Source organism: Pseudorca crassidens, chromosome 15 (assembly GCF_039906515.1).
Source record: "Pseudorca crassidens isolate mPseCra1 chromosome 15, mPseCra1.hap1, whole genome shotgun sequence".
Lineage (NCBI taxonomy): Eukaryota > Metazoa > Chordata > Mammalia > Artiodactyla > Delphinidae > Pseudorca > Pseudorca crassidens.
The window spans coordinates 38,142,707-38,275,627 of NC_090310.1; the positions used below are offsets into that span (position 1 = coordinate 38,142,707).

At 61.2% G+C, this 132,921-nt stretch overlaps 3 protein-coding genes across 20 annotated transcripts; 2 read left to right on the forward strand and 1 right to left on the reverse strand.

Annotated features, from left to right (window-relative positions):
- Positions 1-689: 689 nt before the first annotated feature.
- Positions 690-63,811, reverse strand: CACNA1H (calcium voltage-gated channel subunit alpha1 H). 18 transcript variants are annotated; one of them, XM_067707156.1, is made up of 34 exons: positions 63,393-63,810; positions 27,141-27,261; positions 26,902-27,035; positions 26,313-26,410; positions 23,998-24,157; positions 23,326-23,644; positions 23,105-23,197; positions 21,167-21,944; positions 19,539-19,981; positions 17,482-17,633; positions 16,524-16,709; positions 15,692-15,809; positions 15,241-15,396; positions 14,965-15,055; positions 14,599-14,807; positions 12,590-13,000; positions 11,981-12,081; positions 11,695-11,818; positions 11,548-11,616; positions 11,241-11,425; positions 10,837-10,963; positions 10,513-10,638; positions 10,196-10,285; positions 9,787-9,979; positions 9,165-9,182; positions 7,846-7,997; positions 6,923-7,032; positions 6,589-6,722; positions 6,317-6,391; positions 4,744-4,818; positions 3,877-3,998; positions 3,353-3,785; positions 3,081-3,238; positions 690-2,477 (listed from the first exon to the last, which is right to left on the reverse strand). In XM_067707156.1, the coding sequence occupies exons 1-34, from the start codon at positions 63,674-63,676 to the stop codon at positions 1,482-1,484; spliced, it is 7,041 nt and encodes a 2,346-aa protein (XP_067563257.1). In that variant the 5' UTR covers positions 63,677-63,810; the 3' UTR covers positions 690-1,481. The 18 variants fall into 18 exon arrangements, 14 of the variants coding, with proteins under 14 accessions (XP_067563257.1, XP_067563251.1, XP_067563248.1 ...); XM_067707150.1 differs by having other exon boundaries at positions 9,760-9,979; XR_010935048.1 differs by having other exon boundaries at positions 2,340-2,477; positions 3,081-3,255; positions 9,760-9,979; positions 63,393-63,811.
- Positions 63,812-111,673: 47,862 nt separating this feature from the next.
- Positions 111,674-117,655, forward strand: TEKT4 (tektin 4). The gene is made up of 6 exons (XM_067705135.1): positions 111,674-112,207; positions 114,247-114,317; positions 114,643-114,786; positions 115,410-115,632; positions 116,395-116,549; positions 117,389-117,655. Exons 1-6 carry the CDS (start codon positions 111,674-111,676, stop codon positions 117,603-117,605), a joined length of 1,344 nt encoding a protein of 447 aa, XP_067561236.1. The 3' UTR covers positions 117,606-117,655.
- Positions 117,656-121,431: 3,776 nt separating this feature from the next.
- On the forward strand, positions 121,432-123,681 carry C1QTNF8 (C1q and TNF related 8). The gene is given in 4 exon segments (XM_067708488.1): positions 121,432-121,540; positions 122,218-122,324; positions 122,327-122,423; positions 123,131-123,681. Coding segments are annotated over 4 exon segments (864 nt in total).
- The last annotated feature ends 9,240 nt before the right edge of the window (positions 123,682-132,921 follow it).

Genomic DNA, 132,921 nt, shown 5'->3' on the forward strand with positions numbered 1-132,921 from the left:
CAGCTGAAGAGCGTCAGGGGCCTGCCGTCCCAGTGTCGCTGGGCTCCTCCTTTGCTGCATGGAGAGAAGGGCTTGGACCCTAACCTGAAGCCAGCTCTGCGTTGGGTACAGCCCCCCATTGTGTTCACAGCCACGGTCTGTGAACTTGTGGAGGATCACAAGTTCTATCCTGACCCAGCCCCCTTCTGTACCTGCTCTCACGGGGAAGGGGTGACTGGGGGTCTGTACACTAGGGCTGCGGCCGAGAAGCCAGCAGGGCGTGGGGCGGGTCTAGGGTCAGAGCCTTCAGGTAGGGAGACAGCAGAGAGGGGGGTGGCCCCTGCAACCCCAGGTGACTGCCCAGCTGGGAAGCGCTCCCACGGGGGCCTGCCCCCTGCTCCCACAGCACCCATTCCTGCTGGAAGCCCTGGCAGAAACTTGTTCCTAATTGGATCAGTCCTTGTTTCTCCAGTGTGTGAATGATATCACATGGTTCTGGCTGCCAAGATAAGCTCTACTTTTCCAGGGAAGGAGGGCTTTCTATCTGCGATCTGCCCAAGTGGGGGGGGGGGGGAGCCTGCAGGAGGGCTTTGTGGAGCCCCGTGCCGCTGCTGGTGGTGGAGGCATCACCCAGGTTGGCCCTCACCAAGGCCATGGGCTTGCCACCTACCCACGTGAGGGACCGATTCTGACAGTGGAAATCCAACGCATTTCTTAAATAAGTTAATATTTATTCCACTCTGCTTTGCCCCCCTCCCCTCCCCTTGGCTTGAGAAGCCGAGTTTTCTGCATCGGATTATTGCAAATGTTTAACCTGAATTTATAACAGAAACAAAATGAAACAAGGGGGCATCAGCTGAAACTCTCGGCCCAAGCCCCACGGGCAGTGAGGGTCTTATTGCATGGTCCCCACTCCCTGGTGACCAGCTGTTTCCCAGAGACCGGAGTCAAGAGCATTCTCCGGAATCCTGAGGGGGACAGAACGGTGGGCAGTGGGTATTGGAGGGGGGATGAGACAGCAATGAGCAGTGGAGACAAATGGATGAGAACTCAAACTGTGAGCAACGTGAAGCGTGACCACGGTGGCCTTGGGGATGAAGCTGGAGGGCATAAATGGCCCTAAGCATGTATAAAAATAAGCGGATGTGAGAATGGGGCTCTGCTAGGTGGCCTCTGCCTTTCTACTTTTGGTGTTCTCTGGTCCTTGTCCCTTGGACATAGCTCTCGTTATGGGACTGCTGACCAGGCTACTGGCACGGCCTGGGACCATGGCAGCAGACTCGGAAATCCCCAACTTTAACTGAGGCTTCGGGCTGTGGGCTCCCCCTGCTCCACTTCGCCCACAATTGCATCTGCCTCCTTCTCCCTGTTATGACATCCTTCCGGCACCTTTGCCTTCAGTGGGGCCGGACCCAGGGTCCACGTGTAACCCTGCCTGGGCCACCACCCTGCTGGGTGCACCCCAACCCCAGTGCCAAAGCCTGTGGGCACTGCACCCCGAGCTACACGGGCTTGTCCACACTGTCACCCAGGACTGGGGTGGACCCCTTCTTCAGTGGGCTCTCAGGGACTGTGAGGTGCAGCCCCCACCCTTCCTCTGGGGGGTCTCCCGAGGCCACTGGAGGCTCCGTCTGCTGGGGTTCGGGAGGTGCCGTGATGCCTGAGGAGGAAGGTCTGGGTTCTGGGGCGACACCATGGCCACCATCCAAGAACAGGTCCCCCCTGGGGCCCCCCACATCCAGCGGCTCAAAGGCAAAGTTCGGGATGGTCAGGTGCTCTGTGCGGCAGGGGACCTGGACCCGCCGTTCCCCCTTGGCGGCAGTGTCCAACCCTGCACTGTCTGTGGGCTCCAGGGGGTCCCTGTGGGGCACAGCCTCGCAGGATGGGGTTCTCCGCCGCAGGGTGGTGCTACCGCCCTCCGCTGCAGGGGCCCGGGCCGCACCCTCGTCCTCCGCGGGGGGCTCTATGGAGATGCAGGGGGGGCTCATCTTCTTCTTCCTGCGTGCCCCCAGGGCCAGCTCGGCCTCCAGGGCCCGGGTCTTCACCTCCCCGGCCTCTGGGCGGCTGTCCCCACAGCCCTGCTCCACGGAGGGCCGCCTCTGCTCGTCCGCCCAGCCTGGCTGGTCCAGGAAGCCCTGGGCATTGACACTGTAGAGCCTGTGCAGGTCTGGCTCACCGCCCACCACCCCACAGGCAGCAGGTGAGGCCGAGGGGCTGTGGGCAGAGCTGGTGATGTGGCTGACCTCCTCGTCAGCCGGGTCTGGGGCCTCAGCCTCCTCTGCGCCCAGGACCGGTGGCCGGCTGGAGATGTAGTTCTGTCCAAAAGTGTGCTTGCGGATGCGGATGCTGGTGGGCCGCGGGGAACAGGGTGGGGATCGCAAGGAGGGCCCCAGGGGCGCCTGCCTCACTGGGGTCTTCCCACCAGGCTCTCCCCAGCCCGGGCTGCTGTCCCTGGGACCATCGACCTGCCCTTCTAGGGACTCTGTGCAGACTACCTCCTGCAAAGACATGGAGTCATATGAGACCAGCCAGAGCCCAGGCAACAGGGACCCCACCCCCCACCACAGGCCAGGAAGACCTCGTGACCCCCAAGGCTATGGGCCAGGGTGAGATGGGGCTGCGAGACACTGGTGTGGAAGCACTGTCCCCCAGCCCTAGTGTAGGGGCCCCCACCAACGCTGGTCATGCTGGGGAGGGGCCGTGATGAGCAGAGGGCTGGAGCCCAAGCTTCCATGGGCAGAATCTGCCATGGGCCTCTGGAGACCCGATGGGGCACAGAGCCAGGCTGCAACCACCGCCTGCCTGGCACCACCAGCTCAGCTTGACACCTCAAGGAGGGAGGAAGGGAGAGGGGCCGAAGTCTCAGGTGAGAGTGGTCTGTGGGTACATCCAGGCCCACAGGAAAGGTTGCTGGGGGGGCCTGAGGGAGGGCGAGGCTGCCGCCTGAGGGGACACGGGTCCCCATGGCCAGGTGGCATCATCACAGGCTCCAGGGACACAGCGCCTACTTCCCCAATGTCCCTGTCACTCATCCTTCAAAAGGGGAGGGAACACCCACGGAGCCCCCAGGCCTCAGCTGCGGACCGGAAGTCTCCTCCTACCTGTGTGCAGAGCAGCCGGCTGAGACTAGGGGAGCGGGCTGCACCCAGAGGGGTCAGGGCACGGAGGGTGTCGCCGCCCCTGGCCGGGGAGGACATAGCCGACGGGACCTGGAGGGATGGGCAGGACTCCACAGGCGGCAAGTGGGCGGTGACTGGGCCTGGGGCAAGAAGGTGCCTGAAATGTGCATTCGCCGCTGGCCCCACCCCTGCCCCTGCTGGCCCTGGCCGGCCCCGCCCGCCCAGGTCCTGGCTGTCTCCACATGGGGCTGTACCCGAGGTGCCCGAGGCGCCCGCGTAGGTCTCCATCTCCACCTCCTGCAGCGGGTGGGGATGAGCAGCCGCAGCGGGTGCCACGGGCCGGAACATGTAGCTGTCGTTTGGCAGTGAGAGCATCCTGGACACAGACACCTTGCGCACGACCAGCAGGTTGGGGGCGTCCGGCGAGGCACCTGGGCTCGGCAGGGCCGTGGGCCTGGGGCGGGCGGAGGGCCCCTGCGCCATCTCCAGCTCGACCTCTGCGTCCAGCTCGGCATCCTCGCGGGCCTCCTTGTTGCTCTCCTCCAGGTGCTTCATGAGCACGGCCACCACCACGTTGACCAGCACGAACTGGGCCACCAGCACGAAGGTGACGAAGTAGATGGGCGAGATGGCCGGCAGGTAGCTGAGGCAGTGCCTGTCCTCACGGGCACACTCCCGCAGTGTGTCCTGCGGGTGGAGGGCGGCGGGCAGGCTCCCACCTCCGTCTGCGGGGCCTCTCGTGGACTCCCACCGCCCCGCCCACCGCGTGGGCCGGTACCTTCATGATCCCGTTCCAGTTGTCCCCCGTGGACACGCGGAACAGTGTGAGGAAAGCCATGCCGAAGTTGGAGAAGGTGGCGTGTCTACTCAGGCCCTCGCAGGGGTTGTCCTCACTGCACTCTGCCGGGAGGGACCTGGTCAGCCCGCCTGTCGGGGCCAGTCCGCACACAGGCCCTGCCCTCCCACAGGGAGAAAGGCACGCTCCTCTGGGATGCAGGGTGGTGGCACAGCTCAGGGGCCCTGGCAGGTGGATGCCTTCAGCACAGGCCCAGCTCTGCATCAGCATGCCCCCCTTCTATTCTGAGGAGTAACAGGGCTGCCCTGGGCATGAGGCGGCCCAGATCCAGGTTGTGGGGCACTAGCTGCTGGGTCTGAGGAGCCCCTCTGGGCAGACCCTTGAACCCACTGAGCCTTCATTGACACCCAAAAGGAAGGGTGCTCCCACAGGGTCTGGGCTGCCACGAAAGGTCCCCACGGACCCCTGCCCGGACTAGCGAGAGCCTCATGCCTGGGGGTCTGAGGAAATCCTTGGTGACAATTAAGGACTTGCTGCAGCATGTCCCCTGGGGACCAGGTGGAGTTCAGGTCACACCTGCGTGTGGGCACGTGCACTCACACTCATGTGCAGCTCTGTCCTCCTGGCTTGGGTATGAACACATGTGCGTGTCTGTGTGCACGTCATGCGTCTGTCACAGCACTTTCGCATGTGCCAAGTCACCTCACAGTGAAGGGCTGACAGGAGCAGGGGCCAGGGCCTCAGCTTGGCCAGCACCCGGAGCCATCCGCGGGCTGTGTGCTCACGCGTGATGCTGCGCCTTCTGGGACCCCGTGTCTGGAGTGTGGGCCACGGCGCGGCTGCACTCACCGAGCCTCCCAAACAGCTCCACTCCCAGGGCAGCATAGATAAAAAACAGGAGCATGAAAAGCAGGCCGAGGTTCCCTACCTACATAGGAGAGAAGCAAAATGAGGTCAGTGGGGCCTCAGTCTCACCCCACCCCCTTTACCCAAGACCCGCCCAGCAGGGCATCAAGTTCCTGGGGACTGCCTTGAGCCCTGTTCTTAATCCATCCCTCTTGGCCTCGGAGCTCCTGTGGCCCCCAGGGCTCCCTGTCCTGCCTGGTGCCCAAGGCCCCTCTGCTGGCCTCTGCCCCTGCTCGGCTCCTCATGCCCACCCGGCACCCAGGGTGCTGCCTCCAGCTCCTCTGCTCCCCAGAACCTGGGAGGCCTCCCGAGGGCTCTGGTGGACTCTGTGCAGGGCCTGCCTCCAGCCTCAGGGTCCCCACCTCAAGGTGAAGGCTGAAGCTCTGCAGACAGTGAGGTCTGGTCTGACCCCTGCCCGAGGCTCTGCTGTGAACTTGCCGCCCACCCTCCCAGCGTCTGCTCACGCTCACTCTGGGCTATGGGGTGGGGGGGCGGCGCAGGGGCACCCTCACACGCCTCCTCACCCTGATGTGGCTGCTCCCCCTCTTCTCCAGCACCTGCTCCGGCCCCCAGAGGCATGGCACTGGGGCGTGGCCAGGCCCGGGTTTCCCATCCTCCACCCCCACCCCTTCCCGTCACTCCCACAGACACTGGGCAGGCTGCAAGGAGAGCTGAGTATAACTCAGGTCTGAGGAATGCTGCTAAGGGGACCAGTGGGGGCCGGCTGAAGGTGGAGGGCGTGGAGGGCTGGGGGGTTAGTGGGCAGCTGGGGAGGCAGCTGGGTGGATAGAAACATGCTGGGCTGGTGGACAGACAGCTGGCCAGGAGGGCTGGATGCTGGACAGCTGGACACCTGGTAGATGGGTGGACAGACAGCTGTGTGAATGGATAGACAGACGTGGGTGGCTGGGTAGCTGGAAGGCTAGTTGAGAGGGCTAGATCCACGGCCAGATGGACATGTGGACGGATGGCTGGTCAGGTGGACTGGCAGAGGGACTGAGTACTGCACAGATGGGGAAATAAGACTTTCAGCTCAAGAGACCACAAAGGATCAGTGTGGTGGCTGTTGGGCACAGGACGCGAGGTCGCAGGGCCTGAACTGGCTCCAGAGGAGAGAGGCCTGTGGCCAACACCTGAGCCCTGGGTGTGGTCCTCCAAACTCGACAAGCACACCTTTGCCACAGGCTCTGCCCTCTGCCCAAATCCCACTGCGTCCAGAATTGCACTGGGGGATATGGGCACTGGTCATTGGTCTTCCCCAGAGAGACTAGACTGAGGCCCGGAAGGCAGGCAGCACGCCCCTCTCACAGCACAGCCTAGCAGCTCAGTTACTCCTTGCACCCGGCAGGGAGCGGGGTTGGTAACTGCAGTTGCCACGAGACGGGGCGACCAGGTGAACAAGTGCTGATTGACAGTGAGTGAGGCCCTCCCTGCAGCCTGTCCTCTTGGGGGTGTCTGTGATGCCCACCCTAGGAGCAGGGAAGCCAGACCCAGGCCCAGCCCCCGAGCTGCCGACCTACCTGGGGCAGCGCCTGAACCACTGTGTCCAGCAGGGCCCGCATACCCGTGGCCATCTTGAGCAGCTTCAGCACTAGGGCCGGGAGCCGAGCATTAGCGGGGAGGGGGTGGGGCCGGCCAGACCCGGACCACCCGTCCCCCCACTTCCCGTCACCAGCATGACGCACCAGTGCGGGTTGAGGAACGACACGGGGTAGGTGGACCCCTGAGCCCTGTCTACCGGCCCTCCTGACAGCCCGGAGACCCTGGCGGGACGGGCGGGCGGCCTACCGCGGGCGATGCGCAGCACGCGCATGATGCGGATGATGGTGGGGTTGATGGGCAGCGCCGCGTTCATCTCTATCTCCTCCAGTGTGATGCCCATGATGGACAGCAGGACGATGGCCAGGTCCAGCTGGTTCCACCTGGGCCGGGCGGGCAGGCATGGTTCAGTGCTGGCCACTGCCTCTTCCCCAGCACCCCTAGCCCTTCAGAGCACCAGGAGTCCCCTCCCTGTCCCCTAGAAATGTCCTGGTGTCACCACAGGGCATCTTGCACCTCTACTCAGCACCGTCACCTGGGCAGGCCTCAGGCCACGGCTCTTTCCTGCCCCTGCTCCACACACCTGTCCTTGAAAAACCTCCGGAACCCAAACGCCACCAGCTTCAGCAGGGCCTCAAAGACGAAGACGATGGTGAACACATAATTGCAGTACTTGAGGGCCTCGTCCAGAGACTGGGGATGGAGTGTCAGGCTCCTGAGTGTCAGGCTCCCTGCCCGGCTGCCCCTTCCCACCCATCCTCCTGCCCCCTTGCAGCACTGGACGCCCCCCCGCCCCCGCACCTGTGCCCTGTCCACCCTGCTCCATCTCTCTCCTCTGCTGACCTGGGCACCTCCTCAGGTACGGGACAGGTCTCAGCTATTACTGGATGCAGGTCTGTGCTGGGCTGGGGAGGGCCGCCTGGATTTACGCTCGCGGCATTCTGGGGACAACTCTCAGGTGGGGGAACCTGCCCCTCGGAGCCCAGACTTCTGGCCTTGCCTGGACCAGAGCCACCCACAGCCCAGGGCAGGGGCCAGCCCTCCGGATGGGCTCAGCTTCAGCCAAAGAGTCAGAGGCTCTCTGCTGTTCTAGGAGGAGGGGGCGTCCCCGTCTTTAATGAAATGGTGGCGATGCGATCAGAGGACATCTCCCTCTCTCAGTCTGGCCTTTCCGGGACTGTGAAATCCACAGTCTGGGAAGCTGCTGGACTCGGGGACACTCCCTTAGCCAGCATTTTGGATGGGACTTCTCATGGGGTTGGGGAGGCCCTTGGGGCAGATGTGCCCTGGGAGTTTCCACTGGTTTTAAAGGAAGGAGGACCCTTTGTTCCAGCCACACATCCATGTACCCCATAAACCCCGGTGAGGGCTCAGGCACTGCTGCAGACCTGGGGCCCCCAGTTCTTAGTGTGGCACCACCTCACTGAGCAATGGACCCCACCCGCGGCCCTCCCCGCTGCAGGCCTAGAGGCAAGGTGGGTGGGGTATCCAGGCAGCGAACCCCACCTTGGGCTGGTTATAGTGCTCCATGGACATGGTGATGACGTTGACGCCGATGATGAAGGTGATGAAGAGGTCCAGATAGTGGCTGGTGCACAGAGAGTGGATGGAGCGACGCGTGGGTGAGTAGTCCGCATAGTAGGGCCGGCGCTGGGCCTCTGTGGGAAGAGGGCCATGGTGAGGGGGTGGGTGGGGTGGGGTGGGAGGGCTGCCTCCCAGGGGCTGGAGGGTAGAGGTGCTGGGGGAGGGCCCAGGCTCAGACGTGGGCCTCAGGGGCAGGTCACCCACTGACCTACTCCACCAAGAGGGCCCCAGCCCCAGGGCAGACCCCAGGAGTGGGCCTGGAAGCTGAGACCCCACCTGCGTCCTGCCGTGGGGCCCTGCCCAAACCCCGCCCTGCCGGGAGCTCCCAAGCCAGGGCCTGTGTGATCTACTCTCCTGAGCTGGCATCAGGGTTCAGAGACACCTCAGTGATGAAGGGTGGGCAGATGGGAGCTTTCTTGGGGGGCAGGGCAGAGTGGCTACCACACCCCCATCTTCCAGGCTGGGCATGTGCTGCCTCCTGGCCCCCAGGCCCAGAGTCCCTCCACTCCCTGTACTCCAGGAGGCCAGTGGGCAACTGCCTGCTGTCTGGAGTCTGCCCACTCTCTGGTACATCTGAGGTTGATGGCCATGACCTGGGTGGCGGGGGGAGGTTGTGCATCTCCCAGCAGGTCTGTCTGCACTAAATGCTCCATCTGCTCTAACTCTTTAGGGCAGATCAGTGCCCACTGAGCTCCCACTGGGTGAGCGCATAGCTGCCACCACTGCATAGGGGACCCACCTCGGCCACAGAAGCCCGTGGGCAGGGACCAGGTAGAGCGGGGGCCGACGGGAACCGACCCCTCCCTGGGGCCCGCATGCTCCTTGGTCTGGCATGCGGTCACTAGAAAGCTTGGCTCAGCTCTTGCAGCCAAAGGGGCCAGTGACCAGTTGGGCCAGGCCAGCACTGAGGACATGGAGTAGCCACCGGCCGGCAGGCTTCCCAGAGTGCAGCAGAGAAGCAGTCAGGCATGCAGGCCGGGCGGAGGAACACACACGAGCTTGAAGGCAGCAGCATGGACACCAGGCAGGCGAGCCAGCAACCCTTCCTCCCACTGGCGCCCGGCGCCCACCCCAGCCGTCCCGTGCCCACCCTGCGGTGGACCCCAGTGGGCTTGGCACCCGCCTGCGATGTCCACCCTTCCCTGTGGCAGTGGCAGAGGGATGGAGGTCAGGCCAGTCCGCAGCCCTGTGCAGTGGCCTGCAGAAGTGGGGGTTAAGGCATGCAGGGCGGGGGCAGGTACCTGGGTTGGGGAAAGTGCCTGGAAAGACAAGGAGATGGTCTGAGCTGGCCGCGGTGGGCAGGGCTAGGAGACTCCATGGGGTGGGCGGGCAGCTCAGCAGCCTCTCCTGGAAGAGGCCCTCTTTGCTCCCCAGCTGGGTGGGGTTTTCTAAGACCCTCTCTCTGTCTTGGATGGCTCTGCTTGCTCCCCCCACCGTGGCGTGAAAACTCATGGGGTGAACCTGCCCTTGCGGTGGTGGGGGGTGGGAACTGGGGCCTCATCCATCCCCTGTACCTCCTGGGAAGGGACCCCACCTCCTGCTGCAGCCATCCTTCTCTGAAGGCAAGAAGGGCAAGCGTGTAGAGTCACTCGGTGAGGCCGGAGTTGCGGGTGGGGCAAGGGGACTGGGGCCAGGTAGGGGGCTCTGGGGCCAGGCTGCTGAGCTGCTGCCTGCACAGCCCTGCGCCGAGCACAAGGGAGACCCGGGCTTAGGCCAGCAGCAGCCCGGTCTCAGAGCCACCCCTTGGCTGGTCCCCCGGTCCCCAGCCACCCTCCCACAGGCGAAAGGGGGGCCTCAGGCAGGTGGAAAAGGCTGGGGTGACGCGCAGGTACCGACCCGCCACCGCCACCGGGAGCGCCTTACTCCTGCGTTTCCTCTCCAGGCGCCGCTGCCGCTTCTCTTCCCGCCGCCGTGCCTCCTCGGCCTCCTGGTGCTGCCGGCACTTGTGGAAGTTCTCCACCACGACGCCCACGAACATGTTGAGCACAAAGAAGCTGACGATGAGCAGGAAGGAGATGAAGTAGAGCAGCATCCAGGGGTTGTGGTTGGGCACCGGCTGCGGCACAGGAGTGGCACGTGGGTGCCTGCCCACAAGGGCGCCCCTCCCGGGCATGGCCTCTGCCTGCAGGGTAGCTCTGACCCCCGACGTGGAACTCTCCAGAAGTTCTCAGAGGCCAAATGCGGCCTCTCGGGGGACATTCCCTGAGATGACCAAAGGACACGGGAAGAAAGGTCTGCTTGAAGGAGCAGGGCTGCCCACCGCCCACTGCACCTGCTGGTCTATGCCCACGGCGTCCAGCCCGTCGTACATGATGTTCACCCATCCGTCCTTGGATGAGAGCACGAACAGGGACATCAGCGCCTGCGAGGCCAGAGCAAGGTGGTTACTTCTGGACGTGGCCTCCTGCTGGGGAGACGCCCCAAAGGACCACACCCCCTACCACAGCCCCACGCACAGCAGACCCACCCACGACTCGCAGACCTGCCATGCCGCTCCCACCTTACAGATAAGGACGAGGTTAGGTGAGGTCACCCCCGCCAGGCTTGCCCCCCATCCCGACCACCGCCCCACCCCCCAGCCCTGCCCACCTGGCCCAGGTTGTCGAAGTTGTACTTGCGTCGCACCCAGCGGTAGTGCGCAGCCCAGCACTCGGCTTTAGTGGAGATGTTCCTGGTGTCAGCGCCCTCGCAGTAGTAAAACTTCCCCTTGAAGAGCTGACCAGGGCGGGGTAGTCACCCAGAGGGCCAGGCCTTGCACCCCCACGCTCCAGACCCACCCCCACAGGGCCTCCCAGAGCAGCCGGACAGAGAGCAACGTCTCTCTCGCTGCCTGCCTGGGCCTTGGCCCTCCCGGGGCTGCTATGCTGCTGCTGACCACAGACCACCGTCCCACAGACAAGCAGAGCCACGCACCTGCACCCCTAGGATGCCGAAGATGATGAAGAAGGCACAGCAGATGAGGACAATGTTTCCGATGGGCCTGAGTGACGATATCAGAGTCTCCACCACCAGTTTGAGGCCTGGGGCACGGCTGATAACCCTGCACGAGGAGCAGAAGAAATGTGCTGTTGAGCCCACCCAAGGGAGCTGCCACCAGACAGAAAGCCCTGCGCTGCAAAGACCCCACCCCCTGCTGGCCCCAGGCCCTATCCCTCCCCAGCTCTGCCCCACCCTCTGGCTCCGCCCCACCCTCTGGCCCCACCCCAACCAGCCACAGCCCCGCCCATTCATACCCTTACCTTCCCCAAACTCCACCCCATCCTTCCCCAGCCCTGCTCCGATCCCCGATTCAGGCCCTGCCCCACCGCCCAGTCTACCGCAGGGGCCGCAGTGTCCGCAGCAGGCGCAGCACACGCAGGATGCCCAGGATCTTGGCACCACCGGCCGACGCCATGGCCACGATGATGTCAACCAGGGACACCAGGACCAGCAGCCCATCCAGTATGTTCCAACTGCTCTGCAGGTAGGCATGCTCACCAGAGACCAGGCCCAGGGCCACCACCTAGTGGGTGCAGAGGAGGGGCTGGTGGACATACGTGCTGCACACGGGGCCAGGGTGGGGCCACTGGGCAGGGCTGTGAGGCCGGATGGACAGATGCCTGGGCTCCCCTGGACACCCTGTACCTTCACCATCATCTCGGCCACGAAGATCGCCGTGAAGATGTAGTTGGAGATGCTGAGGAAGACGCGCTCCTGCAGAAGACAGGATGATGGAAGGGGCCAGCCGCAACGGCGGGACCCCACCCCTCCCAGGCAAGGAGGGCGCCTCACGGTGCTGCCGGGGTCAATGTCGGGCCTCTCCAGGGCGATCGTGATGCAGTTGAGGAAGATGAAGACCAGGACGACGTGATCAAACATCTTGTGAGCAATGATCTTCTGGCAGGAGATGCGGAGCCTGGGGGCCAGGAGTGGGGGTTCAGGGACAGCCCTGGCCAAGCCCTTGCTTCCCGTCCCCAAGGTCCCAGGGGAGGAGCACAGCGCTCACCACGTGGTAGGGACGCAGGGGCCCAGAGGGAGGGGTCAGCTTTCCCAGGTTTCTCCCAGGTGTGCCCCATACCTGTTCTGTGGGGAGAAGAGGTACAGGGCCCAGGGCTCGCGGCTCCGACAGCACTCGGGCTTGTAGGGCTCCAGCACTTTCTGCAGCCGGGAGCAGCAGCTCTGGGGGGGGGGGGGTTCCTCAGGGCCCCTCCCAGCCTGGGCAGCCCCCAGCCTCTCCTGCCTTCAGGCTCAGCCCTGTCCACCCACCTGGGCACTGGGTGAGGGACCTACGCTGGGAGTCCAGGGGGGTGCCGATAAGTGGCCATCCTCAGATCCCTGCCCAGGTGGGCCTCCCAGCAAAACTGTCCAGGGCAGCAGAAGTGCCTAGCTGAGAAGGTGGTTCTGCTCTCTTCCCCTCTCCTCCCATGGGGCTCTCCTTGGCTGACCGACTCCAGCTCAGAGCAAGCCCTCAGCTGGAGGTGGGGCTGACCCTGGGGCGAATCCCACTCCAGAGCTCCCTGCGGATCAGCTGAGGCCACACCAGTCGGATCAGCTCCTGCCCAGCTTCTCCTGCTTCCCTCCCCCGTCCCAAGGGCCTCCCACGAACGCTGCTCCCGAGTCCCCACCTGGGAAACCAGCCCACGACAGGGGGAGGCGAGGGGCTGACGTGAGGCCCACCCCCACTCACATCCTCCACATCATCGTCAAACTCGGCCGTGTCCTCCTTGTGGCTGTCGATGCGCAGGAATAACTCGCTGGGCAGGGCCAGCCCGTTGCAGTCGTGGAGCTTGGTGGGCAGCAGGGCAGCCGGCCGCAGGGGCCGCAGGTCAAGCGTGCTGCGGTGGTCCAGGGACTCGGTGCGCCGCAGCAGTGTGGCACGTGTGTCTGGCGAGGTTCCCACACCAGGCCTGCTGTCCTCGGCCTCCTCGTCTGTGCTGCCGCTGCCCTTGCCCTCGCCGGACAGCAGCGACTCACGCTCCCCGCACTGGCTCCTGCGCTTGAGGCTAGGTGCACGGCCCAGGCTGTTCCAGCTGGAGCGCCGGCTGCTCCAGGCGCTGTTGGGGCCCCAGTGGGTGCAGGGCGAGCTGCGGAGGCTGGACTGCGGGGAGGGGGCAGGAGTGAGCAGGTCGGACGCCCCCCCCCCAAGTTACCCCCAAACATCCTGGCCTCAGGGGCACCTGGCACAGGGACCTTTCGCATCCAATGGCATCACCATTGACACCCACGGGTGACATCTGTACATGGATCATCTCCTTTAACGAGCAGACAGCCCTGCTAAGGAGAGACACTAGCGGCACTGAACCTTCAGTGGGGCACCTGCGGCACACAGTGGGTCAACAGCTAGCTGGAGAGACGGCCAGCAAGCGTCAAGAGCACTGAGTGGGCCTCCCGGGCCTGCTCGAGGACCAGAGGGTGGGCGAAGGTTATCAGCGGGCCTGGGACCAGCCACGGACCAGGCATCCTCAGATGCCACCGAGCAGCTGAACTGGATCTCTGGGGCAGGGCCCCACATCAGTTTCTAGTTGGCAGACTCTGGACTCACAAAGAGAAGCCGGGTGCTGCTTATCCAGGAGATAAACTGGACTGTGGTCCGGGGACTTCACCTTTGCTGCACCTACCCTCTTTGCCCTTCATCGTTTTCACCTCAGGGGTCCAGCAGGAGCTGAGCTGGAATCCTGGCTCAACAGCCCTTGTCCTCCTCCCAGAGCGTCCTAGCAGTTTGGCTGTGATGCATCTTGTTGCTAGATCACTCGGCCCACCCAAGGCTCAGCCCTGCACCTTTTCTGTTACCAACACATGATCATCCTGCCTTGATGGTTTGCCTAGACTTTCCTCCAGGTTCATATCCCTGTGCTTTCTCTCCACGGTTAGCTTGTCCTGCTCTGCCCACCCCTCCCGGGCCCTTCTGAGAAGCCCAGAAGCTGGCTCTGGCTGTGTCTGCTGGGGGTGGTGTTTTCTGGGTTTGTCTGGAAACACCCTGTGGGCTCCAGCTCCATAGGGTGCTGTTGGTCGTGATGCACGGAACTCTCCACCCGGCTTCTGTCACCTGCTTCACATCCTTAGTTTTTTTTTGTATTTTTATTTTTGGTTGGGTTGGGTCTTCACTGCTGCACGCAGTCTTTCTCTAGTTGCGGCGAGCGGGGACTACTCTTCCTTGCGGTGCGCGGGCTTCGCATTGTGGTGGTTTCTCTTGTTGCAGAGTACAGGCTCAGTAGTTGTGGCTCGCAGGCTCTAGAGCGCAGGCTCAGTAGTTGGGGCACACGGGCTTAGTTGCTCCGCGGCACGTGGGATCTTCCTGGACCAAGGCTTCAACCTGTGTCCCCTACATCGGCAGGAGGATTCTTAACCACTGCGCCACCAGGGAAGTCCCACATACTCAGTTTTTTACACCTTTTTGCCATCCTTCTCTGTTCTCCCCATCTTGTATGCTGTGCGCTTTGCCAGCTTTTATCTATGATTGCAAATTGGAAGATAAACTTCCGGCCTGACAGTCTACTCGTCTGTTCATACTCCTCCCATAAAAACGGCAGTTTCTGACTCCATTTATAGAAAACAAAGCACTCAGGGCCAAGGGATTCCTGGGGTATGACTGGGGGTGTGTGTGCGGGACCCTCACTCATCTCTGGGGAAGGCCTAAGGAACTGGGTGGGTGGAGCCTGAAGGTGCCCTGAGGCCAGGGCGGGGGACCATCCCTACCAGAGACTTCTGGTCCCCCAGCTGGGGGTCCACGGAGCTGCTGCTGCCACGTCGTGAGTCCAGGAGGCCAGGGGCCGCATCCAGGTGTGGGGAGCTCTTGGGGGTGGGCATGGGTGTGGCTGCCGTGCGCATGATGAGGGGAGGGGGTAGGCTGGCCTGGCCCTCCAAGTGCCCGTTGGGGGTCACCGCCAGCGAGTACATCTTCATCTCTGGGTGGGGGGAGGAGGCCGCTTGAGCCTGCAGGGCTCCCAGGAAGGATAATCTGCCCGCCCAGGACCCGCCCACAGGAGTCCCAGCTGTGCCCGGACAGGCAGGCAGCTCCCTCTCCATCCTGTCCCCGCCCCGCCCCCTCACCCGCATGCGCACCTGTGGCCCTGAGGTCTCTGAACTTGTCCAAGTCCTCCTCCAAGTGGGTGGAGGTCTTGTCTTCATCTGTGTCAGACCTGGTGGCATCACCCTGTGCCCGAGGAGCACACAGTACACGTGAGGCTCCCCTCAGGTGGAACCCCCCTACAGGAAGGCCAGGCCAGCACGGGGGCAGGTGTGGACGGAAGGGCCCAGCGGGTGGAGGACGGAATTCTCTCCATGTTGGTCTGCCCAATGTGCCTGGCTCCCACTGCCTCCCCTGGAAGCCCCCCTCACCTCCGCCTGGAAGCCCTCCACAAGGATGGCCACCAGCAGGTTGAAGAGCACGTAGTTGCCAAAGGTCATGAGGGCCACGAAGTAGAGGGCAGCCCAGGAGGAGGTGGAGGCCATGCCGTTGTAGAGGACAACGTTCCAGTCCTCCTGGGTGAGGATCTGGGGGAAAGGGGTGGCGGGGCAGAGTGGGCCCAACATGGGGCCGAGGGGGTGCCAGGACGGTGGGTCTGGCTGTAGAAATGCTGACAGGCCCTTAGGACCAGAAGGAGCTCTGGACAAGTGAGACCAGGTCCACCACCCCAGGGGCCAGAATCAATGTCCCTGCTGCTGTTCACAGCTCGTCACTCACTGTGGCCTTGGACAGGCCTCGGCCCGCTCTGGGGCTGTTCTGAGCAGGGCTGTGGCTCTCCAGGGACTACCATGTACACGAGGGGACGGCCCCACCTGGCTTTACCTGGAACACGGTGACGATGGCCCACAGCAGGGAGTCAAAGTTCTTCCTGTCAGGGACCGTGTCTCCAGTGTCTGTTTTCAGGCTGAATTTGCAGCCAAACAGGTGCATTCCGAGGATGCTAAGGGCGGCAGACAGGGATGCGGTGAGTGCAGGGGAGGAGGCACAAGTGGAGGGATATGGGGGGTGCTGCCTGGTCACCTCCACACCCAGCAGCTGTTCCTCTACACCTCCCCCCGGACTCCAGCTTTCTGATTTGCAGGGGCCTCCCAAGTGCCCACAGCCGAGCTGTTTCCATTGTATAGGTGGGAAGACCAAGGCCAGCAGTAGGAGGGACAACCAGAGGCCACTCTGGCTTCAGGCAGCAGCCAGGACCTGAGGCGCCTGTCTCACCCAGCCTACCTGGGGCTGCCCTCTGCCCTAGCCCCCTCCCCAAGGCCTGAGGCCCCGGGCCAAGCTGGCCCACGGCAAGGGCTCAGCAAACAGCAGCTGAAGCAAGAAACTCCAGCCTGGCTGCCCCGCCCCTTCTCTGCCTCCCTCATTCTTGGCTTTTGGGGAGGGCACGATCCCCAATCCATCCATCTGGGGGCTGGTCCCATCACCCCACTCAGCTATGAGCCGTGGGAGCAGAGCCCAGTACGCCGGTGCCTGGCACAGAAGGTGCCCAGTCAGTCCTGTCGAAAGGAACCAGTGACTGAGTTTCTGCTGCCACTTTGAAGCTCCTGGCACCCCGGGCCCCAAAGCCACAGCACGGGGCCAGCGTGGTGGGAGGGGCCTCCCCTCGGGGGCAGGCATGTGCTCAGTGCCCCAGGCCTTTCCCACCGGGCGCGCCCACCTGAAGATGAAGATGAACAGCATGAGCAGCATGCAGAAAGTGGCCACGTTATCCATGGTCTTCATGAGCACCACCAGCTGGCGCCGCAGCGCGGGCATGAAGCGCACCAGCTTGAGCACCCGCAGCAGCCGGAAGGTCCGCAGCACCGACAGCCCGCCGTCTGCCTGCCCGATGATCTCCCACACGCTGTGGGCAGGCCGAGGCTTAGGAGGGCCTTCTCTGGCCGCGCATCCCTGTGCCCACCCTGACCTTGGGATACCCTCTTCCCAGAAGCAGGAACACCAGCCCGGGAGCCACCGTAGCCTCCGCTCAACCCCACTCTGGGAGCAGGTTCAGCTGCATCAAGGCATCGACAGGGCTGAGGGATGGCGGTGACACCTCTGAAACCTCCTAATCAGCTGCTGTCCTGCTGGCTGCCCGACCCCTAGAAGCTGCCCAGTCAGAAGCTTCTCAAGTGAGGATCTTTCCTGCTCCTCCGCCTTTCAAGCTGTGCCTGGCTTGTCTATTCTTGTTAGGGTGGGGGATCCCTTGACTCCTGAGGGCCCTGCTTCCTCCTGGGGAAGGGAATTCCCCCAGATTCTCCAATTCGTTTCTGTGTTGATTTTGCTGCAGCAGACACCCCTCAGGCAAGCTGGCCTTCCTCAAAGGTTCTGAGCCCTGAGTGGAGTCCGGCTGTGAGGCCGAAGGGCCACTGAGTGCCCACTCTGTTCCTGCAGGGAACAGCTCCACGAGGTTCTACAAACTTTCACCTGAGTTGCAGCTGACATACCTGTGTGTACCCGACAGTGCTTGTGGGGAGGGGTGGGGATCCTGCCCCAAGACATCCCATCCCATGAAATGCTGCTGGCAGGGCCTCTCCTGCTGGCTAGGACTCTGCTATGTGTGTGGGGCTGTCTCCTGACACTGGCGAGCCAGAGCCTCCCCGGCCCCTGTGGGCTCCCAGGCGGTGGGGACCCACCTGATGACCACGATGATGCCATCGAAGATGTTGTAGGGATTCCGGATGTAGCCCAGCGGACCAAAGGCCAGCAGCTTCAGCAGCATCTCCAGGGCAAACATACTCGTGAACACGATGTTGCTGATCTCCAGGGCGTTGGTCAGCTCGTCAGGCTGCGGGCAGCAGAGACGTCATCAGGGCCCACCCACGGCTCCCAGTGCCCCTCAGCAGGGGTGGGGGACTGCTCCACTGAACTAGGAGCAGGTAAGTCTGCATCAAGGGGCCAAGGGGCTGTGGCAGCATCTCAGAAGGAGCCCAACTGGCTGCTGTCTGGAGGAGAAAACAAGGACCCCAGCGATGTCCCCTCCAGCTGGACCCCAAACTGCCTGGCCCTCCCTGTCTGGCCCTGACTGTCCCTGGCCCTCCCCAGGCCCTGCCTGACCTTCCCACCAGCATGTCTGAGAAACAGTCCACAGACTTCCCCAGACCCCACAAGCACAGGCCATGGGAAAAGGGGCTGGAGCATCTGCCTCAGGGTTCCAGGGTGGGCATGTGGGTGCACGGGGTGCAGGGCACACAGTTGGTGCCTCCCAAGAGCTGCCCTGATCCCTGGTGGCCTTGCACACCCTTCCCTGTCAGCAGAAGGCCCCAGAGGTCCCTCTCTTACTGGGGATGTGCTGGCCCGCCTGTGTGTGTGCACACCTGCACCAGTGTAAATGCTGGTATGTGTGTGTGCCAGTGTGTGGCCTGTTTGTGCGCACATGTGAGTTTGCATGTACCTGCATGTGCCGTGCATGTGCACAGGGCCTCCCACGTGTACACATCTGTACACATGTCCACATCTGCACAGGTAAACCTTGCGTATGTGCGTGTGTGCACGTGCGTGTGTGTATACATGTGTGTGTGCAGAGGCTCTTCCTTGCCGGGGATTCCCTCCAGCCTGCTGCTGTCCCTGCCTAGGTCTCACCCTCACAAAGAGAACCTCCCTGCCGGGGCTCCTGGAGGCTAACACTGCTGGCATTTTCCCTGAATTGCTCCAGGATGAAAGAACATAGCTTAAATGACTTGAAAAGCCCAGAGGGTGGAAAACGAGGAAGGCAACCTGGTCATTAAAAAGTGAACTGGCCGCGGGGCTTCCCTCGTGGTGCAGTGGTTAAGAATCCGCCTGCCAATGCAGGGGACATGGGTTCAAGCCCTGGTCCGGGAAGATCCCACATGCCATGGAGCAACTATGCCTGTGTGCCACAATTACTGAGCCTGCGCTCTAGAGCCCACGAGCCACAACTACTGGAGCCCGTGTCCCTAGAGCCCGTGCTCCACAACAAGAGAAGCCACAGAAATGAGAAGACCGTGCACCACAACGAAGAGTAGCCCCTGATCGCTGCAACTAGAGAAAAAAGCCCGCATGCAGCAATGAAGATCCAACGCAGCCAAAACAGAAAAAAAAAAAAAAAAAAAAGTGAACTGGCCTCGGTCCCCAGAGTGGACGCCCTCTCCCTGCCGGACCCAGCCGCTGCTCCTCCCTGGTGAGGCCCCAGTCCCGGGCAGGGGCTACTGGGGGGCCAGGCACCACACATACAATTCCTCCTCTGGGGGCCATTCCATACCACTGGCCTCTCCGGGCCACCCAGGGGCATTCCAGTGGGCACATTCTGGCTCATGTAAGGGGGGGCCACTCTCTGTGAGAGCTGGGCTGTGGGAGTCCCATCCTGAGAAGAGCACTGGGTGGCCTGGTGAGCGCCCTCAGCCCCCTGCTGCCTCTGGGATTGTGATTTCAAACCCCCACCCCAGACAGGAGGACCTCCAGGCGGGAGCCACGGTTTCTCCATTCACCCCTCAGCAGAGGCCCAGCCAAGGAGAAGCACGAGCGTTTGCTGAGTGGCTGATAAAAATGGCCACAACAGCTGACATTCAGCTCTAACGCCATCCCTGTTCCCCATCCCCCAGAAACCCCTCTGTGGGGCCCTGTAAGAGACTGAAGTCTCAAGGAGACACGAGGAACGTGCTCCCCGGGGGTCGCTCCAAGGGCTGTCCATTCAGGCCCACTTCACCTCTGGAGGGTGCACCGGGCCGCCTACCTGCTCATGGTACTCGATGCCCATGCTCAGCGTGTTGGTGAGGATGGCTACCATGATGCCGCGGTTGAAGTACTTGCTGTCCACGATGCGGCACAGCTTGCCGCTAAAGGAGGCCCAGACACGGCCCAGCCCTCCCTGCTCGCCTGCCACCGCCCGACGCTGTGCCCTCCGCCGCGTTCCTCCTGAGTCTGGCGTGTCCGCCGCTGGGGGTGGCTGCATGGGGTCACGGCGGTCTCCATGCCGCACATCCCGTGTGAATTCGTAGACCCCGTTGCTGTCCGAGTCTCCGCTGTCTGAGTCGCTGAACTCCAGCTCGGGGTCCTCCAGGGCGCTGGTGCAGTACGGGCAGCTACTCAGCTCACAGGTCAGCGTGCCCGCCTGGGGGCTGGGCAGGGGGCAGGGCACGCTCAGGCCTGACAGACGGCTGGGGGCCTGGCCCAGTCCTGCAGGGAGAAGGATGTGGGCAGCCTCAGGCCGCTCAGCTGCAACACCAGGTGCCTGGGACCCACATGCACAAGCAGGCTGCCATGGGGTGAACGGTGTCTGTGTAGACATGCACATCGTACACATGCACACGCCTGGGCACTCACACCTGGGTATATGTGCACATGTGGGAACATTCATACACACCTCGGCACACGCCTGAGCACATGCACAGACACACATGCCCACGCCTGGGCATTCACACCTGAGCACATGCACGCCCTGCACAGGTACTCTCTGTTCACTCAAGGCTAAAAAGAGGCAGAGGGGCTCATCCACCAGGGGGCCACGCCATCCACAGAAATGTGACGTGAGCCACTTTCCAGCAGTCACGTTAAACGGATGACGTGACTGGGAACATTCCAGGTCACGACGCGCAGGAGCCATCGTCGCTCGGTGCTGCCTGCCCGGCTGAGTCTCTGGGGCCCAGGTGACTGCACCGGCGGCGGCTTAGACGCCCCACAGCCAGGAGCCCTGCGGGGCCAACCTGCCCCAGTGGGCAGTGCAGGACTATAGGCACGTGCATTTTGACACAGTGCCTCACTGTGTGAGGACACACACACCTCTACCCACTCCAGGCACCCTGAGGGCTACTGCCCGCGCATGCCACCTGGGAGGGCCTCAGTCTGCATGGGACGCCAGTGTCTGGGGTCGCAGTGTCCTGCCCGTCCCAGGTGGGTGAGGCCGGCACCTCAGGTGGGAGGACCGAGTATACTGGGAGGCACCCCGGACCCTCTCTCCTCGGCCTTTGGGAGCTCTGTGACCTCGGCTTTCCCTTCCCTCTGCCCCAGCCTCAGTCTCCCCACCTAGAAAGGGGGCCGGCCACTCCTCCTGAGAAATGACCAGGCCATGGACAGGTGGTCCCTCTCAGGGCCAGGCGTGGGCAATGGAGCACAGCCCCAGGTTTTTTTTTTCTAGCTTCAGAATTCTCATTTCCACGTGGCAAACGCTCAGGGCTACAGGATGGATGGAGGTGGGGGGGCACCTTCTCCCATCTGAGGTGCCCAGGACCTCCCCCACCTTCTTCCCTTCATCCAGGGCTCCAAGGGAGGAAGGCTGAACTCACGAGGGTTCACACACAGGCGGGGATGTCCCAGGAGCCCATCCCCCACTCCCCACTGCTCCCCACAGGGTGAGGTCCTTACCGTGCTCCCCGACCAGATGCTGGATCTTCTCGCAGGGGTCGGGGCTGCTCAGGCTCAGTGGGCTGTGCCCCCCGGCTCCCAGGGGTCCACCAGGACGCTTCCCCTTGGGCCCGGGGCCACCTTTGCCACTGCCTGCGGCCGAGGGCAGGATGGTGGGGTAGTTCATGGCGCCCAGCCCAGTGGCCAGCTTGAGGCCGGCGGCGGCGGCGGCCACAGCATGTGCCGCCCGGGCCCTCTCCTGTGGCCCCTCCACGTGGCAGTCTGCATGGTACACGCTGTGCACTGACTCAGCGTCAGGGGGCCCATGTCCGGGCGAGGGAGGTGCTCCGGCCCGCACCAGCCTGGTGTCACTGCCGCCTGGCTCGGGGCCTGGCCGGCGTGGGCTGCCATGGCTGAAGTGGTAGTGGTGGTGGTGGTGGTGGTGGTGGTGGTACACAAGATGGTGGATGGAGGTGGCGCGCCCTCCCGCCCGCCGTGGCCGCCACCCAGCGCCCTGGCCGTGCGGCACGCCGCTGGGGTCCACCTTCTTGCGCCAGCGGCTCTGCCAGCGGGCATAGAGGCGGAGGCCACGGCGCTTCAGCTTGCGGCACACATGGCCCACGTACCGGAGGAGCTCCTCATAGCAGCTGCCAGGCTCTGAGAAGCTGGCCAGCGTGCTGTCGTTGGACAGGTAGCGGGCCCGCTGCTCCCGCATCAGCTGGCTCTCCCGCTGCTTCGTCTCCGAGAACTGCGTGGCGATCACCACTAGGCACAGGTTGATCATGAAGAAGGAACCCACCTGTGGCGGGCGGGAGGCAGCGAGCTCACCGGACGAGTGCCCCAGGGAGGCAGGGAAGCGGGGACACTGGGACCCACTGCCCTGGGCGTCAGGACTGGGCAGGGCAGGAGACCAGGACAGCAGCTGTGGTTTCTACACAACAATCAAGCCCCTGATGAGAGAAATACTGAGCCCCACTGTGCGCTGCCCGTTCTAGGGGCCCGGGATATGGCCCCAGGGTAGCCGGCGGCGGCAGGGCACCCTGTGATGGGCAGGGTCCTTGCTGATCCGATGTTGAGCCCCAGCATTTGGGATGGGTGGTGCAGGGTAGGTGCTCCTTGCCTGTTTGTGGACAGTTGCAGGACATGTGGGGAGACCCGCCTTCCCGTCATCTGTGTGGTTTGTCCCCTCGTCCTTCAGCTCTGTCCCCAGCCACACCCTCCCGCCCGGGTCAGGTCTTCCTCAGCCCCCACGGCTGCACTGTCCTCTGTGGCAGGGTCACCGGGTGACACTCTGCTGTTTGTGATTATGGTCTGAGATAAGGCAGGACAGGTGCCTGATTTAATTCACTGCTGGTCTTTTCAAACCCCGCCCCAGGCACCAGGGGCCACTGAGAGAACCAAGTGAGGGCCACCCCTGGGGGCCACAATCCCTGTGGAGGGCCGTGCCTGGGGGAAACACCTATACTGCGGAGAACTGTGCTGAGAGCCCATGTACACTGTGGGGGGACTGTGATCCCAACAGGTGATCCTGACTCTCCTGCAGCCTCCTGATAGGACCTGGCCATGGGAGGGCCTGAAGGACTGTCTGAGGTCTCTCTCCCCTCCCCACACACACAGGCTTCTCTGTCCTCCCAACCCTGCCCACCTCCTCCTGGGGCTGGACAGAGTCTCCCCCCAACTCCACCAAGGGCCCCCACCCACCTGCCCTGGACACGACGGCCCTGGGTCTCTGCTGCCCCCGCCCTGCCCTATAGCTCAGTCAAGTGCAGGGACCCAAGAGGGCCAGCAAAGGCCAAGACGGCGCTGCACCAGGGGCACAAGCAGGATCTCGCTGGACCCCGGGGACAGGACGATGCCTGCTAACAGAGGAGGAGCTTGGGATCTGAGACAGGGCTGTCGCAAAGCGGGGGCGCCCCCCCACCCCTCGCCCCGTGCATCCCACTCCGCCCCTGCACTTACAATGATGAGCAGGATGAAGTAGATGAAGTTGTAGAAGGAATGAGCGTCCATGACGTAGTACATGATGTCCACCCAGCCCTCCAGCGTGATCACCTGGTGGGGGGCAGGCGGCTGGACACACGGACGGCCCTGAGAGGGCAGTGGGCCCTCCACGCCTGCCTGGTACCAGCCCCCAGGCCCCGCGTGCTGGGCGCCCAGTGCAGGGGAGACCCAGAGCCCACCTGGAAGATGGCGATCCAGGCATAGCCGATGTTGTCGAAGCTGATGGCCCCGTTGTGTGGGTTGGAGTCGCCTGAGCGGCACACATTGTAGTACTGGTTCCAGTTGATGCAGGTGTGGTGGCCCGTGCCACCTGCGCCCTCGGCCTGTGGCTGCCCATAGGCCTCCCAGCCCAGCGTGCACTCCACGCGCAGCTCGCGGCGGCTGGGGATGTGCGAGCACTTCTGCATGCCATTGTCCCGGCGAGAGGAGCAGATGAAGGGGTTTTCCTCACCCTCCTCCGGCTGGTAGTATGGCCGCAGGAAGCTGAGGTTGCTGTTCCTGAAGGCACAGAAATGGAGAGACAGAGAGAAACAGACAAACAGACACAGTCAGACAGAGATAGAAACACAAATAAAAACCAAAAGTAACAGAGACAGACCCAGGCCCACCAGTGCTAGTGCTGCTCCAGGAAGGGTGTGTCCCTGGGAACAGGGCCTGGAGGAGGCCTGTTAGGGGATGAGCCTGGAGAAGGAGGAGACTGTTGGTGGAAGAGCCCGTTAGGGGAGGAACCTCTGGGTGGGGAGGGGAGGGGCCTGGAGGAGGAGGAGCCTGCTAGAGGAGGAGCCTCTGGGGGCAGGCCCTGGGAAGAGCAGACTGGGGCATGTCCTGCAGGGTGGGCAGGGCCCCTGCACCTGGCGAAGGTGCTGTCCAGGAAGCAGCGGTTGCGCAGCAGTCCAGCCCAAAGCTGGACACCCACGATGCCGAAGATGAAGAAGACAAAGAAGCAGAGCAGGAGGACGTTCCCGAGCATGGGCAGCGTGTCCAGCAGCAGCGTGACCAGGATCCTCATGCCTGCAGGTGGTAGGGCAGCCGGTCAGTGCAGCAGAGCCCTCCTGGTAATCCCTGAGGCGCCAGGCCCTCCTGGGAGCCCTGAGCCCTCTGCAATTCACAGATGGACACCAGCACCTCTGTGAGGGACATGAGCTGGGCCCCCCCAAGTCCAGCATGCCCCAAAGGACAAACATCTGCGGTAAGACACCACAGAGGGGAGCAAGGCCATGGCCTGGAGGGGCTCAGGGCGGGAGGTCCCTGATCCTTGCGAATGCCGTATGGGAACACACTGCAGCCAGGCAGGCCCCCAGGGTGACCAGACCAGGGGTCCCGCGGCCCCAGGCTCCTGCATGCGAGCAGCAGCCTGGGGGTCTTGCAGCAGATACTGGGTTCAGGAACCAGCGGTTCTTTCCATTCTCTGTGAGAATCACGTTGAGCAGAGCCCTGCACTGGAGGGGAAGCAGGGGCTATGGGCACCCCAGGGCAGGAAGCGGCTTTTGAGAGGCAGTTTTGAAGCTCTTGTTCCTGGGTGCGATTGGCTGCGTGTACACCAATTATTCGAGGGAGTGGGTCAGCCAAGCCCCATGCGCCCCTTGGTCCCGGGCCTGCCCCCGTCCCAGACCTCAGTGAAAATAAGACTTGTTTCCAGAAACAAGCAAGAGCTGACCTAAGGGTGCAGGCAGAGCCCTGGGCCAGGGGGCTGAGCCAGGGGGCCGAGCCAGGGGGCCTCGTGGAGAGCACCCTGGAGCTGTTGGATGGCAGAGGTGGGACCCCTGGGGTCACAGCGGGGAATCACAGCTGGGAGAAGCACTTAAGTTTCAGAAATGGCCAGGAGGAAGATTCATCAGGGACAAAGTGAGCACCACCCTGGCCAGACAGCAGCTGGCTCAAAAGGCCACATGTGGTCCAGCGTCAGAGTGGACCCCAGGCAGCCAGAGTGAGACACTGGGGGCTCACTGCGAGGGGCACATGGTCCTGTTTGGGACCAGGGCATGTCCCCAGAGCAAGGCCAAGCTGCTGGCATTTGGTCTGAAAAGTGAAGATCTGTGTTGTGAAAGTGGCTGTATTATCACTTCACACACTGAAAGGGGGTCCAGGTGAGCAGACTGAGTGCCTGATGGTGCTGGGCACAGAGCCAAGAACCACGTGTGACACCTCACCTCAACCCACAGCCATCCTTGAGGAGGACCACATTCAGAGTTGGGTAAACCGAGGCTCAGAGAGGTACAGTACTTGCCCAGGATCACATAGCATCTGAGCCCTGTCTGATCCCTGAGGGTATAGCCAGGTGGCAAGCAGAAGGAAGGCCCAGGGGTCTCACAGCATAAACCTCACCCACCTGCCCTTTGGTGGAGCTGACAGCCCCAGGGGGAGGGAGTGACCCACACTGGGGGTGTATGACTTCTTGGAGGGGCCGCAGGACACACCCTGACCACCCAGACTTCAGTGCTGAGGCCACCAGGACCCAGGCCAGGCAGCCAGAAAGGCTGTGCACACCTACACAGCACACACAGACCCACATGCACGTGTGTGTATACTCACTTTACAGTCACACGGGCACCACCCACACACAACCCCAGGAAAATTAACGGCTGAATTTGATCACATCCCTGAAGACTTGGAAGACACAGAAACTCCCAAACAGCCCCATGTGGGCAGATGACCTGGGTCCGGACAGACCACATTCCAAACGAGCAGCCACATGACCCCCTGGAAGCTTCTCCACCCTTCCCTGAGCACCAGACCCTTTGGCAGAACTCAGACCTGAGAACCAGGGTGGGACAGACAAGAGAGCAACCAAGTCCTGCACAGCTCCCGGGCACGACCCCAAATGCTGTGCAGATGAGGAATCTGAGGTTCAGAATGGCCCCTGTCACTCAGCAGCACTGTGAGGAGTCGGGACCCCACACAGTCTGACTGCGCATCACACCCCAACTCGGCCCAGGGTTGCTCTGTCCTCCCCAGAAAAGCAGTGGCAAATCCTCAGGTTCCCATGGCGAGTGGCAGGAGGCCAGCCTCTCCTACCCCGGCACTGGGGTCTGGGCTGGGGCCAGAGCGTCCAGACGCCACACAGGCAGTGTGGCCTACTGGCCTTGTGCCCCAGTGGGTCCTCAAAAGCTCTCATCAGGGCTGGCAGGACACGCCTGTCCCAGGCCTGGGTGTGACGGTCACTTACTGGGCACACGGTTGATGGCACGGAGGGGCCGCAGCACACGCACTGTCCGGATGGCCGAGAGGCTCACGTTGTGTCCATCCAGAGAGTACTCCATCATGCTAGGAGCGGGGCAGAGGGAACGGGCGCTCAGGCGGCCGACAGGTGCTCTGGGGTCAGAGCCAGGCCAGCGGGCACATGGTTCTCTCCAGGGCACCCTGCCAGCTGAGGCCAGGAGGCCCAGGGCAGGTGAGCACATGCCAGAGGCCTGGTCCCCACACCAGGCACCCAGCCTGGCGTGGGCTCCAGGGCAGGGGAAGTATAACCTTAGGTTACCACTGGGGGCTCCTCACCACTCACAGGCCACTCCATCACCCTGTGTCTGTCCTGCTGTCCCTGGTGCTGGCACAGGGAGCCCTGGACAAGTGTCCTGCCCCTGGCACCCCAGACCCAGCTACCCCCCAGACCCAGCACCACCTGAGTACACCTCCCCATCCCTCTTCCTGGGGGACCCAGGGGCTGCCATGGGGTCTGAGGGGGGCAGGGCTCCCAGCCAGGCCTGGCCAGGCGCAGGGGCCGCCCTGGTCTGGTCTGCGGTGGGGCAGGGCCATACCCCGCCATGACGATGAAGAAGTCCAGCCTGTTCCACGTGTCGCCCAGGTAGCACTTCTGCCCGAACAGCCCGAGGGCGATCATCTTGATGACCATCTCCACCGCGAAGAAGGCGAAGATGAAGTCGTCAAACGCCTGCAGGAGAGGGGCCTGAGAGCTGGGCCTGCACCCCTCACACCCAGCCCAGGTCACCTGTGGCCAGTCCCGCCCCGCCTGCCCCGCCCCGCCTGCCCCGCCCACCTCCAGGATGCTGCAGCGCTCCGAGCGGCACTCGACGTCCTCGCAGGGGCGGAACATGCCCAGAGTCACGCAGTTGAGCATGATGACCAGCATGCTGACGTGCTCGAACCATGTGGGGCAGGTGCCGAGTTAAGGGTCCATGTGGCAGGTGGGGGAGCCCCAGAACCCACCCCCAGCACCCCCTACAGCTGCCACAGGGACAGTCCCTCAAAATCCGCGCCCCCGTGCCCAGGCCATCAGCTGGGCAGTGAGGGACAGACCCCCAACACCGGCCTCTGGACACTGCTGCCAACCCCTCATGTACAGCAGGACCCTGGATGGAGGCGGGAAGCCAGCCACTGCCCCTCTGCCAGACTCCCCCAACTGTGATGCCCTAAACTGAGATCAGCCCCTCAAATTAGCAGTCTCACCAGCACTGTCCAGCTGGGACCCCAAGTACCACAGACACCTCATGAGGGCAGCCCTGAAGACCTCTCCCCCTGGCCCTGCATGAAACCCTCCGTGACCCCAGCAGAAGGAGAACGCCCTGACCACAGCGATGGGCGATGAGCAATGTGGACTTGAGCCCAGCTCAGTGCCTGGGCCCGGAGGACCCGCAGCCCTACTGTGTGCCCAGATGAAGGGGGCCGGGACATGGACGAAGGACAGGTGAGTGAGGACACCCTCCGCCCCAAGTTAGTCCTGGGAGTAGAAGCCGCCAGCCCGTGAAGGGTCCTGTCCAGGAGAGTCTTCCCTTTGGCAGGAGGGTATCCAGCCAGGACTTTAGGGTGCCGGGCCAGCAGCCAGGGCTGCATCCCCTTGTGCTGTGTGAACCTGGCCACCCTGTGGGGTCGCTGGCCCTCAGAACGAAAAGTCACCCAGGATCCCAGAATGCTCAGCCATTCTGGGAGTGGCCACCAGGTGGCACCGTGGCGCCACAGAGGCCATGGCATTACTTTGACTATGACGCCCTCAGTGGCTGTCTCCAGACAGGGGTGCACCCCCATGTTCGCTTCCGTTGGCTCATCAGGAGATCGGGGAGCCCTGTGGTGGGCCGGCCGTGTCATGTATGAGGAAGGGACCCACACCCCAGGCAGGTGACCCAGGGGCTGCCCGATGGGGGATAGGCTGCGTGGGGGGGATCCCCAGCTGGGGGACTGGGGCTTCACCCAAACTCCTGGATGCAGGTAAGTGCCCGTCAGATGGGAGGGCCCTGGAGGCATTCCTTGTACCCCACACACCACCCCCATGTCAAGAACCCCCTCCCACCGCGACCCACCCTCACCCTCCAAGGCGGGCTTTCTGTGGGGCTGCCTGCCTGTCCTGCCCTGTGCTGGGGAGAGTGAGGGCGCGAGCAGGAGGCCCCCAGAGGTCTTCTCTGGGCTGGTGCGGGGTGGATGGGGGACTTTCCTTTAAAGAGAGAGAAGTCAGCACTTGGAAAACACCGCGTGTCAGTAGACAGCCTGAGAAACCTGGTATTGAGACCCTGCACCTACCCACTTGGGGACCACCCCGTCCTGCAGTCCCCACCCTGCCCTGCAGCCCCCAGCCCACCCGGCGCTGAGGGGCCTGAGGCAGGATGACAGGGACAGCGCATCCACCCTCAGGTTCCTTGGCTGCAGCACATACTGGCTGTGTGACCTGGAGCCTTGGTGCCCCTCCGTTTCCCCTGTGTTCCTCCAGCTGGGTAGGTGGACGCGTATCTCATGGATCAACGAGGTGACCAAAGCAGCAGGGCCCTGCTCCCCAAAATGAAGGTCAGTCCCAGGGCCATGAGTGCCCACTCCATGCTCCACCACATGTGGGCACTGGGCCAGGGGTCCATGCGGCCCCACCTGTGAGGAGCTCTGATGCCAAGGGTACCTCACAAACTGGCAGAGGCTGTGCTGTGACTGGAGTCAGGGAAGGACAAGGCCTGGGGAGGTTCAGGGCCTGCATGCTTATTCAGGTGTACAGGCCCCGGGATCAGGGCAGGAGGAAGGCCAGGCCATGTGTGTCCTTCCTTTGTGGGGCCCGGCAGCCTGCCCCGCCCAGACCCCTCTCCCCCTGCCTCCCTGCAAGGGCAGGGCCAACAGTTGCCGCTCTGAAGCCCCTGGCCCTTGGCACACTGCACAGTGTGGCACTGGGCCACCAATGTAATTACCCGTTCCCACTGAGAGCACCATAATTACACTTAATGGGTTCAGCAGTAACAAGTGCCTTTGCTGTGATTCGGCTGCAGAAAAACAGAAATCAGCGTCCTGCTAAGACAGCGCTGAGGGCCCAACCCCACAGGCCTGTGACAGCGCAACGGGAGCTGGCTGAGAAGGGCTGGCAGGGTGGCTCGGCGCACAGTCAGGGCCTGTGGGTGCTGCAAGGTCCCCGTGGGTGGGGTTGGGGGAGGAGAGAGCTGCAGCCGAAAGCTGCTCCAAACACCCATAGTGCACCTACTGTGCGCCAGCCAGTCCAGCCCGCCCTGCACAGACTGGGAGCTCTGGTGACTCGCCCGAGGGCACCGGGCGTGGGTCCCAGGCTGTGTCATGGGATGCTGAGGCCACACACTGAAGCCAGTCCTAGGGCACCGCAGCTCTCCCCGTGTCCTGACCCCGCCGGCTGCAGCCCCTGGGAGCTGCGCACGGCTCCTCTGTCCTTCACTGCTGCAAACAGCACCTCTGGAAGAGGGGCTGCAAGGGTGTCATTGTCTGTCTCCCAGGAGTGGGGGTGGGTTCTCAACACTAAAGCTGTGGATGGCATGCCTGAAGGACAAGCACCCCCAGTCCCACCAGCGAGGACACTGCCACACAGCAGGGAGCAGGCAGCTCTGGGTCTGGGCGCACGAGGCTCAGATGCTCCCCAGGCCTGGCTGGACCCTTGGTCTTGCAGGCACGTGGCCCCCCCGCAACCCCTGCAGGGAGACAGCACAGAGCAGCCTGGGCCCTCAGTTTGCCCATACAGGCAGTGGGGGTGTGGGGACTGTCTGCTCCTGGGTCCTGGGACCCTCCTTCCTTGCCCTACTTCTTCGAGCTCTCCCCTGACCCCGAGTGCTTCTGCCGGGCCAGCTCCCACCTCCCACATGGCGAACATCCTGCTCCATCCAGGAGCATCAGGGTTTCCAGCCCAGCCCAGCCCAGCCTAGCCTGCCTCTGAGCCCTCAGCTCTTCCCTTCTTCCACCAGCTTCATGCCCCTCATCTCAGACTGATGTCGCGAGCCTGCTGCCCGATTTCTCCCAGGCCCATGCCCATGTCCACTCTGGGATCACCATAGACCCCGGAGCTGGCGTTGAGCAGAGCTAAGAACCTTGGTCCTCAACGGTGCAGTGCATGTCTGGAGCCCTGGGCTGGGCTGGGCCAGGACCCATGAGACGTTACTTGATCAGGGGCTAGGGGGGCCCAGTCTCCAGCAAGAGCCACAAACTAGGCTCCCAGCAACTTGCAAAGATAGCCCAGCTTGAGGTCCTGGGCCGGGGTCCTACCTCGATACCTTCCCAAAGCACTAACAAGCAAAAACCACCCACCAACCTCGGCTTTCTCCTGACCCCACTGGCCCCATGGCCCCACCTGCCACCCCTGCCCTGGAGGCAAGCCCTAGGGGCTCAGGACAACCTCCACGGCCACAGTGACCCCATGCAGCAGGATGAGCACAGGTTTGTGTGTGAGGTGGGGACACTGTCCATGTGGCTGGGGTGACCAACCTGGTCAGCACAGCCCAGAAAGTTCCCTATCCATCCTCATGAGCATGCCCCCTTTGGGGTTACTATTCTATGATACACCCCAGCCCCCCTCACCCACCACCCCAAACACCCTGGGAGGGACGAGCTCCTGGGGTCCTGCTCGTCTTTCTGTGCAAAGTGCACACAGGAGAAGCACTTAGAGCCACCCTGCCCAGGGAGGAGCTCCCCACGCACAGGGTCCCACTGGCCCTGCCCAGAGAGGGGATCCGCCAGCGGTGGGGGGAAGGCTCCATCAGCCCCACACGTCACAGCCGTTTCCTGGTCACGCCTTTGTGGGCAGCTGAGGACAGGCGGTGCCAACCGGACTCTCATCACAAGGCCACTGACTTCCAGAGGCTTAATTACACAGATGGATTTTCTGAGTTTTAATTCAAAATCCTTTAGGTTTTGAACCAAATTCTACAAATTAGAGTCAATTTCCACTGCGGGTCCAGAGAAGCCAGGCTGATGTGTGGCTGGGAAGAGGCGGCTGTGCCAGCACGGCATGGGGGCTGTGGTGCTGCCTGAGGCCTGGCCACACACAGAGGGGCTGGGGGCATGGGTCTCTCCATGGGACCCCATAGCCAGGAAGGCTCTGCCCAGGTCCAGAGGTTGAAAGAAGGGCAGAGAGCCCCCTGACCCATGTTCCTAGACCACCCTAGGCCTTGACCCATTAGGACCCAGGGATGTCCCCTGGCCTAACAGGCCCCTGGTGTCCAGCCTGGGCAGGGTGGGGCATGGAGTGACTCTCCCTGGGGCAGCCTGTCCCCAGGCTGGGGACTTGCGAGAAACTGGTCCCCAGAGAGGTGTGGAAATGAGCCCAGAGCCAGGGCTAGAGCACGGATCAGCAGTGGGAGCAGAGCACTGGTCCGTCCAGGGACCCCTCAAATGCTGTACCCCCCCGTGGGTCCCACACTCCACCCACAAAGCCCTCCCAGCATTTGGCCGACCTGTCCCAGCATCAGCCTCCTTCCGGTCTCCTCCCTCCTCCCTCCCTTCTCATTTCTGCAGCCTCGGTGGGGCTCAGCAAGGACTGACCCACCTTCCCACCCCAGCAGCCATGCCCGTGGGCCAGCCTCCCCCAGTCAGTGCAGAGCAGGTGCTGGCTCCATGGTCTCCCAGACCATGACAGCAATGCACCCCAAACAAATCCGATGCCCGCCCCGAGGGCCAGGAGGCCAAGAGGGATGGTGGCCGCTGTCCGTGGTGCTGAAGTGGCCACGTCCCAGCAAGCTCAGGGCTGGGGAGAGGCACTCGCCCAGCAGCCAGAGGGCCTGCTCACCCAGGGCCTAGGTTTTGCGGCACACCACTCCAGAGTTTCTAGTTCCACGTTCTTTCTTATTCCTGGACTTCCAGATGGTTAAAAGCACACCAAGGGCTGCTTGGAACATGGCACTGGCCCGCCTGGAAGCCAGCTCGGAAGTGGGGACACCCCAGAGGGCAGCAGGGCAGACATGGTCATCTCTGCACTATGATGCCGCGAGGTGGGGAGCTGGCGTGCGGGGAGTGTGTGTGGAGGCCAGAAGGGGCTTGAGGCCAATCAGCACACGTCAGGGGCTGCCAGCACCCCACTGGCAGCCATGCCACTGTCTCTCACCAATGATGGTGGCCTCCAGGGTCCTGGAACAGGGTGGGGGTCCCCGAAGCCTGTGTGGTTTAAGGTGGTGTGGCCCAAAGGGTGGTCCTGGACCCCCCAAACCAAATTCTCATTATTACGCAGCTGCCCACAGCCCACCCAGACCTGCTGGCTCAGGGTCTCTGGGGCCCACAGATGGGCCATCTCTCACTCCATGAGTCCGGGGATGAGAACCCGACCCCCAATTCTACCACCAGCCACCCCTCACCCTTTCTTAGCCTGTTTCCCTACCTGTAAAACAGGGGTGACAACAGTCACTTTTCAGATGCTGAGATTCTCCCAGACCCCCTTCTATAAAGTATCCCCCATCCCGTCCCTCATCCTGATGAAGGCCACCTCGGCCCCTCCCCCTGCTGGCCCCAGACACACGGAGGGAGGGGACGTTATGTCTTCCCCATGCTGTGGATGCTGAGGACGCAAGCAGGATCTGCGGGACAAAGGGCTGGATGCTGTCACCAGGAGACAGACAGCGGAGCTCGGCGTCCCTCATCAGGAGACACCGCTCCAGGACCCAGAGCCACAAACCAACGGGGAATACGATGGCTCGAGGGCCGCAGGGAGGGGTCTCCAGAAGTGGCTGAAGTCAGGCCCCTCCAGTCACAGTGGCCCCCACACAGGGCTGTGTAGGAACGAGGCCTTGACCCCACAGGCCATGCTCCCCCCATGGCCATCGTGAGATAACACAGAGGCAAAGCTCTCAGGAGGATGAGAAGGCCTGAGCTGGCTGCTCCCCATAGCAAGCTGCTGGGCCAGCTCAGCTCCCTTAGGCCCACCCAACCCTCGACAGACCACATGAGTGTCCACGTGCCCAGGCCAGTGATGCAGCAGAGGGATCCCGGCAGCAGGAAAATGGGAGCCCAGGGTAGGGTGGCCCAGAGCCCCCGACTCAGGACGCCTGGGTCAGCACCTGTGCCCTCCTCACCATGGCCATGGCCACCACCCAGGCAGGCCACAGTGGCTTGAGCTGGGACCACCGTGGCAACCCCCTCTCTCCCCCTGCTGTCTGCCCTATTCCCACAGCAGCCGTCCAAGCCCCGTCCTCCCCGCACTGCCAGGGCCCAGGACACACATACGAAAGAGGTGGCTCTAGGTGATTTCGACCCCTAGCAGACAGGCAGGACCAAGCTGGACACACCATATGGGAGGCCCTCGGGGCTGCTGTGCATGGGTGGGGAGCCGGAGATGGCTGGGCTTCCAAACCCACCCCAACATCCAGCGCCGTGACCTCCTGTGTGGTATGGATGAGCTGCCCCAACGGACAGGGAGATGTGAGGACCAGCTTGAAGGGTGGACACCAGGCTGGTCCTGGGGCTCCCGACCGGACCTACACCAGACCTGCCTGTAGACACACAGCCTGGGGAGGCGGGCCCTGGTGGGTAAAACCTTCCCTGCCCTGGGGGAGGGGGCCCTGCGGCCGCCCCTTCCCTGCTGCTCTGCGCCCGGGCACCTTCAGCCGGCACGCCCACGTGGCCCCAGGTTTCATCTCTGGAAGCACTCAACCTTGCGCTTCCAATCTGCTGGAGGAAGAAAGCACATGTTTATTTATGGGGGAGGAAGCACTGTCTTCCTGCGTCTTGCGGAAGAACCAGCTGGACCACTGAGGAGGGGGCGTGAGTGCGCCCATGCCCTAAGGCCTTGGCTGAGGCAAAATGACAGCCCCGGGGCCCCGATACCCCACGGGGCCCAAGCCAGCCGCGACAGAGGATCAGTGGGAGGCATGGGAGACCCCAGGACCGGCCCCCTCCTGGCACAGCACGGCCCCCAGAACTGAGCCCTCTGTCCACACGTTCACCAAGAACCGGGCAATTCCCGGACCCACCGAGGCTGTGGGCCCAGATACCCTGAGGTCCACAGCCCAGGTGCAGGGGGCCCACCACACACCAGGCAGCAGCATCTGCGATCCCAAGACCAACACGTCGAATGTCTCAATGTGAGGGAGGCGGCAGTGCTGTCCTATCAGCACAAACACGTCCTGCGATGGAGCAGGAAAAGCCCACGGTGGGGAACAGGGGACCCATTATGGAGAATGCGCAACACAGGAGGCTGCTTTGCAACGTGCACGCCAAGCTCTGCAAAGGTCCAGAAGCCTCACTGCAGGGAGAACGTGGCCCGCTGCGGGTGAGGTAAGATGGGGCCAGGACAGGGGAGAGGAAGGGGGACACTGTAGTCGTGCATTGTTGGTGCAATGACAAAGGTGAGGTGTCAGGAAGTCCAGGCGCTGTGGCCCGTGTGGGCTGTTGACAGACCAGTTTCCTGGCTTTGGGGCTACCCACCCACCCAAAGCAGACACACTTAGCCCCATGCTCACCAGGGCAGCGGGAGACCACGGGCCTCCTGCTCTGCCCCTCAGGCGGTGACCCACATCTCCCAACATTGCCACGGAAGGAGACTCACAACAGCCTCCCCTTGCCAGTATCTGAACAGAGAGCTGCGTTGTTTTTTTTTTTTTAATCTGATACACACACCACTAACAAGAGAGGATGCCCTAATCAGCCTCACACTGGCAGGAACCCCACTGAAGGACCGGTGGCACACACCCCAGACCCACGACCGTGGCCCTGTGATGGCCTCCGCCCAGGCTGTTCTGAGCACCCCCCAGAGGAGCAGGCAGGATGGTGATGGCTGAGCTGGCCAGCAGGGCCCTCTGTGGACCACCAGCTCACATAGACCTCAGAAGGCTCCTGGCAGGACCTATGGCCACCGTCCAAGTGCAGCTCCCACTCTGGACACCCGGGAGGCTGGGAGATGAGGAGTCAACCACCTGGAAGTTCCTCAGACGGCTAAACCCTAAGTCCCCACACAGTCCAAGTTCACACCCAAAAGACCTGAAAACCAGTGATTAACACACATACACACGCATTCACAGCAGCCAAAAGGTGGGGACAACCCCAAGGTCTAAGAGGCAAATGGACAGAGTGTGGTCCATCTGTGCACTGGAGCGTTACTCAGCCATGAAGAGGAGTGAAGTACCGACACCTGTGACAACACAGATGCGCCTTAAAAATATGGTGAGCGAGAGCCCAGACACAAAGGCCATGTTTTGTATGGTTCCATTTGTATGAAACACCCAGAACTGGCAAATCCTGAGGCAGTGAATCAGTGGGTGCCAGGCGCTGGCAGAAGGTGGGCGGGGGTCCCTTTGAGATGAGAAAATATTCCAGAATTAGGGAGACGTAGTGATCGGCCACATTGTTAATGTACTAAATGTCCCTGAACCGTTCACTTTATAGTGGCTAATTTTATGATATGTGAACTTCATCTTGGGTGATGCTGTTTGAAACGTGCCTCCCATGGGCAGGCCCAAGGGCAGTGCAGCCTGTGGGAATGGGAGGGGTGGGGCAGGGCGGGGCATCCAGAGCTCAGGGTTGCCCAGGGTCAGCAGCTCACGGGTGTGGATGAGACGGGGCTGGGGCTGCAGCTGATACCCAACAGGCAGGGGCTGAGCCTGACCAAGCGAGAGCAGGGCTCCTTGGACATGGGGGACCCTCCGCCGCCTTCAAAGGCAGGGCAGCAGCTGCACACGTGGTGCTGAGGCCATGCCGTTTGGCATCCACCCTGGCTGTCAGCATGGGTATCCCCAGGGCTGGGCCTGGCCCTTCGTGCACCCCCCAGGTCCCAGCAGGGCCCAGGGCTCCAGGCCTGCACTCCAGGGCCTCAGCAGATCCCCACCTCTGGGGGTCTCCACCCCTTCCTCTGCAAGTGATGCCCAAACCTCCAGGGACTCAGGCTGGACCCTCAGGCAGGGATCTGCTCCCTGGTCTCAGGGCCCTGGCAGGTATTCTGCCCGTGTGGCAGCCTGGGGGCTTCCTGGGAGCCTGGGACTGAACCCCCTCAGCACTAAGAGGGCAGAGGGTGTGCATGGAGGCCTGTGTATGCCTGCCTTCCCCCACCCCAGGGTGGGCTTTGGCCCATTTCCCCGCTGCCAGCCTCCACATGCAGCCAGAGGGTCTAGGCAGAGACAGACCCCTGAAACCTGAACGTTTCTGCCCTGGCCTGGGGGTCTGGTCTCACTTGTAGCACCAGTGCAGCACCCCAGGGCACATGCACCTTCCCCAGAGGCTGGAGACAGTTCTTCCACAAGCACTCTTGGCTAATTAGTTAGCGAAGTAATTCATTAATTAAGGTTCCTACTACAGTGATGGGGCCCTGCCAGGGGCAGGATGTTCTCCTGCAGATTTGGGGGTCTCCAGACAGTGGGACAGAACAGGCATCTGGGTCACCTGGCACATGTGTGTACACACATGCACATGTTCACGCACGCTGGACTGCAGACAGGGGAGACAGGCCAGCATGGCCAAGACCGGCAGGTTGAAACAAGGGGATCTGGGTGGCAAAGGGGCCCCAACACAGCTGTGCTGCGTCCACCAGGAGCCCCCCAAGTGGACACAGACACCTCTGCAGCTACACCCCTCAGCTGCAGCTTGGCGGGTGAGCCAGGCCAGCTGCCTTCATTCCCTGGGGGGTGCCCAGGCCACTACCTGCAGGGACATAGAAGCAGGGCCCCTGCCCCTGAGGGTGTGCTGATCCTCCTAACGTGGAGGGGTCCTGACTCCAGGGCCTGGTGGGGAGCAGGTGTCTGCCCCCAAGGGCTCAGAACAAAGCCAGCTGCCAGGGACTCAAGCCCACTGTGCCATATAGGACCTGTCTCAAGAGTCAGGTGACAAACCCAACAGGGTGTGGGAGCCACTGGTGCCCGAGAGACTTCCAGAGCAGGGCCTGAGCACGGCCATCCCAAGGCCAGGAAAGAGCAAGGTGGGTCTCCCAAGGGGCCTCTGAGGGGGAGAGGGAGGGGGCAGCTCAGGACATGATAGAAGGAAGTTTCCCTTTCCCCTGACGCCGTTGCCATGACGACAAGCTGCTAACAGGTGAGGGGGACCTGGGTCAGCTTAGGGCTGGCGGGGGCTCCTGCAGCCCAGGGACCCCCTCAGTTCAGCTCCCAGTCTCCACCACCTGCCCACAGGAAGCCACCACAGGGTTTTAATTTGGGGAGGGGGTGGGGTCCAGAGGGATCCTGTTAGTGTCTGAGAAGTGGGGAGGGCAGGAGGGGGACCCAAGGGACCAGTGAGGAGCAGGGTGTGTGGCCTCATGGCAGTTGCAGGCAGAGTAATTTGAAGTTAGAAATAAAAGGGGCCCGTCGGCCCCCTCCCTGCCCACAGCAGCTCTGCACATGGAAGGGCCCCAGTCTTCCATGGGCAGCTCCAAGTTGCCCCCTCATCCACATCTGTGGGGACAGACGACTGCCAGTCCCCAGAGGCCACTCGTGCCCCTCGGAAGCACAGGTCTGCCTGCCTATCCTAGAACTCCCTGGACGCAGCTCACCCAGCATCGCAGCAACAGGATCCATCCAGGCCACTGTGGGGCACAGTACCCCACTCTCCTCCTGCTCCGTCCCGGGGGGCCAGGGGCCTGCCGTGGTCACGCGGGGCAGGGGTCTGGGTCAGGAGCAGACCATGAGGACCAAGGCGGGCGAGGGTCCCACCTGCGGGCTCTCCTGGCCCCTGTGCCCAGGCGGCATCCGTTGGCCTCCCCTGACTGTCCCTCTGCTCTGACCCCTGCTGCAGGGATCTGGCCTCCCCCCACCCTGGTCCCCCCACCACAGTCTGGGCCCGTGTGACTCACTAGTTCTACTCAGCCGGGTGGGGAGCGAGGAGAGTCAGCCAAACATGGAGCTGTTTGTTCTCAGCTGAAGATCGAGGTCACGCGGGGGGGACTCGGGGCTGAGCTGTCCCTGGGAGGGCAACCTCCCTGGGAAGCTGGGGGGCTGCAAGCCCACTCCCCACGGGAGCCCGCCGCCCCCCCCCCCCCCCAGTGATGGGAGCTCACCGCCCCACAAGTGGCTGGCCAAGGCTGCTGGAACGTTCTTTCTCCTCCTGGACCCAAGTGTGTTCCTGAGAGCTTCTCCCTGGGCCAGCGGCCCTAAGAGGCTTCCGGAGCTGTGCCCAGAGGCTCCTCTGGAAGCCAGCTCTGACCCAGGTCTGCACGGAACCCCTCCCCCAGTCCCCTGGGCACTCGGGCCTGCAGGACGTGACCCAGGTCTCCAGCACCAGGACACTGGGTCTGAATTGCCCCGTCATCCTGAGCAGCTTGGGCGCAGAGCCCCCACCCCCACCCCCACCCCCACCACCTGTGAGATTTCTGAGCTAATCCGGGCAAAGCACTGTTCTCACCCTGGTGGTCCGCACCCATGTGCCACGGGAAGGGCAAGCAGGGCAACGGGACAGTGGGCAGCCCCTCGACTCCAGTCAGGTAGGGCCAGGGGGCGGGTGCAGCCCACAAAAGCCAGGCCCCAGCAAGAGTGAGCCTGTGCCCCTGTGTGTGCTGGGTGTGCGCATGTCTGTACTCTGCCTGTTCCTGCGAGCCATACACAGTCCAGGCGTGCATCCGAGCAGGACTGCATGTACACGCTCACACATCTGTACACCAAACACATAATCACGCACACACACCATCACACACATATACACATGCTCTTGCGCGCGCGCGCGCGCGCGCGCACACACACACACACACACACACACACGTGCGCATCTTCCAGATGGTGGCCCCGAAGGCCTAGCGGTCATATTTCTCAGGGAGGAAGATCCCCACCCCCAGGACTACAGGACACCTAGGAGCAGAGCACATGCCCACAGCTCCCTAATTGCACGGGATTCTAAGGACCATGCTAATTAGGAAGAGTGCTAACGTCTCTATTCAGCTCTTAATAAAGAGCTGGATTCGGGAGTTTTTCAAGGCATAATTAAGTGGAAAAGTGCCCTGTCTCCACCTCCAATCACCATGCCGGCAAGAAGCCCCTGTGTAGGCCATGGAACCTTGTGAAGACCCCGTCAGCCACTTGGTGGCAGCATGCACAAGTGCCCTGGGGGCCCAGAGCCGCCGCCCCCCCCACCCCACTGTCAAGGAAGGTTGCTGCCTGAAAGTGAAGCCAACCCCCAGCCCCTATTCTCTCCCTCATTTCCAGCTTTCTTGATGGAGCTCCAGGTCATGGCTCTGGCGTGGCTCCTGCTGGGAGCAGCTGAAGGCTCAGGAACTGTCCCCCCAGGCTGCCTCTGTCCTGGGATCGAACGCTGGTGAGGCCTCCTTCCAGCCACACCTCCGCCCATCTTGGTCTCTCTGTGGGGGGCTCTGCACAGCCCATGGACCTTGGAAGGGAAAGGCGTGGGCAGGGGGCACAGAGCCAGGAGGGGCCAGGAGGGGCCCCTCGGGAAGATGACCGCCCCGCTGAAGGGACAGGCTTGTGGGGCCTGCTCTGGGCAGGAATTCTCCAGGCCAGAAATAACTGCCTCAGCGCCACTGCACAGCTGCCCGCGGCCGGAATTAGCGACCCCGGGGGACTGCTCACTCCTTCCATGGGAACGTGGTCTGGAGTGCCCTGCCTCCCCAGCCGGCAGGCCATCCCCAGAGAGGGGGCCCAGGGTCTGCAGAAGGCTGGCTACAGGAGGCTCCTTCCCACGGGGGAACTGGGGTGAGCGCACCTGGGGCCCCCCTGCTGGGCCCCCACAGCCCTCCTCATCCTGGCCTCCCCCTGCTCTGCCCGCCAAGCGCGGGACCCCCGGCAGCTGAGTCCCTCATGCTTCTGCACACTTGGACAGTAACGCCACAGTCTGACCCTCTGTGTTAAGACTCAGCTCACACCCGGGAAGCCTGGTGACCGTGGTGGGAACACACTCAAGTGTGGACATATATCTCTGCACACGCAGTACCTGGTCACCCCAACAGCAGGCACCCGGGCAGCTCCGCAGCAGGCGCCAACCCTGTGCCCACACCCCACGCTGGCGGCTCTCTGCAAACCCAGCTTCCCCATGAGTGTTGCCCAGCAACCGGGCACTTATTAAGGAGGAGGAAGGCCAGCCCTGGCCTGCCAGGGGCCTGCCTGCTCTCCCACAGCACCTGGTACATGCCGGGTTCACCCAGGCTCCCTGCGCTGAGGGCTGGGTCAGCCAGGGCCTGTTCTGGGGTGGGGGTGGGGTGTGGAACAGGAGAACGGCCCCTCAAGGCTGAGGTCAGGTACCCTGGAGCCCCCCCCGCCCCACCACAGATGGGACCAGACACCTTCACCACCAGCCCCCGGGCACCTTTCCAAACTTTCTGGTGGTCAAGATTCCCCCAGGATCTTGGGTAAAAATGGATAGAGCTGGGATGCCAGGTGTCCAGCCTCAGCCCTGCCTCTGTTATTAACAGCAGTGACATTTTAAAAAGAAGACCCAAACCCTCAGAAAGTCAATTTCAAAATGAAAGTAACTGGACCTGGGCTCAGTGTCCCAGTACTGCTGTCTCCCCGCACCTCCCAAGGCCGCTGCCCCTCCAGGGCCACCGGGTGCCCCGCTGCTCCCCCTCCGCCCAGCACCTGACCATGACATTTACACACTACCGCCACCACTGGCATCCTTGGAGATCCTGCCCAAAGTTCAGGGCCGGTGGTCCCCTGCTGTGCGGGGCTGTGGGGTGGGGGTTGGACAGAACAGAGCACAGTCCTGACCATGGGTCAGAGTCACGTTTACCTCAAGTGTGAGGGTCACGTTCTGGCCCAGGTCGCGGCCACCTTCCCCGCCTGGATACCCCCATGGGCTGTTCCCTCTCACTCGAGACCCCTCTTGGCCCCGGCCCCCAGCCCTCCCTGGTGTGAACTGAATTGTGGCCCCTCCTAATTCATACACTACCCCCAGGACCTCAGAATGTGATTGTTATTTGTAGATGAATCTGTAAAGAAGTGATGAAGGGAAAATGAGATCATTACGGTGGGTTCTAATGCCATCTGACTGTACCTTATAAAAAGAGGAGATTGGGACACAGATACCTACTGAAGGAAGGCCACGTGAGGACAGAGGAGACGGCCCTTTACTAGCCTAGAGAGAGGCGCCTCGGGAGAAAGCAGCCCTGATCTTGGACGTCCAGCCTCCAGGACTGGGAGGAAATAAACATCTGTTGTTTGAGCTGCCCTGTCTGTGGTGCTTTGTCACAGTCACCCTGTGCAGACAAATACAGCAAGTGCCACCACATACTTGGGAGACCCTTCCTGTCCCCTGGCTGGGAGCTCCTGGGCAGGGGGGGGGGGCGGCATGGCCGTGATGCCCTGTCCCATAAGCTCCATTAGCTGGGTGAAGAGACTTGGCCTAGTGGCTTGGTGGGGGAGGCGGTTTCTGGTCGCCCAGACAGACAGCTGGACCTTGGGGACTCCCCTGTTGCAGGGGGCCCTCCCAACACTGAAGTTTTCCCAGTGGATAAACCAAGGCTCAGGGCACGTCACCTACCAGGTCACAGAGAACCCAGGCCTGGCCCAGCCCCAGGCCCGGCCCAGCCCCAGGCCCCAGTGGACACTCAACCCTGTGTCCCTCGTCCCAAGCTCTTGTGTCTGGAATCATTCCCAGACACACAGACTTGGTCCCTGCTTCCTGCTGCCTATGACTGGGGGCCACCTGCCCCACTGAAGACCCCACCCTTGGCCTCCCAGAGCAGCTGGGCCAGCAGTCTCTGGTGTGGCCCCACCCCACCCTCAGTGCCAAAGCTGCCTTCCCCTCATCCCACAGGAAGTCCCAGCACCTTGGGTCACACACACAGACAGGGCTCCCTGTGCTGCCAGAGGCAGAGGTGGCCGACCGCCGACTCTACAGGTACAGGCCCCCAGACCCAACAGAGACCCAACCCAGGCAGGCCACGCACAACTGGGCCCTCAGAGCTTCCAGAAAAGCCACGAGTACAGGCAGGTGGGGTCTGGGGCTGTGGCGTTTCCAAAACATCAGCACGTGCTCAGCCCGGGACCCCCAGGACCCCCACACGCCGAGACAAGGGCGGGAGACATTCGGATGGGGGGCGGGATGGCACTGCAAGCTCCATCGGATGCTAATTAGAGCTGTGGGGGGGGGGGCGCGCTCAATACCATCAGAGGGGCGGGCCCCAGCACAAACATTTCAAATGGCACAGTATTTGCGTTTAATGGGCTGAAATTCTTTAAGCTGAGAACCCAACTGAGCCATTATGTTGGCCAATTTGCAGGGAAGTGGAAAGCACCAAATGGGAGCCCACGAATGGGGCATGCCACTTGACCAGAGGGGCAGCGGCCCAGCCACAGGGACACCATCCCCTGGACAGCCAACAGGATGTCCCTGAAGCATGGTAGCCCCAGGCCAGGTGTAGACAGAGGACCCAGGGGCACAGCCCAGGCTGTGGGGGGCGGGGATGATGGGGCAATGGGGAGGACCCAGACCCTTTGTGACGCAGGCAGTGGGACACACCTGCCTGATGTGACCTCCTGGGTCCAGTCCCAGTAAGTCTGTTGCCTGCAATACCCATCTACCTTCCTGCCTTGGGAAGACTCCTATCCATCCCTCAAAACCCATGCCGAGGGCTCTTCCTCCAGGAAGTTTCCTGAACTAGCCCAAGAGCTCCTCTGCCTCACTCAATCTTCTACTGAGCAACTACTGTGTGTAGGGACTACTCCAGGTCCTTGGACCAAGTGAACAGACAGGGGCAGCCTGCCTGGAGGCAGGCAGAGGACAGTGAACAGGTGATGCATCGAGCAGCTACATGTGCCAGCAAGGCGATCCATCTGGGGGCACTCCAGCCCCAGCCCAGGCCTGGAATGGGAGTGGGTGGGGGATGACAGAGCAGCAGGGACAGGAGGGCCCGGACAGGCAGGGGGCCAATGACACCAAGTCACTGAGGCAACCCCTCCTGACCACATTCCTTACCCGCCCCCCACGGCATCGGATAATGAAGAGCAAGGGTCCTGTGGGACACCCCCTCCCCACCCCACAACTGGGGCTTCATGGGGTGCGCACACACCTGCTGGGGGATGAGGGACCCTCCTGAGAGCACACCCTGCTTACCCCCCCAGTTAAGGGCAGCCCCTCGGGAGACCCCTGCACACAGCAGACTTCAAGTGGTAGGTACACCTATGCACACAGCAGGGGTAGGGCCTTACTCCCAATGGGATCACACACTCAGCAGGACCTCAAATTATAATATGCGGGGCTTGGATTTAGGCCTGTGCGCACAGTAGGAATTCACGCTCAATTGATTATGCACACAGTAGGGCCTCACATCAGGTGGGGCTGTGGACAGAAGCTATGCAGACAGTAGGACCCTTGTCCTCTGAGTCACGAACAAAGGGGAGCCTCATCAGGACATGCATGTGTGCAGACATACACGCATGGACCACACGCACAGGAGGCCCTGGTCCCGTGGCCCCACCTTCCACCACAAGCTGGAGGCCGGGCTGGTGGTGGTGACCACCTTCCACCAGCTGCCACCTGCCCAGCAGCCCCCTGAGCGCAGACCTGGGCCTGGGGAGCTCACAGCTGTGCAGCGTGCTGATTCGCCCATCCTGGCTCCCCTCCAGCCGCCCGCATCTGCATCGATCCCTTAATGACTCGATCCATTATGTTGGAGCAGAATTCTTGGAAACTGGCAGGAAAAGGAAACCAACAATGGGGTGCCTCTCCCCTCCCCCGCACAGCAGGGCTGTCCACTCTCACTGCTGCCACTGCCGCCACACATCCAGGAAGGGGCTGGTGCCCCTGCTGGGGGAGGGGGCCACAGGTGTGGGTGGGGAGGGGCCGTGGGTGCAGTGGGGGAGGGGCCTGACGTCTCATCTGCAACGCGGGGACCCCAATGGCATCCCCACCAAGAAGAGGAACTTCAGAAGGAGCCTGGAGAATCCTCCCTCAGGTGAGCACTGCTGCCCCAGGCTGGCTGTCCCTGGTGGGGCAGGGGCCCACCCCTCCATTGCTGGCGCCCCCGGGCACACGGAGCAGAGGATCGGCTGTCCCTGGTTCTTCCATCAGGCCAGGCGGTCAAGAGACCTGCAAAACCCTAAATACGGCCCTTTTCCGGATAAATTTTTACACTTCAGAAAATATAGACATTTTTCATAAAAGGAAATGCTATGTTAATAACTAATGAGTTCATTATTGTTTTAAATGAATGACTAAACAGCAATTTCTAAATCTCTTCAACTCTAAATTCCAAGAAGATAAACAGCAGGACAGAGCCCCAATGCAGAGACTCCCTGGGGGCTTCAATTAATCACAAGGCCCTGGAGTTCGGGAACCTCTGTTTCAGGGGCTGAAGAACAGGGCAGCCGGCAACCCCAGGGTCTGGGTGCCCCACCATGCCAGTGGCTCCCACTCTCTGAAGGATGTCCCCTCCCCACCCCTGCCACCTGCAAGGCCCCCCCAGCCCCCCCCAACAGGGGGCTTCCTTCTGGGCCCACTGGGCCTGCCACCCCCAGGTCCTGGACCCACTGCCTCTCATGAATTCCCTATGGCGCGCTGCCCCTCCACAGGTCACCCCTGGGTTCCGACCCGCCCCAGGAACAAACACGCCCCAACACCCACAGGGGACAGAAGCATTTCCGGCCACACAAAGGCCCATTCCCACACCCAGTGTGGGTCAGTGGCCCTACCCCGTGCACCCCGAGGTCCCCCCTTCCTGCATCTGCCCAAGGCCTGAGCAGATCACCACAGGGCTGGCTGGGGCCCAGAGTATCCCAGATGTACCCCCGCCCGGCCACCCAGGGCTCAGCAGGCCTCTCTGCGGGGAACAAACCCCACCCTTCCCACAGGTGGACCCTCCCGGGGCAGGGACCCCCACAGCCCGCCCTGCCCCCACAAGGCTACATCTGTCTCCGTGGCTACAGGAAGCCCCAGCGGAGGACGCCGGGCGCTTTCATAATAAATCCTTTAATTAGGAAATCCCCGAGCTCCCAGCACGCAGGTCACCTGCTGCTCCCATGTCTCGGGTTCCTGCCATGAGCCGGCGCCACGTGCTGCCTGGGGGAGGTGGACCAGGCCCCACTGCAGGGACGGGGGCTTGGAGGGTGGCCTGGGGGGCCTGGCAGAGCCTGGGGTTGCAGAAGAAGCCCCGGGGGGTGTCCTTCGCACTCCGACACTGAAGGTACGTTTCGGAGCCCCTCCCCCATTTCTGGAAGCTTCCATGAGGCCAAGGATCAGGGGTGTGAGGGTTTGGAATTTGGCAGCTGGCTCTGGATGGGGTGGACCTGGGGGCTGCGGCCAGCAGGTGGGCCGAGGGGAGGCTCGCTGCCTGGAGGGGCAGCTGTGGGGTCTGCAAAGCCTCCAGCAGGCCTGGACTGGCTCCCCCAGCCCAGATGGCCTTTCCAAGAAAAGCTGTCACCAGCCCCCCAGTTTGGACCTCACCCTCATACCCCTCTATGATCTCGTGGACACCTGATGCCCCACACTGGCCCACGCAGCCCCTCAGGCCCCCAGACCCCAGGGTGACCACATGCTGCCTTCTGCAGCATGAGGGGTACACCCGGCCCAGCGCCCTCCCAGCCGTAAGTTCCCACGAGTAGTAAGCATTTCACAGGCACCCCAAGGCAAGGGGACACCACGGCGACAAAGACGAAATACAGAGGTTCACACAGGAGACAAGAGCAGGTGCTTACTGGGGTCCCCCGCCAGCAGAGGGGTCCCGGCCCGGGGCCTGCCAACCCCCTGCCCAGCCCCCTCCACAGAGGATGTGCGGGAGAGACGTCAGAAGGGGTCCAAACCCAGTCAGCATGGCAACCAGGAAGCCAGCCTGGCCTTAACCAGATTTTTAAGGCTAGTGAAAGAAATGTATTTTCTAATTAAGTGGGAGAGACGACACTGATCCTGGGGCAGTCATTAACAAGGTGGGGGGACCTGGGTGGGGGGTGATGCAGGCTTGCTTTCCCCAACCAGGTTTCCTCCTGTGCCTCCCCCCATTTCTCCAGTCCCTCTTTTACTCTTTCACAGCAAAACTCAGACGAGGCCACAGCTGAGTCTGCCTGGCCTCAGATTCCTCACAACTCCTAGAGAAAGGCCCAGAAGGCGTGGGGAGGGGGCCGTCCCTCGTGGAGGGCGGGTGGTGCCCAGCTGACGGTGCAGAGACGGCTGTCTAGGAAGCCACCAGGGGACTGGCGGGGGGGGGGGGTCCAGAAGCCAGACCCCCACCCGTGCCCACCAGGCAGCTGGAGCACTTTGGAGGTGGGAGGCGCCTGGGAGGGGTGAGGCGGGGCACTGTCCCTTCGGCCCCGCCTCCAGAGCTCTGCAGATAAACAGTCTAAATTAGGAATTAAAACACTGCTTGCTCCCACCAGCCCGCAGGCCGGCCGTATTTCAAACGTGCAGGAAACACCCCGGCCTCCTCCTGGAGCCCCGAACTTCCCAAAGTGGTTCTGCAGGATTGGGCCACGCAGAGGGGAGCAGATCAAACACCGCACAACCCGCTCACCCCAGGCCAGGGCCAGGTTGAACTGGCAGGCACAGAGTGGGGGCTGGGACCCCAGCCCCCAGCAGAGTCATGCCACCCTGTCCGGGCCTCCTGCGAGCCCCTGAGAAGGAAGCTCGGCACACGCACACGGCAGGCATGGGGACCCCTGCAGCTGTCGATGGGGGAGGGAGGGAGGGAGGGAGGGAGGGAGGGAGGGAGTGTGTGTGTGTGTGTGTGTGTGTGTGTGTGTGTGTGTGTGTGTCTGGGAACGTTGAACACCCTCCCCACTGCCCCGACCCTGGCCCCGGGAGAGGCCTTGGCGTGTGCTGGGCATAGAGGTCCACCCTCAAGCACTGCCTGGGGCCCCGTGGAGGGCAGGGCTGCACCCGCTGCCCCAAGCTCCAGGGCTCACCTCCCCCAGCTTCCTGCCCACCCGCTCCCAGGGGGACTGTTGGGGGTGGGCCTGCCTGGAACTGGGTGCAGCCCTGGGACAGAGTGCACTCCGCGGTGGAATTCCAGGCATCAGACATTCAACAGAACTTAGGGGCTAATTCCTGAATTCCAGCCGCCAGGCGTGGGGCCAGAGGCTGCCCGCTCCACCGTGGGTCAGCCTGTGGGCCAAGCGGCTGGTCCAGAGGACGCCACCTTCCTGCGGGGGTCCAGAGAGATGACGTAGGACCAAGGCCCAGGTGGGAGGAGGTGGCATGTCGGGAGCTGGGAGGGCCAAATAGCAATGAAGGGGCGGGGGGCTCCCGAGAGCCCCTCCCCCTGCACAGTGCCCCCTGCACAGCCACCATCTGGGTCTGCCCCAGGCCGGGAAGGAGATGCTTCCCTGGGGTGTCCGCTGCCACGGGGTCTACTCCAATCCCTGAACTGACACCCCCACCCAGGCCACGTGTCTGGGGAACAGTGGCCGAGAGATCTGCCTACTCTAGCAGCACGCAGAGGAAGTCACTGGCCAGTCATGGGGGCACCTCGGGCCCGTGGCCCCCCCCTCCACCCAGCCACAAAGGGCCAGCAGACATGAGCTCGGCCACACCTCAGGGCATAGCTACTGTGAGAGTGACAGACGGCCTGGGGGGCTGACCCGCAGAACCCAGATGGCCAGAGTGGACACTGGGCATCTGACCCCAAACACTATCCAGCCTGCCTCTGCCCTGTCCCGCCTTGGGCTGGGAGGGCCTGCAGAGCCCCCTGGAGACATCCCTCCACAGGCTGTTCACCCAATGTCTCTGCTTGGACGCCCCGGCCATGAGGGAGGCACGGCCGCCCAGCCCTCTTGCCTCTGGTCAGCACCTCCACCAACAGGTGAGATGCATTCCTTCCAGAAGGAAACCTGACATTGCCGGAGCAGTTGGACTAAGACCTCGGCGGCCACACAGAGGAATGGGGGCCCCGCACACCCTGGGCACTGCTGGGTAACGAATGAGGTGTGGATGGCTCCGTGCGGGGCTGTGGTCACTCCAGGCATTAACCTGTCTGGCTCGGGGACTCTGGAGAGCAGAGCAGGTGCACGTGGTCAGGAGGGGGCTGCTGTGTGACAAGCCCAGGGTGGCTACAAACTCCAGGGGACAACCCTCCAATCCAACAGCTGACCCTCGGCCTGTGGTGTCAGCCCAGGGAGGGGACATCCTGTGTGTGAGATGGCCTGGCAGTGAGCACAAGACACCACTCAAGCTTCGGGGTCTCACCCTCCGCCTGTCCATCCGTCCACCTGCCGCCGCTCACCGGAGGAACTGGAACAATTTCCAGACCCCACCCCACCACCCAGGACCCCATGAGGCTGTAGCCCTGTTCTCAGGGAGGGACCCCAGCCTCCTCTCCTCTCAGAACAAATGTCCCGTGGCCCCTGCCTCCCCTCCACCAGGGCCCCATGGGGCTGTGGCACAGGACAAGCACAGCTCCGTGGGCCTTGTTTCAGGTCTGTGGTTCAGACCCTCACCAGCCAGGTGCTTCGGAGTGGGGTGCTGCCAGGGGCCCCAAGGCTAGCAGCAGAGGGCTAACCAAGGGGTTGTGGCTGGAGGCACCCACGAGGGTTGGGAACCACTTGTCGGCAGGGTGTGGGGGAAGCTCCCCTCTGAAAGAGCTCTGCCTCGTGCCCCAGGGGGGCTGCCTGGGTCTCAGAAAGACCAGAGAACCCTAGAGATGAAGGGAGGGCCCAGCCAGTGCCTGGGGGCCTCTGCGGAGGTGCTATGGGCAGAGTGGCCTCCCCTGGAAATTCCTATGTTGAAGCCTAGCCCGCAGGACCTCAGAATGTGGCTGTATTTGGAGCAGGGGTCTTTAGAGAGATAAAGTAAAACGAGGTCAATGGGGACTTCTCTGGTGACGCAGTGGTTAAGAATCCGCCTGCCAATGCAGGTGACACAGGTTCGAGCCCTGGTCCAGGAAGATCCCACATGCCGCGGAGCAACTAAGCCTGTGCACCACAACTACTGAGCCTGCACTCTAGAGCCTGCGAGCCACAGCTACTAAGCCTGCGTGCCACAGCTACTGAAGCCCGTGTGCTTAGAGCCCATGCTCCACAACGAGAGAAACCACTGCAGTTAGAAGCCCGCTCGCCGCAACTAGAGAAAGCCCGTGCGCAGCAACGAAGGCCCAACGCAGCCAAAAATAAAATAAATTTCTTAAAAAAAAGAAAAAAAAAAAAGAGGTCACTGGGCTGGACCCTAATCCAGACCATGTCCTTGTAAGAAAAGATCAGGACCGACACGCACACAAGGTCACCATGTGAGGATACAGGGAGAAGACAGCTACAGGCCAAGGAGACAGGCCTCAGGAGGAACCAGCCCTGCCCACGCCCTGCTCTCAACGTCCAGAAACATGTTTGTGTGGTTTAAGCCGCATGGCCACCTGAGCAGGCTAATTCAGAAGGCACGGCTCAGGGTGTCCCAAAAGCCCTGGAACAAGGCAGCTCCAGACTAAGGGTGTGAGGGAGGGTGTGCTCAGCAGTTCACGGGCTTTGGTGCCCCCAGCAGACCCCTGAGCTGGCATCGGAGGGGCTCTCAGGGTAATCGGGGTCCACAGACATGCTGGGCATCACCCTGACTGGGACCCTGTTCTTACCCCACTGCTATCAGGGCTCTGTGGAGACCACCTCCTCCGGGAAGCCCTCCCCACCTGCAGCTATAGGGGGTGACCAGGGAAAGGGCCACCTGCCTCCTAGCCAGCACTCACTTGGGCAGTTGCAAGGTGCCCAACAGCCACGGGAGAGAGACCCCAAACCCCAAGTCCAATAGCCTCCCCACCCAGGTCGGTGGGGGGGCCCACAGTACATCCCAGCATGGCTGACCCTGTCCTAGATCCGGGCCCCCAGGGAGACAGAAGGACCACTGAGAGTGGGATCCATGCACTTCCCATCCCCGCGCCAGCACCTGCCACACAGTAGTGCCTCAAATACTCAAGCAGGAGAAACAAAACAGGAAGGTCTTTGATGCCCACTGCAGACACCCACTGCGTGCAGTCCTGGGCATCAGGCTGGCATCCGAGCAGATCAGACCATGTGGACTGGGTGGGCTGAGGGTGTGGACGGTCACCGAGGGATCCTTCCCATCACATGACAGGGTGGACTTCACCTTCACCTCCCACCACACACCCCAGGCTTCTGGTCCATCGCTCGGGTACAGGAGCCCATGCTCCTGCTAGGATGTCCTCCCTTCACCAGGCCTGGGGCAGACAGAGGCATGGGTACTGGCCCTGGGGCCCCAGGCTGCCTGGGAATGACGCAGCTCCCAGCCATGAGCACTCCACCCGCTGGTCTCCCTGGCATTCAATGAGCACCTACTGGTGCCAGCCCCCGGGCACCGCACACATGCTGGACCAAGCAAAGATCCGACCCTCCATGGCTTCTAACAAAACGCCAAACACCACGGGCTCTGGCGCCTCCATTACAATTCTGAGTCTGGGGAACCCTAGGGATGGCCCTTGTTAGGAGGTAGGACGGTGGGCAGCAGGGACACCCTGCAGACTGGTGTCCAAGGCGCTGGGTGGGTGGGCCAAGGGGTCTCTAATCCTGGAGCAGCCCTCCATGTGCTAAATCGCTTTATGTAACTCAGGCCAAGCCAGTAAACCAGGAGCCCAGCTGGGGATTAGTGACAGGCGTTGCCACGGCAACCTGATTAGTCGGAAACATGTCGTCTTTGGGAGCGCGGCTTGGGCCTCGAGCTGCTCTGCAGAGGTAAAAGGAAACCCCAGAGATTCATTAGCAACAGGTTCCCATGGCAACCGCGCCAAGCTCATTAATAATTTTTTTTTATTCCTGGTGTGGGTGTTGAAATTCTCCAGAGGGCTGTTGGAGGGACGGATGCCGGGCAAACATACACCAGCTACTCCCACCCACAGCCTGGCACCACCCGACCCAGGGCTTGGCGCCACCCCACCCGTGTGCCCGCCTGTGCGCCAGGATGTGCAGTGACTGGCAGGCCACGTGGTTCCGATGGCCCTGCCTGGAAGGTCCATCGAAGGGAGATCCAGATCAGAAAGGCTGCTCAACCCAGGAGGCCACCAAGACCCCTCTTCTGCCCGCCTCCCAGGGGGACACCCCAGGAGCATCTTCAGGAGGTCAGGCGGGGGAGTCCTGCTCACTTGTGGGCTCAGACACGGGCTGGGTGTGGTGTCCGGTGCCCAAAGGCTGCCTTCTTGGGGACAACCGTGAAGGTTGCTGCAGACCCACTGGCTCAGAGACCCAAGTCCAGGGCGCAAAGGGGTAGGAAGTAGGCAATGTTTCAGAAAATGCTTTGGCATCTCAAGCAATCTGATGCGGTTCTGCATAACCGGGCAATTCCGCTCCTGGGTACATGCCCAACAGAACTTGGACACGACCGCTCACAGCAGCCCCACTCACAGCAGCTGAAAGGTGCAAAGAGCCACATCCACCGACGGGTGAATAGGAACACAACGTCCCACCGCATCAGCCCTAAAAGAAGTGACGCACCATCGCACTACAGCCTGGATGAGTCCTGAGGACACACACTCAGTGAAGGACGCCAGACACACAAGGTCACTTATATGAGATTCCATTTCTGTGAAACATCCAGAGCAGGCACATCCAGAGACAGAATGCAGGCCAGTGGGTGCCAGGGGCTGAGGGAGGGGGTTGACTGCTGATGGGGACGGGGTCTCCTTTTGGGGTGATGAAAAAGTTCCCAAATTGACTGTAGTGATAGTTGCACAACTCTGACTATAACAAAGACCACTGAACGAAGCACTTTATGTGTGTACATCTCAACAAAACTAAAAGAAAGCAGGCGCCTGCGTCAGCCTGCCTTGAGCTCCGAATCCTGGGGGCCATGCAGGGATCCACTCTGACCCTTAGTTTCCTCATCTGTAGACAGAACTCAGGTGCTGAAGTTCCCCCGCCCAGGGCTGAGACAGAGTAAAGGGCCCCCCACAGCAAGTGCGGTGAGCCTCTTCACCACTGTTCCTCTGCCCCAAGGTCAGAGGTGAGCAGGTGCCTGACCCAAAGGCCCCTTCCATCTGCTGCATGCAGAAACGTGACCCAGAGCCCAGCATGGGCTTCCAGGGCGAGGGACATCCTGGGAAGGACCTGGCCACCCCATCCTGGCCACACTGAATGGCCTGCCCACCCCGAGTCCTGGTGACACCTGAGTGAGAAAACACACAAATGCAGGGAATCCCTATCACTCAGTCCAGGTTGCTCGGTTTGAATCGGGGGATGGGACACATGGCCTGGTGGCATCTGCAGGACGGCCGAGGAGTGGTCGCAGCATAGGAAGGTGACAATGGGTGACGAGGGGCCCCAAAGCTTGTTCTGGGCCCCTCACACCCGACGAGGGTGAGGGAAGCAAAAACGTGGCCAGTCACTCACTTGGGAGCCACAGCGAGGAAGGGGCAGGTCAAGCTCCGAACCTCAGGAAGGAAGAGAAACCCCAGGAGGCAGGGTGCGGTGCAGACGCCCCCGGGTCCTGGAGCCAGGCTGGGGGTGGCGAGAATACTCTCAGGAGGAGCCCAGCTATCCCAGACACACCCCTTCTCTCTGCCCCGGTGCCCAGGCGACCCCTCCCCAACACCGATGCCCAAGAGTCTGCTGGACTGTGACCAGCGCTGAACGGAGCAGGGGAGGGGAGGTTGAGGCCAGACCCCCTTCCCCGAGGGCACCTGCTTCTGCCCGCAGGTCCCTGAGCTGGTTCTGCCCTCCCGTCCTGTTCCAGCGACCCAGATTTCAATGGCAGGTTTTTTAATGGCTCTGGAACAGCAAGGAAAGAATGCCAGGAAGCCCGGCTTCTAAAACGTAAACCCGCGGCCCAGGGATGTGCTTCGTGTGCTTTGCCCAGGTCCACTGGATGGCCGATCCTAACACTGCTTCTAGCTTCTAGAACATTCCTCAGGACAGTGGTGCCCACCCGCTGCCCCTGCCTCCAAGCACTCACAGTACTGCGCTCTGCGAATGGGGGGCTAGGCGGGGTCCTTCCCAGGAACCCCGTGTCTCCACATCTGGCCAGCCTCCTTCCCCCTCAGTCCCACCCCAGATGGCCCGCCCACCTGCTGCTAGCTCTGTCTCCCGCCCCCCCGGGGGCCCACCCTGCACCCCCTGCCCCCTCCACGGTCTGCACCCCTGTGTGGGGCATCCTTCACGTCCTGGAACCCCCACCGAACCACATGACCCTGAGACCAGCGCCTGGAGGGTGCTCCCACAGACCCGGAGCACCGAGCCCGTCATGCCCGAGGCACAGCGCACGCTGGCCAATGAGGCCGGTCACGGGAACGCAGCAGGCCCGTTCCGCGGCCAGAGCCGGGAGGCTGCCCTGCCAGCAGGACCCGGGACATGTCCTCGTCCATCTCGACGAGGCGCTAATGCAGGCTGACTCATCAAACTGCGGCCGCCTGGCGGCTACTTGAAAGACAAAGGGACGCACGGGTTGAGCTACATGGCACGCACCTGGCTGGGAGAGGCCATCGCCACCCTTGTACTTTCCTGCAGGCTCGCTCCTGGCCCTGTGGCAGGCGGGGCCAAGGCTTCAGAAAGCAGTGGGCACAGGTCAGAGGCTCCGTGGACCCTCCCGGCTTCCCCCTTCTCAGGAGAGCACCCGAGGCGCTCCTAGGCCCCGAAACTCTGTCCACATCAGCTGCCCCCCACACCTGTCTCCTTGCCTCTATGCCACGTCCCTGACCCCCACCACCCTTCAGACAGGCACCCCCGGGTCCACCCCCACTGCTCACACCCACCCGCCTCAGCCTGCATGCCCCAGTCCTGGCAGACCATCCCCCAGGCCCGCCGTAGTCGGCCTCAGCCCTAGCAAGGCCTGGGTCTCATCTGTCTGCGTGTCCACTGCCTCCCCACCCCCACCACCTCCGCAGCCAAGCACAGCCCCAGAGCCTTGAATAGGCCAGAGCGGGTACCCAGCTGGGAATCTGGCCCATCGCCTGCTGTCCATCCCTGCTGCACCCTGCAGGATGCCCTGGGCCCAGCCGAGGGTCTCAGATCAGAGCCAGGTGAGGCTGGACACCAGGGACTCCCTCTATAGCTGCTGCACTCGAACTACCCCCAGGAGCAGCAGGAAAGCCCCCAAAAGCCCCCAACAGCATAGGGTTATTGGCTGAGTGAGGGTCCCAGACTCCTGCAGGGACAGGATGTCAGCCTCCATCCGGCAGAAAAGACCTGAAGGCCCACATCGTGAATGGACACCTCCTCAGGGAAACCCTGCAGCAGGGCAACCCCTCAGGAACCCCAGAGACACACCGCTGGAGGTCTGACCAAATGACCAATTTCACAGTTGGTTTTCCCTCTCCTCAGGAGGCCCTTTTCCTCGTGGAGAGGCAGACCCGGGATGGCTGACATGGTTTATCCCACCAGCCTGTCCCCATCTCCTGCCTCTTCCTCTGGGGGTACAGCTGGGAGCAAGCCCGGGTGTGCAGCCCAGGTGTGTGAGCTAGGGAGGTGCCCCCGAAACAAAGCACCACAGACCGGGGGACCTTACACTACAGGAATTCTTCCTGTCACGGTCCAGAGGCCAGGAGTCCGAGATGAGGGTATCAGCAGGCTGATCCTTCTGTGGGCTGAGAGGGGGAATCCATCCAGGCCTCTCCCGGCCTCTGGTGGCTTCAGGAGCCCTGGGCTTCCTGGGCGTGTGGCTACCTCACCCAGCATCCACCTCCTCCTTCACGCGGCTTCTCCTTGCATCCGTGTCAGCTCCTCTTAGGAGGAAACCGTCATCAGCTTGAGAGCCACCGCAGCCCAATCTGACCTCATACTAACTTGACTGCAGCTGCAAAGACCCCACCTCCACGTGAGGTCACATTCTGAGGTTTGGGTGGACACGAATTGGGCACGCTCCAGCCAGTGCACTAGCCTACATGTGCCAGTTTGTGAGGACGATGGGCACATGCACAGCCACACCCTGGATGCTGCACCCCCATCCCTGACACTCTGTCCACCCTAAATGCCCACCCTGCCTGCTCCGGCTGCTCCCGGCCCCCCATGCCCACTGCCCTGGCTGCTCTCCTGGGGCCTGCAATGATGCCCCCAGCATAGGGCAGGGGGCCCCAATGCTGCCACCCTCACGTCTGTTTTTCTCCGTCCCCTTCAGGGGCTCCCCAAGGCCAGAAAGGACCTGATCCCACCCCACCCCCGGGCCAGCACCGAGGGCAGAGCCCGGGGTGTGCACACAGCTCCAGAGGCCTGGGCCACTCCACACGGGGCTCAGGGGACGTGGGTGTCCTGACCCACTGACAGGTGGGAACCTCCTTATGGTCACAGGAACCACTGAGATCAAGGCCAAGACAGGCAGCGTCTGGCCCCAGACCTCCAGGGGTGCCCAGCTGGGGCTCAGAGGTCACCCTACAGGCGCCAAGTGGGAGACCCGGGCCTGGCACCTGAGAACCTGAGGGGGAAGCTCCGTCCATAGGCACTGCCCAAAAGCCGTCGGTGGCCAGAGGAGGCCCAGAGGAGTCCACGAAAGCCCCTCCCCCAAGGAGCCCAGGCCCACCAGCCCAGCTCCTTGGGCATCCTCCTCCCACAGGAGAGAGAGGCGCTCAGGCCACGGTCCAGCAGATGGTCCCCAGCTGCCTGACCTCCCCCTGGGCAGGTGTGGATGGGGGTGCCCAGCTGGCACTGACTGCCCACAAACAACCACAATTAGAGGCATCGAGGGGCACAGGCCTGCCCCTCAAATCAGAAAACCAAGGTCCAGGAGGCAACTCCGTCCACCAAGGCCCCTCAGCTTTGGGGTGGTGGCCCTAGTGGCCCCAGCACTTAGGTACAATGGGACCCCAGCCTCTGACACCCTGACAGGGCCCAGAGCCCACCGCTGCTTTGCTGCATCAGGCTTCAGGGACACAAATTCAGCCCACCTCAGAAGCTCTACCACCTTCTGGAAAATCCCCCAGCCTCTCCCTCTCTCCATTAGTGCATCCGACTCTGCACACCCTCTGTGTGGGCTGGGGCTGGGGGACCCTGGGCCACTCTCAGACCTGGGGAGGGGGCTGTGTCCCTATCAGGCCTCCGGAGCCTCTGCTGCAAGACCCTCTCACCAGCCCGGCTAAACTGGACTAGGCCCTTCACCCTCAAACCAGGGTGCCCAGCAAACCCTGCTCTGTCAGTGATGAAAAGAAAGAGGTGACATGAGGGAGAAACCAAGGCACGTGAGGGGCCACCACCCAGGCTGAGGGAGGGGCCACAAGACCCTCTTCCTGTGACCAGGAGACCCCAGTAATCCCAAAGGTCCCGGCCTAACCTCCTGGCGGGGGGAGGGTGGTCACTGACCTCAGGGGCCTTGCTCCCTGAAGAGGCGTCAGGGTGCCCCCACCACAGTCCTCAGGCCAGCGAGGGCCCGAAACATGACCACTCCCAGCCGGGGGCTCCGCCAAGTGCAGGTGGGGAGCAGAGAGGCCACTGCAGCCCAGAAAAGGGGCACTGTCCCCGCTGCACCAGTGCCCTGACCTCACCTGGAGGCCAGCTGCACAGGGGCACTGGCAGAGCCCAGAACAGGGAGAGGACAGTGTGACCAAGTAGGCCGGCCGCCGCCTGCCAGGTCTCTTGGCACCAGTGCCAGGTCGGGCTTTGCCCAGTTCCAGGCAGTGGATGCGGCCTGTGCCCACCCAAGAAGACTGGCCTGTTCCCCAGGTTCAAGCAGGTCAGGGGGCTGTTGGCCTCCTCCCCGTACTGCCAGCCTGCACGCCAGCCCTGAGCATCACCGCCTGCCTGGCCCACCTCGCCCAGACGCGAGCATCTCACTAACATCAGCTCCCTACGTGCCTGAGAGGTTCAGGCAACTGTGCTGGACGCCGAGGCTGAGGCCTGGCCGGGGCCCCATGCAGGAAGGAGAGCTGACCCCAGACACGGCTGGGGACACACCTGCACCGGTTGAGACACAGTGGGGGCAGGGGGCCAGTTTCACCCAGGCAGCCCCTGTGGAGGGGGTTCTGGGTCCTCTCTGCCAGATCTGCGCCCAACTTTGGCAAAGAGAGAAGCTATGGGTGAGACTGAGGTGGGGGCTGCTCTGGGACATGGCCTTGGTTCTTGTCAGCATCCCACTTAGGAAGAGGGGTACTCCCAAAACCCCTGAAGTCTGCACGCATCCAAGAGCTGCTCAGGGTCATGGAGAGGCAGGATGCTCACACCACGATGCCCCCTGATGGCAACGTCCACAGAGATGGCAACGTCCCCACCGCATGCTCTAATTGAGCACATCCATCAACTGTCCACACTAATCAGAGCTCAGGGCTCTTCCAGCACTGCCGACACCCTGCTCCTCCCAGCAGCAGAGGCGAAAGCATCCCAGAAGCTGGGGACACTGGGGTCCTCCCACATGTCTGCTGGGCCAAACGGAGTAGCACAGCCTTGCCTCCCCTGGAGGAGGAGGAGTGTGTGTGTGTGTGTGTGTGTGTGTGTGTGTGTGTGTGTGTGTTGGGTGTTTGGTGGGGCCCTCCTTAACAAAATGACAACGAGCCGCTACTCACTATGTGAAGACAACGCAGCCAAGCAGCCCCCATCTGTCATCCGCGGCGGGCGCAAAGCTCTGGCTCTGGGGACGGTGCCCGAACTCGCTGCCAACTTGCAAGGGCTGGGCTGCTTCTCTCCAAGACCGGTCCTCCCCAGGCGCTCCCCCATCTCCCCCCCGGGGAGCCGGGCCCTAAATCACTCCTGCGGCTGCCAGGATGGGCGCCTGAGGCCCACGTGACTCAGAGGTGTTCCCAGTTCTGTCAAAGCTAACCGTTGAGGGGAGGAGAAAGCAACTGGTCTTTTGTGTCACTGAGTTAAATACCCACTTGCAAGAAGGAGAGAAAAGAAAATATTCCTAACTCAGCCGCAACAGCTGCCACCCCTTCCCAGGCGGTCTCTGTGCGGGCGGAGGCGGGGATGCATGTGCAACACTCATATAAAAGAAGGTAACGTGTTTCCCGCCCGACCTTGACTGCTGGGGCCAATGTCTAGACTCTGCAGCCAGAGACGGGCTGCTTGGACTCATCCCTCCAATGCTTGAAAGGCTGGCCCATCCCCCACATTCCTTCACATCCTGACCCTGGAACCAGGAGGGAGCAGCTGCCTCTGCCTGTCTGCCGCTGGAAGGCGCGGGGAGCACCCAGACCACCTCTGAGCGCTCCACTGTGCCAGGGAGGGTGCCCGCAGCCTCCCGCAGTCAGGACAGAGTTTGGGTGGTCAGAATGTGACACCCACTGCATCCATGAGATTCCTTTGAAGGGGTGGCACTGGCCATGTCCTCACCTCAGGCCTCTGCCCCTGAGGTGCCCTCCACCTGCCCTCTCCTGACTTCTCCCCAAACCTGGTCCCAACACAGCCCCTCCCTCACGAGCCCCAACCCCAGGTGGAGGCAGACCCACTCCCTGAGCCTCCAGGCCAGCCCATCACCTGCCCACCATGCTCACAGGCCTTTCCTGGTCTCCCTCCCCACGACCCACCCTACCCTTCCTCCCCCTCACCTCACACACCCCCCCCACCTGCTCCAGCTGCAGGGACACATTCTAGCCACCTCAGGGCCTTTGCATGTGCCATTCCTCTGCCTGGGACACCCCTGCTCCACGTCCACCCGCCTCCAGCTCTCCTCCCTCCACAGATCCCTGTGTCCATCAAGCAGAGTCTCCCTGGCTCCCAGCCCCCAACAGCCTCCATGTGGCCCACCCAACCCACCCACCCAAGTACCCCCACCACAATCAGGATAGCCTTGCCGGGCACACGGTGGAAGCTGGCCGAGTCCCAGCGTGGGCCTGCTGGGAGAACCTGGTGGGCCCAGCACAGATCTCAGGACAGGAGAGGCTTGTATAGCGAGGCCACCCCACAGCGAGTGTTTGCAGGAGCCCCCACCCCGCTCTGCTCCGCTCTCCCCACCCCCACAACATTCCCAGGGTCCAGCTGGGCAGCAGATGTGGGGGTGGGGGCCACACTCGGCCTCACCATGCCACACACACAGGGCACTTAATCAGCACTTACTGGCCTCTGCCTACTAATCAGGCCACCAGTAAGCTGGAGGGACACCAACTGTCTGCCCAGATCAGGGCTCTGTGGGTACCTGGTGGGGAATGGCTAGAAGTCCAGGCCGCTGGGGAGGAGGTGCAGGGGGCTCAGCCAGGACGCTTCCTGGGCAGTCTAATGACACTGAACGTGACATGGACACAGCCAGGGCCCTCCCGGGCAGACAATTCCCAGCTCACACGAATTCCCCCTTCTACACCCTCCTGCCCCAAGGCCTTCCTGTTACTTCTCATATCCACCCAAACAGCCCAACCCAGCCTCACCTCCTCCAGGAAGCCCTCCTGAACACATAAGCCAAGAGGATGACACATCACAGCCCTGCTCCAAACTCAGGGTCCAATGGGAGCTCAGGCCCATGTCCAGGGACCACAGAAGCAGCCACCCCAGGGACGGGGCTCCCCCCACCCCACCTCCTGCAGGTGCTCAGAGATCTGCCACTCCACTGTTGCCCTCCCCAGTTGTCAGGAAAATGTCCCTCCCCAGGAAGCTCCCCTACTATGGACTCCTATCTCCACTGCTGGGGGTGTCTCTACTTCCACTCCCCTCCCCACCCCAGGGCACGACATAGGCCCTCGGAGCATGGGGCGGGGGCAGATCCAGAGACACATGGACACACAGACACACGTACTGCAACCCCTTTCCTTTCCAGTCAGAGGAAGTTGGGGCGGCCTCATCCATCCCAGAGCCCTGGGGAGCCCAGAGCCCCTTCAGACACGTGAGCCCGGCCGGCCTAGGGCCGCGAGGCTCCCAGTCTGGGGACCGCGGCCCGGGAACTCCAGGTCCAGAGAAACAAACACACACTAGCGTCAAGGTGAGGGGCCCAGGAACAGGTACTGGGGGGGGGGGGTGTGGGCTCAGAGGAGGGAGTGCCCCCGGGCCTGTGCCCACACAGTGCTCAGGGGTCATGGCCACAGGGTCAGGAGGCTGAGAAGGACACAAGACCGTCTGCTCATGTCCAGTCTGTGGAGCCAGAGGAGGCTGTGGGGGGCAGGTGAGGGCAGATGGTGGCCCACCCTTTTCCACATCAATGCCCTGTGTGTCCTCGCTGAGGCACCCATGCCCGCCAGGAGCCCAGGTGCAGGCAGCAACCACAGAGTGAGCGGCATGACAGTTTGGGGCATTGATTTTTACAAAATGCCTTCAAGGACCTGGATGCATCAGTCTCACCTCCCTGCCGGGTAGGGCCCAGCCAGATACTCAAACTCCAGCGTCGGGCCAGGCTCACCCAGCTCTGTCCTCCAGCAGCCGTGTGACCTTGTCATGTCCTTTGTCTTCTCTGAACCCTATGCTCAGGGCATTCGGTGCCCATTCCCTGGGACACACCTCCTGGAGGTGTCCACCATCCCCAAGCCCCAAAGTGCCTCCTTGGCCACCTCCTAGTCCCTACGCACCCCAACGGGGCCACAGCCAGCCCCTGTGGCTCACGTGGCAACCGCGGCAGGGCCCCCTTCCCAGCCGGCACCCCTGGGAGGCCCCTCCTGGCCTGGGTGCTGGGACATGGCAGCTGCATCACAGGCAGCGCCAAGTCAGGAACCCCAGGGGAGCCCGGGCAGAACACAACCCAGCCTCTCGGGCTACAACACATAGATCCCACCCACCTTCCTCTATAAATAAACCTGTGTAGGAGAAACAGCACTCGCCCCAAAAGTTCTAACACAATTATGTTTTCAAAAAGCAAACTAAATCATTATTGATAGGTGCTATCCTTGGAAGCTCCTCTACAGTGGATCGGGTATCCCTTAAGGCAACGACAGAACACGTGTTCATTTGTGTGTGGGGCCGTCCACGCGGGGGTTCCGGAAAGTCCGAGACTTAAGTAAGGCCTCTTCCTGTGTTCCAACTGCCTATCTCATCCCTGTTCAGGGCTGGGCTCAGCGGACCAGCTGGGACTCTGCCAGCGTCCAGGGAGCGAGGAGTTGCTTTACGGAGTGTGGGTTCCCAGAGCAAACCCAATTATCCCATTTCCCTCTCTGAGTTTACCCTCCACAGCAGTAAAGCCTCCAGGAAAGGATGGTGGGCGCCGCCAACACGACATCCACCTGCAGGGCAGGAGACCAAGGCCAAGGCGCACACCCTCGGCCCCAGGACAGACAACAGGCAGTCCCTAGAAAACCACAGGCCGCCCTCTAAGCTCCTGCCTCTCTCAAGGCCACCACTCCCGACTCCCAAGAATCTGAAGCGCTCTGGAAAGCCTTGCTGAGGCCCACGGGCTTCCCCGAGGGGGCCAGTCCCCACCTGTCCAGGCGGGCTGGCTTATTTTAGGCTCTTCCTGCGGCCGAGGCACCCCAGCACCAGGGCCTGGCATCTGCTGTGGGTCAGCAGCCGTCCCCACACGCTGGGGGCTTGACAAGCCCACCCCACTCAACAGATGCAGCATTTCCACGGCCAGTCCAGGGTAAAATGATCCTGGGACCTGAGCTCCTCCACACCCCTGCCAGTCAGAAGGGGTGCTCTTCCCTGGCTGAGAGCTCTCCTCCTGCTCTAAGCACCCTCCTGCTCCTGGAGTCATGAGAAGCCCAGGGACAGGGACACTGGCCCAGCCAGTCCCATCCCCCCTCCCTGGGCCTCATCCCACATGCATGTGGCATCCCCCCACCACCCCTGCACTAAGTAACACAAACAACCTTGTTAGATGTCCTGAAGGACATAGCCCGCCAGGAACATCCAGAACACAGGGTCAGGCTGGAAGACTCCCTGGGCCGAGAAGGGACAGAGTAGCCAGACCAGGGGCTGTCAGGAAAGAGAAAGTGCAGGCCCACTGGGATCCCTCCCTATCTGGTCTCTGCGTATGCTTGGAAAAGACAGACACGCAGAAAGGGCAGCCTCAGGTCCCAGGGCCTTAGGTCACCCACCCCATCCCCTACCACCTCACCCAGCCAGGCCACCTTCCTGCCAAAATGAGGTGGCCTGGAAATGGCCAGGGTTCTAGAGGGAAGACTAGCCTACAGCCACCCTGCAAACTCAGCTGCTCCGGGGGAGGGGGGCTGCCAAGCCCACCGAGGGGCTGCAGGACAAAGGCAGGCAGTGGAGCCTGCTGCCACACTGTGGCGGCCCCGGGGCCATCACCCTCTACCCAGGCCACAACGACTCCCTTCACAACCAGGGGGCTAACCTGACTCAGCCCACGTTTGAATTTCAGAAAAGAAAAAAAGACACGGTTTATTACTTTCCTGATACAAATTCCTCTTCGTGTGTGATGTTTGTACAGTTAGACACACACGATACGAAAAACATATACACGCATCGCTCATTCTGCCTGTCTCCTCCACACCAGACAAGGGAAGTTCACGTGCAAGGTCTTGCCCCTGTCAGCCTCCTCTCCTCAGCACCCCCACCGTGCTGTCATCCAATCCCTCCAGGCCAGGGGGAGGGAATGCCTGGCGCCCACAGCCCAGCCACCTGGCAACGAGCTCCACAGGCCAGTGGGAGAACCAACTGGGACACAGGGCCTGCTGACAGTCCCCAAAGGCCACCTGCTGGGGGCCACCAGACTGCTACCTGCGTCCCAGAAATGCCCCCTACTCGACCCACCTCTGATCTGGAACCTTCTCTGAAAGTCTGTGTCCATCTCACCAAGAGCAAAAAGGGGGAGCCCCTTCCGGCTAGGGAAGCACGGAGAGAAGCGACACCAGTGTGCCCGAGTGTGGTGCCAACTGCCTCCCTGCCCCCCACCCCCCAGCTGCGCATGACTTAAATCAACCCCAACACCGAGTTCAGCCTGAAAAGGCGAGTTCACAACCAACGTCACTGCCTCTCTCCACAGAAAAGGACCAGCGAGAGCGCACCGCTTCCCGGCCCCCTAGGGTCTCCTAGGCTCTTCGAAGCGCAAGGAACAGGATGAAAACTTTGCTCTCTTATTGAGGTCCCGCCGGCCTCCTCCTCCACGCTAGGATCCTGCCTCAGGCTAGACGTTGTGTAAACCCAGACGAGAGAATTCCCTTCCTGACGAGCACCCATAGGGGCGCACGGAGTTCCGCCCACCCCTCCCTGCCGATCCCTCTCCACTCCAAGCCCGCGGTGGCCTCGCCTCTTCTCTTCCACCCTCTCCGTCCCGAGCTGGCTGTGAAGAGGGAACAACCCATTCGTATCAAGAGAGTCACCCCTGCCGCCCCGCAAAGCGCGGCCCGGGGCCGCCTCTCTCGGAGGAGCGCTGCTCTCGCGCCCCTGCCCTGCGTCCCCAACGCACCCAGCCCGCGCTGAGGCCAGAGAGCCCGAGCGTGGGAGGCACACGCGGAGGAGGTCCCGCGCCCCAGACCCCCATGCCCCGGATCCCCGCACCCCCGACGGCCCGGGAAGGATATGGGTTACAGACCAGCCGGAGACACCAGCTGCGCGGCCGCGTGGTCTGCCCGAGGCAGAAAAAGACGGTGGCCGCCAGTGCCGGGTACGGGACGGGCTGCTCCTCGTCGGCGCCCAGCTCCGCGCCGCGCTCGGCCGCCGGGCTCTGGGGGGGCGACGCACCGGGCCTCGACCCCCGCTCCGCCTCTGGCCCCGGGGCCCCAGGGCTCGCCGGGGACGCCCCCGCCGCAGGGCCCGGGGCTGGCGCGCCCAGGGGCACTCGGACCTCGTCGGCCGCCTGCACGCTCTCTGTCATGGTAGCGGCGGGTAGCACCTGCGGGGGACAGCCGGTAACCGGGTCCCGAGAACAACACCCTCGCCCGCCTCGGGTGGAGCGGGTCCGAGGAAACAGCCACGGCCGCCGGGATGTCTTTGTCTTTTCTCATTAGAGACAAATGCGCCCCCCGCCCTCGCCCGCCCCCTCCCTCCGGCGAGGGCTGGGCGGCCCCTCCCCCACCGCCGGGGCGGGGGCAGGCGCCCCAGGGGCTCCCTCGCCGGCTGCCTCAAGTTAAAGAGGGTCCCGGCGCGCAGTGGGGCGCGCGTCCTCGCCGCGTCTCACCTCGCTCCGGCGGCCGGCGGCGTCCCCGCGGGCATCGCCCGGGCGGCGCGGTCACCGCGGACCGGCACGGCACTCGGCCCCGGCTGGAGTGCCGCAGCCCCCGGCCCGCGCCCCCGGCCCGCGCCCCCGGCCCGCCGGATCCCGCTCCTGCTCCCGCTCCGGCTGACCCGGCAGCGACGGCGGAGGCGACCCGGCGCAGAGGGGTCCGCGGGGCGGACGGGCGCGGGGCGCGGGGGGCGCGAACCGGGCGGCGGGGCGGTGAACGAGCCCGGAACCTGTCCGCACTCGGCGCAGGAAACTTCAGAGTGAGCTGGGGGTTGGGCGGGGGCGGGGCGTGGCCGGGCCGGCGCGGGGGGCGGGGTTGGGCGGGGGGCTCGGGGAGGGGCCGCTCCGCCCAGAGGCGCGCGCGCGAGCCGCCCCTCCCCCGTCGCGGAGAGCGCCCCGCCCCCCACCCGGGAGGGCGGAGCTGGGCCCGCCCGAGCCCCCCACCGCGCCCCCACCCTCCCACTCCTAGCCAACGGGGCGCCAGGGGGCGCTGGCGGAGAAGCTTGGCGGGGGCGGGGGAGTGGCGCCGGCGTCTTCCCCGCCCCCAACTGCGGGGGCGGCCGGAGCCGCGGAGGCCGGCCCTCCCCCTCCCCGCAGCAGGGCTCACCCCCCTGGCCCTCCGCGCCGCGGGCGGGGGTCGGCGAGGGGGCGAGGCTGGCGGGCTTGGGCGGCGCGCTGAGGCCTTGACCGCGGGCGGCGTGCCCCTCCCCCTCCGCATGGGTGTCCTGGGTGTGACCGCGCGTGTGATGTGCTTCTGTATCCGTGGGTGGGATTCTGGGTTCTCGTGCATCCGCATCCCCCCAACACACGCGCGCGCGCACACAAGCGCACCTACGGCAGCTTCTTTGAACTTGTCCCTCGCCTAGCCCCCTCCTGGACCGACCGAGACCTGTGGGACCCTGGGGAAGGGGCCAGACCCTCCCGTAGCCCCGCACTCTCACACTGAGACGAGGGATAGAGCACCTCCTCCTGTGCTCTGGGGTCCCTCCCGGCCCCTTGGCCCCTGAGGCTCTGCAGGGCTTTCCACTTCCCCACGACCACAAGTCTGCTGGCTCCGGGTGTGACCTCACTCCTTCCAAGCCTACTCTCAGCGCTGGATAAAGAGCGGGGCGGCTGGTCCACACAGGCCGGCCCTCCTGGGGCCTCAGGCCTCACCCATTGCTCGGGTGGATGGGTGGGTGGGAGGGCCCACGTGAGGACCCCCAGACCTGGACAGGCTCTGGCAAAGTCACTGCCAACCCGGCCTTCACCACCTGCGCGGTGGCTCTGCAAAGAGCGCATCCAGAATGGGATGGACGTGCTGTTCGGGGAGAAGGGAAGGCCCCAGGAGGCCCTGTGCCCTCCTCCAACGCTGGGCCCTGGGGTGAGGAAGACAGGAAGGCAGGACCATGGCAGCTCCCATGCAAGACCCAGGCGGTGTCCTGCGCTTGCCCATCACTGCTCAGCAGCACCTCCTCTTGTATATGTGAACTTCTCAAGAAAAGGAAAACATTTACTCTATCTTAATGCTACTACTTAGAGATGGAGGGCCATGACCAGTAATTAAGGCCCTCAAAGAGCAATTAGTGATCCAGCCACCTAAGAGAGGGACTGGGAGAGCCCTGGGCCTAGGATGGAGCCCTGCAGGGAAGCTTGCAAGGGTGGGGTAGACATGAAATCCTCAGCAGGATCCTGGGCAGGGGTCACCTGGACCTCCTGATCCTTTTCACAATGCCCATCTCATTAAACGTTGCTCAAGATTGGTTCTAGCTGGGGAACTGTTAGTGATTTGCTGGACAAAAATTAGTGGGAGGTCGACAGTGTGCCAGGCCCTGCGTGGAACTGGGGAGGCAGTGGCGGTGGCCAGTACAGGCCCTGTCCTTGTCCCTTGGAGCTTCATTCCAGCTGGGAGGCAGCCACAAACAAATTTGTGGCTAGAGGAAGAAAATAGTTAAAAGCTGTGTTAAGTGCCATTCAGAGCTGAGATAGGGGGCAGAGGATCTATTTGAGGACAAGAAAGCAGCTGGAAGAGAAGCAGGGCGTTCTTCCCAGCAGCAAGAGCAGACTGTGCAAAGGCCCTGTGGCAGGCAAGAGAGAGCTGAGGAGCAGGAAGAACCAGAGATAGCCTGAGGTGCCCTGCAGGGACCCAGCCATGAAGTGGGGTGGCGAGGGCGGGCAGGGCAGGGCAGGGGTTCCCACGGGGCCCCATGGTGCAGGGAATTCTAAATGTGACAGACTGTCACCCTGCTCTGTGCACTCTGTCCTTTGGACATCTGCGGAAGGGACAGGGCATGGATTTTTTTAAATAGGTGTTATTTTTTAAAGACAGCATCTCTAAGCTGACAAAGCCTGTAGCCTTCAGGTGTCCCATGGCCCATTTATAGACCGGTGAGACTGCACAGACACTGGAAGGGCATTATCCACCTGAAGGTCCTGGAAGGAGACCACCTCCCACCACCTCCGGCTCCAACCAGCACAACTGAGAACTTTGTTCTTGAAGGCGTTGAGTTCTGTGGACTGATACTCACTGAATCTGTGTGTGTGGCATCCGATGGCACCCAGCCCGCGTGGCAGGCTCAGCCATGAGGCTGAGGGCGATGCGTCTCAGGCCTGAGTTGTTCAGCCAGAGGGAGACTGCACCGCGCAGGGGACAGCTCACCCTGCAGACGGGAAATGAGGAACAGATCATGGATTGGTATGAGACGGGAGAATAGCATTAGAAACAATGAAGCAGTAATACATTCACATCGCTAGAAAGGAATGTTGGAGAGATGAAGCACAGGACAATTTGGAAATTGGCATTAAAAGTATTTAATTAAACTGAACAGAGCGTTCAGATTGTTTTTAATCCTCCTGGCCTTGGAAAATTTGGTTCTGCTTTTTGCTATTTCCTCTTTTTTTTTTTTTTTTAAGGGCAAAGCTTTTTCTTGACAAAGATGGGGGCGGAGGGCAAATGGCCCATTGGTTCAGTCAGCAGCAAGTAGAAACTAGACACCTCCCCAGGAGTGGACTCGTACCCTGGGGGCACATGGCTGCAATGGGGGGGGGGTTTCAGGCTACCTTGGGGGCCCTCTACCTTGGCAGGCTGGGCCGTGGGGCAGTGGGCAGCATGATCACCTCCATCAGGACCTGTGGGTGCCTGCCCAAGCTCACCACCCCCACCCAGCCACTCTGCTCTGTGCCCAGGCACCCCATTCCCCCTCAGGCTGGCTGGAGCCCACAAGACCCCTCATATCACATCGGTCCCTTCTCCTGCCTTTCAGATGGCCTCCTCTTTCCCTCTCCAACCGTCCCCCTCCCCTCCATATACCCCTTTCCATCCAGAAGACCCCACTGGGTCAAGCCTCCTCAAGTTGGCATGACCCACTTCCGTCCCACTTCCAGCCTGTCCTGCCCCACTGTGCCTTTGGACCACAGACCCACCAGCCAAAGTCCCCTCCAGGCCCCAGCCCTGGCCCTGCAGTGCCCACTGCTGGGATGCTCCTGCCTGGCCCATGCTTAGCCAGCGCCCTCCTGCCAGCGGTGCCTGCTCCAGGGCCTCTCCGACCCCACATACCTCCCCCACAGCACTCACCTCGCGGTGTTCAGGCCAGACTGGGGCTCCTGAGGGCGGCCACGGTGTCATGTTTAATGTGCCTGCGATGCCTGGCAAGTGCCTGTCCCGGAGGTTGGGGGGTGGCCAGGAAACACTGAGCGGGTGCATGAGTGGCAGGAGCGGTGACCTGAGCAAAGGCTGACAGAGGTGAGGTGCTGGTTACCCAGCAGTTGAGCACGTCCAGAGGAGTGAAGGCTGAGCCCGGATCCCTCCCAGCCACTGCCGGGGGTTCATACCTCAAAGGCGGGGGCCTGGGGCTTCTGCAGGTGGCCGATCCACCTCAGTCACTCCCCCACCCCAGCCCTTCTGAGCCCACCTTACACCTCTTGGACCTGCCACCGTCACCAAGGAGCAGGGCCCAGCTCCCCGCTACCTGGAAACCAGGCCCAGAGGTGCTTCCCTTGGCGTGTGTGGGGCTGGAGGCCAGGCTCTGCAGGGAGTGGCCTTCAGGGCAGGCGGCAGAGCCAGCACAAGCCTGGACCCCTGCCCAGCTGAGACGCCTCCAGTGACAAGCGCCTTACTCCAGATCCATGCTTGCCTGGGCCCGAGCATCCTCGGCTGTCACCCTAGCTCAAGGGGTGACGTGCTGGACATGGTACCCCTGCCCCCAGGACGAAGCAGGCACTAAAGGTGAGGCTTTTCTAAATTCTTACTTGAAACTCACAGCACCGATTGACACGGGTGTCCAGATGATGCCATTTGTTGTAATGCACAGTGGTTTCCTTTGCACTTCAGTGTCCTGTCCATTTCTCAAGCTGTTCCCACAGAATCAGCCTGTTCTGCCCCTGCCAGTCTCCCCGACAAGCCACTCCACTGCCCCCACCCCCCTCCCCATGGCCCTGGCTCCTCTGCCTCCTGGGTCCCCACAGGGCAGTACTGGACCAGGGACAAGAAGGAGGAGGTGTCCCAGCCCTCAGGCCTCACTCTGGTCTCTGGCTGCAGAATGGGCACAGTCCACGCTACTCACAGACGTCTCCGATTTAGCAGACAAAAATACAGTTTGCCCAGTTAACTTTGAATTTCAGACAAACATGAATAACATTTAGTATAGGTATATCCCATGCAATAGTTGGGATATATTTATACTTAAAACATTTGTTTATATCTGAAATTCAAATTTAACTGGGTGCTTTATATCTTATCTAGTGTATCTACTTGGGATGGCACGACAGGTCTATGAAGGGCTAGGAGGGAGGGAGGGAGGGGGCTGGGTCCCACCTGAGCCAGGTGCCCGCTGCAGGGCTCTGGGGTGAAATAGCAGGTGCCCAGGGAGGGATTGTTAAACTGGGGTGGCGGGCACCCCGAGTGTGTATGCCTGCGTGGCCAGCACCCTGCAGGCTGGCCCTCGCTCGCCTGCCTCTGCCCATAGAGGCTCAGAGGGCTTGGTCCCCACCCCTGGCCAGCCAGCTCAGGTTCCCTAGCGTCAGTGTGGGAGGGAAGGGGGACTGTGGGGTGTGGCCTTTGAGCTCCCAGACTTCAAAAGCAGGAGGAAGCGTGGTAGGTCACCCTGGAGCACGGAAGCTTCTAAACCTTCATTCTCCAGCTGCACGACTCCATGGCTTTGGACACAAGACCCTCGAGGGTGGGAGCAGTGAGTCTCCTTTGCTCAGTGCCTGACGTACAGTAGGTGCTAAATGAATGTGTGCTGCCTGGACCGCGGCAGGGGCTTGTGCTTGCCTTGAGCTACAGCCCCCCTACCCAAGTTGTGCTGGGTGGGGTGACCCCCCCATGGTGGGCAGGGGCCTGGAGACTGCGGGGCGGTAGGCACCCAGCCCCCAGCTCACAAAGGGGGCTGCCCTTTCTCCAAGGACCTCAGGTATTGCCTGAAATTTTAACTCAGCAACAATTTTTTTTTTAAACAACTTTTTAAAACAATTATTTATTTATTTATGGCTGCGTTGTGTCTTCATTGCTGTGCACGGGCTTTCTCTGGTTGTGGCGAGTGGGGGCTACTCTTCGTTTTGGCGCGCAGGCTTCAGTAGTTGAGGCACGTGGGCTCAGTAGTTGTGGCTCGCGGGCTCTAGAGCGCAGGCTCAGTAGTTACGGCACACGGGCTTTGTTGCTCTGCAGCACGTGGGATCTTCCTGGACCAGGGCTTGAACCCGTGTCCCCTGCATTGGCAGGCGGATTCTTAACCACTGCGCCACCAGGGAAGTCCCACAGCAACAATTTTTGAAAGTTTCAATATGAAATGCCTAAGCCTTAACAGTACTGAGTGCAGAATCATTCCACCTTATTACAGTGAGGCTCAGGGCCTTTCTCGGGCTCTGTAACCACAGGACCTGGGTTCGAATCCCAGCTCTGCCACCAACTGACTGTGTGGCCTTGGGCAAGTGTCTTGACTTCTCTGAGCCTTAAGTTGCCTCCTCTGGGAAAAAAGACCTGCATCAGGTGAAAAGTGTTATTGAACTGGTAGTTCCTGTCAACGGTTAAACACAGAGTTACCAAGCCACCAGCAATTCCACTCCCAGGTATGTGACCAAGAGAAGTGAAGAACTACATCCGGACACTTCATACGAGAGTTCACAGCAGCAGGATTCACTGCAGCCAAAAGGTGAAGCTACCCAACGTTGACAGACCCTCGGATGAACTGCACGTGGTCGGTGCATGTAGTGGAATCCAACTCAGCGACGAAGAGGAGTGAAGCACAGACACAGACGAGTCTTGAAACCATGATACCGAGTGCCAGCAGCCAGACGCAAGGTCACGCGGTGGGGGATTCCACAGACGTGGAATGTCCAGACCTGGGAAATCCATAGATTGCCATGGGGTGGAGGGAGGGGAATGTAGTGGAGTGTCCTTTTGGGGTGATGAAAATGTTCCCAAAGTTGACTGAGGTGGTGGCCGCCCCACTCGGAATATCCTGAGAACCCCACCCAATCTGGTAACTGTGTGGCGTGGGGACAACATCCCAACGAGCTGGGAGTGGGACAGGGAAGGTGCAGCACTGGATGAACACCTGTGACCGTGGCCATGGCCGTTTTTATTGACCCTGAGACGGGGGTAGGGGGGGAGATGGGCAGTCCTCACGGGGCTGCCCCGGGATGGAGATGGGCCCGAGGGGACCAGAGCTGGCACCCTTTGGGGTGCCCGCCTGTTCCTCAGCGTCCTCAGGCATCGAGGACTCTGGAGGGCCACCTTGCAACATCATGGGGCCAGGGCGAGGCCTCACAGCTGGCCAGGGAGGGGGTGCGCACATGGGAATTCAGCCTCCGCCCCAGTAAGTCAGGGCAGCCTCCAGGAACTCCTCCTAGGGGGGTGTCTCAGACTTGAATCTGGGGGTGCAGCCCCCTCAGGGTGCGGTGGAGTGGGTACAGCCCCTCCAGCCTGAGCTGCTGAGTGCCCCCCGACAAGACTGCTCCTGAGGGGGGAGAGACGAGGGCTGACCTGGGGGGAAGAAATGGGGGGCGTTGAGCCAGCCTGGGTGCTTCCAGAGGACCTTGAAGGGGCCATGGGAAAGCGGGAGGCTGGATGCAGATGTCAGCCCATCTTCTCCCCCCCAAACCCTGTTTTCTCCACAGCCCCCCCAGCTCTACCCGCCCACTGCCTGCAGGCAGATTCACTCACGGGGTCCCTTCTGAGGTTTGGGACTTTAGCAGAGGACCAGCGCCAACTCCCGGCTAATTCCCAGCTAGGAGGGAGGTCCTCTGATTCCTGCCCCCTCTTCACACTGGGTACCGGTACATCGTTGATCTTTTTGGCTAAATGGGTTAAGTTGTCAACTGCCCGTATTCAAGCAGCCCCTCCCAAGGGACGCCCCTCCAGGTGTGAGGACGGTGGGGCAGCCTCCCCAGCTGCAGCGTCAGGGAACTGCAGTAGCAGATGTGGCGCCTGCACCCGGGCCACCACCAGGGCCTGGCAGAGGCGGAGGCTCCAACAGCATTAACGTAATTTATTGTAAATCGTTCCTGCTTTGTTTAATGTTCCTTTGATTCCACTTAATACTACCTTCTCCAGTGCCTGCCGCTGGACATTGCAGGAAATTCACGTTTTCTGAGCAGGGGAGACATTCCCAACGCAAGACGCTGCCGTGACAACGGGCTGCCAGCCCACCAGGAGCCATGGCCATCTGTGCCTCGATCACCCAGCACGCCCGGCGTCCCTTCCTGGGCGGGGGACCCCTGCCTCGCCCGGAAGGAGTTTCAGATTGTCTGGTGGTGGAGCGCTAACTCCTGACAAGCCTCGATCTGGCTGCACACGTTGGGACCCCAGGGCTTTGAGGAGATGGCCTGGGATATACGGAGGCACACAGCGTGGCCGCCTAGGCTAAGCTGGCCTGGGCCAGCCCCTCAGATGGGCAGTCAGGGCTCATGGAGCTGAGAAAACATGAGCAGAAGGTGTGAAAAAGGCCCGTGGGGTCCATTCCTGCCCAGAAGTGGAGGCAGGAGGCACCACCGGCCAGGCCACCACCTCCCAGGAGCGGCCTGACCCACCAGGGCCGGGAACTGTCTCCGTGGGCCCCAGGGGCACCTTGAATTCCCCACCATCTCATTCTGAAAATCTGAGTCCTTGAAGCAAAAGTGGGTGGGCTGGCACCCAGAAGGATTCAACCCTAAGTGGAGACTTTGGAACCTTCTGGCTTCCAGACTATGGGCCATAGGCCTGGCCAGACCAGCGCCAACTCCCGGCTAATTCCCGGTCATGTCTACAGCCATCCCCACTTTGCCGCTGATCTGGGGACCCTGCCGTCATGGGCCTAGCCGTGGGGCCTTAGAGACTGTGGGTGGAGATGGAGGCCCAGCCATGCAGGGTCTCTTGGCCACATCCTGGAGGCTCGGGAAGGACACCTGGAGGCAGGGTGGCCACAGACCTCAGGGCGAGAGGACAGAGAAGGTCCAGAGTGGCCCTCTGGGCCCAGCGGGCAGCATCCTCCTCTCTGTGTCCCCATCTGTCCAAGGTAGCGTTGGCCCCTCTCCCCTCCCCAGCTTGACAGGAAGGGGGAATGTCCAACACTGGATGAGCACCTGTGACCATGGAGGGGGAGGAGATGCCCAACTCCAGAGCCTGTGCTTGGGGTGGCGGGTCCCCAGAATTCCCGGAGGGGCTCCTGAGCAGATGCAATCTGGTGGCCATCCAGCTCGCCTGGGTCCCTGGAGGTGGCCTGCAACCCCCAAATTAGTCTTGTTGTACCCCAAAGAAATGGGGCCACTCAGATCGCGCGGGGTTAGGGTCTGTCTGCCCGGAAGTGCATTTGTGCAGGTGGGTGGGCCAGGCGGGAACAGCGGGGGAGGCTGCAGGACCACAGGTGAAGGGTAGGTAGTGCTGGGAGGCAGAGGGAGGACACGACCTGCATGGGGGCAGGGCCTGGGGTGGCCTTCCGAGGGGTTTGGTGCAGCCCCAGGATATACCAGGACCCCGACGGGGACAGGGTTTCTCCTGAAGGACCCAGGAAGGTACCCAGCCCATAGAGACCCAGCCTGGGGAATTCGGGGTCTCCCTCACAAGCAGCAGCAGGGTCAGGCCTGACTGAGCCTCTGGGCCCCAGGACCGACCCCCTGCAACATGGAGTCCTGGCTGGTGAGTTTGGGGGCTGCCCACTGCAGCACTGGTCCTTCTTCCCTGCCTCCAGTTCCTTATTGCACGGTGTTGAAGCATGAAGAGACACAGCCTTTCTCCTGAGTCCTTCGAGGCTCTGAGCCCCCAGGCCTCCAGCCCCTGCTGGAGTGGGTCCTGTCTCCCCATCACTGGAGGGGTGACCCTCACAGCCAGTTCTCCGAGAGGCGTTTCCCAGGCCAGGTTCCAGGCGCGGCCGGAAGCTGGGGAAGGGTGGGACCAATGGCTCAGTGTTCCTGGCTCCTGCACCAACCCTGCAGTCTCTGAGGCCATGGCCACACTAGCAGACCCATGCCAGGCCCCACTGTGGCCCCCAAAAGCCATCTTGTCACCAGCATGCTCAGGGTACAGCATGAAGGGTGAGAGGGCAGCCCCAGCTTGTCGAGTCTCAGGGAGTGCCAGGCGGTGCCAGCCTTCTTGGGGGGGTGTGGCTGGGGGAGCAGCAACCCCGTGGGAGCCACTGTAGGGCTGGGGCACAGGATGGCCGGGAGATAAGGTCCCTCAGAGTTACCAGCCTCCAGCAGCCTCGAAGGCACCTGCCTCCCAACCAGTCAGAGAGATTGGCACCCAGAGAGGAGGGGCCTGTCCACGAGGGCGAGGGGCACTCTCACAGCACCAGCCCTTGGGCTTGCCTCCTTCACCCCCTCCAGATATGAGCTGCCCCTCACCACCTGCCAATAGCTGTGCCAGCCTCGGAGGGTAACCAGGAAAGACCCCCACCCAGAACCTGTTCCCAGCCCTGATGTAGGTCTGAGCGATGACTCCAGCTGGCCTTTCAATCACCCTCAGGCTTCAGACAGCAAGGAGAGAACCGAGGCTTTTTTCCTTCCCGTGTTTATTAGTAAATCATCTTCTAACTGTTGTCAGAGCAGGTGAAGGTAAAAGAAAACAGCATCATTTGCCGTTGTAACAAGTGTGCTCTGGCAGCGGCTGTGATAAGGCGGATGTCACTGAGCTGGCATGGGCCCTCCTTGGCTGGCCGCCATGGCCTGGGGTACACACGTGCCTCGTTGATCTCGTCCACACCTCTGCCAGCCACCAGCATGCCCTGCTAAGTTAATCCAACCCAACCCCCACTGGCCACCAGCCTGCAGGACTCACGGGTGCCTCATCCTCTCCTGGAGGGAGGGACTCACAGTGAGTGTGTGGAGCATTGGAAAGCCTTTCCCCTAAAGTTCCAGTATTGGGTTAAGCATTGCCCCACTTGGGCTCTTCTTTTCAAAAACCACATCCTTCTGGGAGGGGCTGTGTCATGAGCTGTAGCAACCACTGACATTTTAGTGTGAATTAGTCTCTCAAATCCTTTCCCCATCACACCAACAGTGATGAGAGGGGTGATGAGGGTGGGGAAGGGCATAGAGGTGCTGCTGGGGTGAGAGACAGTTGGGGCCGAGCAGTCTGGGGATTGGGCAGCCCCAGTCCCCGAGAAGACCCACTTTAGTGCAGAAGCAGGGCGTGTTTCAGGGTCACAGGGTGGGTCTGCAGAGCTAGGCGGGATCAGGCCTCCCAGGGATGCTTTTAGGGGATGAGGGCTTGGGGGCAGCAGGGGTGGACTGGGACGCACAGGGGTCCAGCTGGGGACTTGAGCCAAGTGCTCCCAGGGGAGGGGGCTCCAGGGGCCTCTCCATGTGAAGTGGAAGTTCCCCTGAGCTGAGAGCAGCCCACCACCTGGGCCTTGGGGAGGGACGCCCGCACACCTGGACTCATGCTGGGGTGTAGCGGGGGGTGGGGGCGAGTCTGGGACTGAGCTTTGGACCCGTGCTGGCAGCTCAGCCCCTCGGGGTCCCTCTCTGGTCCCCAAGCCTCTATGAAACACCTCGCCTCCACAGGCTGGGCCTTGGGAGAGGACCCTGGACACTGGAGGTCCCCAGGCTAGTCCAGGAGGGTTTGTGTGCAGGCTGGAGGCAATGACTGCACGGCCTCTCCAAGCACCCCGCCCAAGTGGCAGGAGCCTCGTCCAGCTCCTGCCCACTTGCCTGGCCAGAGAGCAGCTGCAGGAGATGGGGATTCTGTCCCGCAGATGCCGATGCTTTAATGTCCCTGGATTTATAGCGGGTTCTGCGGCTTCATTACCAAGATAAGATGGAGCCCATCGCTGTCAGGCTCCACTCGGGATGTGCAGCTGCCCCGCAGACCAGCACTGATGCTGGGCATCCTACACAGGCGGCAAGCGGGCCCCTGGGCCTCAGGGCAGTGGCCAGGGCCTGCTGGTCACCTGCTAGGTATCCTCCCACTGGGGCCAGAATAGCAGACACTTCGTCCACCTGACCAAGGCATCTGTGAAAACCCCACAGTGGACCTCACAGTCGATGGTGAAAGGCTGGAAGCTTTTCCCCTCAGATCAGGGATGAGACGAGGATGCCCGCCCTGCCCACTGCTCTTCAACACGGTGCTGGAGGCCTAGCCTGATTTTTTGTGGTTTTGTTTCTTTGGCTCTGCTGCGTGGCATGTAGGATCTTAGTTCCCCTACCAGGGATCAAACTCATATCCCCTGCCGTGGAAGCACGGAGTCTTAACCACTGGTCCGGCAGGGAAGCCCCCCTAGGCCGTTTAATTAGGCAAGAACAAGAAATAGAAGGCTGAAAGTTTGGGAAGGAAAGAGTAAAACCGTTTACACAGACATCAGGACTGTCTGGAAATCTTGCAGAATCTGCCCCAAATCAGCCAGAACCAATATGGAGCTTAGCAAGAGCACAGAACCACATACAAAAGTGTGGATCGGCACCAAACAGCAAAGTAACATTAGAAGCACTTCCATTTAAAATATCACAAAACAGGGACTTCCTCAGTAGTTCAGTGGTTAAGACTCCGTGCTTCCACTGCAGGGGGCATGGGTTCGATCCCTGGTCAGGGAACTAAGATCCCACGTGCCACACAGCGCGGCCACAAAAATAAATAATCAAATAAGTAAATAAATAAATAAAATATCACAAAACATAAAACATGTAAAAATCAATTTAACAAAAGATGTGCAGACCTCTGGAGTGAACTGAGTAGCAGAAACTTGCTGCGAGAGGATCCAGATCTCAACAGGAAGAGACGCAGATTTCTGTCCACAATCAGGGGCCAGGAGCCTTGGTGTCACCAAGCTGTCACCCCTCCCACGTTGCCCTGTGAGATTTGGGACAACCCCAAACAAAACCCCGAGGCTTTTTTGTAACAATTAACCAGCTGAATCCAAGATACACATGGAAATGCAGAGAGCATAGAAGAGCTAAAATAACCTTGAGAAAGACGAGCAGAGTTGGAGGACTCACACTCAACTAACCATGATCTGCGGGGAAGCTTTAGTGATCAATGTCACATGGACGCCACGACAATGTCACATGGATGCCAGGGGATGTGCAGAACTGAGGGCAGACGTGGCCTTGACGGAGCCAGGGGGTGGGGGTGGGGGGTTCAGTGGGAGAAAGGAAGTTTCTCCAAAACTTGTGCCAGAAAAACTGGCAAACTCAGCAGGAAAATGACCCGGGGACACACGAGACAATTTGAAACAAAGCATAGACCCCACATAAAACCTAAAACTATGACTGTCCGTAGAAGTTCTGGGTGAATATCTCTGCAACTTTGATGTGGACAAATATTTCTCAAAGAAAACACAAAAACATAGCCATAGGGCTTCCCTGGTGGCACAGTGGTTGAGAGTCCGCCTGCCGATGCAGGGGACACGGGTTCGTGCCCCGGTCTGGGAAGATCCGACATGCCGCGGAGCGGCTGGACCCGTGAGCCATGACCGCTGAGCCTGCGCGTCCGGAGCCTGTGCTCCGCAACGGGAGAGGCCACAGCAGTGAGAGGCCCGCGTACCGCAAAAAAAAACACAAAAAAACAAAAAAAAAAAAACATAGCCATAGAAGAAAAAATTGATACATCGAGCTTCATCAACTAAAACCAGCCCATTAGGGACTTCCCTGGCGGTTCAGTGGTTAAGACTCTGTGCTTCCAATGCAGAGGGAGGGGGTTCGATCCCTGGTGGGGGAACTAAGTAAGATCCCATATGCCACGAGACCATAAATAAATAAATAAATAAACTGCCCATCAAAAGAAACGCAAAGGAAGATATAGACTGTGAGTGGGCATTCACAGTGCAGGTCCACAGGAAAGGCTCACATCCAGGATGGATAAAGAAACACCAACATTCACATTAAAATGATAACCCAATTTGGAAATGGTCAAAAGGCTGCAATAGACACTTCACCAAGGAAGACATGCAGATGGCAGAGAAGCGCACGGAGAAAAGCCCAGCATCACTAGTCACTGGGTAGACGCAGACCCAACCCGCAAGCCACAGGAGAGACCCTCTTCTGTCAGGTGGGCTGCAGTGGGGGCCCACTGTACCAAGTGTCAGCCGGAGCTCTCACACTGCTGGCAGGATTCAAAAGTGGTGTGACCACCTTGGGGAAGAATTTGGCCATTTCTTAAAAAGTTAAATGGACTCACACATGCAGTCTGGTCTTTCTGCAGCTGGGTATTTACCCAGGAGAGACGAAAGCGTTAAGTCTTAAAAAGACTTGTCTGAAGGTTCACGGCAGCTTCCTTGTGATCCCCCGTCCCAGCCGGCTCAGGCTGCCAGAACAAAATACCATGAACTGGGTGGCTTACAAACGGCAGACATTTATCTCCCACTGTCTGGAGGCCGGGAGTCCAGGACCACAGCGCCCGCAGGTTCTGTTGTGTCCATCTTCCTGCTGTGTCCTCACAGGGTGGAGGAGGCAAGGGAGCTCTCCAAGGTCTCGTTTATGAGGACACTAACCCACCCTCCTGACCTGATCACCTCCTAAACACCCCACCTCATAACACCATCACCTGGGGGTCAGGTGTAAACGCGTGAATTTTGGAGGGACACAAATATTCAGACCCCAAATTCAAGTCCCACACTGGAAACTACCCAAATGCCCTCACCAGGGGAACCCCAGAGCACGAGGATGCAGCAGGGAGGGGTGAGTAAATGCAGATGGAGCCCAGAGCAGAGATGCTGAGGGAAAGAAGACAGACAGAAAGGGGACACACTCTACACACCATCCTGTTCACGCAAGTCCAACTGCAGTGACAGAGCCAGGTCGTGGGAGGGGGAGGGGGAGGGCTTGCGACTTCTGGGGAGATTGGCATTTCTGCTGTCTTGATTGTGGTGACGGTTTCACAGGCTTCCGCGTGTGTCAAACTTCAAACGTGCGCAGCTCATTGCACGTGAATCACACTTCACAAGAGCGCTTGAAAATATCTGTGCTCAGTGGTTGAGAGTCCGCCTGCCAATGCAGGGGACACGGGTTCGTGCCCCAGTCCGGGAAGATCCCACATGCCGTGGAGCGGCTGGGCCCGTGAGCCATGGCCACTGAGCCTGCGCATCCGGAGCCTGTGCTCCGCAACCGGAGAGGCCACAACAGTGAGAGGCCCGCGTACCGCAAAAAAATACACAAACAAACAAAAAAAACCATCTGTGCTCAGAGATAATGGCCCCCCACCTTCAGTGAATTGAACACTTTGTATCAGTGCATTTCCTCTAGGTCTCATTGTTCTCATGCATGAAGAGGCTCCCAGAGAGAATCACACGTGCTGGAGGACAGAGGGGGAAGGCAGCCCCATTACGGGCCTGAGCACCAGGCCGCATGTCCTGATGGGGCGGAGGTTCCCACCGAACAGGGTTCCTGGAGAGATTTTGATTTCAGGCCACACACATCCTCTCTCACTCATGCTCTTATCTTTTCCTTCTCCTCTGATCCTGCACCTGAGGCAGAGGAAGCAACATCTCAGCCCTGAGGAAGGCAGCAAAGGGCTCAGGGACTTGGGATCCTCTGCCCTGGGGCCCTGCAGCCTCTAGCATGTGCTTCCTTCCGTGGCCAGGGGAGGGTTGGGTGCGGCCCTCCTGGAGGACGGGGGTGGTGGGCGAAGGTGCCCAGGGACCTTGGGCAGTGGGTTTCCTCCTCCAACGGCAGCTGGGGAAGGTCCGAGGGAAGGGCTGTCGTGAGGGGCAGGCGGGAGGCCCCTTCTCAGCCCCCACCTCTTGAAGGCCCCCTCTAGCAGAGTCCCGTGTGTCCATCTCAGCAGGCTGACCTTACCTTCAGGGGCAGACACCCCTCCAACCTGAGGTCAGATGAACCTGACGCCCCACTCCGTGCAGGGCTGGGTTCAAGACCCGACTCTGTCCCTGAGGCCCACATCACCAGGGCTGAGGGGCTGACCTCTGGGAGCCTCGGTTTTCCCTCTGAAAGTGGGAATAGTGGTCACTCCCCCATAGGGCCCTGTGACCGTGCACGGTCTGTACACGGGAAATGCTGGATGAGTGCCCAAAACAGCGGTGCTCACCAAGGGGTCTCTGTTCTAGAAGAGCCCAGTGTGAGTGTCTGGGGGCCATGGTAACAAACCATCACAAACCAGGGGGCTTAAAACAACGGGCATCCATTCTCACGGTCTGGGCCGGAGATCCAACATCGAGGTGTTGCAGGGCCACGCTCCCTCGAAGATGTGGGGGGAGGCCCTGTCCTGCTGCCTGCAGCTCCTGGAGGTGCCAGCATCCTTGGTGTCCCTTGGCTTGTGGCTTCATCACCCCCATCTCTGGCTCTTTGTCACCCAGCCGACTCCCCACGTGTGTCTGTGTCTTATCTCTCCCTCTCTTACCGTATAAAGAACTGGATTTAGGGCTTACCTGGATAACCCAGGATCATCTCATTTCAAGATCCTTAATTACATCTGCAAAGACTCTTCTTCCAAATGAGGTCCCGCTCACAGGTTAAGGGATTAGGATGGGGCCGTGTCTTTGGGGGGCAGCATTTGTCCCACGACACAGCCAGGAGGGGAGCAGGTCATGGGGCTCTCTCCGAGGTCCCTACCCACATGACAGCCCATCGCCTGACCACTGAAAGAACCCCCAGCGTCCACCACCGACTCCCCTCCGCGTTCAGCCCTCCTTTGCCTGGTCACCCTTGGAGACCTGGCCGCATTCTGACCCGTGCACAAGCCTCGTTGTGGCCTTGGGGGAGGCCTGGGCTGTCCCAGGCATCCCCGGGAAATGCCCTCCACTGTCACGTGGGTCTCCTTTGTTGCAGCTTTTTGGCAGCTTTATCAAGCAGCCGCTGCAGCCGCCTAGCCAGTCACCTCCCGGTGGTGCCAGACCTGGCCTCCTCGCTCTCTTTTCTTTCTCCTCATCTGGAACGTGGACAGTCTGTGTCTAAGAGCCCCGCTGGGAGGAGGACAAAGCCTGCTCTGTGTCCCCAGAGCCCGCACTGGCCACTGGGTACCTGTCTGAAGCCGTGGACTCTGCCTCCCTGTCTTCAGGGGAGCTGGGGTCTAGCCTAGGGGCTCCAGGCTCTGCAGGCATATACAGGACGGACCCGGGGTGTCCCGGGCAGCAGCAGTGACGAGAAAAGTGTAACTTGAAAATCCCAACCAATGACACCGAGAAATGCTGCAGAAACCACCACAGACTTTAAGGGCTACTTTAAGGGCTTAGCTGGGCCCACCAGGAAAGAAAGGGGATAATAAATGAAGGGGGTGTCATGGTCGCTTGGGCAGCTGTAACAGAATGCCATACTGGGAGGCTTATAAGCAGGAGAAATTTACGTCTCATAGTTCTGGAGCCTGAATGGCCAGGACCACGTGCCAACGTGGTCGGATTGCTGACAGCCAACCTCCCTCTGTGTCCTTATGGGGAGGAGGGGCTCTGTGGGGTCTTGTTTGTAAGGACACTAATCCCACCGTGAGGCTCCACCCTCACAACCTGGTCACCTCCCGAAGGCCCCATCTCCTGACACCATCACCTGGGGGTCAGGTTGCCACACATGGATCTAGGGGGACACAGACACTCAGACCACAGCTGAGGGTACGAAGAACCAGGTGATGAGCGTGGAATCTGCATCCACGGTCTGGATTAGGGGCTGAAGCAGCATGAGTTCCTGTCTCCTAACCAGGGTATTTGGTGCTGACTGCTATGAGGAGACAAGGCTTTGCGTCCAGGCGAGGCAGGATTGGAATTGGGGTCCCAGGAGGCTGGAAAGATCCAGGCACAGGCATTGTCTGTGTCCGCCTGGCCCCTGGGCGGGAGAGAGAGGTGTGTCCTGGAACTTGAAACCACAGGCTGGCTTGACACAGGCCCTGCTGGTCTAGAAATCCTCCAGCCAAGGCATGACATAAAAGCCGGCCAGCGACACCCCAGGCCCTTGGACCACATGCTGTCAACTCCTCTGAAGGGATAACCCTCCAGCCAGGTCCTGCTGGGGCTCAGTTCACAAGGAAACCAGCACCGTGAGCTCAAAAACATGAGCTGGGGAATCCCCTGGAGGTCCAGTGGTTAGGACTCCATGCTTCCACTGCAGGGGGCATGGGTTCAGTCCCTGGTCAGGGAACTAAGATCCCACATGCCTTGCAGTGCGGCCAAAAATTAAATTAATTAATTAAAACAAAACATGAGCTTACACAACGTCAGAGACAAGCACCAGAAAGAGGGTGTCAAAGAGTGTGAAAAACACAAAAGAAGAAGCCAATACCCAAGGGAAAAATGAGACATCATGGGAAAGGGGAGTGGAACTCGGAGATGTGAAGACGACCTTTGACAGTACAAAGTGCACGGCAGGGTGGATGGCAAACTGGGCGAAGCTGCGGAGAGAATTAGTGAATTGGAAGAGAAAGGTTTGGGTACAACCCTGAGTGCCCCACAGAGGGGCCGAAAGACAGAATAAATGAAAGAGAGGCCAGGAGACCGGGGGTGGTGACCGGGGCTGCGTCTGCCTTCTCGCCCCCACTCCCCGCCGTCTTTTTACTGGAACCAACCTCACCCAGGAGTACACATGTTGTGAGTCAAATAGTTGACAAAGACACTTGGGCCCATGAAGCCTAAAATACTTCTGATCCCTGCCCTAGAAGGAGCTCCAGAGGAGAGAGAAAAGAAAGGAAGGAGATGCAAGCGTTGAAAGGATACAGGTGAGACTTCTCCTAAAACTGATGAAAACTAAGAAGCCTCGGATTCCAGAGACACAAACATGTGTAAATATGATGAATAGGAGCAAATTCCCACCGAGGCTGGGCCAGGTGGGGCTGCAGGACCCAGGTGAAGACAGGGTCCTGGTGAAAGTTGAGAGGGGGGTTTGGTGATTCATGGAACGGCCAGAAGACGGACAGCAGACCCTGGAGACGACGGGACAGCATCCCCAAGGTTTGGAGGGAGGAGGGGCTGGCGAGACTCTGCGTGTGGCCACCAGTCAGTGAAGACGTGAAGACACTTCAGACAAACCTGGACCGAAAGGGTTTCTACTCCTTGACTCCTGCTGGAGGGACTGCTGAGGGAGAGGGAAGATGCTCATGACAATTACGAAGAAAACAATAAGAAATGTTATTCAAAGATATAGAAGAAGATCTAAAAAACTGGAGAACTATGAGGTCCATGGGTGGGAATACTCAATATGGCAGAGATGGTAATTCTCCCAAAATTAACCTGTAAACTCAAGGTAACTTCCATCAATAACCCAACACCTGAAGCCACGTGATGCATGTGTGTGTTTAATCTCCAAGGAGTGTCCAGGGTTAGCACTGTTATTTTCTCAACTTTCTAGAAGTTTGGAAATATCTCACAATTTGTTTTTGTTTTGTTTTCTTGGCCACTCCACGTGGCATGTGGGATCTTAGTTCCCTGACCAAGGATCAAACCCTTGCCCCCTGCAGTGGACGCATGGAGTCCTAACAACTGGACTGCCAGGGAAGTCTCAATATCTCACAATTTGAAACTGGTTTTAAACAGAGGTTGGTTTTGGCTCCCAGGGTCTCCCTTCCAGATGGGATTCCCCCACGCCCCACCTCCTGGGAATGTTTCCATCCACTTCCAGCTGTGACCAGGAAAGCAAGAGAGTCACACGGGTTTGATGATCCCTGCTCCTGGAGCTCAGGGCTGACGCTTGCTTCGGGCTATAGAGAAACCTTCTCTGGTGTCCCAGGCTCCTTGGGAGCTGAGGGAGCCAGGGAGGAGCACCAGCTCCTGTCCCTGGTGGGTGCTGGGTGGCACTGCTGGGCCGAGACAGCACCTGTGGGGCCAAGGGCCGCCCTCGCCATGAGGCCCTCACCCCCCAACACCCCAGGCCAACCCGGGCACCAGGAGGCAGAGCGCCAGGGGGCAGCACAGCCATAGCCTAGAATCGATGTGATTATAATTAGGGCTTGGAAGAGGTTTAATATTTAACAGGATTAAATATTTAAAAAGGATGAGTTGACAGGGAGCGCTGTAGCCCCGGGAGACGGCGGGGATAGGTCCTGAAGATGGGGGCAGGCCTCAGACACCCAGGCCCGCCTTCCAGGTAAACAGCAGGAGCTCAGGAGGTTCCCTTCAGAGGGGATGATTTGGTCCCAGCTCTCAGGGCTGACCAGAGGAGGTTCGTGCTGGCCACTGGCTGGATGAGCAGAGGACGTCTCCAGCCCCCTCTGTGGAGCCCTGTTTATTGAGTGCCAACTGTCCCAAGCAGGGCTGGGGGTTGGGACTGCCGTGCAAGCGCTCCTGTGACAGTGAGGCACTGCCTCCTCCGGGAAGCCCGCCTGGACTGGGCCAATGCCCACACACTGTCACCTCCTGCACGGGCCCCTGCACCCTGCCATTTGTAAGGACCCCAAATGCTGCAGGGTCAGCGGTACCTCTAGCGCCCTGCGCGCAGTGGGTGCTCAGTTCCGTCCTCGACTGAGCAGCTCCCAGCCTGTGGCACGGGGGACCTAGCCGGAGGACATGGCTGCGAGGGAGGCCCAGCCCAGCTCCCCACCGCCGCCAGCTCTCTTGGGACAGTGCCAGTTAGGGCTTCCCGTCTGGGGTCCCAGTGACCCACCAGAGTCTGTGACATGGGGGGAGGGGGTGGGGGTGGGGGTGGGGGGTGCAGTGGGACCAGACTTGGTTCACGTCCAGCGCTGTCCAGCTGGGGAGGCTGCCTGGGGGTGGGCGGCTGGAGGGACAATCGCAGGGCGCAGGGTGAGGAGGACACAGGGCGTGTGACTCTCCTGGGGCTTCCAGATGGCCTGAAATAATGGAAGCTCATCCTCCCACAGTCTGGAGGCCAGAATCGTAGATCAAGGAGGCCCCAGGGGCTCTTCCTGCCCCTCCCAGCTTCCTTGGCTGGGAGCTGCGTCACTCCAGCCTCTGCCCCCGTCACCACATGGCCTCCCCGTGTGTCTGACTGTTTAAATCTCCTCTCTTGTAAGGACACCAGCCGTGGGACTAGGGTACCCCCAATGACCTCATCTGCAAAGACCCTATTTCCAAATAAGGTCCCATTTGCAGGTACTGGGGGTTAGGACCTGGACTTATCTTTTGGGGGACACAATTCAACCCAGTACCCAGGGTCACTTGCACTGAGGTGGGGGCCCAACAGTGTGTGGCCCTAGTCCCTCGATGCGGATTGGCAAGCATGGCCAAGGACATGGGCAGAGGTTCCTGACTCGGAGTCCACGGAGGGGGCTGAGACCAGGGCGGGTATGGGCTTGTGCTGGGGAGAGCCGGGACCTTCAGTGACCAGAGACGTTGGTCTGTGCCCGCCACCCCGCCCCCAGACACTGAGAACTACCCCCTCCATTCAATCTTCCTTCTGAACTGGAAGGTTTGGTCTTTATCCCCCAAGAAAGCACTGGTGCCGCCGGAACGGTTGTTCTGGAACTTCCAGGTGGCAGCGTCCTCCCCGAACCCCATCCCCTGACTCCCCCAAAAGGTGTCAGTGAGCTGAGCACTGGGATGGACTAGACAGTGGATGGCGCTTAGGCGGAGCTCCTGGGCCTTCAGTCTCCAGGCCCCATTGTCCCCGCATGGTCGGCAGGAGGCAGCCGTCCAGTTGCAGGGCCCAGGGTCCCCACAGGGCTCTCAGAGAAGCCCTCACCCCATGAGGCCTCAGCGACTCCAAGGGGGCCAGCAAGACCTCGTGGCTCTCAGCACCTGCGGGCCTGTGGGCGGCTGCAGACCTTGCGGCCGGTGTGCAGGAGGAACAAGGTTGGAGGGGCGCCAGGTGTCTGGCTCAGCCCCCGCCGCCGCCTGCTCGCTCCCGCCCTGGGGGGAAGCTTCCCACATGTAGCACCCCACGTGGCCAGCCGAGCGGAGTCTGCGGAATGTCAAGGCCGCACAGAGGAAGTGAGCAGGGCGGCCAGCCCCTCGTGATGTCTTGCAGACCCTGGGAACCGGGAGAGACAGAGCCCACACCACAGGCCAGGATGACGGCGTGTTCCAAGTGGACCCAGAGCTTCCTGAGGCCATGCAGGTCTGGGGCTGGACCCGAGGGCATGAACAGGGCTGAAGGAGACACAGAGCAGGGAGGGGGAGGCCCAGAAGGAGCCTGGATCCTCACAGGGGGCAGGGGGCACTCGTGAGCAGGCAGTCCCATCACACGTCTGGTCTGGAGACACGTGCAAACCTGGCTCAACCCTCCTCTGGCCACTGGGAGCGGGTGTGGGCTCAGGCCTGAGGCCTGGCAGGGACGCTGTCTGGGCACTCTGCCTCATGGCTATGCGACTTGCCCCCTGAGCCTCCAGTTCCTCATCTGTAAAATGGGTTGGAGAATCGTGCTTGCCGCAGGGTGGTCACAGGGCTGTAAAATTAACAAACAAAGCACTAAGGCTGGGCCCTGGTTATCTGTCAGGGTTTCCTGCCAGAGGGAGACAGACACACAGACAGAGGGAAGCAGGACAGAGCCAAGGAGGAGTGGAGGCCTGTTAGGAGGTGGCAGCCAGGCCGGGAGAAGGCTGTGACCCAGATTCCCCCGCCCTGCTGCTCTCAGGCAGGATACTCAGTTTGCTCACCTCCCGCCCCCCTGCCACTCTGCACCCTGACTCCGTGCTTTCGACCCTCATTCTGGGCTCTGCCCTGCTCTGCGGGCTCCCCATCCGCGGTGGCAGTGGGGCCCTGGACCCTGTGGTCCAAAGGGGGCAACACTGTTGAGGTGGCAGGCAAGTCAGGGGTCAGGGGTCAGGGTTCATTGAGAAGGACCTGGGAACGGAACCACCCCCCTCACAGATGTCAAGTGGGGCGGGAGCACTGGGGCTGCAGGGAAGGTTGTGGAGGGGGCACGGGAAGAAGAGACGCTGCCTGCCTCACATCACCCTGGGTGAAGGGGGCCCCCCCATGCCCAGGGGCCCCAGAGCCCATGAGATGCTGTGTGGCAGGGAGCAGCCTGGAGGCGGAGACCAGGCAGTGACGCCGCTCCTGGGCCAGCTCTGTGTGAAGGCCGTGGGGACTGTGGTGGGGGGTGGGGGTGGGGGACAAGGGCCTCTTTGCTCTCCCAGGAAAGGTCTTCAAGCTTCACGTGCAAAGTTGTTTGTCTACTTGGCGGTGACTGGAGTGTAACAGATGTTGAGACCTGGAAGAGGCCAAGCAAGGGGGTTAATTAGCATCCTCTTCTTAGTTTCAGCAAATCTCTTTTGTAGCTCTGATAAATGGGTGACCGTAGAAGCAGCCTATAGCATCACTGTTCCCTCATGGTTCACATCAGCAAACTGACCTGCTGGGACTTCCCTGGTGGTCCAGTGGTTAAGACTCTGGGCTTCCACTGCAAGGGGAGCAGGCTCAATCCTTGGTCGGGGAACTAAAATCTCACGTGCCCCGCACATCGAGGCTCATCCCCCGCCAAAAAAATTGAAAAAAACAAACTGACCTGCTGCTGGTCAGTCTTTCTAGCAAGAATTTCCTTCCTCATTCTGGCCACCAGAACAAACTCCTATTCAGTCTTCAAAACCCCATGAGATCTGTACTCTTAAATTTTGAGCTTTTCACTGCATGCAGTTATTCCTCAATAGAGGTAAAGACCTCGGAAAAATTAGTGAAGTAGGAAGTGCCTTCTGTTTCCCTCTCTGGGAGTCGAGGTTGAGTGGGAAGGTGTGGACAGTGTGGGCCCCTGGAAGAAACCTGTTGGGTTGACCGTGAGCCACCACTCCTCCCTCTGAGAGAGGTGGCTGGGGGAGGCGTTATTGTCACCACAGGCGTCCCCACCAAGAGGAGCTGGAGGGGGTCCTGCTTTCCTGTTGGACTGCTGCTGCCAGGGTCCTGGGCCGAGTCCTGAGTTCTGCCTGTGTCCCGAGGGACCGTGGGGACTCTGGTCTGGCCTTAGTGCCAGCTCCTGCCCCCTCTCCCCTCAAGGCCTCGCTGTGTCCATCTCTGCCTCCATGGCCATCCTGAGAGTGGCCGGGGGGGTGGTCTCCACGGAAACATCCATGACGACCAGTCGTGGGTGGCTGCGGAAGGCCTCCTGACGCCATCCAGAGGCAGAAAGTTGGCCAGAAAGAGGCCACGTGGGGACCTGGTGCCAGAGTTTGGGGGCATCGGCTGGCAGGCTGCAGGGCAGGTGGGGGAGGCCTGGGCTGGGGGCTGAAGCTGGCAGGCAGAGCTTGGCTCCCTCCTAATGCAGCCCCTTGGCCCCCACATCAGCCTGGTGGTCCCGCAGTGCCCAGGTGCTCCCCGCCCAGGTGGCTCCAGAGGGCAGCAGTGACAGCCCAGCAGGAGGGGCCAGCCTGGGAACGGGCTGCTCCGCGCCCCCCCGCTTCCCACCACCGACACCCCCCCTCCCCGCCCCTGCCCGTTGCCAGCCAGCTGGGCCTGGGGAGTGTCCCAATCACGTGCTCCACCTGGCTGCATGTCCAGACACCACAGAGTTCAAACACCTGGCAAGCAGCAAGCAGGCCACGCCCAGATCAGTTCCCTCCACAGCCCAGGGCTGAGCCAGCAGAGGCAGAGGCACTCTGGAGCTGCGTACAGAGCAGCACGAGTTTAGGGAGGCCCACACCTCCCTTCGTGGGATCCCTGTGCCCCGGCCCCGCACCCTGGGGCAACAGCACAAGTGATGAGCAGCACCAGCCCCGTGGACCCCCTGTGTCGCTCCATGCATCCCACCTGAGTGCCCATCACCCAGTGATGAGGTGGAGAGCCCACCTCTGACTCCTCAGCCGCCCCCAGACAGCCTGATGGGGTTGGGAGGCCCAGGGGAAAGAGTGTGCTCGCCCCGGGGCCGTCCAATGTTGGGGGTCCAGAGAGCAGAGATGGCTCTAGAGGCTCCTGGAAGTCAGAAGTGTGCTGGGGAGGGGGAGCTCTCACCTGGATAAATGGACCTCATGAGATGTGGGGGCTCCACCCCTCCTCCCAGAGGGGCAACTGAGGCTGACAAAGGCCAAAGTCTCGTCTGGCATCTCGGAGCCCAAGGTGGAGCCTCCTGGTGACCTGATCCCAGCCCCGACCCTGGGTTCTCCCAAGGAGGGTGCATGGCCAGCTGTGACTGCTGTAGGCCCCAGGGACAAAAGACCCTCTGCCCACACAATTCATATAAACAAACTGTGCCTCCGGTCTGTGGGGGTAGACTGTTCAGTGCCCCAGGGAGTGGGCAAAGCTGGCCTCTGAGGCAGAGGGCTAGACTGGCTCAGCTAGAGTCTGGTGGACAGTGGGGCAAGAGGAGAACTTGTGCTTCTCAGGGGCTGAACAGAGACCCCCGGCTACGGCGCCCTGAATCACTCCTTTATTCCCAAGCACACAGTGAGCGCCCGTGTGTGCCAGGCACTGCCCAACTGCCAGGCAGCATGGTGATGAGGACAGACAGGGTCCTGGGGACAAGGCAGAAAAGCAGAATCGAGCAAGGCAGGATGCCCCCCTGCCCCCAACAGGAAGTGCAGGTTGGGCGGACCTCAGGATTAGAGGTTACTGCTTCCACCGGCAATCCCTGCCAGGAGGCTCCTTAAACCGAGTCTCAGGACTTCATCCTGAAGGTTAAGTAAGATAACACCCTAATAAATGTATTAGCACAGGATGAGCCCGGGGGGCTCTGAGGAGCAGAGTGGGAGAAATGGACACTCAGTGAGGCTTAGAGCCACTGGGCCCCTGAGAAGACGGTTCAGGTGGAGGCTTCCAGGAAAATCGTGGGGGCACAGGCCAGGTGCAAAGGCCTCGGAAGGGACCCCAGGAGCCCTGCGGATGGCTGGGGCTACACCCAGTGTCCCGGTCAGGCGCTCTTAGGGGCTGTCCCCCGAGTGTGTGGGTAGCAACCCCCCATGTCTAGAGGATCACCGTGAGGGGACAGGGGGGACCAGTAAAAGGTCACAGGGCACCACCGGCCAATGGGGGTGTGGGTGCCCCCACTTCGCTTCGGGGTGGGCACTCGGAGATGCCAGGGACCCTCAGAGTCTGTCCTTACCTCCGCCCCAAACTGGCACTGGGCATCTGCTCATCATGGTGCATGAGGTCTGATCCCCAAATGAAATATTTGGTTTCCAGGGTTGACGGCCTTGAAATGCAAATATTGCTTCTCTGTTTCCAACAAACAGTCATATTTGGGCTCCTGGAGCCCTGAGCTGGCTCCTGGAGCCCTGAGCTGGCTCCTGGCTGAGATAACCAGTGTCCGCTGGCCCTGCCAAGAGCCAGGCAGGGGTGGCCCCTCTACCATCCAGCAACCTGGAAGTGGTGCAGGACCCCACCACCGATTTTGTGGGTAAGGAAACGGAGGCTCAGGCCCCAAGGGCCAGAAGAGCTCCCAGCTCTGGGTGGGGCCAGCCTCGGCTCCTTGAGGTTCGCTGGGAGCCCCAGGCTCTCAGGAGGGGCCCACACTGGAGGGGGCTGCCGGTCCCCAGGTGCTTCTGCCCAGTCCACTGGTCACACTGGTCTGTCTTGGCCAGATGACCCTGCCAGAGGCTGTTCACAAGTGGGCAGGCGTGGGGAACCACAGACGGCAGCTCAGTACCGCCTGGACTTCAGGGCCAAGACAAGGAGGGAGAGAGGCTGCCGGGGTGGGGGTGGGGCTGGGGCTGTGCACTGCCTTCGTGCCTGAATGGATGCGAGCCGGGATGAGCACCCACCCCACCCTTCCCCTCCAGGACCCAGAGGCCAGCACACTGCCTGAACACGGCTGGCCAGAAGCCTGCTGAGGGCAGAGGTCAGCCCTGCGCAGTGGGTCTGGGGACACAGAGGCCCGAGCCTGCTGGGGCCCCCCAGCTCCTCCGTTCTGTCTCCTCACATCCCATCTCTGCCAGCATAGCCACCCTGAGCCCGCACTGCTGTGCTGTGTTGTGCGTTCCAGCCCCTCCCCACACGGTCAGGGCAGCACAGGGAGGGGCTGCGTGTGGATTAATCCGAAGACCCTCAGGCATGTGGGCTCTGCGGGTGAGGACTCGGGGGACGACACAGAGGTTCCGCACCGAAAACCACGCTGTTTTCTCCAGAGGAGACCAGGGGAGTCTGAGGCAAGTTTAAGCGTGGAAATCTGCAAGCAGGTGTGGACTTTTGTTGTCCTGGCCCGGGGCGGGGGTGGGGTTGGGGTGGGGGAACCTGCCGAGTGAGATGAGGCAGGAAAGGCTGCTTCCTTCCCACTCAGGACCTGCCAAGAGATTCATCTCAGAAAAGCGGAACTCCTGGGCTCCTCAGCTCCAGCCCTGCTGGCAGCCCCTGAGGGGTGGATGGGGGCAGTGGCAGAGGCACAGACCCTACCCGCAGGGCCCTTCCCTGGGCTGTCAGGAGAGGGAGGCTCCTGGAAATTCCACACACCCCGCTCCCTGTGCTGAGGCCAGGAGCCCTCAGGGCGGCTGCATGGGCCCCGCCCCTGCCTGGAACACCTTCTCAGGTGCCGCAGAGAGGATGGGGCAGGAGGGCCCAGGCTGGCCTCCCTCCCGGCCCAGTGGAAAAAGCGGGGGACCCCTGGGAGGACGCCAGGCCCATTCAGGCACTCTCCACAATCTCCCCAGGACCTGAGGTGTCCTGCACAGCTAAGCCTAAAGAGCCCGTCAACCTCGTCCAGAGCTCAGACATCAGAGGAGAGATAAACAACACACGGGGAGGTGCGTGTCTCCGACGTGGTGCGTCAGTGGGGCTCAGGCAGGAGCAGCCTGGGCCCAGCCCTGCTCCCCGATCCTCCATCCCCCAGAACAACCTGTGTGGCCCCAGAGGAGAGGGCCGGCCGGGCCCCTCCTTGCTGAGGGGACACAGTCTTGGCCAGGATGCAGGGAGGCCCTGGGAACACGAGGGAAGAGCTGGTGTCTGTGGTCAGCCTGCCTCCAGGTAGACAGCAGCAAAACCCCCAGACCTCTGTCTGAGTGGGGGCTGCAGGGAGGGGAAGCCCCAGGCCCTGGGGGTGGGGGTGGCTGGAGGGCCACCCAAGGGCTTGTCTGGGCACCCAGGGCTGGGGAGGCCCTGCAGAGAGCAAATGGCATAAAGGGTGGGGAGAGGGCTCCTTTGTTCCCAGAGCCCAGGATGTGTGAGACATGGTGGGCCTGGTTCCCAGTCCCCGCTCTGGCCCAGCGTGTGACTTCGGGTGATGCAGGGCATGAGGGCTCCATCTCCAGGTGTGATGGGGCTGGGGGGGCCTCACCCTCTCACTCTGAAGATGTCACTGGCTCTAATTGGGAGCATCATTCCGTACCAGGTGAGCTCAGATCACACTTCACATGTGAGGGGTGGGGCACATCACCTGCTGGCCTAAAATCGTGTTCCACTTCTCAAAAAAGCCAGTCTGGCCTCCGACTGGGGCCAAGCAGCTTGAGACCTTGGCCCAGCACCGCTGCTTGGCCTCCGTCCCCTGGTCTGAGGCCACCCCAGATGCCTGAGTGCCAGGGACCGCTTGGAGGCTTAAGGACGTCCCAGGTGCTCCTGGTGGTTGGGGCCCCATTTGCTCTTCCTTTTCCGGGGATTGGGCATCAGACGTTGAGCACAGAGGGTGGACCAGCAGACACCCCCATCAACCAGGACCCCTCCCCCCGGGGCCTGCAGCCCAGAACCCTGCCAGGTGACAGGGGTGAGGCTGTCTGGCTCATCTGCAGAGAGGCCAACCCCGGCTGAGACGCCGGGATGTCCTCCACCCACCATCCCCTCCCTCACACTGGCCTAGCTGGAGGTGCTGAAGGAGGCAGGACCGGCCTGTGTGGGCGTGGGGGCGCGGTGCTGGCAGTGGGGTTGCCACGCAACTGCCACATGCATCTGGTTGTGTCTGGGCTCCGTGGGGTGGAGGAGGCCCAGGTTCCAGTAGCCGTGCTTAGCTACTTGCTAAGGTGGCAGGATGGGACCATGTCCCAGACGCCCTGGGTCCCTGGAGAGAACGCCCCACGCCCCCAGTCCTGCTCTCAGGAGAAGGTCCCAGAAGTTCTCCAAGCAGCTTAGAGCTGCAGACTGGGAAGCTGTGACAGTGGAACTCAGGCCTGAGGCTTTGCTGCAGTCCCCTCTGCCTGGCCGAAGTGAGGGACAGTCCCAACCCGGGCCCCAGCCACTCCTGGTGGCCCTCAGCGGCAAGTGTCACACCAGCAGAGCCTCCCCAGTGTGGTGCTCTGAGCTTGACTCCACAGCCGGTGGGGGACCAGGGAGTGGTCCCCAGGCTCCCGAAGCCCCGGTTTTCCCATAAGTGCAAAAGGTGTCCTTGTGGCCTGGTTGTACCCTGAGGATTTGGGGTGACCAGAGACAGCCCTTCCCTGGAGGCCCAGCACTGCCCTGGGGCACTGACTACTTGCCAGGCTTCCTGGGGAGTGAGGGCTGAGGGCACTGGGGGTCTCCATCCAGGCTTGGGGACAGCAGGACATGGACACTGCCTGCCAAGGTTCCAGCCTGGTCCACCCCAGTCCACTCCTTGTGGCCAAACCCCAGCACGTGGCCAGGTGAACTGGACAGTCCACCCTGCTGGGTGTCTGGGTTTTCCAGCACCTTCTGTGGTCCTGTTCCATCCCGCACCCCGGCCTCCTGCCAACCCAGGGTGGGGCTGAGGGTGGGGGTGGTCCCTGCTGGCACATGGGGAACGTTGGGGGCCGGATGAGGGAGGAGGCTAGGCTTGTAGGAGGGTTCCACTGGCTGTGACCCTATCCATCCGTGGGCGCCACCGAGGAGGACCACCCCCCACCCTGCAGGCAACACAGAGCCTTGGTCTCCCCACCCATCACGCAGGCCCCACCCCCTCTAAGCAGTTTGGAGGTGCCCTGATATGTGCCCCCGGGAAGCTCCCCAGGTCCTGGGCTGTCTGTGCTTGGCCGCACACCTGGATTACCTCTTCCTTCCATGTCCACATCCTCACACAGATCAGGGCATCCCTGATCTGAGGGTGTCCCCTGAGCAGGCGCTGAGCGCTCAGGCATCCCAGCCAAGGAGCGAGGCAAGCAGGGCCACTGGGGCCTGGCTGCAGGCTCTCCCCTACTTGCATTCGGCATCCCGCCCAACACAACAGTGGGTCTGGTCCAGGCCACACAAGCCCGAGGCCCTCCTGTAGGTCTGGGAGTTTCAAGGAGAGGCAGGAATCAGAAAGTGCCAGAGGGAGCAGATGTACTGTGTGTGTGTGGGGGGGCTTTGAAGGGGGAAGTGACGTGATGACCCCCTTTGCCCTGGGGCTTCTAGGTCAGCGCCCCGGGGGGTAGGGGATCTCCGTGCCCCCCTATGCCAGGCCTCGATAACAGGTGGCCGCCTCTGAGGTCCATGTGGGGGTCTCTGCATCACGGGGACTCTCAGGTCTTAAGGATTGTCCAGGCACCGATGGGGTGTCGCTCAGTGGGGGTCAGACAGCTGAGTCGACAAACTCTCCCTCCAAGGGTCCTGGAGGCACAGCCCTCCTCACACTGGCTCAGGGCGGCCGGGTATTAGGGCACCTGGACACCCCAGGCCTTGGTCTGTCTAGAGGCTGGCAGCCTCACCTGAGCCTCCCTGAGGGGTCCTGGGTTTCCCGAGGCCCAAGGACTCGCATCTCCTGGGAGGAAGGTCCCTCCCCAGCCCGTGAAGTCGCAGTCCAAACCGGCAGATGGATGTGGGCTCAGGAGGTGGGGCCGCCACAAACATGCAGATTTACACACGTGAGTCAGACAGACCTTCTGTTTGTTGAGCATAAAACGCATACATGAGATTTGTAAGTGCAGCCCTCCCTCCAGCCTCTGGATTGGGGAGGCTCACAGCTCCTACTGTCCCTTTGTGTAAGGCCCGGCTGCCATGGGTTTATTATTCCTTGGACAAACGCTGGGCTTGTCCAAGGCCCTGGGAGCAGACTGGGTACACCAGAGACCAGACACTGTGGGGCCCTGGAAAAGCTGGTGGGGGGAACCCTGGGACTGACACCCCGATAGCCGGGCCTCTCCGAGGGGCATTGGGAGGGCGACAGGGCCAAGCTGCATGTCCCCATCCCTCTTGCATCCAGGTCTGCTCCCCATTTGGTGGCTCTGCTCACACAGGCCTCTGTGAAGCCCCTGCAGAACCCCCTGCACCTGAGAGCTGGGCCAGCCCTTGCCCCTGGGGCGGAGGATTCAGGGTTTCCGTCCAGGCTGAGACACTCCACTGAGCCCACCCTGGAAAACATGGGGCAGCCCAAGCCTCTAACCTGATGGAGGAGGTTAACCTGATGCACACCCCCACGTTCGGGGTAAACCAGCCCCAGCATCAGGCCACTTCACGCACCTGTTGGTCCAGCAAGAGCTGCCCACAAGCCTGGGAACCTGTTTCCTCTCTCAGATGGTCACTCTGCCCCATCAGTGCCTTCCTGGTACCCACCTGCCTGTGTGTGTTTGCACGCCACACTCTGAAGCAGTTTGTTTTAGTGTTTCATTGACCTGGCAGAATCTCGAGGCAGAGGCCATGGAACCCCTCTCCTCAGCTCCACGCAGACCCCGGAGTCTCTGCCTGTCACTGGCACCTCATGAGCAGGGCGCCTTTCGTGGGGGCTCTGAGGCCTTTGATGCCTCCAGGAGAATGGGAGTGGCTTGCAGACAGGTGGGTGGGGCTGCAGGCCATGGTGGTCGTGGGACACAGCCAAGCTCTCCCTACTCCCAACTCCACAACTCTGTCCTTCCAGAAACGATTTCTCAGCCACCAAGTCTCTGGAACCTTCTGGAGTGTTCCAGGCTGAGCTCGGGAGACAGCTCGGGGCTGAGGTGGGGCCACAAAACCCTGACTCTCCCTATTGATCCAGGACAGTTTCCGGATGGCAAACCCCATTAGGTCCTCACGCACCATTAAACAATTTAAAAATAACACTTTATCACTGATGCCGAGGCCAAAGTTCAGGGCAGGATGCTCTGCGGCTAACGGTGAGGGTGCCGCTCTGGACGTGGGGGAGGGGATGTTGTGAATCTGGTCACCCCCGTCTGGGGGGGAAACTTGTCTCCCCGGGTAGTTGGGAGGGGCATACCTTCTGCTTGGGAGCTCAAGTCCACTCAGGGCCCGAGAAGCTTTGCTCTAGCCAATCCCAACCCCCACCTCATGGGTCCCGGGAGCCCTGGATGCCCAGTAAGCAGGGTGTGCTCCCTGCTCAAAGATGGGGGCCCTGGCTCAGCCCCCACCCTCTCACCCCATTCCCAAGGCCTGGTGAGCAATTCTCCACCAAGACCAGGAGGCCCCGTCGCCATAGAAACGGACAACGTTCCCAGAGTAAACCACCGCCATCTGCGTCCCTCTCTGGCCAGGGCTGGGAGTGGGTGGGGACAGGTGGCCTCTCCCCACTGGATTTGTTAATGAGACAAATAGGGTCAGGTCTCCGCTCGCACGGCGCCCCTGTGCCAGCTTCCCATTATGCAGGAATCAATCCTCCCCCGACCCCAACTCCCCCGTCCCCCTGACGTGCCATGCTGGCGCCAGCCCCCAGCTGGCCAGCAACACGCTGAGCCCAAGCCCATCCTGGGCTCAGAACCCAAATTAGCCACACGCCAAGGAACACCAGGAGCCCCCAGAAGCTGGGAGAAGTGGGAAGGATCCTCCCCTGGAGCCTGCGGAGGGAGAACGTCTCCGAGACACCTTGCCTTACAACTTTTGGCCTCCAGACTGCGAGAGAATGAATTTCTGGGTTAAGTCCCCAGGCTGTGGTCCTTTTTTAGGAGAGCCCTTGGAAGCTAATATTCTACCTTAAATAATGGTTATCATGGTACTCTCCAACATGGACAGTTACTGTCTCATGTAGAATATGAACAATGCATCTTTACATCTTTTGGTGCTCTTCTTGGTTTGTAATATACAAAGGAAACCGTATACTCAAGACAGCCCCCCCGGTTCCCCCAGGAATGCAATGCCAGCTCTCCGGGAAGCAGTGATGCTTGGGTGCCTCCGGCCAGGGTCTCCCTCTATCTGTGACGTCGTGCGGGCCCGTCAGCTGGCCACGGGGTGGCCGGGGCTTGGCCAGCTGGGCCAGGCTGGGCTGGTGGCTCGCCCAACCCACTCCGGGGCGGAGCTCTTGCTGGCCATTGTCCGTCCAGCCAGCGGTGGCCCCTCTGGCGGTGGTCACGATGTCACCTGGAGGAGGGACACTGGTTCAGCCTGGTGGGGTCCCTCCACTTAGTCAGCCTGTATACTCATGGGGCCACTCGCTGCTGGAGGCAGAGGTGTGGGCAGACGCGGAGGCCCAGCTGGAGGCCCAGCTGGATGCCCAGGAGGAGCTGGGGCTGCCTGAGAGCTTACTGGAGGAGGGGTCCCAAGGCCGGTCCTGAGGATGGAGAGAGATGGGACGAAGAGCAGCCTGGGGGAGGCCTGGGGAAAGAATGACCTGAGCTCTGAGGAGCCACGAGGTCAGCCTGACCAGCAGAGGGGCTGGGGCTGGGGGCTGGCAGGCGCCATTGTGGCGGGGGTGCGGGATAGGGCACACAAAACCCACCAGGAAGGAACTTTCTGTAAATCAGGAGTAAATGGTGTTTGTGAGGACGAGGCGCCAGCTCCCTTACAGAGGCAGGGTCCCCAGAGCACCCTTCCCGCTCTTCTCAGGAAAGCAAGATTTACAATAATGCAAAGTGCATTAGTGCGGTGGGGGCAGGAGGGGGTCTGGTCCCACCCACTGGCGGCTGGGCTTCCTGACTGGCCTTTGTGCTGGCAGCGGGGCTGCGGTAGGTTGATGCCTTGGCTGACGGCTATTTAGAGCTGCCCAGGGTTGTGACGGAGGGGCGGCGCTAACGGGGGGCTGGGAGCGGGCAGAGGCTGCCCCCCACACCCCGTGCCAGTGCGCCCTCCCTCCATGGGCCTGCCTGGTTGGGGGAGAGGTCTTCCCCCCTCCTCGGAGCCACATTTGACCTTACCTTACCCACAAAGAACACCCCAAGTCCCAGGAACCTCCTTGCCCTTCTTGGGGGACCCAGAGGGTGGACGTTAGCTGGGTTCGTGGTCATGAGCCGCCCAGGTGCAAGGCAGGCAGAGACTGGGTCTCTGATGGGCTGGTGGGGTCAGGCCCGTCCAATCCCTCGCTAACTCCCAGAGCTCCGGGCACACCCTGGGTGCTCACAGGGTCTTAGAAAACCAGCATGACTCACTGCCATTGGCGGGCGAGCGTCACCAAGTGCAGGGGGGAGCCCCACCTGGATTCCATTGCCCACCTACCTCCCAGAGGTTCCCGGGCTGAGCAGACTTGGGCCTGTGGGGAGAGAGACGGAGGGCTCCGGCCTTGGCCAGGCCCACTTAAGGGTCTCCCCTTGGCCTCCGACAGGCTCAGGGCCTGGGACGGGGGCCTCCCTGTGACCCCCATGGCCCCTGCGCTGTGGCCCTCCAGGATGGTCTCCAGGATGGAGGCCTGAACGGTGGTCCCCCCCGTCTCTGGGAGCACCTAGAGTTCAGAGGGCAGCAACTGAGCCCCTGCCTCCTGGGGTCCCTGTCATTGTTGGGACACTGTGTCTGCACTGACCTCTGGAGCCCCAGCTGGCCAGCCCAGGCCGGAGATCCGTGTCCCAGCTTGCCTCGGCTTGCCTGCCTGGGAAGGAACAACACCCAGGAGCTAAATTTCCACCTGAGGCTGCTTCCCACAGCCACAGAGATCAAGAATCGAGGAGCTGAAGCAGGGAGGCGCACATTACCTGGGGACCGTGCCTTCCACCCTGGCCCCCGAGCTTGGAAAACCAGGCAGGGCTGGGGGCCGTCAGTGGAGGGTGCACATGAGCCCGGAGCAGGGCAGCGGGTGCAGGGCTGGGGGGCTTTGTGGGAAGGATGGGTGTGCTGGTGCGGGGAGGCCAGGGAGTGAGAGGTCGGCAGGATGGGAAGGGTTACAGCTGACCCCTTGGCCAGGCCCTGTGGTGACCTTGCCCTTCTCCTCCAAGCACTTAACCGGCCGCTTGCTCCTTCTTGGAGACTCTGAGTGGCCCTGGTTCTCAGCTAAGTGGCTCCACGCCACGTCCACCACTCCCGCGAGGGCCTTTGGGGCTTGGTGTGCCGTCCAGCCGACGTCCTCTGTCTATTTTCAGGTCCTCTTTGGGCTAAGTGCTGGGTGGAGCCGGGCCTCCAGCCTCCCGCCGCAGCCCTGGAGGGGCTACAATGGGGCTGTTTGCATCCTTTCTGGGGCCACTGGTCTCCTGGTGCCGCCTCGGGCCTGACATCCCTTCAGATGCACTTGGGATGCCCTTGGCCAAGGACACGGGGCTGGGGGTGTGTGGGCGCCGTCTCCTCTTTCTTGCTGGAAAGGTGTTGTCTTGGAGAGAAGAGAACCCTTTCTCTCAGGATCTCCCACAGGAAAAGCAATGCCCCTTCCAGGGTAGGGTCTCCCCGCCTCTGTGCACTGGGGCCCAGGGCTGGCTTCTACCCACTGGATGCCAGCAGCACCCCTTCGCCTGGCGTTGTGACAACCAAAAATGCTTCTAGACGTTGCCAAGGGTCCCCGGGGCAGAGTCACCCCCAGCTGAGAGCTGCTGCTGCAGGGAGAGCATGAGGTGGTCCCATGGGGCTTGACCACAGAAAGGTGATGGGAGGGTCCCTTGGGGTCCCCGGTGTGGGGATGTTTGGGGACTGGGGACCCCCCAGTCACACTGCATGTGGGACCCTGACTCCTCTTGTCTGACGGGGGGCGTAGTGCAGCCCAGCCCAATAGGCATCGGGCCCAGACCCCACTGCCAGCGCCTCGGGGTTACGGGAGGAGGGTCAGACTTCACCCACCTCCCTAATGGGTCCCAGAATCCCCCAGCACCGAGAAGACAGGAGCCCCTGGCCCACCGTGGGCTGCAGCCTGCCATGTAGAGGGCTAGACACCTCACTGTAGTTACCCCACAGCCAGAGAAGCAGACCATGGCTCCATTTTGCAGACAAGGCACAGACAGCTTAGGGGTTCGCCAGAAGCCACAGAGCACTCAGGCGGGATGAGGGTTCACCCGGGAGGCCTGACTTCAGGGCAGCTCCGTGCCCTTGACCAGAGCCTCCAGAGGGGCCGGAGGAGAGGGAGGGGTGGGCGGGAGGCAGGGGCTGGGTGGAGAGTATGCATTCTGCACCGGTCCTCTGTGTCTGCCCTCCAAATGACCCCCGGGCTCTTATCTGGAGCCTGCACACCCCTAATCAGCCCGATTGCCGACAGAGGCATTTCCAGATGCTGCTGCTGGAGACTCTTAACATCAGAAGCGGCTCGCTCGCCGACACTCCACCGGGACGGCCCAAGGTCGCTGGGGCCACAACTTGCGGGGTGCGGAGAACTGGGGGTGGGGAGTGTGGCTGCCTCAGGGGGCTGGCCAGGAGGGGCGGGGGTGCCGGGGCAGGCCAGCTGAGGTCAGAGTCGGGGGGGACAGTCATCCCTGCTGCAGCCCGGGGTCCCCTGTGCAGTGGGGGAAAGGGGGCCCCCTGACACCCCTTCCAGGCCCCGGTCCCCTGGATCTCAGGGTCTGCAGCTTACGGCTGGCCCAGGATGTGTTACTGCTGTGTGGCCCCAGGCCGTCCCAGGACCCCATACATCTTTCTTCCTGGGGCTGCAGAGGCATAAGATGGGGAGGGGTGTGTGAGCAGCCCCTGAGACCTGCAGAACGTCAGGGCATCCAGGACAGCCAGCGCTGAGGCCCGAGACACAGGGCTCAGACAGGGTTCGGGCCCGAACACTAACAGTGTCAAAATGGCCCTTCTGTCCCCAAGATGGGGCCTGACCTCACCAATACCCCGAAAGGCCTCAGCCCAACCCCAAGCTGTCTGGACCCCTCCCTGGGCCAGCCCCACTCCCCATCGCCCCGTTCATCCTCGCTCCCAGGAAAAGGCCTGCGAGTCCTGTTATTCTTGTTACAGAGGCAGCAAGAGGCTCCCGCAAAGTCCCCCAGTCGGTGGGGGGCTCGGCGGACCCTGGACCTGCTCACGACCCAACGTCCAACACCCCCGCTGCCTCCACCATGACGCCACATCTGCCACCCCAGGACCAGGGCCTCCAGGACGGGGATGTGACCATCGCTGGTCAGTCCAGTCACTTCCACGGGGGTCTGCTGGGCCCAGCCTGGCTAAGGGGTGACCGGGCAAAGGCGCCAGAGCCTGCAGTCCTTCTGAGGCCAGCAGAGCCCCCCGCTAGTGGACACCCGCCTGGGGTTGAGGAGCCTCCCCGGCTCCCTGCCTGGCCCACCGGCTTCCACCTGTTCAGCCTGTAGGAGGCTACGAAGTTAGGGACCATCCTAAGACCCTCACTTCTGACCCCACTGCAAGCCCAGAGGTCCCCAAGACCACCCTGATGTTCCATGATTCTCCAGAAGGGCGCACAGCCCCATGATGCTCACGGGCGCGGTTTGCCTTGGGGACAGAGCACTGGTGGACGTGGGCCAGGGTGCGGGCCCCCTGGGGCAGGGTCCAGGCACCAGACACCATAGCCCTTGTTGCCCCCCCCCCCCACGGAGCCAGCACACCTTCCCCCCTGGCACAGACTGAGGGCACACAGGCAATGCCAGCTGGGGGTGCTCCCCGAGCCGTGTCCAGGGATTTTACTGGGGATGTGGCGAGGTGGGGGAGCCCCATGGGTGGGCAGGCAGGAGAGCCCTGCGGGAGCCTCTCCAGGACTGTGCAGCTTGAGTGCTGCATCTGAGGCCACGTCCCAGCACCCCAATACTGCCTGGGGTCTGAGAGTCAGGAGATGCCCTGACCTCACTAAGCCTCAGTTTCCTCGCCCTTAAAAGGGCTGGTTGGGAGGTAGGTTAAATCCTGCCCTGCCCATGGCAGGGCCACACGTGTGTCCACTCCAGCTGGGCGTTGGGGCCCAGGTGATGGAGCTTCTACAAGTTCTGAAAAGCTCACCAGTAATGATGGGGCAGGGGTGGTGAAGGGGAACGCGGGTGCAGGGGGCCTGTGACCCCTGCATGTGCCTTGTGGCCACTGAGCTCCAGGGCTGGGTGGGGGCTGGGCTGGGCACCCTCTGCCCACCCTCCCACACTCAGCCCAGGCGTAAGCGGCCTCGAGACGTCAGCCTGTTCCTGGCCCTGCAAAATCTCTCCTAAATCCTGTATTTAATTTTGTTCTCTGGGAAATTGTAGGAGGTTTTGGAGATAAAGCTGAGCTGATAAATCAGGGATTTGGCTGTTCTTGCAAAAACTCTTGGACTGGGAGGTGGGAGGCAGGCCCAGGATGCCTAAGTCGGCCGGGTCTGGCTTAGGAGTCCCCCCTCGGAGCACCCACAGGGCCCCCCTCAACAGGACTGAAGAGAGTCTACAGCTGGGTCAGCAGTCTCCCCAGGGTGATGGGCATGAAGGACACCAGGGTGAGCAGGACACACATGGGGGTCAGACCCCAAGGAGCACCCCAAGGCGCTGTTAGAAGGTGGGTCCACGCACTTCAAGAGCTTGAGGGGCTGAATTACGTGGGGGAGGGGGGTTGCTGATGCCCAGCCATCCCTTGAACCCTCTTCTCAAAGTTGTGCTTCCAAAGACCCTTTCCCTGGGGGGTGTGGTGTCAGTCCCTGCCCTCGCTGGCTGCTCTGCCCTGGGCATGCCCCACTTAGCCAACACTGCCACCCCTGAATAGTCTCTTCCAACCTCCCACACAAGTTGTGGCCAGAGTGGAGTAGTAGGATGATAATCTCCCTCATTTGGGAATATATACCTCTTTTAATGTGACCCTGAATGACATTTGGTTTGTCAGCCTTGAAACCTATTGGCTGATGTCCACCAGGGGCCTCAGAAATCCTGGTGGGTAGGGCAGTTCTTGTCTGGTTTGCTCATTATTATTGGATTTGTCTTTTTAATGGGAGTGGTGTTCAGCAAGCGGGCAGGTGATGGCTCGAACCCAAGAGTGTGCTCTGTGTTGTGAGCTGCCCACTTGGCCCCCTTGTCCTCCCTTTGCCTCTCACCTCTCCCTTGCATACACCTCGAGCTGGTTTCTTGCATTTCCTTAGCTGGGTCTGAGTTCCTTTTACTCCAACAAAGGTTTGTGAATGCTGGGATGTGTCCCTGTCTCTGGACTACTGAAGGCAGAGGAAGGAGGAGGCCCAAGCCAGTTCTGAGACTGCAGGAGGCAATCAGGGCAGACTTCCTGGGGGAGGGGTGAATTAGAAGGAAGGGTGTTGGAGAGCATTCCAGGATGGGTGTGGATGTGGGGAGGGTGGGTGTGCTGAAGCCTGGGATGACCCAGGTCCTGGCTGGGCCAGGTTTTGCAGTAGTGACAGAGGTCTGGTCATCTTGGTGGCTTCCCACAGCAAAGGTATTTCAGGTCCCTGGTGGGCCATCCAGGGCCTGCCCCATGCCATCCTCACTCAGGGACACACCACCAGCCACCTAGCAGGGGCAGGGCAGGTGGAGAAGCGGCGCCAGCTCTTTAATGCTCTGCCCATGAGTGACTCGGGTCCCTTCTGCTCCCCTGTCATTGACCAGAGTGGGGCCCAGGGCTTCACCTAGCTTCAGGGGGCTGCTGGGGGGCCCCTGTGCACAGATGTGGGGCCACAGGCTGCTGCTGAACAGAGGATGCCAGGCACTCGGGGTCTGGCTCCAGCCAGGAGAAGAAAACCCCTGCTGTCCAGGTGGGTGCACTGAGCCCACCCCTAACCTCAGAGCCTGCAGGTTCCCCCACTGAGAAGCTGTGCCAGGGGGGGCATGTCCTGGAGGAACAGACATCTGGGGTGGAACACAGCCTTTGGCCCCTGAAGTCAGAGAGTGCGAGAAGCCTGGCGGCCCCAGGAGGAAACCTTTCTGGAAAGAGACATGATTTAAAATCTTCCTTGAAATTCCTGCCGTGACCTTTCTCCTAACATTGCCTCTGGAGATGGAAGTGAAGTGACCCATGGCAGCCGAGCCTGGACAGCGGCAAGTCTGCTGCCCAGGGGCTATCCCTGGACCCTCTGCTCCTGAGCAGCTGCAGACCCCCATTCCCAGAAGGCTGAGGAATTAAAAGAAGGGCAGGGGCCGGCTGTCCAGAGATGCCCCAGCAGCTGCCCTGGGAGAAGGTTCTAGAGTTGTCCAGTCCAGATGGATGCCAGCTGTGCCGCCTTGCCAGAGCGACTGCTCCTCTCTGGGCCTTGGTCTCCTCATCTGTAAACAGGACCCAGCGGCACTCAGGGTGACTGTCCAGCAGATGCTGGGGCGGGGCCACCGGAGGCCACAGGAGTGGGGGTCAGCAGGAACAGGCTGGCATAAGTGAGAGTGGGGTGTGCGGCTCTGGACCCCATGGCTCCCCCAAAATTCCACCAGCCGGCATGCTCGAGGGACGTTCCTCAGAGCCCGAGGGTGGGAGTCCCGGGTCTCGGTGGGCCACACACTCCTGCAGAGGACAAGGTGGAGTGGACAGACAGGGACAGAGCCCAAGGACTGGGGACACCGGCAATCCAGAGCCCCCAGGAGAGACACAGAGCCGGTGGGCCCGGCGCAGGTCCTTCCTGCAGCGTCTGCCCGAAGGCCTCCCTCAACGGAGCGAGGTGCTGCATCCGAGGCTGGTCCCCTTCTCCCCAGGGGCAAGGCACATGTGCACAGGACAGGGTGCAAGCTGCCTGAGTGTCGCATGTCGGGGGCGTTGGAAGGAGACACCTGGTGGGGATGGTGACTCTGTGAGCTGCTTGGCGTCCCCCAGCTGTCCCCGATCCCTCTGTCATTCTGCGGGGTGGGCGGATGGAGTCCAGGCCCACTAGACAGTGGATGGAGGACCCCAGGAACTCATCTCTCGTGGGAGCCCATGGAGACCAGGGCAAGTCCTCCCTTTGTGCCGCCTCCTCCTCGGGATGGCCAGGGCTTTTCCCAGCTGCCTGGCCTCTGTCCAGCTCCTGTGGGCTGACTCCAGGTCCCACTCCCTTGCCTGCTGTGTGCTGGCATCCTTGCAGTGGGCGGTGTGAACCCTCCCAGGCCTCACGGACAGCCTACCCATTCCGGTTCCAGGCTTCTCCCTCGCAACCTGACACATGGCTGCTTGAACTCCTCCACGGATGGGGAGTTCACGCTCTGTGGGAAGCACAGCCTTGTAGCACCATGCTATGATTAAGTCACCCCACGTCTCAGGGCCCTCTGTTTCATGAACACATCTCAGGCATTGCTCATCTGTGTCCAGATCCCAGACACTCGTGTCCTTGGAACTGAATCTTCCTTGTGGCTCCACCGGCCCAATTGTTGGATACACTGCTTCTTTCCACTTTGTTCTGATTATAAATTTCAGTGCTGTGCAGCTTGGTACAAGTGACTTTTTTCCTTTTTTTAAAGATTCCCCCTTATTTGCAATTCTTTCCTAGGACTGGATTTCAAGGGCTGGAATTGCCATGTCGGGTGCAGGAATGGCTCTCGACATCACCTGCCGAACTGCTCCCAGAAAAGCTGGCCCAGCTGGCCGGGCCCACAGGACAGACAAAGGTGGGTTTCTCCGCAGCCCGGCCCGCACTGGGTTTCAAACTGCTGTCGTTTCCCCTGGTTCGATGGGGGTGTGCTGGTGGCAGGAAGACCTTCAGGTTTCTATTATTTTCAAGTGGTGTCTGGGTAATAAAAACAATAACACACTCCAAAGGATGGAAAGCAGTGTTCAAATAAAAACCTGATGCCCACGTTCACAGCAGCACTGTTAACAAAAGCTGAAAGGTGGAAACAGCCCAAAGGTCCACCAGCTGAAGATGATAAACACAATGAGCTAGAGCCAGGTGGTGGAGTATTACTCAGCCGTGAAAAGAAGTGAAGCACTGACACAGGCTACAACCTGGATGCACCCCGAAAACAGCTTGTGCAGCAAAAGGAGCCAGATGCCAAAGGACAAATACCTATGATTCCACTTACCGGAAACATCCAGAACAGGGAACTCCACAGAGACAGACGGAGACTGGGGGCTGCTGGGGGCTGGCGGAAGGGGGCGGGGAGTGAGTGCTCATGGGGACAGGGCTTCCATCTGGGGTGACAAAAAAGTTCTGGAACTGGATGAAGGTGGTACTTGCACAGCCTTGTGAATGTGTTCAATGCTGCCAACTTGTACACTTTAAAATGGTAAACATGGTAAATTTTCTGTTATGTGTGTTATACACAATAAAGAAGCAGTGACAGTAGTAACAAACACTCTTTCAGGGCTTGCTCTGTGCCAGGCACGGTTCTTACCTCCAGCGGTGGCTCGTTACTGCGATTTACAGATGCGGACAGGCTCTCCCGGGTCACCTCACTGGCGGGCACCCATCCGCGCCTCGTTCCTTAGGTCCCTGCAGCTCCGTCCCGCTCCTCTTCCTTGGGCAGAAGTTTCTCTGTAAAGCCATTTCAATAAGTATTCGCCTGTCTGTCCTGCGCCCAGTGATTCCTCCTCTTCCGTCAAGAGCCAGACATCCACATGCCTCCTGCAGTTGGGTTCTACACGCTATCTCGTCTGTTCTGGAGTTTTAAAGCTTCTTCTAAAACCTGTTTAGGAGAACAGGAGACAAGATGGCAGAGTAGAAGGACCTGAGCTCCTCTCATGATCACACCAAAATCACAACTAACTGCTGAACAACCATCGATCAAAAAGGCTGGAACCTACAAAAAAAGATATTGTACATCCAAAGACAAAGAAGAAACCACAACGAGATGAGATGGCACAACGCTTTATGAATGACGTAGCCATTGTGGTTATGACTATAAACTGGTTAGAACCAATTAGGCCCAAGTTGGCAGAAGATTCGACCTCCAGTAGACCTTGAGCCTCATTATATGCTCATCGTAATACATTAGCTAAATGACAGCCCCACAGGTGCCAGGACAATTCTGAGGCTGACCATCAAAGGCCAAAAAGTGGGTGGTGGCCCAATTCCTGGAAATCCCCACCCCTTCCCAGTTGGAATAATCCTCCCAGTCATTAGCCTATGAAACTACCCAGCCCGTAAAAACCAACCGCATTGTATTTCTGGGCCTCTCGCCTTATGAGATGGTCCACACTCTGTCTGCAGAGTGTGTTTCTCTCAGGGCCGGCTGCTCTCACTTTCCAAGAGGACCCCATGCTCTGGGGCTGCTCTCGCCTTTTGAGACAGACCGCATTCTGTCTATGGAATGTGTATCTCTATAAATAAATCCACTTCTTACCTATCACTTTGCCTCTCGCTGAATTCCTTCTGTGCTGAGACATAAAGAACCTGAGCTTCATTAAGTCCTGAGACCAGGTGTGTGTCAATTAAAAGACAGTGGTTTGAGTCCCAGCCTGTGGGTTCAAGTCCCAATCTGGGTTTTGGCTGGGTTCAAATCCCACGTGAGTTGTATGGTTTCAGCAGGAGGGGGCACTCACTGTATAATCAAGTCCCATACCTGCCAGGTGGGTGACCCACAAACTGGAGAATAATTATATAGCAGAAATTCTCCCACAGGAGTGAGAGTTCTAAGCTCCCCCAGGCTCCCCAGCCTGGGGGTCTGGCATCCGGAGAAGGAGCCCCCAGAGCATTTGACTCTGAAGGCCAGCGGGGCTTGATCGCAGGAGCTCCACAGGACTGGAGGGCGCACACACCCTTGGAGGGCACACACAAGGTCTCCTGCACCAGGACCCAGGCAGTGACTCCGCAGGAGCCTGGGAGGGACCTACCTGCTGGTCTTGGAGGGTCTCCTGGGGAGGTGGGGGCAGCTGTGGCTCTCTCTGGGGTCACAAAAACTGGTGACGGAAATGTCCGGAGCGTTAAACTCTCGCTGGAGGCAGATCTCTTGCTTGGGTCATTAGCACCAAGACCTGGCCCCACCCAACAGCCTGTAGGCTCCGGAGCTGCGACACCGCAGGCCAAACACCAACAGGTCGAGAACACAACCCCACCTATCAGCAGACTGGCTGCCTAAGACTTCCTGAGCCCAGAGCCACCTCTAGACACGCCCCTTGACCTGCCCTACCCACCAGCTCCTCCCACCAGTGGGCAGGCACTGGGCCCACCCCCCAGGAAGCCGGCCTAAGCCTCTACACCAGCCTCACCCACCTGGGGGCAGAAGCCAGAAGCCAGAAAGCTAGAATCCGGCAGCTTGCAGAGCAAATCCACAAACACAGCCCAGAACCTACCCTGGGACCCGCTGGCCCCTGGGTGATGAGAGGGGGCATGCACTGCGGGGGCACACAGGACATCCCCTACGGAGGGCCAGTTCTCCAAGGTCGAGAGGCATAACTAACCTTCCACATACATAAAAATAAAACCCATTTAGCTTGGACATGTGTGCAGTTAGTTCTGGAGAGCAGGGTTCCTGAGCGGCGGTGAAGGTTGAGGGCATGGTGTCCACCTCCCAGCCCCCTGTTGCTCGACAACCATCAGCTCCTTGCCGCCCCCCGCCCCGGGTGGGTACCCAGGACCACCTGTTTCTGGACCCTCTCAGCCTTCTCTTCCACCTGTGGCCACCTCTCCACGCCACAGACCTCACACAGGAAGGACCTGAGGGTGGGAACAAGGCCAGGGGGGTGAGGCCACCCAAACGAGGGGACAGCCGTGCCAGGAGCTGCACACACGCCTCCCTCCATCCTCACATACCACAAGGGAGAGAATACCCGAATCCCCGTTTCACAGATGGGGAAACAGAGGCATGATCCCATGATGGTTCCCAGCCACACAGCCTCTGGGTGAACAGGCCCCGGCCACCTGCAGCTGCCACATGTAGCGCCCACCTCCGGGTGGATGAACTGCGTCCCGCGTGTGATGTCCTCCCTGGTGAGGCGTGGGCAGGACAGTGCTCGTGGCCCTCAGCCCCCCCTCCCCCCACCACCCAGGGCCAGGCCGGGGAGCCGAGCCAAGTGAGTCCTCAGCTTGTCAGACTCTCTCTTGTCCACCCGGCTGCCTGGTTGAGGGATGTGGCATGGAGCCCACCTCGGCCGGGGGCCAGGCCTCTGGCTGCAGCCTTGCTCCCGCCTGCCTGCCTGCCCACACTCAAGTCCTGTCTACTTGTCCGATCTTGCAGCACCAGTGCCTCTGCCGGGCCTCACAGCCCCCAGGGAAGGGGCTCCACGGCCGCCTTGGGGGTCAGACCACCCTCATGCCCCCCCCACAGCCTTGGGGGTGCCTGCCCCCATCTGGACTGTGTGCCCTTCGAGCCTCAGCCAAGGGGACTCTTCCTCCAGGAAGCCCTCCTGAGCCCCCTCCCCCTCCCCCTCGGCCTCCTGTCCACACTCTGGGCTGCTGGACCTGGAGGAGTGGGCCTGCTCATCCTCCCCTCCTACATGTGGGGCCCCTCCCTGCTCCGTGGCTTCCCCGGCATCCACTGTGACCGTGGCCAAGGCCGGGCTCAGGGCTGTCTGAACCGTTGCAAATCCTCCCGTTATTAAAATGTTCCACTGGCCCCAGGAGAGACAGGTGAGGATGCACCTCCTGCCTGTGCCTGGCAGGTGGTCTGCTGGTGGCCAGAGGCTCCTTGAGCTGTCATTTCAGGTGGGAGAGTGGGGAGGGCGTGGTGGGGGTGTGTGGTCTGAGGAGGTCAGATGGCTGAATCTCTGCCCCTGGCATCTGAGTGACCTTGGGCCCATCATGGCTACCTGGGCCTCTCAGGGTGAGCTGCAGGCTGTGAAGCTGAGCAGAAGTGACAGGCTCCTGTCTCCCCATCTGGCAAATTCCAGGCTGGACCGCGAGTGAGCAGGGGCCTTGGGCCAGGGGCAAGCTGGGCTGGACCCAGCAGGAGGAGCCCTTCTCACCAGGCTCATCCACTACTGGTGCCCACAGGGGTCCCCAGGGACGGTGACATGGAATGGGTCAGAGCCGTTCCAGAGTGACCCTGCTGTAGGCCCTGTGTGGGGACAGGACCCCAGGCCTGGGGCAGGGGTGTGTGTCTCCTGGGCTGCCCTGTGTCCTGGTTATCCTGCACAGCTGGGGTCGGTGCTCTGCAGCCACCTCCGGGCTGTGCTGCAGGATGCCTGCTGGGAGCTCGGGGTGCGGGCCAGGGCAGCCTCTGGACCGTCCTCCAGGTGGGCCCTCTCCCTCCTAATCGTCCTTGTCACAGGGACGCCCTGATGGAGCTGTAACCCTGTCCCCCATCCCCTGCCAGAAGGCCCATCTGTGGCCCAGGTGAACTTGGCCCCGCCCTCCCCGTGTTCGGGTCCCAACCCCGGGGGCTCAGTTGAGGCAGAGTGCCCTCCATGGCCCCCAGCTGACTGAAGACCCACCCCCAGCTGCTAGGGACTCAGCTGACCCATCCAACTCTGAGTCCATAGAAGGGGGCACTGGGGTCAGAAGGTCCAGCCACGGGGCGCAGAGGGCCCAAATCGGGGACCCTGGGCATGCCCCCGCCCTGCGAGGGGCTTCCGCCAAGATGCCGAGCCCTGTCCTCTCTGAGCTGCTCCCCCTGCTGGGTCCTGGGGCAAATGCTGGCGGCCTGTGTGCCAAGTCGGCCTGCTGCCTCCCAGCTGTGCTGCTGGGGCCACGGCTCAGTGTCCCCTCTGCACAGAGGGAGAGTAGCTGCCGGGCCCCCGAGGATGCTGGTGCAGGCCTGCCGGCGAGCTCTCAGGAAGGGGTGTCATTACCCCGCCATCCTCTCCCTCCTCATCTGCCTCCTCCTATCTCAGTTTTTCCAGAATGATCAGGCCCAGGCCTGGGAAGGGTTTGTTAAAGGGGCCGACCCCAAGGGAGGAGCATGCTGGGGGGTGCCCTCCAGAGCTGCCCTGGGAGGAGGGGAGTGTTGGGGCCTCAGGGCTTTGTTGACCCTACCGCAGCCTCTGAGCCACTGCCTGAATGCTGCTGGGGAGAAGGGTGCTGGGCAGTCCCGGCATGTCCTGAGACTCAATTTTCCCGACGCTAATGCAATTTGGAAACATAAATTTAATAAATCAATGCACCCGCCTCTGCGTCTTGACACGTGGCTGTACCCACCTGCCTGCACAGACCTTGCTCACCTCAGCTCCTGCAATGGGGGATTCACCCCAAGAGACCCTGCAAGGCTGGGTCGGGGAGGGGTGCTGTGTGGGGGTGGGAAGGGGCCAAGGGGGGCGCTTGTCACTCCCAGCACCGGGTACCAGGCCAGCCATTTCCTGGCCTCCACTCAGGCCATGCCCACAGCAGCTCCATGCAGAGGCCGGTGTAACTTCACTCCCCGAATGGGGAAACTGAGGCTCAGGGTGCAGGGGGGGTGGGCCTCCTGTCCAGCCACGTGGTAAAGCGCAGGGCCTGAGTCGTCCCAGAAGTCTTCATTCCATGAGCGCCACTCGTCTCTGGACTAAAGGCCGGAGGCCGTGGGATCTACTGCTGTCCAGGGTCAGGGCCAGGTTGGCCCAGAGCCCCACCTTGGGGACCATGTCCTATCACAAGGAGAGTTAGACTGGGACCCCCACATGCGAAGAGGGCCCCCTGCTGGCCCACCCGCCACACCCCAGGGTCGTGCAATGTCAGGGAGTTCGGTTCCAGTCCCACGTGTTCTGGCTGGTTCCCTGGGTTGGACCCTGGGCAGGTCCATCCTGTTCTGGCCACAGGGGAAAGATGGTGTGTGAAGAGCAGGTTCAAAGTCAAAGGTGGACAGTGGTCCCTCCCGTGGTTCTCCCCCACCAGCAGGCCCTGTGTATCCACTGCCACTTGGGAAACTAAGCACAGAGAAGTTCAAAGTGGTTCCTCAGGCCATCAGCCCCGATGATGGGCTGAGTTGGAGGAGGTCTTGGGCTGCTGTCTCCAAAGCCTACATTTTTGAAACACCTACTGTGTGCCAGGTGGTACAAATGTCATCTGTCAAGTAAGGGGTGCCAGTGCCAAGGCTCAGGGCCCTGGGAGGAGGGCATGGGTGCCCAGGCCAAGGGCAAGCCCAGGCTGGTGCATCTGAGGTGCTCTGGGGGCTTGTGTGGCCCAAGTGGGGGATGGGGCAGCAGTGGGAGAGGTGGAGGGGCAGGGACCACGGGACTGTGCTGGGGGTGGGGTGTGTATGTCCTGTTACGAGGACTGGTGGGTCCATGGGATGGGTCACAGTGCAAGGTGCCAGAGGTCATCCAGGCCACAGCGTTGCCGGCTGGGTTGACTCAGGAGAACCCCAGGAGCCGCTGCCCTGCCAGCTGCACAGTATTTCACGGCCAATGGCTCCCTCTGCTGGCCATATTGGGCATCGCCCTGACACTTAGGCTCCCAGCCCAGGATGGGGAACTTAGAGATGTTCACCCCTTCCCGCGGACCAGGAGACACACACCAGGCTCTGGGTGGCCTTGGGGACACTGTTCCCAGGACAGGACCTACCTACATTGTGGGGAAGATTTGGGCATCTGATTCAAGGTACCCACTGGAGGCTGAATTCAACTCCCCGTCAGAGACACCTGTGTGCCCAGGGGTACAGCCCCACTGGAACCAGTAAGACATAGGAGACAAGAGCCTGGCCTCGGGTGTGGTCCAGATGCAGTTCCTCCAGGCAGGTGCCAGACGTGGCCAGGACAGGTGGGGCTGGGGCCTGCCTGGCCCTTTAAGAGGGCCGCGGGGGCGGGGGGGGGCGGATCCCTGTTGCCTAGCAACAGGAGAGCTTGGTGGGTACCTGTCTACGAAACCAGAAGCCATGTCCTGCTTGGGGACAGAGTGGCTGGAGCTGCCCTGCTGACCGTGCTGAGTGGCCCTCCTCCCTCTCCCCCCCCCCACCCCGTGCCCGGGCACACCATGGCGCAGACAGATATACTTCTGACCAAGGAGCCCGCCCCGCAAACGGTGCCAGCATGCCAGCTGCCCCGCAAGCTGTACGATGTGGCCCGAAACACAGGCGCCCACATGTCCTCGGGCCTGGCCACCGCTGGCTTCCGCACGGCCAAATACCTGGTGGATGAGTGGCTCCAGAACTGCTATGCCCGCTACCACCAGGCCTTTGCCGACCTCGACCAGTCGGAGCGGCAGCACCACGAGAGCCAGCAGCTGGTGGCCGAGACTGAGGCGCTGGCGCAGCGCACGCAGCAGGACTCCACGAAGAAGGTGGGCCAGCGCCTGAAGGACATGCACTGCTGGAAGTCGGAGCTGCAGCGCCAGGTGGAAGAGCTGGTCGCAGAGACTGACCTGCTGCTGGCCCAGAAGCAGCGGCTGGAGCGCACCCTGGATGCCACGGCCGTGCCCTTCTCCATAGCCACCGACAACCTGCAGTGCCGGGAGCGCCGCCAGCACCCCGACCTTGTGCGTGACTGCGTGGAGATGGAGCTGCTGAAGGTTCGGCCCCTCCCAGCCCCCAGAATTGCAGACCGGGCCGCCCCACCTCTCCCCAGGGAGCATGACCTTCCCTGGGCTGAGAGTGGGCACCCGTGTGCCCCCACGACACGGCTGGCAGATGCCTTGGTGCCCATGTACCACGTGGCTGCACACAGGCACAGGGAGCCTGCTCCCCTCAGCACATGCAGGGACACACAAGCACATGCCCAGGCGCAGAGAAGGTGGCTCTGCTTGTAGGTGGGGGACCAGAACCGACTGGGGCCGTCCCGGCTGGGGGCAGGGGCAGGGCTCAGACTGCCCAGGGGGAGGTGCCATCCCTGGCCCCAGGAGGGTGCTGGGTCTGGCCTTCCCACAGTCTGGTCCTTATAGTGGGTGCTGGGCAAGGCCTTGCTCCCTGCAAGGTGGGCCCAGCCCGGGCATGCTGGGTTGGGTGCACTGTGGCCTGGGGGCAGGTCCCAGCATGGGGGTTGAGCATGGTTGGGGGCAGGGGCTGGACTTTGGTGCTTATCCACTCACCTTAGCTCCGGGTCCAGGGTTCCTGCTCTGCCCCCTGCCCCATTATGGCTCCCACGTGGGGGTGAGGCAGGGCCCAGGCCGTGGCAGCATTCATACCTGGAATGTATATTGGGACGATTGTCTGAGGCTGAGACAGTCAGAGGCCACTGAGGCAGGGCGGGACCTGGCCAGTACCCCATAAGCCCTGATGCCCCTCCACACACCCCTGAAAACCAGGAAGGGCCTGAGCTGAGCCCCAGGAGTGGCTGAGGTTGGGATGTGGTTGGGTCATGGTGGTGCCTGCACCCACTCTGTGGTCCCTCAGTCACCCCTGGGTCCTGGCACCTGCTGAACAGCCCCTTTGGTCACCCTGGGTCATGCAAATTAAGCCTGACCCTGAGTTCCCAGAGGCAGAGCCCCCCATGCCCCGCCCCCCATGCCCGTGTTGGAAATCCAGCCTCAGACCAGTGTGCAAGCGTGGACGGGATAAAGGGGGGTGGGGGCCACATGCATCCCACAAAGAGCCCTTTCCCCTCCGAACCTGGCAGGACCTGTCCTTGGGGAAGCCCCCAAAGGATCAGGGAGTCACCCAGGCCAGGCCCCTGATGCTGGCAGGGAAGAGCCTCACCTGCGAACAGGCTGTAGGCCACAGGCACTCATGAGATATGGGGGAGACAGACAGCCAGCCCAGGTGCCCAGGGACCCCCTGCAAACCCCAAGCTCAGGACAGAACCTTGAGTACCTACCTCCTCCTGGCCCCAGGCCCTTCCTCTGTCCCCCCAACACCCCACCCGCACACTCATTCACTCAAGAACCTCCCAAGGCTCTGGGAGTGAACCCTCTGCCCTGAGCCAGGTCCCCTGCCCAGCAGTACATGGACAACAAAGGGGCCAGGACAGGGAGATGGACCCACGGGTCAGAACTGGGCACGCAGGGTTTAGAGCCCAACAGAGGAGAAATTCAAATCAGGGGGTAAGAGTTTTTCCTGCCCAGAAAGTGAAACTGTCAGGGTAGCAGGAGGAAACACAGGGTTTCCCCTTGTGTCCTTTGTCTGGGTAAGGCCTCTCTGAGCCCAAGGCCCCAAGGGGCAGCCCCAGGGGGGCTCCTGGTCCCCAGTGGCCGGGGTCCTCAAAGGCTGTCACCAGGCTGTCCAGGGGCCAGTGGGCAGGCTGGTGCCCTCAGTGTCTTGGGCAGGCTGCAGGGGTGGCCCCAGAGCCCAGGGGGTGCTAAGTGCCCAGCAAGTGGGAACCACTTCTGGGTGATCCTCCCCACAGCCCATAGAAGCCCCCAGAAGAAAAGACCCACTGCACCACCCCAAACAGCCCAGAATAAATCCGGCGAGAAAGCCAGGCTCATGTCCCATTTCCAGGAAAGAAGCTGGGGCCCAAGGCCACCAGCAGAGGTCAGGTGCTGGCAGAGCCCCCAGTTCCACTGGGGGTCACCCCAAATCTCAGCTCCTCCTAGAGGTTTGAGAGGCTGCCTGTGGGCCCCACCAGCCTGGCTGTCCTCAGACTCTCACCAGGGACGGGGGTATTCTTCCCCAGGAGGCAGACCTCATCCGGAACATTCAGGAGCTCCTGAAAAGGACCATGATGCAGGTCGTGAACCAGATTCGGTGGGTCTGAGTGGCCTCTAGGGCTGCCCTCGGGATGTCCCCCTACCCCTCAGGCTAGCTATGGGCAGGAAGTTGGGGTGACCCGGCCCTGAGGCTCAGAGAAGTGAGGGATTGTCCCCAGTCATAGCCAGAAGCAAGGGGCTGGGTGGAGGCACTGGGCAGGTAGGGGTGGCAGATTGCTGCATGGCCAAGGGGCCTGGGCATCCAGAACCCAGGCCAGCATCCCAGGGCCTACCCTGCCACTTGGGGGGCTTACCCTGCCCTGCGCCCAGGTGGGCCCAGCTCCCCACCCGCACAGACAGCAGGCCCTGCCCGCTCTCCCCAGGATGAATCGCGAGCACAAGGAAACGTGCGAGATGGACTGGTCCGACAAAGTGGAGGCCTGCAACATCGACGAAGCCTGCTGCCACTACCACAACCAGAGCTCCGACTTGCAGTTCTACCCTCACTCCACCAAGTTCGAGGAGAGGTGGGATCTTCCGCAGGGGCTGTGCACAAACGCCCCGCCCCCACCTGCGAGATCCCACCTGGGCTCCTAGTTCCTCCGCTGGGGGTCCTTTGTGCAGCTCTTCTGCTCCTGGGGATGGGCAGGCGAGCGGGACCTCCGCCCAAGTGCCCAGCACACACGGTTCACCACAGGGGCTGGGGTTTGCGAGGGAGGCAGGACCCAGGGTGGGGGGCCGCCTGAGGCAGGGCGGCTGCCTGCAGCTCCGCATAAGGCCGGCAGGGGTCGCTGGGCCACCACCCATCGCAACACAGCCCCGGGGTGGCGCAGGGCCCAGGGACGTAGGAGGCACTGGGGCGCGGGAACCACTTGGGGGCGCAGGAGGCACGGAAGACACGGAGTGGGGAACTGGGGTTCGGGGCTAGCGGGGCGGAGCTGGGGGAGCAGGAGGCCCGGGGAGCGCGCGGGGAGGCGCTCCGGGTGGCGCGGGGGGCGGGACGGGGAGTGGCGCTAGGACTGGGGGTGGTAGTTTATGCTGCGACGCAGGGTACACTGGGCGCGGCGGGCGCGGGGAGGCCCTGGTGCAAACCGGAGCCATTGGCAGGTGCCCCCACCGACCGCGGTGCCCGCGCACTCCCTGCCCGCAGTGCCTCCACGCCCGAGACCTGGGCCAAGTTCACCCAGGAAAACCTGTACCGCGCCGAGCGCGAACGCCTGGCCTCAGTCAACCTGCGGAAGCTTGTCGACTGCATCCTGCAGGACGCATCCGAGGACTTGCGGCTGCAGTGCGACGCCGTGAACCTGGCCTTCGGGCGGCGCTGTGAGGAGCTGGAGGACGCGCGCCACAAGCTGGAGCACTACCTGCGCAAGGTGGGGCCGCCCGGCCACGCCCACCCACGTCAGACCACGCCCATCCCGCTGCCAGGCCACGCCCATCCCGCCGCCAGGCCACGCCCAGCCCACGACCTGACCTCGCCCAGGGCAGCCTCTAGGGCTGGACACCCCCTGGTAACGTAACCACAGAGAAAGACCAGGCCCAGACTGGGTAACCCAGACCACTCCTCCCCCACTGGCCACTATGCCTTTGTCACGACCTGGCCTGGCTCCTGCCCCTCCTTGGCCCTGCCCATCCTGAGGGACCCCTGAAGCAGGGCCCTCACTCCTCCCTGGGCCCTCATTAAGCTGATGAGAAACCAAGTGACATTTGGGGGGGGTGGCATTGTCACTGGAGTGACTGACCAGCGGGTGATGTAAGCAGGAGCAAGGAGGGTGGAAGGAGGTAGGGCCTGGCTGCCTAGTGGGGTGTCCCTGGTGCTGGCCCCTGGCCTGGCAGGGCTCTGACCCTAAGCTCTCAGGGTGACTTTTGCTGCCTTTGTCTCTCCAGCTCCCGACCAGGGTCGGGGGCTGGTGACCACAGGGCTGGGGGCTCTCAGGCCAGAGCTGCTGTGCCACAAGCTTTGCTGTCCTCACCGCCCCCAGGCCTCTGGGTGCCCATGGGAGGGACGAGGTGGCCGTGCACATCCTCCCTGCCTCCACTCCTCCCCCAGAGCCAGCGGACAGAGCCGCCTGCTCGACGTGGCACAGGGCTTGGGGTGTGGTGGGGGAGACCCACAGGTACTGTCCTGTGTGCAGACACTGCGGGAGATCGTGGACCAGGAGCACAATGTCGCAGCGCTGAAGCAGGCCATCAGGGACAAGGAGGCGCCTCTGAAAGTGGCCCAGACCCGCCTGTACCAGCGTTCCCACCGGCGCAACATGGAGCTGTGCCGAGACGCTGTCCAGTTCAGGTGCCTGTCGCTGCTGGGGCCGTCCTGGGCTGGGCCTGGTCACCAACCACCATAGGGTGCCGTCCACCCACCTCCGGGCTTTCCTCAGCCTCTGGGGCCCCCTTGAACTCCTCCCCCCACCCCCACACACAGCTCTGCAGATGTGAAGAGGAAAGACATTGGGCCCTACACAAGCACAACACACACACACACACACACACACACACACACACACACACGGTTCCCACGTCCCCAAACCTGCCCCAGCACGACTGGATACTATGCGTCCCTTGGGGGACACTGTGCCAGGCTCCTAGTGCCAGGGGCGGCCACACTCCCTGCTTCACCCTGGTGAGGAATCTCAGGGTCTGGGAGGCAGAGCTCCCCAGGCCACACGGCCGCCCTGACCATCCTGCTCGTGGCCGTCCACACCTCCAATGTCACGGTGGACACACATCCCCGGCTTGAGGCGTAGGTGGGGTCACGTCTTCTGTTTTCTAACTTATTGAGCTCACAGTCGCCTTTTAAGCAGAAGTACCCCTGCCTTGGGCATCCCTCTTTCCCTGTCCCTCAACTCCTTCAGAAAACTGGGTCCTCACTCGGGTCCAGGGGCGCCCATCTCACTTCCAGATGCCAGGAATAGAGGAATAGAAGTTCATGTGGTGTCCTGGCCCGGCGCTCTCCCAGTGTGGCTGCTGGGTTTCCCTCTGGGCCTTTTGGGGGCACTTCTATGGCCAAATGTCTTGACCAAGACCCCCAACAGGGGCCCCCAAGCTTTGACCTTGGGCCTCACTCTCCCCACCCAGAAGACCAGGCGTCCCATGGCAGCCCCAACTCACCCCTTCCTCCCACCCCCCCAGGCTGGTGAGCGAGGTAGAGGAGCTGAACCTGTCCCTGGCGGCTCTGAGGGAGAAGCTTCTGGAAGCAGAGCAGTGCCTGCACAACTTGGAGGACACGCGCATGAGCCTGGAGAAGGACATCGCTGTCAAGACGAACAGCCTCTTCATCGACCGCCAGAAGTGCATGGCCCACCGCACCCGCTACCCCACCGTCCTCCAGCTGGCCGGCTACCAGTGACCGGGCGGGCACCCTGGCGGGCACAGAGACCCATCTCCCCCTCAAATAAAGAGCATGTTAGCTTTCTACTCAGAGAGTGTACCTGGACAGGTGGGCTTTGCCTGTTGACCCCATGTTTCAGCCATGGTGGGCCAGGGGTCTCCTGCTTGGGGCGCCCCCAGTCACCACCTGGGGAGAGGGGTCAGCCAAGAACTGTCGAGGCCCCCCCTCATTGCTCACTGCTGACCACACGGGGCACAGCCAAAGCATTGACAGTTTCTCTGCCCACCTGGGCCACCTGTTGGATGCTTCAGAGGGAGTGTCACCTCCTGTCACCACTTGTCACAGGCTCTGGTGGCCGCAGTGATAACTGAAGCCCTGCTCCTTTTCCTCCATGTGCCCTGGACGCTGTCACCGGAGGCCAGCCGGCACTCCCCTCATTAGTGGGGGGTGAGCCTGGAGCAGCGGTGTCAGAACACGCTGCTGGCCCAGCTCTCCCCTGAGGGACTTGGCCCCCAGGCTGTGAGGGGCCACGCGGGGCGGGGCCTGGGGCAGTGACCGCCGGGGGAACTGTGGGACCTCTCCCTGCCACCCCCACCCGGCACAGGGTGTACACCAGACCCTGAGCTGGGGGGTGGAGGGTCAGGGCTGGAGGGGCCTCCACCCCCAGCACCTTGGTCACCTCTGTGGCCAGGCTCCTCATCCAGCCCCCTCCTTAGCCAGCAAGTGAGTCAGGCCGGGCTGTGGGCGGGTGGGTGAGGGCCACAGAGCCCTGCTGCCCACCTGGCCCCACACTCTGTGTCCATGGCTCTGGGCAGAACTGGGCACAGCATCAGGGACTACCCACAAGCAGGGCCAGGTGCTCTCACGGTGGCCATGAGGCCCTCTCACTGTGCCCCCTGGGGACGAGCTCCAGGCCACTGGCCCCTGGCCCATGGCAGCTCATCAACAGGACTCGGGAAGTGTCCATTAAGAGGCTGGGAGATAATAACTCGGCCGCATGCACGCCAGCCACTCAGAGCCCCATTACCGCCTGAGGCCGAGGCGGGCTGGCTGTGTAGCACAGCGTCCCCATCAGCAGCTACGAGGGCCTCCTTGTCCCTGTGCCCCACCCCTGCCGGGTGGCTGCTAATGGGGAGCTAAGTGGAGGTGCTGTGCGAAGGTCATTATCTCCAAAGCTGGGAGGGCTCGGGTACAGCCCCAGGGGGCCGGGCACTCGTTGCCTGCAATTGTCTCATGACCACCTGTGAGCTGGCACTTGTGTCCCCTTGTAGAGACGAATGACCAGGCCCTGGAGCTGATGGGTAGCTCTGGGCCACACGGCGAATTCCCGAGGCTGCGGCTGCGTCTCACTGGAGAATTAGCCTCCCTGGGGAGTCTGGAGGGTGGCCAGATGGCTACACCCACCCACAGGGATTCGGCCCCTGCAGGAGTGGGGAGCGGGGAGTCACGGGGGGACATCAGGGCCCTGAAGGTGGCTGAAGCCTGCGGCATTTTCATCCACCACAGAGGACACTCTGGCCACTCTGAGTCCACTGGTGCCCATTTAACAGGTTGGGAAACCGAGGTCAGATGCAGGGAGCAGCAGAGCTTGGGCGTCTGCCCTTCTCTGGGAGCCCCAGAAACCCCAGAGACAAGAGTGGGGCAGGCAGAGAGGAGCTTCCGCAGGTTGACTGAGGCCAGTCAGCAGCTCCCGCCGGAGCCTGGACTAATCCAGCCCTGGGTGATGCCTACAGAAAGCCCTCCGTCCAGGCCACCCACATCCAGATTCCAGCAGTGGTTGCTGACAAGGCGTGGGAGGCCACCGAGCCCCACTGGAGTGTGAACTGGCATCTCAGGGAGGCCGGGGGATATCTGGGAACCGGCTCCAGCTGGCATGATCTCCCAACCACAGCCCTCACCAGCTCTGCTCCCCTTCAGCCTGGCACGAGAAGCCCCTCAGTCTTGCCCTCTACCCTCATCCTTGCCCCCTCCCTGGTCATCAGTGAGGAGTGCCAACATGGGGAGCCTGAGGGGAGAGCCGGACCCGGGGCTGTGCCTGCATGTGCAGAGGCGAGAGAGCCAGCCCCAGCTGCCCACGGCCTCTCTTCCGGCACAGCGGCCACAGCTCCCCAAGCCACATCTGTGCCTCCCTCTGCCAGGCAGCCTGGCTTGGTGGTGGTGGTGGGGCGCTTCCCAGGGAGTCACATGTCCCCGTGCTCAGAGGCTGAGGCGCCAGGCCCTGCCCCTGGACCTAGCATCCAGCTGCTCAGGCCCAGAGCAAGCATGAGGCCAGGCCCTGGTGTGGGCGTAGCCCACGCCTGCCACTGCCCGGGGGGCCCTGTGAGTCATTGCTGCCAGGGGGTTGGCATCACAGGGACACAACCCTTATCCACTGAAAGGCTGGGCTAATGCCGAGGGCCCCCAACACAGTGTCACGGCAGGCCTCTTGCCCCGCTGGGCACCGTGACCCTGGGAGGGTGCAGCGGGAGGTGGCGGCAGACACAGTGGACCTGGCCCGACGTTTCTCTCCCATGCTTCACCCAAAAGTCTCAGCCCTCCTGTCCCAGCCAGAGACAGGAGGGCGTCACCGTCACCAGGTGGGCTCAGCACAGGCATGGTGGTCTGTCTCCCCTGACTTTGGCCTCCAGCCTCCTCACCAGCCTCCCTGACTCCTCTCTAAGTCACTGCACCCCAGACAGAGGATGGCTGCCAGCTCATGGTTTCACCCTCAACTCCCCAGTCCCAGACACCCCAGGCCCTCAGAGCCATGCTGTGGCCCATGGGCTGTCAGGAGGATACTGGATCCCCTGTGGCAGGGCTGCACTGACGTTGCGGCAGGTGGCAGACTGGGCGGTGGGTGACAGGGCCACGTGAGCCTCCTGCCCGGGAGCTCTGAAGCTGACCTGAGGCCTGTTGGTCTTAGATGGCCCAGAGGGAAGCCATGGGCACCTGGGGCGGGCATGAAAGAGCTCTTTCATGGGCCACTGGGTAGAGATGCCGGAGACGCCAGGCAGGCAGCAGCACCTGATCATGAAATGGTAACAGGGAGGGTGGGGGTGGGTGGGGGTCTTCACAGCCATCCTGAGCAGGGCCAGGTGGCCAGGATGCCTGGGACCCCAGACCTCTGGGGGAACAAGGTAAGGGCCCCAGCAACACAGGCCTGTCTGTGGAGTGGGCTCCCCAGGAGATACCCACTCCTCTAAGGTTCCTCCACGGGAGGAATTCAGGAGGGTCTTGCAGAGTCCAATGGGGTTAGGGGGGTGGGTGAGGGTCTGCTAGGCTCTGAGGGGGAGGTGGTGGAGAGGAGGGCTCCCACCTGACAGGGAAGCTCAGCCTGGGAGTGGGTCTCAGACCTACTATGTAAGAAGAAGGACCTCACCCTGGGCTGCAGTCCCCGAGGGCTTCCTGGAAGAGGGAGCCTGAGTCTTTGCTCAGCATGGCTAGGGTACAGGGAAGAGTGAGGATCCCGACCTCACACGCCTGCCCTTGCAGGAGACCAACACTGGCTGAGCCTCTCATATGTACATGGGGAAACCAGGGCAGGCAGGACCCACTTGCCAGGGAAACTGAGGCCCAAATGATGTGGGGCTCACCCAGGGCCCCCCAGCAGCTGCTGGTTGAGCTGGAAAGTGGAGCCTCCACCTGGCGTGGATGAACCAGGTGTCAGGCAGGGTCTCCCGAAGGAGAGGAGGTGGAGGCGAGAGGCCTAGGACTGGTAGGGCTTAAAGACCATCTTACCCACAGACGGGTGGGGCCACATGGGGTAGCCCCCCAAGTTACCCGCAGGGGCCTGGCCTGGCCCACGGGAGGTCAGGATGAGGGTGCTGCCCTCTGCCAAGCTAGGCAGCCGGGCAGAAACTGCCTCATGTCTGACCCCAACCACCTGGGCCCCGGGCCCAGCCACCAGTGGTTGCGGTGCTGCCGTTCCCTGAAGCAGCCTAGCTGTCCCTCCCGGAGGGCTCTGGCCAGCCCAGGTGGGTGGGGGACTTAGAGGGCTGATTCAGAGCCCCCACCTCCATACAGTTCTCCCTGCATCTACCAGGTGCGGGGTCTCCAGCCATGGGGGGTTTGGGAACCGGGACTCCCCAACTATAGGCAGTTAGGGTGCCTGCCACTGCCCAGAGCTAAGGCCCTAAGGCCCCAGGAGGGAGGCAGCTATGGGGAGGAGGGAGCAGCCCCGGAGAAGGAATCTGGAAGCACCAGCTCCCATGGGGTGGGGCTGCCTTGGTCACTCACTGGGGCTCTGGAAGGGCAGGTGTGAATGGTCCCCCGTGCTGGCCCCTCCGATCGATGGTGGTCCCCAGGTGCTGTGTTAGGGGGGATGCTGGGGCCACATCCAGGTCCAGGGGAAAGTGTGTGGGGATCCATTAGTGATGTCTGTCGGGGCAGGGGTCTGAGTGTCCAGGAGGGCTCTGCCAGGTGCCCTGTCTGGTGCAGGATGAGGCTCTGGCCACGCCCACTGCAGCCCCTCCAGGGGTCCCAACTGTCCATCCTCACCCAGACAGCTCCCTGGTCCCACCAGCGCAGTCTCCCCCACACAAGGGGGCACAGTTGGTCTGCTGCGGGGGTGGGGGCTCAGCAGGGGTGTCCCCTCTCCACTCCCCGTTTTCCTCCCCCATCCTCTTCCTCCCGTCCTGCCCTCCCGACCCAGCCTCTGCTCTCCTGCTCCTGCTGATGCTGCCCGCAGGGGCCTGGCCTGGCCTAGGGCCGCCCTGCTGGCTGTGTATGCACTGCAGCTGCCCACCCTGGCCCCCGGCTGCCCCCAGCCCACATGCCCACACACCCGCATGAGCAACAGGGATGAGTGGGTGGGACTGCCCCACGTGCGGCCCACCATCGACATCTCGATCCTCAAAGGTGAGTGTTCCTGGAGAGGTGGCCCCACTGCCCCCAGCCCCGCAGGGACACTCCGCAATGAGGGGCATGGGAAGAGAGGCAGGAGAGCAGGGCGACGGCCCAAGGCTAGCTCTGGGAAGGCTGGGCCCCAGGGGGGCACACAAGGGCCTGCTCCCTGCTCCCCATAGCCGCCTCCTCCTGTGGGAACAGGGTGCCCTGGGGAAGGGGCTGTGGATTGGGGGAGATGGTGGGGGGATGGGTGGCAGGCGGGGCTGAGTTTCCCTTCAATTCTGCTCCCCAACCCCAAGGGGAGGTGGGAAGGGGGTCTGGGAGCAGCGCCCCCTTTGAGAGGCAAGACAGGCTGAGCTCTAAGAGGGAGGCACCCTGAAGGCTGGACGGAGGCCACACTGAGGTTGGATTTGGTTACCAACTTCCCAGGCCTCTCCTCCTTCAAAACCCAGTTCAGACACTTCCTCTGGCAGCTACTGGACCCCCATCGTCCCCGCCGTCCCAGCCATCCCCATGTGACCATCTGCACAGGCCTCAGAACTGCCAGGACCTCAGGGTGTGGCTTCTTTCTCATTGCCCCGTGGAGGGCGGGTTAGCGCCCACCTGACAGATGAGACTGAGGCTCACAGAGGTGAGGTCACTTGCAAGGCCGTGTGGCCAGAGAATCTGACCCTTGAAACCTTGACCAGGGGCTTCCCCTTACCCGCACCCCCTCACAGGTGAGAAGAGTGAAGCGGGGGTCAGAGACTGCTCCAGCAGGAGCAGGAAGGAGGGCCCGCCTGGCTCCTGGAGCCTCCGTGGCCACAAGGGCCAGAAGGGGCAGGTGGGGCCGCCGGGCACCCTGTGCCAGCGTGCCTACGTGACCTTCTCGGTGGGCTGGCGAGAGGGGCTGCACAGCACCGATGCCCTCCAGGCCGTGCCCTTCGACACGGAGCTGGTGGACCTGGACGGTGCCTTCGACCTGGCCTCCGGCCCCTTCCTCTTTGCCGTGCCCGGCGTCTACATCCTGAGCCTCAACGTGCACACCTGGAATTACAAGGAGACGTACCTGCGCATCACGTGCAACTGGTGGGCTGCAGCCGTGCTGTATGCGCAGCCCAGTGAGCGCAGCAGGATGCAGACACAGAGCCCGCTGCTGGCGCTGGCCGCGGGTGACGCTGTCTGGGTGCGCATGTTCCAGAGGGATGGCGACAACGCCATCTACAGCGAGCGCGGTGACCTCTACATCACCTTCAGCGGCCACCTGGTCAAGCCGGACGCTGAGCTCTAGCAGTCCCCATGCCACATCCAGCCCTCAACGGCAGTCATTCCTGGAGCCCCGCAGCCCAGGACTGATGCCAGCTGAGATGGAGCACCAACTGCACGCAGACGCTGAGCTGAGCACAGGGCTGTGGCAGGAGCAGGACAGACCCGGGCCTGCCCTGCTGGAGATGACACAGACGAAGGTTTCACACCAAGACATTCAGGAAGCAGGCCCTTGTTCTGGGCACGTGGTGGGTGGGGGGTGGGGGGTGGGCCGGAGCATCTCCACACACGATGGAGTTTGCTCCCCTGGTCAAGCTACCTATTCTGCATATAAAGGCTGTGCCAGGAACCACTGCCATGGAGAGCTTTACAAAGCACCTATTGGGTGCCAGGCTGGTTGTTAGGGAGGCTGCAGGGTAGGGGGGGAAGGGGGTCAAGTGCAGATGCCGGCCCTCCTGGAGCCAACGCTAGCAGGAAGCATGATGGATTCTAGGGTGTTCGAGGGCAGCAGAGGCCACAAGACAGGATGAAATGGAGCAGGTTACGGTGCTGTCCCGGCCGGGACGGGTCTCGTCCTTGGTGAACATGCCACCAGCCCTGGTAGGCTGATTTTCTGGGGCTCAGCATCCCCTTGTCTGTCTGGAATGGGCTGGAAGGGGGAGGAAGCTCATACCTGGATGTGCACCTGAGCCCGGGGAGCCCCAGACCCCCACGGTGTCACCTCCTACTTAGGTGTGCTGATGCTGGGCCTGGCGGCAACGGGAAGTGACCAGGCTGGCCTCGTTCCTGTGGACGGGTGTGGGTGGACTTTGGCCATGCTCACTCCACAGGAAGCCCCTGTCCACCCCATGGTCGGAGCCATCAGGCTACCCCACCCTCGAGCCCACTCTGAATCTTTCCTTTCCTGCCACGTGTCCTCCGGCCACTCTGGGACCTTCTGTCCAGCCCCTGTGGCCCCATCACCTGCCGCCTCCCCTCTGGCCCTCCCCTGGCATCCCCTCCTGCAGCTGCTCCCTTCCGAATGAGGATTCTGGGCCAGTGAGGCTGCTGGGGCCCTGGCAAGAGCAGCGTCTGGAATCACCGGAGCCTGGCGAGCTGGCTGAGGTCCTGGGCCATGCAGAGGTGGCTGGAGCTGCAGGCTGGCTGGGCTGAGCAGGCCAGGGCCTTCCAGGTGCTGGACAGGCATGGGGGTTTCCACCTCAGAGTCCAGGCCCACAGAATGCCGGCCTGGCTGATCCTGTCTCCTCATCACGTCCTACCCCTGCCCCCACTCTTTCCCACCAGGAGCCCAAAGCATCCTGAGATGGATCTCTGACTGGCTGGGGGCCCCACATCCACCTGGCCCTGGCAGATCCTCTCCAGATCATCATCGGCTGATGGGGGAGGTGGGGAGGGGGTGGGGGCCCACTCATCCTTTTCACAAACAGGCACCTCCTTGTCCCCAGGGAGGGGACACAGCTGGGATCACAGTGACCCTCCCCTGCCACCACAGAACTCAGTTATCCCTCAGGAGCATCAACCCTGAGTGAGGCTGGAGCCAGGAATGTCCCACACCCACCCGTGAACAGCAGAGCCCACCCTCCCAAACACACAGGCCAGGCCAGGCCACGCCCTTGACAGGTGGGGAAACTGAGGCCTGGCAAGGGGTGTAGACCCCCAAGCCTGTGTGGGCTGGGAGCTGGTCCCCTCCATGGACTGGGCTGTCTCCCCTAGTATGGCCTGGGACAGTGGGGGAGGCAGGAGATGGGCCCCCACTGGGGAGAGGCTGCTGGGACTCCCTGTCTGCAGGGGGAGGGGGCTTTTTTTTTTAACATCTTTATTGGAGTATAATTGCTTTACAGTGGTGTGTTAGTTTCTGCTTTATAACAAAGTGAATCAGCTATACGTATACATATATCCCCATATCTCCTCCCTCTTGCATCTCCCTCCCACCTCTCTAGGAGGTCACAAAGCACCAAGCTGATCTCCCTGTGCTATGCGGCTGCTTCCCACTAGCTATCTATTTTACATTTGGTAGTATATATAAGTCCATGCCACTCTCTCACTTTGTCCCAGCTTACCCTTCCCCCTCCCTGTGTCCTCAAGTCCATTCTCTACGTCTGCGTCTTTACTCCTATCCTGTCCCTAGGTTCTTCAGAACATTTTTTTTTTTTTTTAGATTCTATATGTATGTGTTAGCATATGGTATTTGTTTTTCTCTTTCTGACTTACTTCACTCTGTATGAGTGGATGTAGGTCCATCCACCTCACTACAAATAACTCAATTTCGTTTCTTTTTATGGCTGAGTAATATCCATTGTATATATGTGCCACATCTTCTTTATCCATTCATCTGTGGATGGACACTTAGGTTGCTTCCATGTCCTGGCTATTGTAAATAGAGCTGCAATGAACATTGTGGTACATGACTCTTGTTGAATTATGGTTTTCTCAGGGTATATGCCCAGTAGTGGGACTGCTGTGTTTTATAGTAGTTCTATTTTTAGTTTTGTAAGGAACCTCCATACTGTTCTCCATAGTGGCTGTATCAATTTACATTCCCACCAACAGTGCAAGAGGGTTCCCTTTTCTCCACACCCTCTCCAGCATTTATTGTTTGTAGATTTTTTGATGATGGCCATTCTGACTGGCGTGAGGTGATACCTCATTGTAGTTCTGATTTGCATTTCTCTAATGATTAGTGATGTTGAGCATCCTTTCATGTGTTTGTTGGCAGTCTGTATGTCTTCTTTGGAGAAATGTCTATTTAGGTCTTCTGCCCATTTTTGGATTGGGTTTTTTGTTTTTTGATATTGAGCTGCATGAGTTGCTTGTAAATTTTGGAGATGAATCCTTTGTCAGTTGCTTCATTTGCAAATATTTTCTCCCATTCTGAGGGTTGTCTTTTCGTCTTGTTTATGGTTTCCTTTGCCGTGCAAAAGGTTTTAAGTTTCATTAGGTCCCATTTATTTTTGTTTTTATTTCCATTTCTCTTGGAGGTGGGTCAAAAAGGATCTTGCTGTGATTTATGTCATAGAGTGTTCTGCCTATGTTTTCCTCTAAGAGTTTGATAGTTTCTGGCCTTACATTTAGGTCTTTAATCCATTTTGAGTTTATTTTTATGTATGGTGTTAGGGAATGTTCTAATTTCATACATTTACACGTAGCTGTCCCGTTTTCCCAGCACCACTTATTGAAGAGGCTGTCTTTTCTCCATTGTATATTCTTGCCTCCTTTGTCAAAGATAAGGTGACCATATGTGCGTGGGTTTATCTCTGGGCTTTCTATCCTGTTCCATTGATCTATATTTCTGCTTTTGTGCCAGTACCATACTGTCATGATTACTGTAGCTTTGTAATATTGTCTGAAATCTGGGAGCCTGATTCCTCCAGCTCTATGTTTCTTTCTCAAGATTGCTTTGGCTGTTTGGGGTCTTTTGTGTTTCCATACAAATTGTGAAATTTTTTGTTCTGGTTCTGTGAAAAATGCCATTGGTAGTTTGACAGGGATTGCATTGAATCTGTAGAGTCATTTTCACAATGTTGATTTTCACAATGTTGATTTTTCCAATCCAAGAACATGGTATATCTCTCCATCTGTTTGTATCATCTTTAGTTTCTTTCATCAGAGTCTTATAGTTTTCTGCATACAGGTCTTTTGTCTCCTTAGGTAGGTTTATTCCTAGATATTTTATTCTTTTTGTTGCAATGGTAAATGGGAGTGTTTCCTTAATTTCTCTTTCAGATTTTTCATCACTAGTGTATAGGAATGCAAGAGATTTCTGGGCATTAATTTTGTATCCTGCTACTTTACCAAATTCACTGATTAGCTCTAGTAGTTTTCTGGTAGCATCTTTAGGATTCTCTATGTATAGTATCATGTCATCTGCAAACAGTGACAGCTTTACTTCTTCTTTTCTGACTTGGATTCCTTTTATTTCTTTTTCTTCTCAGATTGCTGTGGTTAAAACTTCCGAAACTATGTTGAATAATAGTGGTGAGAGTAGATACCCTTGTCTTGTTCCTGATCTTAGAGGAAATGGTTTCAGTTTTTCACCATTGAGAACGATGTTGGCTGTGGGTTTGTCATATATAGCCTTTATTATGTTGAGGTAAGTTGGGAGGGGGCTTTCTGTCAGCAGCCCACCCCAGGGCCTGGGCCTGCAGCCTCTCTTGAGGGCTGTGACAGTCCCACCGAGGCTGGATCTCGGCCAGCTCTGGACCAGGATGGGGGCTCCTGGCGTCCCAGGTATGAGACCCTCGCATCCCACGTGCAGGCCCTACAGCCCCATGAGGAAGCTAAGACTCAGAGACATGGGCCCCTGAGCTCAGGCCTGGGCAGAGCAGGCCTGTGACTCCAGACCCCAAGCACAGGCAGGGGTCTGTACCACAAGATGCATAGCATCAGGGTCTCAAAGGGATTCCTGCCCCCAGGAGCCCCAAGGCCCGACTAGGCCCAGCCGTGGCACATGGCAGGTGGCAGCAAGACTCTGGGGGGCTTGTTACAGCCAAGGGGTCGGGGGTTGGAGTAGGACATTCTGACTGGTGAGGCCCTGGCCCCACTAGAGACTAGAGGGTGCTGGGTGGGACCTCGGGAAGCCAGAGGAAAGGCCGGGACCCCTCTCCCCCATCCACATCCTGGGACCTGGCCCCTCCCGGGATGTTGAGTTGGGCTGAGAAGCCTCAGGCTGCACTTTGGCCCTTTGGCCTGTGTCCTTTTATGGCTGGAATAGCTGGACACGCCCAAGGTGCTTGGCAACCATCAGGGCATCAGGAGCCACTTCAGAGCGCTAATGGGGGCCGTGGTGCCTGGGAAGTTTCCACTGTAGAGATAAAGATGCCCGAACGGGAGTGCGGGGGGTTGCAAGGACCCCAGTGTCCCTCTCTCCTCCCAGGTCCTGGACTCCCCTGCCACCCTGACAGGGACCCAGACCCACTGCATGCTGCAGGCCAACCTGGCCGGGCGGGGCCAGGAGAGCAGCCCCTGTCCAGCAGCTTCAGACAAAGCCTGGGCTCTTTCTGGCTCCTTGTGTGGCCTCAGCTCCCCTGTCCGGTATCAGGGTACAGAGCCCTCCACGCTGCGCTGGGCCCTGAGGGTGCAGGGCGGGGTGGGCATTCCCGTGAAGGCTTCAGACCCCATGGCTGCTCGGCCTCCCTCCCACTCACTCTGTCCACGGTGCCTGGAAGGGCGGTGCTGGGGCAGCTCGGCTGAGCCTCCCGGGACAGACCTGCTCCCAGCTGGCGACCCAAGAGAGCAGAGCAGGCCAGGCCAGAGGGTGTCTGACCAACTCCAAATCCAAGGCCACCCCCCATGCTCAGAGAACCAGGGGCAGGGTGGGGGCTCCCCTTAGTGTGGCCGAGAACCCCTCGGAGGCAGCCGGCCAGAGCCTCAGAGCACAGGGATGTGCCAGGGGACACTGTGGGTGGGTCCAGGGCAAGGCGGCGGTGCCTGCATCCCCCCAGCCCAGGTTTATTTAAAAACAGCGACTGAGAACAGGGTAGGATGAGGTGAAGTTGTTATCTCTGCAAAGTGATGGGCGGCCCGAGACTCAGAAATCCACAGGCCCAGGCTGCCGCCCTGACCGCTTAGGAGACGAGAAGGGAAATAGCCCCAGTCAGAGCAGCAGCCTCTAGGCACCCTCTGCGGGGCCTCAGTGCAATCAGGACTGGCCTGCTGCAGGAGAAGAAAGTTGGAAAAGCCTAGAATACAGGGCAGCCTGAGAGATGGATCCTGCGGGAGCCAGTTTCCCATATCAGTTTATCCATTTGGTGGAATTCCAACAAAACACCCATTTTTAAAACTTGGGTGAAATTCATATACCATAAAATCTACCATTTTAAAGTGAACAATACAGTGGCATTTAGTACATTCACAACGTCGTGCAACCCACATCTCTATCTGGTTCCAGAACATTTTCATCACCCCACAGAAATCCCGAACCCGCGAGCTGGCACTCCCCCCCTCCGCCCCCGCCCCCAGCCCCTGCTTTCTGTCTATGGATTTGCTGCTTCTGGACATTTTGTGTAAGTGGAATCACAAACTCTGTGGCCTCTCGTGTCCGTCCGTGTTGTAGTGTGTGCTGGCCCCTCACCCCTTGCCATGGCTGAGGGGCGCCCCACTGTGCGGACGGACCACGGTTTGCCTGTTCACCTGTTGATAAACATTCAGGCTGTTCCCACCGTTTGGCTATTGTTTGTGCTACGGTGAACACCTGCGTATAACAGCCATTTTCTAACTTTGTAAAATAGTGTTGAAGGGCGCTTGGAGGAATGGGTAGGCAGGAGCCAGCTCAGTTCTGTGTGCTCTCTTGGACATGGAAACAGATTTGGAAGATATGGTGATGAGTGCAGTGACCACCAGGCAGACAACAGGAACCCCCAGAGGCCAGTCACCCAGGGGGACAAGAGCCCGAGGTACAAGCGGGGTTGGGATGAGGGGGCATTTGCGTTCAAGGGTCACTTCATGGACTAAAGCAGATATCAGTGAAGTAAAGAGTTGTCAGCAATATAACCATTAAAAATATGTGGGACACACACAACGCACAACAGCCAAAAAGTGGGAACATCCAGGTTATCTATCGATGATGAACCAATAAAGTGTTGTTGGTCCCTCCATACACATTTTATGGAGTGTGTATTGTACCACAACTAAAAAATACGTGGGAATATTTAGCTAATTTCTGGATGGGAAAGACATTTTTTTAAAAAAAGGAGGAATTTCCCAAGCAGAAGAGGGATAGGTTTGATTTTGTAAAAATAGAAAATATTGTTCTACATCAGTCCTGAAGCCAAAACTCATGACGCTAGGAAGTGCTCCTGCCTTGGGGAGAGCAAGGGTGGGGTTCCTGCCTTCTAATGAGCCCCCAGATGGACGGAGAAATCTTGAGAGGACAGGAGATTCATCCGTGAGGGAAGGAGTGCTCCTTCTATACCGACCACCAAGGGCATCGCGTCCAGATATTGTTTCCAAGCTGCCTGATCACTACCATCATCTGTGTCCCTCAGGGAACCCCTGGGCCAGGCCTCGTGGGCCCCAGCAGGGTGGCTCCAGAGGACACATGGGCAGACATGTCCACAGTCCAGAGGGCCGAGAAGGCCGCAGCCATGGGTCAGGAGAAGGAAACCCAGCAGCGCAGCTCAGGGGAGCCTGGGTCCCCTCCCCTTTGCATCAACAGCTTCCAGATCCTGCCTGGTCCCAGGCACCCCTCAGCATGGCCCCTGGGGGCTCAGCTAGGAGGGAGGGTGGGAGCCGGGCTCCAGTGTGGGGAGAGGTCGGGGGACCCTGGAAGCTGACCCTCATCCTAGGGCCGCCCTCTCAGGCCTGATGACCACAAGGGCACGGACCCCTACGGACCAGGCCACCTTTCAGGTGCCCAGCAATGGGAGCCTGGCAGCGTGTGGGAAGGGGGAGGGGAGAGGGTGGGCACTCCGTCCCCAGAACGGCTGCTGCCTTCGGCTGCAGGAGGGCCGTGGGTCTCCTTGTCCTGAGAGCCCCATCCCCCACCCGCCAGGTGGTAAAACTACCCACCCACCACTCTGCAAAACATCCTTTAATTAAACCCTCCTCAAACTGCCCAAACGGAGGGGATACCTGTTTCCTGGGGGGCGGGGGGTGGGTGGGACAAGTGGGGGGCACGGGGAGCCACTCGGGGTGGGAGCAGAAGGGAATCATGGCCAGTCCCCACTGCCCAGCGCCGGCCCCTGTGGATGGCACCAGGAGGACCATGCCCTCCCCCTCCTGGGGTGCCCCGGTGCCCACACCCACAGGCCCAGCGCCCTATACCCCGCAGCCACGGTCAGCTGTCTGTGCAGATGCCACGGAAGAGAGTGGCTGAGAAAGGGCCTCAACCCCCCTCCCCAGAGGCAGGGGCCAGGGGAGGGAGGTTTGCTCGGGCAGAGACCCTGCTGCCCCCAGTGTGGGGACCCACGCAGGTGGAGCCCCCAGACCCCCATCAGTGCAGATACAACAAATGCATAGCTGTCACCACCATGTCCAGATATGCAGCCTGAGGGAGTGGGGAGGGGGTGGGCCTGGGACAGGGAGGAGCAAGGGCCCTGGAGAGGGGTGAGAGCTCGGGGAGGGAAGGACGGAGACGGGGACCCCAGTCAGGCTCCTGGACAGTCACTGGACCTTCAAGGTAAGGACCCCAACTGGACAGAGCCGCCATCACTCAATTATCAATCAATTGTCACATCAATCACTCAGTTATTCATTCAGCAAACACACTTCAGGTTCATGGTGGCCAGACCAGCCCTCAGGAGCCAGGATAGCATGGGCCAGTCTGTACAGGACAGCAGCGGAGGGGAGGCAGCACTTTAGGGCTGGGATCCCCATCAGCCAGGATGGAGCGGGGTCATGGACCCAGCAGTCTCTCCAGGTCCTCAGCCCACCCAGTCCTTGAAGTCCAGGGTTCTGCTGGGGCCCTGACAGGTGACCAGCCAAGACCCTATTCTCAACGTCGATCACCTCCCTGACACCCCCAAAGGGTGTTCCAGCTCTCAGCCCCCAGATTCCTGTGGGAAGTTCTTCCTGGTGTCTACCCATGGTCTGCCTTCCTCCTGTCCCAAAATGCCCAAGAGGGTGGGCCCTTCCTGACCCTTCCTTGGGGCCCTACCCAGGGCACCCCTCACTCAGCCCTCAGGGTGGGCCAGCCTTGGTCTCCCTCACTGTGGGGCTACAACACCGGCTCTGCCTGTGGGGGCTGCGCCTCCGTCACCCACCCCTCCCACCCTGCACCCCCCCTGCCTGGCAAACAGCTCCCCCCATCCCGATCCCAGAGGAAGCCTCACCCTGCCCCGCGGGCCGGATTTCCTGAGTAAGGTCACTCTGGGAGCCACTGGAGCCCAGTGGCCAATAAAACCCATCGATGCGGAGAGAGAGACAGTAAAGCAGGTCACCCCCCGAGGGCACTTGCTCTCCCCGCCCCCTGCCCCACTCAGGGCCTGTGGACCCGGGACCTGCAAGCAGTGTGGTGGCGGCTCTGTGGTCCCCGCAGCTGTGCCCAGCCTGTGCTGGGTGCGGAGGGCAGTGGCCAGTCCAGGCTGCATCCCCAGGCCCACCGTGCCATGTCCACGGTTCCCTGGGCTCACGTTTCTCCTGGAACACTCCTGTCCCCGCTTCCCTACAGGCTCTCAGCAGTGCCTAGTCCTCACTTCCTCCCATTCGGTGTCCCACCATGGCCAGTCCTGGTCACCAGCTCCCACCCGGACCCAGGGTCCATGGGCTGCCTGGAATCAGCTCCTCCACTCGCTGGGTCCATCAGGCTCTGGGCACACACACAGGCACA

Bases quoted from the DNA above. Each gene is read 5' to 3' on its own strand.
- CACNA1H (XM_067707145.1), bottom strand. From the start codon at position 63,676: ATGACAGAGAGCGTGCAGGCGGCCGACGAGGTCCGAGTGCCCCTGGGC. The intron at 17,634-19,538 runs GTAGGCGGCCCG...TGCTGCCCGCAG, and splicing joins GCATCGAGTACCATGAGCAG to CCTGACGAGCTGACCAACGC. The intron at 13,001-14,598 runs GTAGGGATGGTC...CCCTCCCCGCAG, and splicing joins TGGGGGACCAGAAGTCTCTG to TCCAGCCTCCGCAGCTCGCC.
- TEKT4 (XM_067705135.1), top strand. From the start codon at position 111,674: ATGGCGCAGACAGATATACTTCTGACCAAGGAGCCCGCCCCGCAAACG. The intron at 114,318-114,642 runs GTGGGTCTGAGT...CGCTCTCCCCAG, and splicing joins CAGGTCGTGAACCAGATTCG to GATGAATCGCGAGCACAAGG. The intron at 116,550-117,388 runs GTGCCTGTCGCT...CCACCCCCCCAG, and splicing joins CGAGACGCTGTCCAGTTCAG to GCTGGTGAGCGAGGTAGAGG.